This window comes from Chelonia mydas, chromosome 2 (assembly GCF_015237465.2).
Source record: "Chelonia mydas isolate rCheMyd1 chromosome 2, rCheMyd1.pri.v2, whole genome shotgun sequence".
Classification (NCBI taxonomy): domain Eukaryota; kingdom Metazoa; phylum Chordata; order Testudines; family Cheloniidae; genus Chelonia; species Chelonia mydas.
In genome coordinates, this window is record NC_057850.1 from 161,595,405 (window position 1) to 161,739,583 (window position 144,179).

The 144,179-nt window shown below is 42.4% G+C and overlaps 1 protein-coding gene across 6 annotated transcripts; it reads right to left on the reverse strand.

The window, feature by feature from the left end:
- Positions 1 to 6,852: 6,852 nt before the first annotated feature.
- On the reverse strand, positions 6,853 to 117,209 carry VWC2 (von Willebrand factor C domain containing 2). Of its 6 annotated transcripts, XR_006288826.1 has the most exons (5): positions 116,473 to 116,828; positions 114,164 to 114,960; positions 102,332 to 102,461; positions 8,962 to 9,039; positions 7,237 to 7,371 (listed from the first exon to the last, which is right to left on the reverse strand). XR_006288826.1 is itself a non-coding variant. In XM_043540471.1 (4 exons), exons 1-4 carry the CDS (start codon positions 117,083 to 117,085, stop codon positions 7,220 to 7,222), a joined length of 966 nt encoding a protein of 321 aa, XP_043396406.1. In that variant the 5' UTR covers positions 117,086 to 117,209; the 3' UTR covers positions 6,853 to 7,219. The 6 variants fall into 6 exon arrangements, 5 of the variants coding, with proteins under 5 accessions (XP_043396406.1, XP_043396403.1, XP_043396405.1 ...); XM_043540471.1 differs by lacking the exons at positions 8,962 to 9,039; positions 116,473 to 116,828 and adding an exon at positions 117,042 to 117,209 and having other exon boundaries at positions 6,853 to 7,371; positions 114,164 to 114,803; XM_043540468.1 differs by lacking the exons at positions 8,962 to 9,039; positions 116,473 to 116,828 and adding an exon at positions 117,042 to 117,183 and having other exon boundaries at positions 6,853 to 7,371.
- Positions 117,210 to 144,179: the final 26,970 nt, after the last annotated feature.

The window sequence follows — 144,179 nt, forward strand, 5'->3', positions numbered from 1 at the left end:
AAATATTTCCATATTTTTCAGTTTTCTCTCTTGTATTTCCTTCAAAATACTTCCTTATTCTCTCAAAGCCTGGCTGGAAATTGCAAACTTCTTTGCATATAAATCAGAAAATTTCGTTTTCTGTCTTTTTCAGTTCTCAGTGATAATTCCATGTAAGACTTGTATTTATATTTCCCATTTAATCTTGCTATACCTGTTACTTAGTTTGCTACTTTTCATTGTTGTGCAAGAACTGATATTGCCATGTCACCTTTGCTTTTATTTTATTTTCTCATTAATTTTGTCTTTTAATTCAGACCTAGGCCCATCCTCAGCACTCCCACTAGGACTTGTAGGTACTTTGAGGGCAACCTTGCAGCTGCCTTCCACAATATTTGCACCAGGAAAATTCTCCACCCACAATCCAGTCTGCTGAGGGCCCCTTTAAGACATTCGAGCCCTTTTACTTGGTCTAGAGGGGAACCAATGGAAGGGAGGATCTCACACCAGATGAGATGCTGACTGCTGTTAAGGTGAACACCACGACTGTTGACTGATGCAAGGGTAAGCTCAATATTTACCTTGAGGGATAATGAATGTTGACTATGTCAAAATATTGTCACTTCTATGTGTTGATACATCCTGATGAAAATATTCAGAATGCAATATCTCCTTTTTATAGCCATTCATTTCTTATGTTATCATTTTTTTTTCCTTTTACAACTTAACAAGAAATGAAGTTACAGGGTCTAGATGTGTTATTAGCCTCAGTTGAGCCATCAGGAAGCAGAAATTAGTAAATGTTACCTCATAAATTCAGAGGTAAATACGATTTTTTTTCAATTAATTTAGCTCCAGCTAATCAAGGTGCAGTGTTTTCATGACTGATCCATAATTAGCCATCAAAAATATATACTAGGTCATGTTACTTATCTCTTTACCAATTCAGGATTCTGTTGTAACTTTAAACAATCCTGTTTAAAGTTAATCAAGTAGTAGCATCTCTACCTCATTTGGTAGAAGGCTGATCCATAGTCTGATATCTCAGACTGGACATTTTTTTTCTGATATTTAGCCTTGATTTTTCTGCTTCGTGGGACATTTGCTTCCATGGTTTCAGTGTTACATTAGAATCTGGTTCTTACTGCAAAGTGTTTCTATGAGATATTTCATCATCATCTACAATTTAACACTCTCAATGCCTTTTTTGTATTGGAGCGTGATTGATTTTAGGGTTGTCTTTAACATCACAAATGGTAAGATGCTTGAACTTTAATCTAAAATTCCTTTTTTACCTAGAATTGATGAATGATTTGGATGTATGGATAGCAAAGTGGAAAGTAATATTTTTTTTCCCTACCATGGTCTTGTCTTTTCTTTCCTTGGGGTTTTTCAGCAATGTACTGGGCAGAGTGTACTTTTCATGAAGCCATATAAACACAGTATATAAAGGGAACATGTTGGCTGTTAAGGGAAATGGGTTATGTCAGCCTGACTTTTAAATGAATTCCTTTTCAAAATCCCCTGTATCTAATGTGGAAATAACTCATGATCCATTTAGTATAATTGCCTTCAAAAGATAGACTTTTGACACTAAAAGTAATTAATAGTCCTCCAGTGTAATGTAAACATAGTGTGAGAATATAGAGATGAGATATTTTTTCCAAAGAGTGAGGAATCTCTTAATTATGATTGTTTTCCTCTCTTTTTTGGTGGTATAGGTCCCAGTTTAAGGATCCATCTCTATTTTGGACAGCTACATAAGCACTTTCCTAATCAGGGCCTCAGTCTTCTGCTCTTCTGTGTTGTGTCAACCTCTTTACTGCTTTGTTATTATACTCCTCATTTCTTTTGTCCTACGATATGTTATTGCAACCTCCTTGTCTTTTCCCACCCATTTTGTTCCCCCACCCCGTGAACCTCATCTTACTTTGTTAATTTCCCTCACACTCATAGTCATTCTGTTCCATCACCTTCCTATACTCAAATTCTGTAGTTTTGTCCTTATTGTTTGGCTTGATATATTTCTTCCATTGTCACACTCATACCATTATGGCTCTTCCTCTTTCTGATGTTCTGCTCTCACCTTTTTTCCCATGATAAAAACCTTGAAGAATGGCTATATTTGCCTTTACAATATTATCTTCTCTATTTGGTGACTTTTTCTGTCTTTCCTGTCCCCTTGCCCCCAAATCCCAATAAGAATAGACAGACAGGAACATACCAATGCTTCAACTTGAGCACTTTAAAGGCTCTCATAATGTACCAGGCAGTTGCGCTACAGTATAACATGGGAGCAAACTTCTGAATGCTGCTTTTTTTTTGTTTTTGTTTTTTGTTAAGCATTTAACCTTTCCATCTACTATGTTTCCATCCCTCCTGACCATCACTTTGAATCTAACAGAAAAGAACAAATAAAGAACAACTGAATGCTTCATGGAGAAAGCTGGAAAAGAAGTTATATTTATAAATAGTTTTGATCTCACATTTTCTATTTTCCCCCCCATTCTTAGTAATAGGAACATTTTATATGAAAGACTTTTTTTAAAATATTCTCTGCCTATTCCCCTATCAGAAACCATATGTGGGAAGATCTCTGCAGAACCTACTTATGCGTATTTGAGGCCAAATTCACTCCTGTTGTAAAGCCACAGAAGTCAGAGTTGCACTGTTAAGTTGGCTCTGATTTCAGATAGGAAATAAGCAGGAGAATTAAAAGCAGAGACCCTGTGTTCATGGAAGTATCACTAAAAATAACTCGGGAAAGACGAATGCCCACTCATCTTCACAACTCCCCCACAAAAACATCCATTCACCATGAAATACAGACTTATTCGTGACCCATTAGCAGGTTTTGAAATTTAGTTAAGGCCCTACCAAATTCATGGCCATGAAAAATGTGCCATGAGCTGTGAAATCTGGCTACTGTAGGGGAGGAGGGCTCCTACCATGTGCTGGGCTCCAGCTGCTAGTCCCAGCTGGACTGGGGAGGGACGGGACTTGCTCTTTCTCTGCAGGGGCCATTCCCGGGCCAGATCAGACCCACCTCTGGGAATCTCCCCTGGCTGCAGGAAGCTCCACAGATGCACTGCCTTCAGAGCTGGGCTCCCAACCAGCAGCTGCAGGCAGCCATGGGAGATTCCCGGGGGTAGGTCTCACCTGGCCCCTAAAGTGGCCCCTGCAGGACATGAGGAAGTCCCATCCCTACCCTGCCTGGCTGGGACAAGCAGCTGGAGCCCAGCACGTAGTAGGAGTCCCCAGCTGGGGCAGCCCCAGCCCTGCACCTTCCCAACTCCAGCCCCCTACAGCCCTTGGCAGTCACCAACCCATAATGTGCCCCCCCCCCCCCAAATACCCTGCAACCCTCACTTCTATGCTGGCGGTAGCACTGGCTTCAAAAGCTCTCTGGCCGCCCAGCTCTGAAGGCAGCACAGAAGTAAGGGTGGGAATCCTGCAACCCCCCCATGACTCCTTTTTGGGTAGGGACGCCCAGGATTACAACACTGTTTCAGATGTTCACATGTGAAATTTCAGAGAAATTGACTATTTTTAAAATCCCATGAGCATGAAATTGACCAAAATGGATGCTGAATTTGGTAGGGTCCTAGTTCTTGTGGATGAAAAACTGCAAGATAGAGAATTGCCAACCAGCTGAAATAAGTAACACTGCTTGAACAGCGGCAGGTGTCTTTGACCATTTTAACTGGCTTGAGGTATTTTCCCGTTTTTGACAATATACATTAAGTGATAACCCAATATTATTTGCAGTATTACATATTTTTACCACAGATTCTAAAACTATCATTTTATGGCAAACTGACATTTCTTCTATGTTTTACTTGATTAAAATTATAAATTGGAAAGAGTTAAATATAACTTCCAGTAAATTGTCTGTTAGCAAAAGAGAGCTTGTTTTCATTGTTTTAATGTTTCTTCATTTTTGTTCAAACCTCAGCTGAACACTTCTCAGTATGATAGTCAATGCAACTCAATACTCTGTGTGGCTTTGCTCATTAGGAACTATGTAGTTGGATCTTATTTGTACTTTTGCATGAAGAAATTAAACCGCATGTGCTTCTACATTCAAACAGGAATATTACTTCAGTTATGTGGTGAGAGCTAGAACAATATAGATTTCAACACCGGTATCTAATATGGACACTAGGAACATTCTGTTCTGCTTAAAAAGTTTTAGAAAAAAGTCTACAGATGGACAGTCTGTTTCCTGTATTCCATGTTGGCAAGGTTTTATTGTTCTTTTCCACTGCTATTTGAAAGACTCTGTAAGATGTACCTTCTTTCTTTCTGGTGTAGTCCTCAGCACCTGGGGGGGACAACATCCCACTGCAGGTTGTACATTCCTTTTTATTTTTGAAGGGGAGAGGATATTGTTCTTTCAAAGTGGCTAAATCAGCACTAGTCTAAAAGGTGATGATGGGAAGAATTAAGATAAACTCTAAATAAAAATTAGTGCATCTACAAGGTGCCAAATTCACAGCGCTGGAGCCTGAAGTTCACATCTACAGGTATCACAGCTACATACTGACATGCTCTCACACATTACATTGCCAATGTTCCTGTTCACTGACATAGTAGAATCACCCTTGTAGAGTACAGTGCTCCTGCTTGTTCACTTCTTTGCCTCTTTACTGAGGCTGTCAACAAGAATGCCAGTCAGAGCCCATTATGGGTTGTTTTTTGTGCAGCGTTAACATCTGCGCTAGAAATTTGCCTTTGCCCATCAATTTCACACAGGCCACTGAACAGTCCTCAACTGGCAGTAGTTACTATGGACCTGGGCTGGGTTTTGTTCAGTGACCTAGATGTAAAAGGCTCCATAGCCATCTTGCCATCCTCCCAATCATGATTTTTAAAAAGCAGTCTCTGCAACTCAAAAATATTTGAGAAACATCTTCAGTAAACCAGAGACACCTGCGAGATCATAAAAAATCACATAAATCAGACAGGAAATTCTGGATGAAATTAGAAAAAGGCTGAAATGGTTATGTTGGTGTCAGGATTAAAAATGTGAAGTGGAAAATGCTCGGTATTATCTATGCCCCTGAACTGGAACAGGGATTTGAACCCACCTCTCCTACATTCCAGATGAGTGCCTTAACCTCTCTGTTGGGTCTTTCAATCAATTCTGTTGAAGGTGGGAGACGCCTGGGTTGAGAATCCCAGGAGGGCTTTGGCTTGGGTTGATCGGAAGCCTCACTCATTAGCTGTGGGGCAACATCAGGGCTTTGCACGTGCTGACTGGTAGAAATTTAGGCACCTGCAGGGCTAGGCAGAAGCTGAGTAGTGGTTTTGAGAATGCCAGTGGCACCTAAATGTTGGAATCCTAAGTATCTTTGTGAATCTAGCCCTTAGCAACTTGGGACCAAAATCTGTTTGCTTTATTCAGCTGAGTAACATAACTACTTTTGTAAGGTGAATAGGATTTGGCTCTGATTTAGGGCCAAATGCTGCCAACTTTAGTTAGACTGAGTAGGACCTTACTGTGCTAGTAATTTCCACTCAGGGAATGAGGTACTATTGTCGGTAGAGGTAGTAGGATCAAGCACTTCTATGTCCAGATTTGCAAGAGTGCTCCACATGTTGGGTGCACACATGTGATGAAGCTCTTCACAATCTGCCCATTAGTGATTTCCATTTACTACCGCTAGCAGAGTAATATTTTTATGCTAAGAGTGAAACATTTAGGGTACATGTGTTGGACATTCTTTCTGCTGCTTATTGATGATAGCTTTTTAGTATGATATTTTGATGTACTTTATATACATGTACATAGGCTTGAGAAAAATCATTTTGATAGTTGATGGGTTCAGAACACATTTGAAAAAATCATAATCAGTCCAAAACCTACTTTCCTCAATTGTCCACCTTGATGGACTGAGGCTATATGTGAACTTGAAGTACATTTTGTTGTAGGATTATTTTTCTTCAGATTTTTAATTGTTATGGTTACTTAAGCCTGCTGTGCATTTTATGTCTTTGCTGCTTCATAGTTTCATCATTTTCTTTTCCATGATCTGGTTGAGAAACAGTTGTCTGGCGATTGATAGCTATATGAGCAAAATCCAAACTTTGGCCCTTTGAAGTCAATGGCAAAACTTCCATTGAAATCCTGATAGAAGTCTGAGAGCTAAACAGTGTAAGTTACGCATCAGGTGTCATGTAATTAACTACTAACATTGCAATAATTCAGCAAAGCATATGCTATAGTTAAGTCCATACTTAAGTGCCTTCTTGAACCTGGGCCTCACTAGTGATTCAACCAAAGTGTAATTTGAGAGTAGCAGAAAAACCAAGAGCGTATTTAAATAAAGCAGGTCTCCACTATTTTATCTTACACCTGTTAATTGCTTCTCCTGTTATACTCCCCGTCATACTCTGTTGTCAGTTGTACTTGTTTTTCACAACCATTAAATGTAAAATCATTGCAAGCTGAATTGTTTCGTCACTTACAGCCCTTATATCAGATATGGGATGCTTTACATCACAAAAGAATTCATGCTGATGTGATGTGTAAATACCTGAAATTAATTCTTATAGGATCCATGTTTAGAGTTCTGAAACAATTAATTACTATAATCAGAGTCACAATTTCATACTCTCTTCCCAGTTATACTAGTGCAGGGCCACTGGAGATGTACGCAGAATAACTGAAAAGAGAATTTGGTCTATTTTTGCACATATAATAAATTTAGCACATTATTTTAAAGCTTATACCGTATATTTTCAAAAGGTAGAACTTTGAAGTACCTGAAATATGTGATTTGCTGGCTATTTCCTGGCCACACGTCTATTATTGTTGCCCACCAAAAATAAAGTCCTAATAAAACTAAAACGGAAATGTTTTAGGCATGGTGCATGTACACAGTAGGACAGGTGACCGTACCATATTTTAATCTGTATCTATATAAAACATTTATTTTAACCTCTCTAATGGGATTATATAAATACATAGACTATTTGATAGAGTGTACTCAGTGCACTCACCATGAAAATAAAACGTTAAGACAGGATTTTTTATGTCCAAACTTTTTTAAGTATATGGATTTCTTTGTCTTGCAGTATTCCATTACTATGAAAAACAAAATACCAGTATGATGATCTTTTTCTCCTCACCAAAAATATTCTTATTACAATGAATAATCTTTCCCAGGCTTATCTAGGTTTTCACTGCAGTGAAGTATTTTATAAAAACATCATAGTACTTTGATTTGTAGATTCCCTAGATTTGTTTGCATTCATGTCTAGTGCACATAGCTTGTCGTTCAATTCTCCAAGTGCCTTCTTCGTAAGTACAGTGACATATAGTGCATTCATCAGTCTTCACCTCTCGGCCAGCTGGAATGACAGTGGTTTCTGCAAAGCAGTTTGGGCCTAAAAAAAAAAAAAAAAAATTAATATATATAAGCTGTAATATGTTTAGTTTTTGCTCCTTAATACTGCAGACCTTGTATGAAATTAGTAACAAAAAGTATGTTACTTTTAATGTCATATAGTTGTGATTTTTAAAACAGGATATTTAATTAGAAAAGGGAATGAGAACCGTCTGTTCTGTGTTTGTCTGGGGGGGTTGTATGCACATTTCCCCTCCGTTCAGGAATATGTATGTGTGTGCTAGTTGTACAGTGTTTCGTAGTAAGACCATACACAGCGATGATAGACATCTGGACAGAGTCTGTTCCTGTAGATAAATACAGATTTCAGATGTGAGAAATACTCCATATTGTCCAGAAAGAGTAGAACACTATAGCATGACTACAGGTTATCAAGCATTTTACTTCAGATTTTATTGCTTCTTCCACGGGAAACATGTTTAGAATATACTTGTAAAGTATCCAAGCTTTATTTTGTGTTAGCTGAGAAAATATTTCCTGTCTCCATTATAACAGAGTATAATGTTATAATAATAATTTAAGTCTGTATCACCACCTGTGCACTCTATATATTGATATATTAACCAGCAATAAGCGAAGCACCCTTTTTTAGAGTTCACAGAAACATGTTTGTTTCCAACTACAAGGCAGGAGAACTACCTGACAGTAGTCTCTTCAGGCTGGTACACTACCCCTTATAAAACACTGTGTTTCTGAGTTTTCTTTGCAAACAAAAAGTAGAAGCCAACTATTTGTTGAGCACAAATGGAATGATTCATATGTTAATTTGAACAACAGTCTCTTAGGATAAAAGAATATCACTTTGTTCAGGGTCTGTGTACCAGATATATTACACCTATAGGCTGAGCCAGTGCCCAATGAGTTCCAATGGACACTGCGTTAGACCCTTAGACCACTGAAGAGTTGCCCCTGTAGAAAATACCTTCTAGAACTTGCAAAACTCAAGTGTACTTTTTAAATGAAGTTGAACTTGCATACTTTTATTCTTTGTATATTTGACTGACCGTAACTTAGACAACTAAAATATTAGGCTTTGTTTTTGGATTCTTGCTCAAAGTTTTGCACATAATAGAACTGCCATCGCTCACCACTCAGAGCTTAAAATCAGCATACCACATTGAAAACATCTAATTTTATAGTGGTACCACCTTGTTCTCTGACCCTTTCAGTTTTCACAAGCTAAGCATCACTGGGCTAGATCAGTACTTGAAAGGGAGACTTCAGCTACTGCAGAAAGTGATATTCTTCCTTCTAAGTCACTACTGAACTAATGCCCCAAACACAGTCCTGTGGGTGGTATGCTATCTTTCAGATTCAATTAAAAACAACTTTGTGTGTGTGTGTGTATATATATATATATATATAATATATATATATTTAAGATTTTGGATTTGATTAAAAACAACTTTGTGTGTGTGTGTGTGTGTGTATATATACACACAATTTTTAAGATTTTGGATTTTTCCTACCAATATAGCTGTTATCACTTGTCATATGACCAGGATACTAGAGTTAACACTTTCTGATTAACTGAAAGTTTAGGCAGATACAGTATTATTATTGTACCTACACTTCTGGGGTAGAACACAGCAGTTTTCTCTTCATTGGGATATAAAGATGCGTGGGTATCATCCTATAGAGACCTTCACTGTAAAAGATATGCAACAAATGCTAAATTATTAGGGTGAAATTCACTGCTGTACAGGGAATCTACACAAGACCTATATCCTACTTAAAATCCACCTAAGCACTGAGAAGTGTAAGAGGGACATTGGAACTAAATTTTGTTCTGAGAGAGTAAATGTTATATTTTGTTGTGATGAGCAACAAGAAATGAAATACAATTTGACCCTTAGTGAATTTAATTAATTGGGCTATTTTAATTCCCTTACATTGAAAAGTATCTTATGCTATGAGCGGTGCCATTGAAATCAGTGCATTATTTAACATGAGTAACCATATCACAAATTGTTAAACTACTTCAGTTTGGAGAGGCCGTTTTATATTGGTAAGTCTAGTGTCAGACACCTACTTGAGAAGGGTAGGCCTATCACAAAATAATGGTGAGACAGCAAGATATTAACAAGGAAGATGTTTTCTTAATTTTCATGTGGATGTTCTGAATGACCACTAACTACAAGGGAAATTATCTATTTTAGGGTTTTGTATTTTCTTCCATCACTGAAGCATTTGAGCATCTTTCATGTTAATTAGATTGGTATACTAAAAATTCCTTGTTCACTTCAAGTGGTCTTAAGCTATTCTCCCTCTTTGTTACAGAAAGCTTTGATCAGGGAGCTTTCCATAACATAAACCACCATACTAAAACAATAGATGAAACTTAGTCTGGTTATGATATAAAAGTGTTACACTGAAGAGGCTACATCAAACAAAAACACTGGGAATTTATGTGCACACAGACATCAGTGTATGCTACATGTACATGTATTCTGCAGTTCTCCTTCTTCAACTTTTATGGCTTTTGATGCTAAAGCATAACTTGACTTAAGTTTGACACGCTAGCCAGAGTGGTCAGGTGAACCGTATGTGCTATCAACTTGCTGTGTGACCTTTGCCTCAATGTCCTCTTCCTGTAAAATGGGGATAACACCTCCTTACAAGAGTATTGATAGTATAACAACATATGAACAGCACTTTGAAGGTGTGAATTGCTAAATATGTGTGGGATTATACCTCCTCTTTAATATCTACACTATTGTGAATTTAGTAAGATGTTCCCCAGAAAGCTGTACTTTTTTTTTTTCTTTTCTGTCTTCTGGGCCATTTGCAAAGATAAATCTGGAGACTTCATGAAAATTAAGGTGCACATTTAATGTTTGTTCTGCCAGAGATTAGAGACTCCCTATAGACAGATGTGCAAGAAGATATTTTATGCTTAGGGACTGCTCCACTGTAGACACTCCTGACTCAACAAGAAAGGAAATATTTATATTTGTAAAGATATTTTTCAATCTTATTAGAAATATATAAAACAGTTGGTATGATTTCTCGCAACAAAATTTTTGGTGGCCTCAGAATGTGGCCACCAACTCTCCCTGCTGGCCGCACTGACACTTTTTTCCTAAAATACTTAATTAACTTTAGGAAAAACAATTAAATATGCACATATTCACATCCAAATCATTGTAATGTATATTTGTAGGTTTTTTGGCAGATTCAATAACAAAAATAATGCTGCCTCCCTCTTCTGCCCTGCTACCCAGGGCTTAATGGGTCCTGGGGCTTGCTGTGAAAAGTGATTTTTCATATTTGTTAATATCATAGCGCACTTAGTAGCTACCTGGGAGGCTGGGAAACGTGATAAGTGATATTGCCAAACATACAAGTATCCCTTTTCACAGATAGCTAGTAAGTCTGCTGTGAAAAGTGATACGTGCATGTTTGTTAATATCACTTTTCTCAGCAAGCCCCCGGAATTATTAAGCCCTGGATAGGGGGACGGAAGGGGGAGGCAGCAGTGACAGGGGATGGATACATGGGAGTGGGTGATGAGCCCCACAGTTGCATGGCCAGAGTGGTCTACTGCCATGGGGCCAGGGCTCAGTGCCCATGGCCAGAAACTGTGTGACTCGAGCTAGGGATCGGAGCCCGCTGCCACACAGCAGGAGCTGTGGGTCAGCACCCAGGACTAGTGCCTGCTGCTACACGGCTAGAACCCGGAGCTGGGTGCTGGAGACCTGGAATCAGGAGTCAGCACTCACTGCAGCGCAGCCAGGGCCAGGGGTCGGTACCCAGGACCAGCTCCTGCCACCATGTGACCACAGCCCGGGAACAGAGCTGTGGGTCAGCGCCTGGGTCAGGGGATCAGCACCAGGGGCTAGGTCTGTGTGACTGGAGCCTGGGGCCAGTGTCTGCCACCTCATGGCCGGAACTGGGAGCTAGAGGCTGACTGAAGCTCTGTGACTGGAGCTGGGGGGCAGCACCTGCTCCCCTGCGGCCAGAGCCAGGGGTTGGCACCCAAAGCCCTTTAGTTGGAACTCGCTGCCGTGAAGCTGAGGTTGGGAGTTGGTGCCTGTGGCTGAAGTCTGTGACTGGAGCCGGGAACCAGCACCTGTTACCATGCAGCTCGAACCAGGGGCCGGAGGCTGACACCCCGCAGCTGAAGGCCAGTGCCACGTGGCCAGAGCCCGGGGGGGTCAGTAACTGCTGTCCCACGGTTGGAGCCTGGAGCCGCATGGCCAGGTTCCTGAAGTCCCACAGCTGGAGCCTGCTGCCCAAACCCCCTCCTCCCCACAATGTGGGTCAATAACTCACCTTGCTCCTGCAGTGTTGTGTCCCATCTCTCTCCAGAGGCAGTGCAGGGCAGCGCATCCAGGAGCAACAAGGAGGGAAGAGGAGGGGCTGATACTTTGCCCCCCCCTTTCCCCTGATCACTCCTCAGGAGACTGTCATAGCCTCACGAAAAGCCCCTGGTGGCCGCATGTGGCCATGGTGGCCGCATTTGAGAAATACTGATCTAACTGGACATCATCGTCTCTACATCCCCCCCGTGATGAGAGGGCAATTCCTGATTAAAATATAATGAACAGTTAATAGTAAATCAGTCTGGTTATTTACTCACTAACCATCAAAACTTTTCCCCAGTGCCCTGCCTGAGCAGCCAGGGAGGGGAAGGAAGCCTCTCTCCCGTAGCTCACTCCAGGGAAGTTAAAGGGGTTTTAAGCAAAACTCTGGCGTTTGCAAATTGTGAATTTTTAATACATTATTTAATAAGATATATGGCCTGGTATATAGCTGGACACTTGAAGACAAACCAAGGTTTAAAAAATTGTTACTGATTTATCACTCAAAACATTTGAATTAAAAAAGAACTATGTGAGGGTAAAGCAGCAACTCTTTTACAACCTAAACTATCCAAATACTTGCTGATTACAATATTATGGTGATCTGGAATGTTGCTTCTCTCTGTTTGCCAGTAGCATAATGGAAAACGAATCTCTTCTCCTTGGCCAATAAAGCATGCTACCTGCCATGCTTTGTGGTTTCTAAACTTGTTCTTTTTAATACTATCGTTCCAACTTTAGCATCTGTACAATTTAATGTAGCAACAGCCAATAGCGTTTGTTTGAGGAGAATTTATTTTACAAATACCATGATTTAGGTCACCAGGTTGTGTAAACTGGTGTAGCTCCCATGAAATCAATGGAGCTGCACCTATTTAAACCAGCTGACGATGTAGCCTCATCTCGTATAGGATAGTCGCAACAGGACCAATCCCAGAAGTAGTTTGAAATTCTTCAACTTGTTTCCCAAAAGTATATGCTTGATCCTGCATTGATCCCTATTGACTAGGGAGATTTCTTTCACAAGTCTAAAGGTCTGATTCTGTTGTAACAGTGGACTAAATCAAAAATAACTTCCATGAAAACTGCAGTTACATCAGTGTAAAGCGAGTGTGAGATCAGAACCAAGTTCTTGGACAGTTAAGTAAGAAATCCTAAATTTCTTGATCACATTGAAATGTTTCAGCCTAATTAGGTAAACACATAGGTAGGTATTAATTAGGACTATATAGGTTGAGGCGGCTTCTTATATCCTCAAATATGTTTTTAAAAACAACTGTTGGCATAAATGCATCTCTTGTACAATATTTTGAGGTTTCTAATTGATACCATGAAAAGCTTCCAGTGAATTATGATGTTCTATGCTCTAATGTTGATAAATACAACAGGATTTAATTAAAATGCAAATTTGGTCATCCCAGAAGAAAACATCCTGATACCAATTATCAACAGAAAGTGCCCAAGCCATTCACCTACAGGTGCAGTATTCCTTGTAACCCTGACAACCTTTTAAGAGAATCTTTCAAGCCGCTGCTCCTCCCCTTCCATAAAAACAGTTGTGCTTTACAGTATTAATTGTGTTTAACTCCTTTGCAGAGTGACCCTGCTTTTGCATATGCACTCACCTATTCAGACAGGTGCAGTAACTTAGTCACATTGTAATCAATGATTCCATAATATATTAGGCCAAATGATGGGCAAATAACCTCTTCAATGCATGAGATACAAGTCAAAGCAAAACTTAGCCCCTTCGAAATACATGCCACCATCAGTAATAATACTTTGATGTAAGACTTCTCTGTCCTTTGGTCCTAGCTGTCCTACACTCCTTAGTAATTGCCCTTCTAATCTGTAATAGTCATGTGGCTTGTCAGGCATCGTACAGCACATCTATCTAGATATTTATATACTGCACTCACCACTGTGGTACCCAAGCACTTTACCAATTATATTTAAAAAAGCCAGTTAGCTTTGCTTTTCTCCACCTATTTAAATGGACAGATACATTTAAACCTATTTGTCCTGAAGGCAATGATATGTCATAGATAAAACAAAGTTACAGATCAATCAGTTTCACCTGACCTTTCACATACTTTGTTTAAGCAAATTCATCAGGCTCTTTCTTTGTTGAAAAGAACTTTCATAGAGTTGTACTTAGGGTTAGGCAAGCTAAGGGCCAGACCACAAATTTCAGATTATTGAGACTGGCTCCCAGTGCTGTAGTTAAAAAGATTCCCTTCAACTGGAACATTATACTCAAGACCCTACTGTGCCTGCTGAACAATTCTATGTATTGATTTTTTTTAAAAAACAGTAACAGCATGGAGAGAAAAAATAAAAAAGGAAGTCCCCCATTTAACGCAGACCCAGACTAGACATCAAACTGCAGGCTATTCCTCACCCCCCAAAATCCAATCACTGCTTTCTCAAAAGATGTATCCCTATCTGCTTCAACCTCTTCCACTCTCTGATCTCATCTAAAGAGTCTGTATCTTTGTGATTTGACTGTTTCCCCATCAGGTGTGTAGATATAACATATCTTTCACACTAATGTTTCTCTGAAAAGTGGAGAAAGCAGTTAGATGAACTAGCAGAGGTAGTCTGAGATTAGAACAGCTGACTTGCATTCTTCTAAAAAAATTAATCAATCACCGCTGTCACTGCCACACTATTGACTACCGTCAATCCAGTTTTGCCTCTTACTAGCCTAACTCTCTTGATAGATAGGTATATCTTTGGATACCGCTGTACCAGACTAAAGGAGTGGTTTTAGTTATAAAGAGTTGAATTTCAATTTTAAGAACAATTTGGAAGTCTTTAGTCCCTAACAGTGGGTGCTTTACATAGTTTAATCAATGCCTTCACTTTGTGTATTAAAGTCCTAAATCATCAAGACATCTTTTTAGAGTGGTAGTGAATGTGTATGTTCAAAGAACAGAAAAAAGCTCCCATCTGCTTGTAATTCTGTCTCGCTTCTATAGAAAAAGGTGGATTGCACACTATGCTGCTGTTCATAAAAACTGTTTTGTTCGTGCTAGACAGAATCTTAATGTGTTGCAAAAGAAAGCCAAGAATACTTTTTCTAGGGTTGATTTTCCTGTTTATATGCACAGAAAACTGAAAAAAACTGAAAGAGAAACGGGTATAGTAAAAACTATTAAACATGCCACAATTTAGGAACACGGGTGGAAGAGCATCTGTAGCCAGACCGAAGAAAGCTGAACTAAGTATTTGTGCAGTGAAGAGGGTTGGAAGTGTTCTTTGTGGCATTGCTATACAAAACGTATAGTAACAAGTGCTACCAAGTTTGCTTTTGCTGTGGTCTGCGTATACTTTTTCACCAACTAGGGTAAATCTCCATTTAAAGCTGCTTTTTAAGCTCCCTTTGAGGTTAGTGAGACTTACAAACCTTGAAATTTTACACTTCATGGCTCTGGCCCCATGTGTGATGTCCACTTAAGTGCAGAAATTCAACAAAACAAAGCCACCTTACTCAGTAAAAGTATTCTGCACTTTTCTACATAAGTGTAGAACCTGATTTTTCACTGCCTTGCTCCTAGTGGCAGCATTTACACCTGTGCGAATACAATGTAAAATGCTAGCCATTCAGAACTGTTCTGTTTTATATTAATTTTGCATAGGTGTAAATGACTGTACAAGATGCAAGTTAATAGGGAATCAGGAACACAGTATTTGTAACAACATTTCCCTTTACACATGAAAATGTGTAAGGTGTGCTATTTGAGAGGACTGGATTTTCAAAATCTTTTTAGTCAACCAAAGAAAACCAGTAAACCAGAGAAAACAAATGGATTGAGCTGAAGTAGAAAGAACACTATTATCAAATATCATATAAGCCAAACAAAGCATCAGAGCATACAAAGGGCCAAATTAAATACAGAGACTTGAGTCATAAAAATAGGCACATCAAACAAGCTTCTTGATCAGAAGAAGTAATAAAGATGGTGGAAGTGAGATACTTACCCTAAAATTATTTTCAAAGATAAGGCGTAGAAGAGTGAATCCCCTGGAGAATCTGGGGAACTGTACCAGTTAGAGATGAGGTGAATACCTTTGGGAAGTGTGTGTATTTCTCTGCAAACGTTAGTTATCCTTAGAAACTCACAAGCAGCTTAAACATTTTGTACTTGTGTTTCTTTAGAACTCAGCAGACACCAGCTTGGTGTTTATGGAGTTAGTGGTGGTGCTTTTATAAACTATAAATTCATGTTGGATGCCACAGGTTCAAAGCACTCATGAGCCAGGCTCTGCTTATTTGCATCTGCAGTCCTCTATCCCTATTAACACCAGACAGGCTAACGAGAATTGTCAGTAGAAGGAAGGAAGGTGACTTGTCTTATAGTAACTAAGGTCTTTGAGATGTGTGGTCAATATGGGTATTCACTGTGGGTGTGCATGTGCTCCTGGAACCAGAAATTCTTCAATAGCAGTGTCTGTAGGTGCGTGCCTGTGCCCTTCATCTCCTCATACTCCCTGCTGAGGAGGAAAAGGGCAACACAGACTGACCTCCTGCCCAGTTTCTACTCTACTGCAAATCTAGAGGTGAGCTGAGAATAGGAAAAGGAAGGCAGATGGTGAATACCCATTAGGACCACACACCTTGAAGGACTCTGGTTACTGTAAGGTAAGTAACCCTCCTTTTTTTCTTCAAGTGCTGGTACCTGTGGGTGACTTCCAAGCAGGCAGATATGAGGAACTGCTTTGTACCAGTTTACAGGATTGTTGAGCAGAGGCTTGAATCAGGGCACAGTGGCTGGTAGCCTTTTGAATGGAGCCTAGGTTGCTGCTTTACTGATCTCTGACAGTAGGATTCCTGGCAGGGAAACCACTGAGGCAGCTTGAGCTCTGGTAGATTGAGGAGGAGGGTCTTCCACAAGCTCATAGTAAAGGAGGATGCAGTGGGAAATACATTTTGAGAGTCTTTGGGAAGATACTGCCTCTTGGCAAGAGAGACTAATAACCTCAGATCTTGTCCTGTCCAGGTAGAAGGCCAGATTCAGATCCCAGGCAGGTTTACTGTTTTGAGGTGGGTAAAAACCAAGTAGCTCTTCACAGGAGGAGGAAAGACATCAATAACTTCTAAATGTATATACAAGTGAACTGACAGATAGGCCCTATGACTTCTGTGAGAGGAGATAGTCCAGGATAAAAGGCATCCCTGACTCCTCCAGAGGCAATTGATGCTTCTAGCACCGCAGGGAGCACTGCTTCCATTTGGCAGCAAAATACTTTCTAGTAGAGGGTATCCTGCTATTGAGGAGGATGGATTGGACCTCCTCCAAGCAAGATCTCTCTAAGTCAGTTGCCCATCCCTAAAAACAGGCTATCAGATGGAGCAATGCTGGGTTAGGATGGTTGGACCTGCCTCATTCCGTGACAACAGGTCTGGAAACAGCAGTAGGTGAATGCACAGGTGAGAAGCCATCTGCAGAGCAGTGGTGAACAAGAACGATCATGGCCACCATGGTACTGTTAGGATCACCATTGCTGTCTCCAACTTGATCTTTTAGGGGATAGAAGGTAGGAGGGGCACGGGAGGGAAGCCATACATCAACAGATTTGACTACTGCTTTATGAAGGTATCCCCTCTGAAGTTGTGCCCTTGTGCCACAACAATAGGCCTGTCTTTCCCTAGGGTGTAAAAGTGCACCATGATGGGAGTCCCCACTGACTAAAAATCCACCGGACCACTGATAAGTGGAGCTCCCACCAGTGAGTCTCATGAAAATGCCAGCTGAGGGAATTAGTTATGCCTGGTAGGTTCACTACAGAGACGGTAATCTGATGCTGAATGGACCTATTCCAGAGCTTGTCTGATTCCCTGCAGAGTAGGGCAGACCTTGCTCCTCTGTTTATCTAATAAACAATGGAAATATCTGACCTGGACATGAATAGACTGGATGAAAGACAGGAACCTCTTCCACATTTTGTGAACTTCCTGAAGCCTCAAGAAGGTTGATATGGAGTCCAGGAAATTGAGCTGTGTGGTCATCCAGGTGCAATCCCCAGCCCAGAGGCATCTGTAACAAGTGTATTTGTGAATGGTGTGGGAACAAGGGAAATCCTCTACACAAATAGCGTCCTTCTGCACCCACCAGGTAAGCAACGTCAGGACACCATGAGGAAATGAGACTTTTGTCCAGGGAGTCTGCTAGGAGCATAGACCTTCCTCAGCCAAATCTGGAGACCGTAAAGGTGGAGCCTGCCAAAGGGGGTGCATACAGTGACATGGTTTAGGAGGATCGGATTGTCATCTGAGGACTGAGTTGAAGGACTCTCATTGTGAGGCATGTGTCCTGCAGTAAGTAGGCCTTGGCTGCAATTAAGTATTGATTGGCTCCAATAAATTATATAGTTGTTGGTGTTAAAGTGGACTTTCTTGGATTTACCTGAAGTCCCAAGGAGTGACTCAGGTTAAGTAAGGATGTGACTGCTAAGTGCACCTCCTGATGCGATTGTCCCATGAGCAGGCAGTCATAGAGGTATGAAAATACAGGGTTGTGTTGATGGTGCAGGTGCACTGCTTTCACAGCCGTGAAATCTATAGAAAGTGTTGGGGCCATCAGAAGGCCCAACATGTGCATTTTGTATTAGAAGTGCTCTAAATCCACTGTAAAATGCAGGAATCTTCTGGGTGGATGTCTATATGAGAATAGGTGTCCTTCAAGTCAAGAGCCAGAAACCAGTTGCTTTTGTTCAAGGAGGGGATGATGGCCGCTAGGGTAATCATCCTCTATCTTGAGTGGCAGATGAAGACGTTCAACTGCCTGAGGTCCAGGATGTGTCTCCAGCCCCCTTTCTTTTTCCAGAGTAAAACCCTTCTCCCTATGATGAGGGGGTACAGGCTCCATAACCTCTAGCTAGATTAGGGAGTACAGCTCTTGTCTGAGAATCCTCTTGTGAGTGGGGTTCATGAAGAAGGGCAGACAGTAATTTAATTGTATAGCCAGTTAAAATGTTGCCTAAGACCCATTTGTCCAAAATCATAAGCTGCCACATTGAAAGGAAATGGGCCAGGTGGTCATCAAAATAGTGGGGGAGACTAAATGCGCAAGGACTGGTTGACTTCTCTTGTGTACCATCAAAATGATGTCTTGGAAAGCGTGGAGGGGGATAGCAGTGAAAACCAAAAAGATAAAGTGAAACCAAAGTATAATATAATGCTACCTTGGTAGTTGAGTAAGATATAAATCAATGTAAATAGTTTTACAGTCTATCTATGTAAAACACTGGGGAGCCCTCATCCAGAGTGCTGTATCCAGGTTTAGTCAATAATTATTGCTTGGTAGGCATTATGCAATTAAAAAACCAAGAATGATATCCCATATCAGCCACCGTTTAACCTCTTTTTAGATCCAGTATACTTTTTTTTTTTTTTTTTTTTTTTTACTACACAGTCCTAGTGTTATCTTCCGATTAAGGCTGCATGTCTGTCACAGAAGTCACAGATTCTGTGACCTCCGTGACTTCTGCAGCCCCCGGTGCTGGCTCAGGCAGCCCCCAGGCCAGCAACAGCAGTTTGGGTGTGTGGGAGGGGGCTCAGGGCTGGGGTGCGTGGCAGTGCTTACCTGCAGGGAGCTCCCTGGCTCCCACCGGCATGTCCATGCAGTTCCTAGGCAGAGAGGCCAGTGCTCTGCTCACACCTGCCCCCACAGCTCCCATTGGCTGAGGTTCCCTAGGAGCTATAGGGACATGCTGGTCAGAGCTGGGTAGGGAGCCTGGCAGCCCTGCCAATCCTACCCCCCACCCCCCGGAACAGCAGAGGTCCCAGGCTGCCCACTGCCACCAGCCCCCCCCAAGTACCTCTGCCCCCCCAGCACCATCCCCCCTTTGTTTTCACCTGGTAAATAATTATCATCTTTGTTTAATTTCAAACGGTACTGGTTTCCATCTTAGCTCAATAGTTCAGTCACTCATCTTATATGAGATATCTACACGCACTTCAGACAAGCATATCCAGAATATTCTGCGCATCAGATATTTCACAATTGATTTTTTACTCCAGCCATCCATCATTCTGTTCTCTCTCTGCCTTTTGGAGACATGAACTATAACTTTCAATGCTAAAGCCACACAATTATCCATCTCATGTGGAAAGCGGTCAGTGAGTTTAAGTGCAGCAAGCACATGAGAAGTGTGCTCCAGAAGTGAAGTTAATCTGCCTGAGATTTAATTTTAAAATAACATGTGCAATGGGGCAAAAATTGCCCGTCAGAGCATAGCCCTGGGGTTGTTAATAAGAAAAATGAAGTGTTTTATTAAAAAAAACTCAGGATGATTAACTTCTTTGTGGCTGAACACTGGCTGTTTTTTAAAACTAAATTCCCTTTAGTTTCCATTTGTTTGTGCCTTCCCCCCTAAAAAACATCTGTTTTCTAAAAAACAGCATCGATTTTCTGTTATGGGCACAAATGGGGTGAGGTTCAGCCTGCTAACTAGAAAACATAATTTGAGAACATTACTGATATCACTTTTTAATAATAAACTTTAACTACATTCTTTCGAGTGTATTTTCAGCTTTATTTACATGCTAAGAATATATCTTGTATAAACAGATTGCCTCTTTATTGGAATAACAGGTATGACCTTTAGAGCTGATCAGGAACTTTTTGACTAAATGTTTTAGAATTGGAAAATGCCCATCCAAAACTTTTCATGGAAACAATCTGTTTCGATGGAAATTTACTGGGGATGGTTTCTTGGATCCAAGGTGGAATTTCTAGTCAAAAATCAAACAGCACGTGCACAAGAGAGACCCATCTCAGAATAGCCAGTTGCCTGGTGGTTTGGGCAATCACCTGGGGCATGGGAGACCCAGATTCAAGTCCCTGCTCCTAGTTAGGCAAAATTTAAAGATATGATGCTGCAAATACTTATGTGTGTGCTTAACTTCACACACTGTGAATAGTCCCAGGATCAGGGTCTAACCATGTTAAACCATTCTTCTACATTTTTCTCATTAATATAAAAAATGAAGACATCCACTTAATACTTATCTCCTTGAAAACCTGCTCCTAATGCCAGCATGCAGCAGATGTCATCTCTAAGGCTATGTCTACAGTGCAAGCGAGAGATGTGATTTCCCTGTTCCTGCAGTTGCTTTCATTTAGTTAGCAAGAGTATAAAAAGCAGTGTAGCTGTGGTAGCATAGGTACATACCTACCCATTTCAGGCAGGTTTCAGCCATGCTTCCTCTGCCACTCAGGGATACTGGAGCGGTGTGTAAGCTGAGAGCCACTGAACCAAACTGACAGGTTTCAGAGTAACAGCCGTGTTAGTCTGTATTCGTAAAAAGAAAAGGAGTACTTGTGGCACCTTAGAGACTAACCAGTTTATTTGAGCATGAGCTTTCGTGAGCTACAGCTCACTTCATCGGATGCATAGCATATCGTGGAAACTGCAGAAGACATTATATACACACAGAGACCATGAAACAAAACTTCCTCCCACCCCACTCTCCTGCTGGTAACAGCTTATCTAAAGTGATCATCAAGTAGGGCCATTTCCAGCACAAATCCAGGTTTTCTCACCCTTCCCCCCCCCCCCCCCCACACATACAAACTCACTCTCCTGCTGGTAATAGCCCATCCCTCTTTGAAACCTCTCTTTATAATGCGCATGATCATCAAGGTGGGTCATTTCCAGCACTAATCCAGGTTTTCTCACCCCCCCCCAAAACCCCCCTCCAAAAACCACACACACAAACTCACGCTCCTGCTGGCAATAGCTCATCTTACAATGTGCATAGCAATAATCCAAGTTTAACCAGAACGTCTTGGGGGGGGGGGGGGGGGGGGGGGGGGGGGGGGGGTTTGTAGGAAAAAAACAAGGGGAGATAGGCTACCTTGCATAATGACTTAGCCACTCCCAGTCTCTATTCAAGCCCAAATTAATAGTATCCAATTTGCAAATGAATTCCAATTCAGCAGTTTCTCGCTGGAGTCTGGATTTGAAGTTTTTTTGCTTTAAGATAGCGACCCTCATGTCTGTGATTGCGTGACCAGAGAGATTGAAGTGTTCTCCGACTGGTTTATGAATGTTATAATTCTTAACATCTGATTTGTGTCCATTTATTCTTTTACGTAGAGACTGTCCAGTTTGACCAATGTACATGGCAGAGGGGCATTGCTGGCACATGATGGCATATATCACATTGGTGGATGTGCAGGTGAACGAGCCTCTGATAGTGTGGCTGATGTTGTTAGGCCCTGTGATGGTGTCCCCTGAATAGATATGTGGGCACAGTTGGCAACGGGCTTTGTTGCAAGGATAGGTTCCTGGGTTAGTGGTTCTGTTGTGTGGTATGTGGTTGTTGGTGAGTATTCGCTTCAGGTTGGGGGGCTGTCTGTAGGCAAGGACTGGCCTTTCTCCCAAGATTTGTGAGAGTGTTGGGTCATCCTTCAGGATGGGGGGAGGTGAGAAAACCTGGATTAGTGCTGGAAATGACCCACCTTGATTATCATGCGCATTATAAAGAGAGGTTTCAAAGAGGGATGGGCTATTACCAGCAGGAGAGTGAGTTTGTATGTGGGGGGGGGGGGGAGGCTGAGAAAACCTGGATTTGTGCTGGAAATGGCCCTACTTGATGATCACTTTAGATAAGCTGTTACCAGCAGGAGAGTGGGGTGGGAGGAAGTTTTGTTTCATGGTCTCTGTGTGTATATAATGTCTTCTGCAGTTTCCACGATATGCTATGCATCCGATGAAGTGAGCTGTAGCTCACGAAAGCTCATGCTCAAATAAACTGGTTAGTCTCTAAGGTGCCACAAGTACTCCTTTTCTTTTTACTGAACCAAACTGTAAACGCTATATGTGATAAAACCACTTCAAGCTACTGTGGCTACACTGCTATTTATACCTGTGTTAACTTGATGAGAGCAAGCACACATGTATACACCAGCAGGGGAGCTCACGAAAGCTTATGCTCAAATAAATTGGTTAGTCTCTAAGGTGCCACAAGTAATCCTTTTCTTTCAGCAGGGGAATCACACTCCTAGCTTGCAGTGTAAACATAGTAATAATTTTACTTAGGCTGTTTTGCCTGTGTTACAGATACCCACCCAGGTAATGAGTAGCCCTAATCTGGACAGTGTTTATCTGTATTGTTCAATAGGCAAGGCAAGAGTCACTGGATTACACAGGATAGATTTATTTCTCTCATCAGCAGCAGGCTTAATCAATTAAAGATAATGTTGTAACAGTTAAATAGTTTTACTGATCTACTAGATTAAACCTATTGGTCCCAAAAGAACTATTTACACCCACAATCAGATACATGGTAAATGCAAAATATAAAGATAAACTTTGAAAAAAATGACGGAATTCTAACTCCCTCTCATTTCCGCTCTCTCCAGTCCCAGAAAATTCAGAAACAAAGGAGAGAAATCAGCAGTTGGGTAGAGGAGATATTTGGAGGCAGGGAGCCAGAGGATGGAAGGATGATTTGAGGCAAAGAAAGAAATAATAGTTTGGGGGAGTTATAAAAAGAGTGAGAAGCAAGAGTAGCCAGGACACAAGCAATGGGGGAAATGAAGCAGGAGAGGCAGGCAGGGCTGTGGGTAAAATGGCCCAAGGGCATTAGCAACAGGGACTGTGGGGGACATTTGGACTGTACTTATTCTGTTTAGTAGGAATGGCTGGTGGGCTGAATAATCGCTAGAAGGTCAGGCTGCTTTGGGGTGAGGAGGAGGAAATCTGGCTTTGTAAAACTCAAAGGGTTGAAGTGCTCCATGAATGCTACAACCCCTCTAATCTTGCTGAAGTTGCAAGTTGGAGCCACAGGGGTAAAACAGATGAGGATCTATAGTAGTATAAGGAAATCTCTTACATTTCAGAAATTGTTGCGCAGCTCCCCTGTCTTCAGTGTTACCATCTAACATTAAACTTTCCTTGAATGTCAATCCAAGTGGAGGCCAATAGTTTGAGTCCACCTAATAATATTTCACTTTCTTCTTTTACAGTTGTTTAAGAAACAAGGTAGGGGAGGTAGTATCTTCTGTTGGACCAACTTCTGTTAGTGAAAGGGACAAACTGTTAAGTTCCCTAGAGCTCTTCTTCAGACTGTTATAAGCACATACTTGAAGCTCTTCTCTGTGTTACATGAGTCTCTGAAGTTGGGAAGGCCAGGGTGAAGAGGTGAGTCTTGTAGCTGTTTCTAAAAGGGCCAGGTTTCTGCATAATTGAATGTTTTGATGGGAACAAGTTTCAGAGGAGAGCTAAAGGAAGAAAATATAGCCAAGATTTCTCCCTCAGTCACTCCCAGCACAACTTTTCATGAGCTAGCAACAAGCCTGGTTTGTACTGTCAGCCTTCAACATTAATATTGAGATATCCCTCTTCAGTATTTTGTTCATATTAACTAGTTCAGCCTTCTATAATGATGCACTGCCACATTCCTCTCCCCCTAGAGAGGTCAGAGTGCTTAGAGAGAGATCCAGCCCAGGCTCATGGTTTTGTGTGAACCAGAGTCCCACAAGCTTAGCAGCCGGGCATATGGCTCCTGTGGGCTTCTTTCTCCTTGAGGTAGAGTGGAGTAGATGGGATGTCTTGAAAATGACTGACATTTAAAACTTCTTTCCGCCCTGGGATAGAAAGCATACTGGTAGCAGGCACTTCTGTCCTGATTGCTGGTATTTCTGGAAAGGAGCCTTTATGGCCCTAATAATGGAAACCTCATGAGAAGATAACACAACTCAGGCCTTCTGCTAAAAAATGACACTGCAGCCTAGCTAAGAGCAATGCACCTCCAGCTCCTAGGCACCTTACTGTTGTAGGGAGACTTAGTAACCTGCAAGTACCTCCTTTTCTCCAACACATCAGGCATCTGGAGCAATTACTGAGATATGAAAGCTAGTATTTGTATTTCCTGTAATTTAATTATTGTAAACCTGTTCTGAAATATTTCTATATTATATGTTTTTTCTTTGTAAAATTATCTTCAAAGGCAAGTATTATGGAAATGTAAAATTCCAGGGGGGGGGGAGGGGGAAGAGAACAGCTGGTACTTTAATGTTTATCTTCTTAGGCAACACTAGAACTACAGGAAACTAGAAATGACTCTCCAGCCTGATTTTCATAAAACTCAGATTAATGCACCAGAAAAGAGTAAAAAAAAAAAAAAAAAAGAGGGAAACTGACAAAATAAAAAAGTTCCATTTTACTCTTCTAATTAAATTGTTTCCTTCAAGCGACAATTAAAAGCTCAATTTATGTGCATGATTACATTTGCCAGCCATTCCATTTATCTTCATACCATTCTTCTGTTCAACAGTAATAAAAGTGAATTTCTAGACCACTTCCACCAATGATTACCTACTACAAGCAAAAGCAGGCCGAGGCAGTTGTGCCACTGTAAGATCTCTCATGTAGCTGCTCTATGCTGACAGGACAGAGCTCTCCTGTTGACATAGCTACTGCCTCTCATTGGGGGTGGTTTAATTATGTCAGCGGGAGAAGCTCACATGCCCACATAACGCTGTGCAAACTATCACATATGTTGCTCCGGGGGGTGGGGAAGGGTGTTTTGTCACACCCCTGAGCGACATAAGTTTTGCCAACGTAAGTACTAGTGTAGACATAGCCTAAATGAAAAGCAGCAGCTATTAATTATTGTGCAGATATCTTAGATGTCTGTCTCCCATATATTTTTGTAGTACTATCAGTATGGTTCCAATGTGAGAATCACATGCACTGAAGGAATATGGGACTTTTGTTCCAATGGGGAGTAAACTTCCTCTTCTTGGACTCGTTTGTCTTTGCCCAGTGCGATTCATCCCCATGTCACACTTTCTCACTTAGGATCTGATCATGCTAACATTTACTGCTTACTATTGTGAGTGGTACCAGTAACTTGATACATGTAGGTAGAGCCACTGAAGTCAGTGTATTACTTGCATGCATAAAATTAATCATGAGTAAGAATTTTTGGGGTGTGGCTCATCTGGGACCCAGTAAATAGGGCACTGGCAGGGAAGTCAGGGGACCTGAGTTTGATTCCTATCTCTAACCACTGGACTGTTGTATGACCTAGGGCAAGTCACAATCGCTGTGCCTCTGTTCCCCTCCCAACATTTCTATCTTGTCTATTTTTGGACTATAAACTCTTCAGGACAGGGATTGTTCCTTACTATTTCTTAGTACAGCACTTTGCATGATGGGGTACAAATCTCAGCTTGCGTCTCTGAGTGCTACAGTAATACAGTTAATAATTATGTCTATGAGCCATCCAGAACTAGGTCCTCGATACTAAATAACAAGGCTGCTGGCTCTAAGGTGACCAGATGTCTTGATTTTATAGGGACAGTCCTGATATTGGGGACTTTTTCTTGTATAGGCTCCTATTAGCCCCCACCCCCAACCCGATTTTTCACACTTGCTATCTGGTCACCCTAGCTGGCTCAGAAATTTGAGTTAAACCAAACTGTGTGGCGAGAAAAAGTTAAATATAAATGAATTTTCTTAGAGATATCTATGAAACAAAGGAAACATAAAATCTCTAGATTGGCAGTTTGAAGGATGCAGATCTTTCAGGACATTGACAATAATAAAACCATACCATATGGTAACATTCACAAATACCAAGGAGTTTCTGCAGCGATTGAAAGGTTGCAAGTATATCTCCATTTACCCAGTACTAAAAATACTGTAGGCAAGCAATAGAAAGATTTCTTTTGTAATTTACTCTTCAACATAGCAATCCAACAAAAGTATTTTATTAAATTTCCATCACAAACATAAAAGAAAAAATAGAAGATTATGCTGGCCTAAATATCTTCTCCAAAAGGCCACTAATTTCAACATTGAAAAGAATATTCTGCCCTGCACTGTTACGTTGGCACAACATAAAATAAAAATACTGTTGAATTGGGGTTAAGCACTTGAAACAATCAGGTTAAAATTATGCACATGCATAGGCAGCTTCCTGAATTTAGCGCCTCTATTATCCCCAGAATTCTGTGAAATTACTTATTATGCCCTACCAAATAAGTCATCTCAACTACTATAGGAGGCAGGGAACACCTCTTTGTACCATCCTTCAATCAGCTCTCTATTAAATGTGATAGCTGGATAATGAAGTCATGTTATATCATTTAAATGACCACTTGGGGGATCTCGAACCCTTTTAAATGGTCCCCTTCCCAAAGTGGATTAAAATAATAAAATATTTTTATTAGATTTGATTAAACTTAAATTTGAAATTATGACAACCTACTTTAAGTCCTAAACTTACCATAACCTATTACAATCATTTAAATCAAATAAATAATATTCAAACAGTAGGTGTTTGCTGCCAAAGTTTTAAAAAAGACCACTGAACAGGAGGGAATCCCTGGCTAAGCATCTGGAACCAGTTTGTGCTGTGTGTTAAACCAGCTTTTGACAACAGTAGCCTCTTCTGCAGGTGCATAAAGAATATTTTCTTCCTTTCAAGTCATTCAACTAATTCAGTTCAATGACAGGAGTTTAAAAAGCATGGAAGCTTGTTTTCCCTCTTCCAATCTATGACCAAAAACTCGGTGCGGGAAGATGAGAGTTACTAGTTCTAAAAATCTTAGAGGACACTATGACTAGAACAATCAGTTCAATCACCAACTTCAGATAAGGCTTTCCTTTGTTTAATAAATCACTTCATTTTAAAAATGTAAAATATATTTTGAGAAATTTATTTTCTTATATGCTCAGCACATTTAAGATTATTTAACTAATGAAAAACAGTTTTGTGAATTTTTAATTCAGTTTCCATCAGAATGCAGTTTGACACAACAACAAGTAAAAAAAAATTAAGCATCATCTAGTAAATAAACATCATTCCCCATTTTCTAACAAAAAAAGTAAAATGAAAAAGAATGTACGTTGAGCTAAATAATTGCTTAAATAAACATATATAGCTATAGAGTATCTTCCTGGTTAGCAAAAAAGTACCACATTTTGAATGAAGGCTATATTTGTTTGTAAATCAACATGTTTTAATGGCTACCAATCAATAAGAATCAACCCTTTAAGAAAATTAAAAAGTACAAATGCGAACAAGATTAAAATTGATGATGCCAATAAAGGTTTTCTGTTCACTAATTTAAATCATTATTAAAATCAGTGATTTAAATCACTCAGATTTAAAAATCGGTCTACGTTGTCCCCTCCACACCGAGTCTACCCGTTTCTTAACCATTACTGAAGAGGGAAGCTAGTTTACATGCTGTCATTTTGAGAAATCCTCACAATTTGGGTGTCACATGATCACAATGCAATCACTCAGTCATATAATCAGAAGGGAATGGATGTAACATCCTAAGTGATATTGCAAGTTCCTGGGTCATAATTATGAGTTTTAGTTCTTTACTTACTTTTTAATACATGTTTTAGGGGAGAGCCACAAAACTAGATCAAACCATTTAACTGATTAAAACAAAAAAAGCCCACACTATTTAGTAGGTTATGTATGATACAGAATCAGCACTGGTCTCTAAGAATCCTGACTCCTTTCCTCCAAAGTTACTGATAGGCATAGAGATTAAGGCCCCAATCAAACCATTTCAGCATGTTCTTATGTTCAATTAGATGAATGGAATTTAAGCAAGCGCTGAAGTGCTTTGCTGAATCAAGGCCTGATTGAGGTTAGAACTCTGTTTAAATTATTTTTCCCCAGAAGAAAAGATGTTCTAAAATTGCTTTGAGAGTTGTATTTTCTCCTCCTGAGGACCGTCTTTATCCAAGGCACCATAGCTAATGGGGTTGATATGGAGTGGAGTTGTGGATGTGTCAAAGGCTGTTGCTAAAAGTACTACTGTAAATAGTAATTAGTGAAAGTGTGTCAGATATTTGCAACAGTAAGTAAGACTTCTATGTTTGGAATCAGATTTATTTTTTTTAAAACATTTCATTACAAAAATCTAAAATGATCCCAACTTTATTAGGGAAAATCTACAATTTTATTTTGCTTAAAAAGTCATTTTTACAGTGAAAGGAAGCCCACTGTAAAACAAAAAACTGACCTGTTCTGAACAACAGTAGCTCTGAAGTGTAAAATTCAAAATTCAATTTAAAAACTTTCTAAATACAAATATTAAAAATATATTAAAATCCATTGATATTTATTGTGATTTATTTTATTATTCAATATTCCAGAGCTGATTATATAATGAGAACATTTTCTGTTAATAATGTATGCATTAATTGAAATAAATGCTGTCCACAAATACAACTGCTTTATATTCATAATTGCCAAGTTTTTCAAAAGCACCTAAGAATTTTGGAGGGCTGAAGTTTTGTTTGCTCAACCTGAAACACCTGAAAGGGGTGTGACTATCAAAGTGGTCAGCACTGACCATCTGAAAACCAGTCCTCTTTCAGGTGTTTCAGGTTGAGTACCCAAAAATTGAGGCACTAAAAATCACTAGGTACTTTTGGCCAATAATATTTGGCTTATAATATTTGGCAGATATGCCCTGTGGAGCTTGGAAGTTTCATGAATGAGAGCTGTGGGGCGGACAGAGCTTAACACTTATGCCAGTGTAGCCAGGAGAAGTTATAAACTCTGTAAAACCTGACAAGGAATTTTTAATCTGATTGAGTTTAGAGAGACTGAATTTGTATTTTCTGAAAAAATAACTCTTAACTCTTTCGTCTCACATCAGAAAACTGTCCTGTGCACTGAAGGACTGACCCAAAGTCAATGTGAGAGACTTTCCACTGACTTCAAAGGACTTTGAATCAGGCTCTAAACCTCATTCAGGACTAATGAAGAAACAAATTTAAAATTCCTAGACTATCCTATTTTTGATATAACTTTGCAAAATACATACACTACCCCCCATGAGACTTTTAGAAAGTGAAAAACATTTCCCCCAAAGTCCCATATCTGAAAAATGCCTTGTCCAATCAACATCAAGATTTCCCCCCCACCCCAGTCCTTCCCCTCAGAAAATCCTACTCTCAGAAATAATATGAGGTGGAAAGGAGCTTTTTCAGAAAGTTGAGTGGGTAGGGTTAAGATCTGGTTTACATTGGAAAATGACTTACTTTGCAATCATAACTGTGAAGTCACTATTGCAGTTTCATAAGATGATTTGCTTGAAGTCCTTAATAAAAGGCTTTGAGATCCTCAGCTGGAAAGCACCACAGAAATGCAAACAATTTAATGGGACACATGCTCTGCTTGGTGAAACTAGGTGCTCTGAATGCTAATTCAGAGGGCGCCATCCTCCTTTTAAGCACAAGCATACCACTTATTTTTCAAGATACACAGGGAGGCCTGCTCAGTTCTTTGAGAAAACTATAAATTGTGTAGTCCCTTAGCAAAAAGTGACATTTTTTCTTAAGCACATGGGTAAAGAGGCACTAACCAATTTCTAAAAATGTCTAAATTGTTCCCAATCCAAAATGCCCAGGGAATATTGTTCCCTTATGTCCTTGTAGACTTAATCCTCATATGCAAGTTTTAACCTGCATCAATATTTTATGTCTGATTTCTAACTTGTGAAAAACAGTAATTTATAATGGAAGTCCTGGCAGACCCTTGACTATAAAAGGCCACTTTAACACTTGAAAGGAGACTAAAGCATTTAGAAATGGAAGCTTTAGTGGAATGTGTGTGGTTTCTGGTAGACATTTTACACCCTTCTTTGAGGATTTGCGTTGCCACATTAGTTCAATTCTATTGTATTAAGAACAGGGCTCTAGGTAAAAATGTACCAACAGCAGGACAAAATAATCCAGCTGTAAAGGTAAGATTATCTGAGGGACTCATGTAGCCAAAATAATATAGCAACTGGTCTTAGAATGCCTTTGACAACAACTACAGCTTAAAAGCATCTGCATCTCTGGCTAATGCTACAGGCACCAGAACTGTCAAAGAAAATTGGGACAAAGTCAAAATACCCTAATCACTGCTAAATAATCACATTGATAAATTTAGATTTTACATTTTAAACACTCCTGGCATGTTGTGTCATTTTCCTTAGGCACGAAGTCTTAGCAAATAAAAGAACTTTACACCTGTAATTATGGGACTCTTTTTAGCTAATTATGTCATATTTATTCATCCTAAACAAAACTGTGTTGACGGGGAGTGATTGAAGGCAGATACTGACTGTCAGAAAGAGGTGAACCCTTCAGATTGGATAAAATGTCAAATCTAGTTGAAGGCAGCTGTAGAAACCTGCCTGTTATCTCTAATAGTTTCCCACATGAGGAGGCTACACTCAATCACTTATTTCTAATAGCTACTCTATTGAAGCTTTTTCTTGAATATGACATTGCTGTTAAACACATTCCAAACATAAGGAGATTTATTAAAAGCCAGAATCTACCCCAAGATCATCAGAAAGTGGAAGACAGTGATTAAGGGACAAGGCTAGAAAGCTCAGGTATGACTGACATCTCATTCTTATCTAAAGATAGGCTACAGCCCCTGGCTGTAGATGAAAATATTCAGATTCTAGAAAATATAAAACAAAAATGGATGTTTCCAGGCATCCTTTCATCCAGACCATTTTGAAACACCAGAAGCAATTTCCTGCATTTTAGAAGATGTACAAATATTTTAGGACTTTTATTTTAATTATAAAGAAAGTAGCTATCTGGAATTCTCTACTAGGGAAGTTTTACAGTATGACAGGTTAGGTTCTGTGACAGCAGTTAGTGCACACTAAGCACTATGAAACCAGGCTTCCAAATGCCCTCACATTTCCCATTTGATGCTGTCAAGGTTCCTTCCCCACTCTGAACTCTAGGGTACAGATGTGGGGACCTGCATGAAAGATCCCCTAAGCTTATTCTTATCAGCTTAGGTTAAAAACTTCCTCAAGGTACAAACTTTGCCTTGTCCTTGAACCCTATGCTGCCACCACCAAGCGTGTTAAACAAAGAACAGGGAAAGAGCCCACTTGGAGATGTCTTCCCCCAAAATATCCCCCCAAGCCCTACACCCCCTTTCCTGGGGAAGGCTTGATAAAAATCCTCACCAATTTGTACAGGTGAACACAGACCCAAACCCTTGGATCTTAAGAAAAATGAAAAAACAATCAGGTTCTTAAAAGAAAAAATTTAATTAAAGAAAAGGTAAAAGAATCACCTCTGTAAAATCAGGATGGTAAATACCTTACAGGGTAATCAGATTCAAAACAGAGAATCCCTCTAGGCAAAACCTTAAGTTACAAAAAGACACAAAAACAGGAATATACATTCCATTCAGCACAGCTATTTTACCAGCCATTAAACAAAAGAAATCTAACACATTTCTAGCTAGATTACTTACTAACTTTTACAGGAGTTCTGAGCTGCATTCCTGATCTGTTCCCGGCAAAAGCATCATACAGACAGACCCTTTGTTCACCCCCCTTCCTCCAGCTTTGAAAGTACCTTGTCTCCTCATTGGTCATTTTGGTCAGGTGCCAGCGAGGTTATCTTAGCTTCTTAACCTTTTACAGGTGAAAGGGTTTTGCCTCTGGCCAGGAGGGATTTTATAGCACTGTATACAGAAAGGTGGTTACCCTTCCCTTTATATTTATGACAGATGCATATAGAAACATTTGGGGCCTAATTTTCAAAGAGGCCTTAGTGTGGCATTCTTCTGTGCACATGGCAATTTGAGAGCACAACAATTTTGTATGTTCTATACAAGCACTGATGACTGAATCTGTTAGCTACCAGTGCAGTTAACTAACTACACAGGTGTCAATGCTTGAAGAGTTGTGGCACTCATGTTGTACTCAAGAATTTGTATGAATGCTTTCTGAAAATCAGGCCCAAAGTGCATAGAAATATTCAGTTTCTTTTCATCACCTTTTTCTCTAATATTTCTTTTCCAGCCTTCCTCCTCCTCCTGTGCTCCCATCTCCACTGTGGAATCTACAGTGTTGGGGATCACAATACAGTAGTGCCCCATCACTGGTAAAATATGGTTTCGTAGACAGGTTTTAAACTGTATTTGATTTGTGCTCTTAAATCATGCTAGAACCCTGTTAAAAATTTAAGGGTACAGCAGTTTGGGAACATGGCTTGGTCTGTCTACACTGCAAGACCAGATTTTAGAACATCAAGAGGACCTAATTCTCTTCCTGCCATGGCTTCAACGCTTTCTGCACTGGACATTTCTTACCGATGTCGTCTCTGCTGCCTTCCCTGCTACATCACTCTTTTCTCCAGTCTCTCCTTCAATCATCCTGGGCACACACCCTTGGATTTCTCTTTTCTGAGAGTATTTCCCCTGGTCTCTCTTCATTCTCTTAGTCACTTTCTGCCCTGCCATACAGGATCTCTTCACTGAAATCTCTCCCCTTTGTGATCTCAACCCCTTTTCCTCCCTGCCTCAATGACCCTCCCATTATTCCAACTTAAGCTCACTGCAGCCTGCCCCCAGGACCTCACAATGCTCAGAAGCCTTCTCTGTCTCTGTACGCAAGTTTCCACTACCTAGGTGGTATCTCTTGAACAGCTTCTTTCGGCCTCTTCTCAACGTGCAGTAAGAGCTGCAAGAGGAGACAAGATGGGTGAGGTAATATCTTTTATTGAAATAACTTCTGTTGGTGGAAGGTACAAGGTTAAGAGCAACACAGAGCTCTTCTTCAGGTCTGGGGAAGGAAGCACTCTTGGAAATCATGTCAGAGAACTCTCCTGACACACAGCAAGAGTTCTTTCCTAACTCGGGCTCCAACTCAGGGAAGCATTTAAACCCATGCTTAATTTTTAGTTTGTGCTTAGATCTCATTGACTTCATGTCCTGGATATACTTTCCTGACTCAGGGCCTGAATGAAGAAGTGGGGTGATGAAGAATTCTTAAAGATCTGCAGTCCGAACTGCTCAAGCTCTTGGGCTGATAGTTACATTTCAGAGTTGGGAGAGGAAAAAAAGTTAGGTAAAGGAATGGTAAACTGTATTATACTGTTCAGCCACTAGGTGATGCTGCGTGTAAGAGACAAAGTGAACCTTAGCTATACCTGGCAGTGTGTTAAATGATCTTATGATGAACATGTCTCATGTATATGAGCAAGCTGTGAGAACATAAATGGAAGGAAAAATAGCAACAAAGGTTGCAAGACCTCATCAACATGCCACTTTTCAATGTCTCAGAGAGCATCAGCTTTGACAAACCTTCACAATGGACAGACTGGAAGCAGTACTTTGCACAACTTTGAATTGCAAACAAATCCACAAGGAAACTGGAAATATGCAGGTATCTTCTTTAATTTATGCTATGGAAAAGCAAGCAGAGCATACCTTTAAATCTTTTGACTTTACTCAGGACAGTCACAGATGACTATTACTGTTGACAGTCATGAACAGCTAGGTTTGATGCATACTTTATACCACCGAGAAATGGTATTCATGAAAAAGCATGTTTTCACCAGAGAATTCAAGAACCAGTGGAAAATATTGAATGTTTTGTAAGAGTTCTACATACCTTGACTGAAAACTGATTTTGGGAATGCAAAACTGGAAAATATCTGACACAGGTTGTTTATTGGGTTAACGGATAAAAACCTTTCACAACAGCTACAATTGAAGAGAGATGTAACCCTAGTCCCAGCTATTCAAATAGCAAAGCAGTCTGGGCTGGTAACACAGCAAAACTAAGAGCAACTTCCCAAATTTGCAAAACAAGATACTAGCTTAGAAGATGTTGACACATGCAGTATGAGTCCTAAAAGCCATTACCATAAAATCCTTGAGACACTTAGAGAGAACTCCCAGGCTAAGGGGGACAAACTGCAGCCTACGTGCACAAGCTGTGAAAAAGAGATGATGCTTAGCCAGCCAGAAGCGCACAGTGTAATAAATGATGAAATATGGACATTTTGCTGCTGTTTGCCACACAGTTGGGGAAGTTAAAACTTGTATTACGTACAATTAAGAGTCATTGTTTCTGGTCTCTATCATGTATGAAGACACAGAACCTGCCTGGAAAGTGAAACAGACTATTTATGGCAAGACTATTGACCTTAAAATTGACTCAGGAGCTGACGTCACAATCATCTCAGAAGGGATTTACAATCACCTTCAACCCTCCCAAAGCTGAAGTCAATTGATCTAGCCCTGGATCTATTCTGAATTGCTTGGGGTAGTTCACCACAGAAACTGCTTAGACAAAGACAAAACTGCAAAGACAAAAGCTATGCATTCAGAGAGTGTGATCAAAGGACCATAGACCAACAGCTTTCTCAGCTGCAGTGTGGTAGCCATCAGGAGTGGCGGAAGCACCCTAAAAGTTAAGAAGGCACAGGCACCTGAGCCACACACCCCCCGGTGCCCCCATCGCTCAACTCTACAGCCAAAAAGTGGGAGAGCATAGCCCTCCCTCTTTTAATTGTGATGGAACCATGGCCCCCTGGCCTCCCCTGTTCCAGGACCCCGGCCATCATGGGCCTAGTGAGAAAAGCAGAAGAACTTGACAGAATATTTGTTTATATTAGATTTTTGAAAGGAAATCCAGTACAAACAACATTAAGAGACAATGTTGAAACATACAGCGTACACACACACACATTGTGGGATTCCTATCCCACTACTTCATAAAGTGGAAACTTAGTTAAAGAAAATGGAGCAAATTGGCCTAATTCAGAAAATCTTTGAGCCAACAGCATGGTGTGCCCCAATGGTACAAATTATAAAGAAAATTGGAAAAATACAAATCGGTGTGGATCTTAAAAAAAGGTCCTAATGAAGCGTAGTGAGAGAAAAGTATTTCCTCCCAACATTAGATGACTTTTTCCCCAAAGAGAAAGGAGTTACAGTATTCTCCAAGCTCGATGTCTGGAGTGGTTTCAGGCAAATTCTGTTAGCCCCTCCCCCCAAAAAATGCTAAACTGATTAAATTTTCACACCCTTTGTGAGATTTTGGGATTTCCAGTGCACCTGAAATTTTTCAAAGAAAGATGGCAGAACTGTTAAGGAACATATTAGAGTTGTAGTTTTCATGAACGATATTCAATGGAAAAAATTCCAATCAGTCTGGACTGAAGCTAAACAAGGAAAAATGCATTTTCCACTTACTCCCAATTGAGTTTTTTGGGACATAAATAAAGATGGAATCAATCCTAACCCTGATAGAGTAAAAGCAATTTGCGAATTGAATATACCAATTAAATGTACCAGAACTGAGACATATACTGGGGATGGTAAACTACCTTAGTCGATACCTACAAGACCTTTCTGTAGTAACAAAACCACTGAGTAAAATATTAAATTAAAAACATATTTTGGCTATGGGGGCCAAATCAAGCAAATTGCCTTTAAAAAGGTTAAAAAAAATCCCCCTCCCCCCCAAAAAAATCCCAAAATTCAACACCTTAAATTCTCAAGTACTGTAATGTGAACAAACCCACAGTGATCAGCGTGGCGCCAAACAGCTACGGCCTAGGCAGTGTACTGTATGGCTCTCAGTGGAAGCCAGTTGCATTTTGCTCTCTCACACTCACAAAAGCAGAAAAATGATATGCACAGATTGAAAAAGTGTGCCTGGCAAGTGTATGGGCATATGAGAACTTTTACAAATATATCTGAGTGAACTGGATTCATTTACACTGAAAACAGACCATAAACCGCTTGTAACCCTTGTATCAGTGGAGAAAACCTGATCAAGTACCTCTGAGATGCCAGTGTCTATTGCTAAAGTTAATGGGATTGAACCCAATTGCAAAATATGTTCCTGGGAAAAATCAGGTAGTAATAGACACTCTGTCACAGAGCCCAGTATCACACTCAACTACCCATGAGCTTGAAGGTAATGTAAAAGCATATGTAGATGCTGTGGACACTGTGACAGGGTCAGGCCACATGGCTACAGGAGAGTGATAGAAGGCAGATATATTAGCCCCAGGTTAAGTAGGTCCCTTTTCCCTGGGTAAAGTAACAGGGAAGGTTCCAGAACAATCAGCAACTTTCTAGAAACTATTAAGGCAAACAGGCGGATTAGAACACCTGCAGCCAATCAAGAAGCTGCTAGAATCAATTAAGGCAGGCTAATCAGGGCACCTGGGTTTAAAAAAGCAGCTCACTTCAGTTTGTGGTGCGTGCGAGGAGCTGGGAGCAAGAGGCGCAAGAAGAGAGTGAGAAGGTGTACTACTGGAAGACTGAAGTGCAAGCATTATCAGACATCAGGAGGAAGGTCCTGTGGTGAGAATAAAGAAGGTGTTGGGAGGAGGCCATGGGGTAGTAGCCCAGGGAGTTGTAGCTGCCACGTAGCTGTTACAGGAGCCACTGTAGACAGCTGCAATCCACAGGACTCTGGGCTGGAACCCGGAGTAGAGTGCGGGCCCGGGTTCCCCCCCCATCCCCCCCAACTCCCTACTTGATACTGGAGGAATTGAACTGGACTGTGGGTTCCACCAGAGGGGAAGGTCTCTGGCCTGTTCTCCGATCCACTAGGTGGATCAGCAGAGACTGCAGGGATTGTTCTTCTTCCTTTCCCCATGCTGGCCAGTGATGAGGCTAACAATGAATGGCAGATTTGAACCACGAAAGTGGCTAAACTGAGGGCTGCCGTAAACCTCTGAGGCAAGAAAAGCTGCCAATAAGCGCAGGACCCACCAAGGCAGAGGAGGAACTCTGTCACAACACATACAGACCAGTGTCAGAAAAGAGACTACACCAGCCACAAAAAGCAACCTTGACAAACATGGCAGCTCTAGCTTACATTAGGGACGGCTGGCCCAAGTATCTAAAGGACACTAAGGAAGTGACAAGAGACTACTTTGCAGTGTATGAACAATTAAGCAAGTCAAATGGACTCAGAAATAAAGGTAATTGCATCGTAATTCCAAATTAAAATGAGAGGAGAAATCTTAAACCTCACCCATTGAAGGACATCAAGAAATTAACTAAATGTCATGAATGGGCCAACCAGTCAGTGTGGTGTCCGTACATCAGCAAGGACGTAAAGTTCTTCTGCGTGTGAATACTGCAGAACTCACAAAGCAATACAACACAAAGAACATTTAATAACACCACCTCTATCAGACAGACCTTGGAAGAGACTAGCTGCAGATTTATGCAAATTCAGAGGACATCATTATCTGGTGACCATGGACTATTTTTTCAGGAATATAGAAATAATGTAATTGAAAGATATAACATGACACAGTGTTATCAAGAAACTGAAATGCACTTTTGCTCACTGCAGCAGAATTTAAGTCATTTCAAATGAAATATGATCTTGGTCATATTAGTAGCAGTCCATTAGCTTGTGGTTAATATGAAGAAGCTGAGAGAGCTGTACAGACAGCCAAGAAAATCCTACAGCAGGAAGATCCATTCTTTGCTCTTCTGAGTTACAGATCAACAACAAGCACAACTACTGGATATAGTTCCACACAACTCCTGATGGGAAGACAACTCAGAATTACCATTCCAACTTTGGAGAAGAATGTGTCTCCAAAGTGGACAGACATGAAGAGAATAGCCAAAAATTCAATTAAAAGGCTAAAAGAGCTTCATGCTTTTACAACAGAAGTCACTCAATTAGATAACTGCTGGGTCCAGAACCTGGAGACTATGTTTATTTCAAATCGGATGAAGAAAAGGGATGGACAACTACAAGTTTCAAAGAAAACAAACTCAGCACCTAAATCATATGTGATTGAGACTGACAGCAGAGTTCATCAAAAACTGTCAACATCTGCAGTTTGTTCTGCAGAGAGAACAATGAACAGAGCATACTCTGCAGATGGTAGGTGCAGATCAAGATGACAACTCAAGAATTCAAGACCAAAGATAGCCAGTTATTGCAACTAATGGATAGCCAATGAACCAAATTGTTATGCTTTTGTGTCATGTAAGTAGGAAACCAGTATGATTCAGAGATGCTTAACAGACTGATACATACTGAACTTCAAAGACACTGTGATAGTGTAAATTGTAGGAATGTAAAACTTAAACAGGAAAATGGAGTGTGAAATTGAATTATACTCAAAGTATCAGAGGGGTAGCCATGTTAGTCTGTATCCATAAAAACAACGAGGAGTCCAGTGGCACCTTAAAGACTAACAGATTTATTTGGGCATAAGCTTTTATGGGTAAAAAACACCACTACTTCAGATGCATGGAGTGAAAATTACAGATACAAGCATAAATATACTGGCACATAAAGAGAAGGGAGTTACAAGTGGAGAATCAATGATGACAAAGCCAATTCAGTCAGGATGGATGTAATCCACTCCCAATAATTGAGGCGGAAGTGTCAATACCAAGAGAGGGGAAATTGCTTTTGTAGTGAGCCAGCCGCTCCCAGTCCCTATTCAAGCCCAAATTAATGGTGGTAAATTTGCAAATGAACTGTAGCTCTGTAGTTTCTCTTTGAAGTCTGTTTTTGAAGTTTTTTTTTTTTTGGTTGAGGATGGCTACTTTTAAATCTGTTATTGAATGTCCAGGGAGACTGAAGTGTTCTCCTACTGTCTTTTGTATGTTACCATTCCTGATGTCTGATTTGTGTTCATTTATTCTTTTACATACAGATTGTCCAGTTTGGCCAATGTACATGGCAGAGGGGCATTGCTGGCACATGATGGCATATATCACATTAGTAGATGTACAGGTGAATGAGCCCCTGATGTGTTGCTGATGTGGTTGGGTCCTCTGACGGTGTTGCTAGAGTAGATATGGGGACAGAGTAGGCAATGGGGTTTGTTACAGGGATTGGTTCCTGGGTTAGTGTTTCTGTGGTGTGGGGTGTGTATAGTTGCTGGTGAGTATTTGCTTCAGGTTGGGGGGGCTATCTGTAAGCGAGCACTGGCCTGTCTCCCACTGTCTGTGAGAGCGAGGGATCATTTTCCAGGATATGCTGTAGATCATTAATGTACTGGATAGGCTTTAGTTGGGGGCTGTACGTGATGGCCAGTGGTGTTCTGTTATTTTCCTTGTTGGGCCTGTCTTATACTAAGTGACTTCTGGGTACCCATCTCGCTCTGTCAGTCTGTTTCCTCACTTCCCCAGGTGAGTATTGTAGTTTTAAGAACGCTTGATAAAAATCTTGTAGGTGTTTGTCTCTGTCTGAAGGATTGGAGCAAATGCAGATGCATCTTAGGGCTTGGCTCTAGACAATGGATCATGTGATGTGTCCTGGGTGGAAACTGGATGCATGTAGGTAAGTATAGCTGTCCTTAGGTTTCCAGTATAGGGTGGTGTTTATGTGACCATCACTTATTTGCACTGTAGTGTCCAGGAAGTGGATTTCTTGTGTGGACTGGTCCAGGCTGAGGTGGAAACTCACTCACCATTCATTTGGGCTTGAATAGGGACTGGGAGTGGCTGGCTCACTACAAAAGCCATTTTCCCTCTCTTGGTATTGACACCTCCTCCTCAGTTATTGGGAGTGGACCACATCCACCCTGACTGAATTGGCCTTGTCATCATTGAATTATACTGTTCAGCCACTAGGCGGTGCTGTGTGTATACCACCTTATTTAAACAAACCTTAGCCACACCTGGTAGATCATGAAAAGATCTTATGATGAACACATGGTGTGTATGAACAAGTTCTGTAGCCAGTCCATATCTGGAGCAGAAGTCCATGATGGATTATGTAGCCCAAAGATTACTTCATTCTCCAGTTGCCAAACAAGCAACAATTGCAGGACGAAGAGTGAACCTCCTCAATGATAATCAGTTTGTTTCCTCTTCCACTTGCTTTTATGGCCTAAACATTGAACTAGGAACCCCAACTTTCCTATTTGAATCTACAAAGTGAGGGTTACTTTATGGACTCACTTCTGCAGAGTGAACAGATGCAGAGAAAGTTTGACAGGTTGACCAAGTATAGGGACTATTAATGTACGCAAGGCTGGGAACTCCTCTGCACAAGCTTTTTCCCCTAGAAAGCTCCACAATGCATAGACATAGTTTTATTTGTTCTTTTCTGGCTTCCACTGCTGACTGCCTGTTCCCAGGTAAACCTGCCACAGACCCAATGGCTGCAACCTTTCACAATTTGCGTGGTTCAGAAGACGAGAGATATATTTTGCTGGAATGGGCCCATAAGTTTTTCCATGAACTCCCTGATCTTTACTGCAGTGTGGTCTGACTTTCTTGTTTGCTGAAAGCTAGTGAGTTGATACAGAATTGATTTTCTGTAAGGGTTGTTGTGGCTAAACCTCACAGTTATCTCCTGTTTTAGAGCAACCAGTTAATGCCATCTACTGCTGCAAAGTTGCAAGGGAGATGATCTGCATCAGGGAATTCTCTCACTGCAATAAAGGGTTGAACTTGGCAGGGGATTTGATTACATCTGTACAGCGTCACCACAATCTTTCTAAACAAGAAATTTTAGGTTGGGGGGAGGAGGAAGATCCATTGATCCATTAAAGCACAAAAAAAAAAGACTGAAAATTTTGTTCATCATGAAATCTCATTTTAAGGTATTTCACATGAACATTAATCATTTATGAACAATGAAAGTCCACAATAAAAACAGTGACAGCATCAGAGTGATTAAACAATTCCCTCGTCTTCCTGCCAGCAACCCTTACAAATAAATTCATGGAGCTACATTCTACTCTTTTACAATGCAAGAAAAGCTAAGCTGAAGGCAAGATTTGACCCATTACATATTTAGGAATATATAGTAATGGAGTATCTGGAGCTCTGAATGCCCTGCATCAGAAGTATGACATGCATAAGCCTAGGGGAGCTATAGATGAATACAAAGCTTTCTTTGACCTATGCCTAATTAAATTAACATACAACAATATAAAGAAAAGCTGTCACCATCTGCTTCACTCTCCACAGTCTTTTTGCTACTGGTTTGTCAACAGGATTCTCAGACAGCCATAAAATAATTTTTAAGTGTGTGCACTTGAACACAAAGACCTACCAGTCAGAGTTAAGAGGGCTAAACACAGCACAGCCTCAAATGTGCCTTGATATGTACCAAGTGTCTCTCTAGTAAGGCTGGTTGAAAAATATAAATTAATTTGTTACAAAAATATTATTTCCATTCTAATGAAAAAATCTAAACAAAATATTTTTATTCTGCATCTACCCCCATTTTACTTTTGGAGTCTTTTTGTCCCTCTGACTCCTTTTCTATCCCATTTTTACTTCCCCTAAACCTCTTTTTCACTTTTACTCCTCTTTCCTTCCCCCCGCCCCCATTATCTGGAGGGGGGGGGGGAGTAAAAAAGGGAGAGAAAGTAGCAAGAAAACTGCAACTTTGGAGTTTTAAAAACTGCAATGAAACGAAAAAATCTGGTATGAAATGAAAAGTTGTTAGTTTATTTTGAAAAGCCTGTTTTAATTGAAAAAAGTTTGGATAATTATGTATAATCAGTAAATGATATCTAGGAAGTAGGGTTAGTAAAACATAATTATCCAAACTTTTTTCAATTAAAACAGGCTTTTCAAAATAAACTAATTTTTCATTTCATACCAGATTTTTTCATTTCATTGCAGTTTTTAAAACTCCAAAGTTGCAGTTTTCTTGCTACTTTCTCTCCCTTTTTTACTCCCCCGCCACTGGATAATATATCTATATATAGATCTATATCACCTTTCGCATGCCTCAGAGCACTTTTACAGTCTCTAAAGTGAGTATAAACCCACAGCGATTATTTAATCCAGGAATGAAATGCAGCTGATTCTAGGGTAGAACAAGGCAGCTATAGTGATAACCACCATCACAAACGGTTTAGGGAAAATGTAATCACCCAAGATAGAATTTGGCCAGAGTACTTTTGGGCAGACTCACCAAGAACTGTTATGAAAACTTAGGGACAAAATGGACCTACATCTCATTGTAAAAAAGGAACCTCCAGCCCCACAATGCCATTTTGGTGCATTGGTTGAGAGGGAAGGAGCAGCTCCCATAGAATCTCCAACATTACTTTCTGCATCACCTTAATTTATCCTTGGTGACGTCCCACTCAAGTGCACACCAAGCTCAAATCCCTACTTCAACTTGTGAGATCTAATGAGGATTGCTCTATGAAGGGGACTGGCAGCCCATTCATTTGAATGAACCTTGCGTTTGAAATGCTCCTAAGACCATAAATGCAATACCGCCACAGAGCAGTGAAATAGATAATAATATTAAATGACTTTGGTTAATAACATTCTAATTTAAATGGTTCCAACGAGGCATCTCATTGAGGTAAGTATAGTGGTACTAGCCTCATAACATTTGCTGAGGCTAGCATTCTCTGGCTGAATTTCTCTCTATGCAAGACTGCCTTTAGAGTGCAATATTGTGATGGTTTCAACAGGGAGGTCAGTCTTTGCAAAAAAGTGAGTGATCTACATTTTTTAAAATAAGCTATTAGCAAAAATTGTGGAAAGACCTGTCATTATCTACTGGCCTTAAACATTTAAAATATATAGGCCAATGTTTACAAACCTTGGGGTCTAAAGCGACTGCATTGGTATTTGTGGGTGCCCAGTATCTCTATAACATTTTTATTGAACTGTCTAAATATGCATTTAAGAGCTGAAGATAGTCACTGTGAAACTTTTAGCCATAACTTTTAATACACACATTTAAGTTGTATATATTATGGATTCTTTTTAGAACACCTTGCTAGTTGCATAGAACTGAATTCAGAAACACTTTTAGTGTGTATCTACGTACCAATTAAAAAAACCATGACATTGAGTTCCAGAGCCCAAGTCAGCTTACCCAGGCTACAGAGCTAAAAATAGCAGTGTAGACGCTTGAGCTGGAACCCGGGCACTGAGCCCCTCCCATCTTGTGGGTTTTCGTAGCCCAGGCTCCATCCCGAGCCTGAACATCTACACTGCTTTAACCCCGCAGGCCAAGCCCCACAAGCTTGAATCAGCTGACCCAGGCTCTGCGATTCAGTGCCAGGTGTCTTTTATTGCTGTATAGACAGACCATTAGACTGAAATCCTGGCTCCACTAAAGAGTTTTGCTATTGACTTCAAACCAAGCCAAGATTTTAACCCTTAATTACAATATTTTTTATTGTGTAATAGAACGGGGGAGTGGGGGAGAGGGAAGAGTTTATGCTGGGAACAAAAGGCAACGTGATGATACCTGACACTACACAATCAATTATATTCGCTATTAAACGCAGACAGTATTAATATCATTGTTCAAAATTGTCATTGCTAGTCGCAGACTTGATCATTCCAGCTCGAATTATGCTAGAGATTATCGTTTGGCTGCTTGCATGTATTTGTAACTTACTATGGATGATAGTATGATACCAGGCATTGTGGCAGATAATTTTACTGACAAGTCAATTTTTTCCATTAGAAGAATATCCCATAATTTAACAAAAGGGATATTTGTGCTTCTCCAATGAGTAAGAACTCTAATTCTAGCTGCAACAAAGAATGAACTTTAAAAGCTCTTTCAGTTAATGGCTATATATTGGAGTTTTAGTAATTTCATGTATGTGTAAACTTATGGAGATTATTTGAGTATGATTCTGTCACTTCTTGTGTAAGTGCACCCTTCCCTCTGAATTTCCTGGAATTTTAACTGTTAACTCTAAGTTTCTCAGCAGAACACAGTGTTTCATTATCTTCCGTGATCCTTTACCCACAAAAAAAAAGTTAGGTGAAAGTGAGCAGTAATGTATTTATTTATTTTTAAAGCTCCCTGCTGGAGAGGAGCCCTGTCCCAGCAAAACCTAGGATGTTGACAGGAGTCTGCTCCAGCACACTCTGCTAGGATCACAGAAGGGGATGCCCTCTGACCTGCTGGCCACTAAGGAGACATCTACACTGCAGGTAGACACCTGGCTACGGGTCTGTTTAATATCAGCGTGGACATTGAGGCTCACACTGCAGCCTGAGCTCTGGCTCCCTCCCATTTTGCAGGGTCCTAGAGCTTGGGCTCCAGTCTGAGCATGAACATCTACACCGCAATTAAACAGCCCTTTAGCTCAAGCCCAAGCCAGCTAGTATGGGCCAGCTGCAGGCTTATACCTGCAGTGTAGACATACCCTTAGTCTCCTTCCTAACCACACTATACTGTGGAGAGGAGTACTGATGATTCAGACCCCATCAAACAAGAGATCTACTCTTGAGAGCCTCTGCAGAGTAGGTCCTCACAAACAGGGCATTTCTCATGCATAGCAAAGGAGATGGGTGTGTAGGCGTGTGGGCCTCCTACCATACGTCTAAGCTGCAGCTGGGAGATGCGACTCCCAGCCTACCGTACTAGCTCAGCTTGACCTAGCACACTAAAAATAGTAGTATGGACATGGGAGCAGGACTGGGTGTTCTTCCTCTCCTACCATTTGAGAAAGTCTGGGGCTACTACCGCTGGATTACTGTGGTTCTCAGATCTGCAAAAGCTTCATCAGCTGCATCAGTCCACTTCACTATGTCTGGGCCTCTGGCCTTTACCAGACTCATCACAGGTAAGGTGGGAAATGAATCACCAAAATACCCCACTCTTCCCAGAAATGCTTTGACCTGTTTCTTCCAGATTGGTCGGGGCCAATTTTGTGTCACCACTAACTTGTTCAGTAGGGGTTTCACTATGCTTCCTCCCACAATGTACCCAAGATATTTGGCTTCTGGTAACCTTACTGCACATTTGGATGGATTAGTGGTGAGACCTGGATTCCCCTGGGTATCCAGTACTTCTCCCACCTTTTCTAGATGCATCCCCCAGTTTTGGCTATGTATGGCCACATCATCCAGGTAAGTAGCGGCATACTTGGCATGTGGATAGAATAGATCAGTGAGTCTTTGGAAGGTTGCTGGAGTCCTACATAATCCAAAATGGAGGACAGCGTACTGGTATAAGCATTCTGGTTTAGAAAAGGTGGCCCTCTCCTTGACCTCCTTTGCCAGAGAGATTTGTCAATAACCTTTGGTCAGGTCAAGGGTTGACAAGAATTGTGCTTTTTCCAACTGGTCAATTAGCTCATCTATCCAAGGTACAGACTAGGCATCAAACTGGGACACATTTAATTTTTGGAAGCTGTTGCAGAACTTTGTGGTACCATCTGGCTTAGATACCAGAATGATAAGGCTGAACCATTGACTATGGGACTCTTCAAGGACTCCTAGCTCCAACATTCTGTTAATTTATGGGAGTCATCTCCTCTGTTTTAGCCTCCGGGATCCAACATGGTTTAACCGTCACTTTTACTCCTGAATCTGTGATGATGGGCTTCTGTGGCTTTTCCAGTAACGTATGGCTCTGCTCAATCATTTTAATGGCCTCTGAACATTGTTCAGCAGTCATTTCAGGTGATATTTTTACCTGTTCATGAGGTTGATTTTCTTGGGTTGGTGTCTCTAGTGTGACCATATAAGTTTCTCTGTCTTGCCATGGCTTCACCATGTTGACTTGGTAGATTTGCTCCTGTTTTGGGGGATCAGGCTGTCAAATCTTATAGTCAGCCTCCCCAATGGATTCTATTACTTGATCGGTCAATCTCCTGTGGTATTCCTACCTTAGAGAAAATTTGGATTAACTCCTTTACTACCACCTTGGACACTGTTTCACACAGAGGTACCGTAGTCCAGAAACAGGAGCACACATTGATGACCTTGGGTCGACTTCTCCAAAGGCCTATCAGGTGCATCGCTATTCTCTCAAATGGGACACCGATAATTGGTATGGGTATTAAAGGGTCCCTTAAATGAGGTCATGGGCCGTGCAATTGGCATTCTGGGCAGGAGGCTCAATAGCGTCGGACCTCCAAATAGACTCCTGGCCAAAAGAACCTTTGTAGGATTCCATCTAGGAATGTAGGGTTTTACCCACCCCTAAATGTCCCCCACACAAATAACTGTGGGCTAGGTCTAATACTAGCCTTCGGTGTTCTCAGGGTACCAGAAGTTGCTCCAGTTCTTCCTCCTATAGTTGGACTAGTCTAGATAATAGGTCTCTCTTCATCATGAAATGCGATCCTGGGCCTTTGGTTTTCCCCTCTACCAGGACCCTGTTCAACTCAACAACTTCTTTTCTAATGTTATAATAGAGAGGATCATTGGTTTGGTCCTGCCCAAAATTCTTACATGACAAACACAAAAGGGACCTATTTCTATACCACTCCCAGGATTGATCTCAGTGGAACTGGGCCTACTCTCAGGTTCGCCAACCTTCCAAGTTGCTTCCCTGCCTTCTGGACAAGACCGCTGACCCACGAGCACTACCTTTTGATTCTGAGCCAAGACTTTGGTCCCCAGTCCTTTATCTACCCTCCTTTCTTGCCTAGACTTCCAGGATTTCCCAGGTACAGAAACTAAGTCCTGAGCAATGCAGAAAAAATGAGAGAGAATGGCTATTTCCTGGGGCCATGGTATTGGCCCCAGGGTTACTACCTTCTTTTGACCCCTCCACTGGGAGTAGATTTCCAAATCCTGCAAAGTCTTGTCCAATGAGCACTAGATATGGGAGTTTAGGAACCACTCCTGCAGGCACCCTTGTTGTGTTTCCCTGAACCTTTGTACAGGAATGGCTGGGTAGTACTTAACTTGTCCATGTACACAGGTTTTACACAGGTTGGCTGAGATAGCTGGTTCCACCCCACCAGTTTCCCAGAGACCAGTGTGATGCAATTCTTGAGTCTACTAATGCAATGGTCTCTATACCATTCATTCTAACTGACCACGTGTATCTATGTGGGGTCATAGCAACTCTGACAAGGTTGATTAGTCCACACAGATCTTCACAATCACCCAGACTGCACTGCATGGGCTCCTCAATTTTAGGACATGGAGCATTTATATGCTCTAGTTCTCACAAGCTTAACATCTACACACAGCCTGGCATATCCCCCTGTTCTTTAGGCTATTGGGTCTCACCCCTCGGCCTTCTCTGTCTGGCTCCCCTAGTCCCTTTTAGGCCTCAGGCTGCTCTTTAGCAACCCTCCTCCCCAACACAGTCCTACCTGAACTTTTTGGAGTTCCAGATCTTCGGGGCTGGGACTGCCCTCTTGGTCCGGTGCATCTCTTCCCCAGTAATCTGAGAAAGCTCTCTGACCATTAACTGCATCTCCACAAAGGTGACCAAATCATCATATGCAAGAGAGTCATTTTGGCCAACCTACCCTCATAGGTCTGGTTGTAGTCCTCTCATGAATCTGTCCAAAACCCAAGAGTTCTGTAAGCCTGGATCGTGGAACTAAGCCACCTGGGTGAGAGATGGATCAGGTCGAACAGTTGGTACCTGGGCACTTTGTTCTCCTGGTACCTCCACTTGTAGAATCTCTGAGCCATTATTGCAGTGGGCATAAGCAATCTTGCCAGGATCTCAGCTGTCAACTGGGAGTAGTCTGTAGCAGCCTTTGCTGCCATGTCATAGTAGGCCTTCTGGGCCTCCCCACACAGGAAAGGGGCAAGGATACTGGAGCAGGCCTCACGTAGAGCTGTTCTTTCAAACATGAGGAAATACACCTCAACATTATCCATCATCATCATCTTTTGCAGGTAACTGCTGGCCCTCAGGGATTGTCCCCCATCATGGCCACATGCCAGAGCTGTCAGAGCTTTCAGTTGTTCCACTAACTCCTGTAGGGTGGCTCTGTCCTGAGCTGCCTGGTTCATCAGCAGTTGATTTTTCTTTTCTTGTACCCACATATTCCTGCTTAGCAGCCATCTGGACTCTGGTTAGCCTCTTGTGCCATTGTGCCTGCACCAGCACCCTCATTACATCATCCATTCTCAGGAGCAATCTATGTTGCTCCCAGGCTAATCCACTGCGTCAAATCCCACTCGTGACATCACATGGCAAAGCTCCTCTTTTGCCTCACTGGACTCAGCATTTCCCCCTCTGGCGGTGGGGGCCTGGAATGAATCCGTCCCACCCCAGAAAGTTTTTATTCCTCACTCAGGTTTTATTTTTCAGTATTTACAAGGTGGGCCTTAAGGTAGGCCCAAGGAGTTCTCTTCAATCAAACAAAAACAAACAAGTTCAAAACACAAAAAGGGAATACCTCTCCCTGCCCACTCTCTGGAACATTGCTCTGGTATGCTGACATCTGGGTGCCAGTCCTTCCCCAAACAGTCTGTTAGCTCAGTTGCTTCCCCTATATGGAGGGGAGCAACCTTCCACCAAAGCAATGCTTTTTCCCCCCAGCTGCCACTACCCCTGCTACAGCTTGTCTCTCATCTGTCCCCTCCCTCTCTTTCTCACCAGAAGACGGGTTTTTAAAGGTCACCGGCAGCCCTTAACTGGACTCAGGTGTCCCTAATTGACTTGAGGTAACCTCTTTTCAGGTCATGGGGAAAAGGGTCTTTCCCATTCTAAGACTGATATAGTTGCCTGCCACACTCCCTATCTGTGGCCCCACAAAGTCGCAGGACCTCCTTGTCAGCCTCCTCCTAGCCCTGGCCAAAACGATCATCTACAAAACCAGGAAGAGGAGGTTGGCCAACGGGGTTTCCTGCAACTGTGCGGCCTGTTTCCGCTTCTCAGTCCGTTCATGCATCCGGGCAGAGTTCCTCTGGGCGGCGTCCGCTGGCTCCCTTGACACCTTTGAGGAGCAGTGGGCGCTGTCCGGAATTCTCAGCTCGGTGTCCACGTCAGGTTCCTTTCATTTAGCCCTGTGACCTCACTCCCATTCCTGTTATATCTTTAGCTGTCCCCCGCAATCATTTGGAATCCTGGACCTTTGGATCCTCCCCTTAGGCTGGGGGGAGGTCCTTTAGCAGTGGGCGGTTTCCTGGATCCCAACAGGACCACTCTGGTGGCTGTGTGGTTTGACTTTGTCACATACTGCACATACCTATCATAACCTTGATTTGATGTAAATCAGGAACGAAGCAGGGGGTTGCAGCTCATTCTGTACAATTATTTGTTCTACTTAAACTCTTTCCTGCTAAGAAGACACACTATAAACATGTCACTTAGAGTGGTGTTTATGGCAGTCTGCCCAACTTTCTGTTAATAAGAAAAAAATTATTAGTCTTTGGTGATATAACCTAGAGTTAGGGTTTTCTGTATATCAGGGCAGGTGATAAAAGAAGAAAAACATTATGACAGCTAACAGATTTACAAATTTTCAAATTAATGAGTAGATGTCAGTTGGTATAGCAATTAGAAATTAAATCTCTTTGTACTACGTGATGTCAAATACCAACTACCCGTCAGTGTGTTCTCTCCAGATGGAGACCGAGTACTAGTGTGCCATAGAGCTACAAAAAAATTGCTTCATTTTAACTGGAAATTGTTTAGAATATAGTAATAATAAATATTATTTGTATTACATTAGTGACTAGAGGCCACAAGCAAGACTGGGGTCCCATCACGCCACACTCTGTGAAAACATAGTTCCTGCCAGAAGCAACTTACAGTCTAAACAGACAAGACAGACAAAGGTTGGGAGAAAGGAAGTTTTCTGTTGTCTTCATTGTACAGATGGGGAACTGAGGCACAGAGACATTAAGTCACTTGCCTAAGGTCACAAGGGAAGTCTGTGGCAAACTGAGGAACTGTATAAATGTGCACTAATAACAATTAGTGTAGCAAGTGAAGAATGGGCCAGAGCCCAGATGGTATAAATCAGAGTGTTCCACTGACTGCACTGCATTAATTTCAGAGGACCTATGCAAATTTACACTAGCTGTGGATCTGGCTTACTGTTATTTTGCAATGAGGCCTTTAGCCATAAGGCTACATACAGTAGGCACAGTTTAAAAGTTTTCTTTTAACTCTTTCCAGGTAGAATCATAGGACCTTGAGAGATCATTTAGTCCAGTCCCCTGCACTCATGGCAGGACTAAGTATTATTTAGACCATTCCTGAGACCATTTGTCCAACCTGCTCTTAAAAAATTCTAATGATGGCGATTCCACAACCTCCGTAGGCAATTTATTCAGTGTTTAACCACCCTGACTGTTAGGCAGTTTTTCCCTAATGTCCAACCTAAACCTCCCTTACTGCAATTTAAGCCCATTGCTTCTTGTCCTCAGAGGTTAAGAAAAACATTTTTTCTCCCTCCTGCTTGTAACAACCTTTTACATATTTGAAACCTGTTATGTCCCCCTTCTGTCTTCTCTTTTCCAGACTAAGGCTAACCCATTTTTTTTTTCCAATCTTCCCTCATAGGTCATGTTTTCTAGACCTTTAATCATTTTTGTCACTCTTCTCTGGACTCTCTCCAATTTGTCCACATCCTTCCTGAAATGTGGTGCCCAGAACTGGACACAATACTCCAGTGGAGCCCAATCAGCGTAGAGTAGAGCGGAAGAATTACTTCTCGTGTCTTGCTTACAATATTCCTGCTAATACATCCCAGAATTATGTTTGCTTTTTTTGCAGTAGCATTACACTGTTGCCTCATTTAGCTTGTGGTCCACTATGACCTCCAGATAGCTTTCCACAGTACTTCCTAGGCAGTCATTTCCAATTTTGTATGTGTGCAACTGATTGTTCCTTCCTAAATGGAGTACCTTGCATTTGTCCTTATTTAATTTCATCCTATTTAATTCAGACCATTTCTCCAGTTTTTCCCCATCATTTAGAATTTTAATCCTATCCTCCAAAGCACTTGCAACCCCTCCCAGCTTGGTATCATCTGCAAACTTTGCAAGTGGACTCTCTATGCCATTATCTAAATCATTGATGAAGATATTGAACAGAACCGATCCCTGAGGGACCCCACTCATTACACCTTTCAGCATGATTGTGAACCACTGATAACTACTCTGTAGGAATGGTTTTCCAACCAGTTTTGCACCCACATTATAGTAGCTCCTCTAGGTTGCATTTCTCTAGTTTGTTTATGAGAAGGTCATGCGAGACAGTATCAAAAGCTTTACTAAAGTCAAGATATACCATGTAGGTAAGGCATTCCCAGTTTTTGCAGAATTCCCTACTATAAGAATAGGAAATACCTGCTCAAAACGATGATCTTACCTAGTGGGAAAGACTTAAAACTATCTGTGTGCACTGTGAGGTATAAGTATGTCAGGCATGGGTACATGGATTTTTAAGAGTGAACTTTCTGCACATGTTCCTCAATAATCATGGATAGTCTTACAACAGGTAAAATAAGTGAAATATCTTAAGGAATATTAATTTCATTGGACATAACAGCTATTGAAGAACAATATTACTAAAGTGGTTAGATGATTCATGGACTGGTAATGGGATAAGAGACCTTTCACCTCCTGGTCACACCTGGATCAGAAAAGACAACGTAAGTACTGTCTGATGGCTCTTCAGATGGGAAGCTGTCAGGGTTCCCTCCCCACTCTGAACTCTAGGGTATAGATGTGGGGACCCGCATGAAAGACCCCCTAAGCTTATTTTTACCAGTTTAGGTTAAAAAAAACTTTCCCAAGGCACAAATTTTGTCTTGTCCTTGAACAGTATGCTGCCACCACCAAGTGATTTAGACAAAGAACAGGGAAAGGACCACTTGGAGTTCCTATTTCCCCAAAATATCCCCCCCAAGCTCTTACACCCCTTTACTGGGGAGGCTTGAGAACAAACAAGATAAGCACAAACCAGCCTTGGATTTTTAAGACCCAAAAAACCCAATCAGATTCTTAAACAGAACTTTATTAGAAGAACAAAAAAAAGATAAGAGAACTCTGTAAGATCAGAACGGAAAATAATCTTACAGGCAGTCAGATTCAAAACAGAATCGCTCTAGGCAAAACCGTAAGTTACAAAAAGACACAAAAATAGGAATACACATTTCCTCCAGCACAGCGAATTTCACAAGCTAAAACAAAACCTAACACATTTTCTAGCTAGCTTACTTACTAACTTTACAGGAGTTGCAGGGCTTGCATCCTTGATCTGTTCCTGGCAAAGGTATCACACAGACAAACAAAAGACTTTTCCCCCCTCTCCAGATTTGCAAGTATCTTGTCCCCTCCTGGGTCATTTTGGGTCAGGTGCCAGCCAGGTTACCTGAGCTTCTTAACCCTTTACAGGTAAAAGGACTTTGCCTCTGGCCAGGAGGGATTTTATAGCACTGTATACAGAAAGGTGGTTAATCTTCCCTTTATATTTATTGCAGAATCATTGAAGGAGTCACTCCAGTCCTTCATGGACAGGTGTCCCTGTCACAAAAAAACACCTTGATATTTGGATCTCTGTAGAAAGGACACAAAGCCAGATTTTCAGGTGCATATAGCCACTTTGCTTTGTTTGGGAATCTGAATATAGACTGAAGTTTATGAGATCCCAGTGCAGGTGGGATCCTCTGGTGACACAGAATCCACTTAGAGCCTCTTGCATGACCCTACTCCCTGCTGCAAGTGTAGCAGGGGGAAAAAGTTATGGGCAGAACAAAAGGAGGCTGGCTGGGATGCCCACAGGTTATGCCAATTCCTAGGCTGCATTTTTAGTCACTTTGGATCATTTACTGATTGCATAAATTGGAGCAATTCACAGGTTGCTGTAACTCAGGACTGGCCCTGCACATAGCAGCTACAGGATCAGCAGAATCCAAAGGTTAGCTTTAAGCCACCCTTGCACTCCCAACCTGACTTGCACTGCATATAATTTTGCCAGGTATCTGTTCCATTGATATTGATCTACCATATCAGGTGTGTAAGGGGTAGGAGAAGCTTACATGGTGACTGCGTATACTGTACCATGCTTTGACTAAATGGGTACTTTTGGTCTCATTAAGCCAGTCAATCTGGCTCCTTTCACAAGCCCTAAATTCACAATAAAAATAAAGACAGTTCATAATAAAAGTTTTTAAAAAATAAAGTAAAAAGCTCTAATTTCACCCTCTCACTCACTCAAACCTTTACTCTGTCTATAAATGTTATACTAATTAGTGCTAGCTTCTATAATCCCAGGGGAGAGGGGGGTCTTAGGAGGAAGGCAGCCATCATATCTGGACATCTTGAACTATATCCTTGCTTTTCACCGATGACTAGCTCAGTAGATGATGCAAACAGACATAGATGCTAAACAGCTTTAGCAGCAGATTGTAAGCCAAGGCTTTGGAATAGGAGGCCATTTGAAGGATTAGAGGAGAAAGAAGATCAGGTCTGAATTAGCATCACACATCTTACATTACGTAAGTCCAAATATGTGATATGGGAAGTTGCACCAAGTGAGAGATGCAATTAGAACAAATCACAAAGCTAAATATGTTTACAATGGAAATTCATACTTGCACTCCAGAGATTTTTACTTACAATTCTGCATGTAATAAGAAATAGTTAACCAAGAGCTAATAGCTCCTCTTTGGTTTTTTACTTTTACCTCCCAATTTATTACATGATCTGAATGGAGGTTAACTCTTTACTCAATATCTGTTTTACCTCTCTTGCTTGAAATAAGGAACTAACTCCAAGGACTTTACATAACTTCGGGGCATTTATCAGTCTTGCTGCCACTGTGTAAATGATACTGTTGGGTCTTTGATTAAAGTGATTGTTTGTAACTTCCTATATCAACGCTCTCTGTTGGACCATCTCACAATACCACCTAAAAAGAGGCACACATACTAGTTTATTTGTCATTTGTCCAGTGTTGGAGTACACCATTACAACAAATGGATCTGTAGACTTCATTCTCTTCCACTGATCCTGCAATTAAGGCACAGACTTATAAGAAGGTTGGATGGAGGAAAAATGTGGAATCGTTTACAATCGTTTATATTAACCCATCTGCCCTTTCATGAAAAGATTTTCAGAGGGTGTGAAGTTCTTGTCAAGAAAATGTATCTGGTGTGACTGCCTAGTTCATCAGGAAGGAAACTAATTTTCTGTTCCATATAGACTATTTTCCAGTAAATAGATGCCCTCTCCAAGTCTCATCCTATTAATTCTATTTTTATTAAATAAAATTCCATATGTCAAAATTAAAGAAACATCCTGGGGGGGAAAAAACCTACACAAAATATAGAGCATCAATGCAGTTAGGGCTTGATCCTGAGCCATTCAAAACAATGGGAGCAGCATCAAGCCCATAGTCACAGCAGCAACTGCATTCAATCCATGGTTGCAAGAGAAAAAAAATACCTTGCAGAGCTTTGTGACAACAGCACTTATCCCTCCAAGTACAGCAAATCCTGATCATTCCCTGTGATAGCCGCAGGCTCACTCTGAGTCTCCAGCTCTCATTCATGGAATGGAAAGGAGCAAGATGCACACAGGTCCAGATATATGAACTGAAAGAATTTATCTTGAATGCATCCATAAAAGCTTTTTAATGACATCATATACTTTGGAAAACAGCAAGTATAACAATTATGGCACCACACTCTATGGTCAGTATCTTAAGGTGCTAGGCCCTGATCCTGCAATAAGCAGCTCTGTGAAGGCAGACCTCTTTACCCACATACTGAAGTCAATGGGCCTCTGTGGGAAGACCCATAGTGCTTATTGCAGGAGCAGGGCCTTAAAGATTAAATGATTTTTGTTTTATAGAGAAGGAAAGATATTCCAAACCAATAACCAAGTGTGCACACACTTAAAAATGACAAATACAATTTAAAACAAAATACTTCCAATGAAAATCAGTTCCTTTACATACCTGCCAAGACCAGGGTCTTATGTTTCCCTTGATACAATTGACAAGGTCACTATCACTAAAGCGGTGCAAGGAATACAGGAAATACATACTTCTGCTCTAGAGGACATTGGTGTTATCACTGTTGTTGTGTGAAAAATATTGAACTCTAACACAGGTCTTACCAGGCAAGCAGCTTTCCACAGTTCACCTGTAAATCAGTATCATAAGGGGTGCTGTCCAGTGATGAGCTGCCAAAACCTTAACAACAGGTTTCCTCCTCACCCCATGAGGGGGTCGTTCCCCACCCCTGCCCCCCGGGACTCCTGCCCAGCTCCAGCTCACCACTGGTGCTGTCAGACCTGGCCAGTCTAAGCTAAATATGTGTTCCAAATAGTGAAAGCCACCTGAAATCTCACCAGGCTTTCTGGAGAAAAACACATTAAAGAATTAATGAAAATATTTTTCTTATTTTACTCTAGCAAAATAAAACCATAAATTCAGGGCCTGATTCACCACTGTATTACTCTAGTTTTTACATGGTTATAATTCCACTGATTTCAATGATGTACAACTGAAGTAACCTAGTGGTGAATCAGGCCCTATAAATTGTTCTTTTTAAGTGAATTTCATGCTGGTGAAAGGTGCCAGATTGGTAGTCCAGGAGATTGAAGTCCTCCACAGAACAGATAGTGTTGCCACCAGTCACCTTAAATTTACATAAACCAAGAGAAAAGGCTGACAGGAGAGGGCTCATTCTTCTGCTGAGATTTTACAAAATGCCTGTGCTGAAGTTTCCAGTGTGATCATGAACCCTGCATGTTTTGACAGAAGAAGGGCTCGATCCAAAGCCCATGGAAGTCAGCAAAAATATTCCCACTGATTTCTATGGAATTTGGATCAGGACCAATCTGTAACGTAACAAACCATGTAAACAACTGCATGTTTTTTAAAGCAAAGATACTACGCCAAAGCCCCACAGAAACGTCCATCTGTTTCTCCTCTTCCTTTCTTGACTTTGTTCCCATTCTCTGGGACTGATCTCTCTCATTTTTTCCTTTTGGCAAAGAAACCAGACTTGCAGCTTACAAAATTTAAACCACCTACCCAGGTGTCTGTACGGGTCAAACTGAAAGACTAAATTTAACCTAAAACTCCTGGAACTTTGTGTGAACTAAGAAACTTTACATCTGCTTTTAACTGCCTGGCACTGTTACTCAAGAAAACACTGGGACTCGCTGGACCTAGATGATGAGACTTGCCACACCTTTCAACACCCGAGAGAGCTAACTCGCAGATGTCCAATAGAGGGAATAAAGTCCAGACCAGAATAAAGTATACACCAGTGATCTCTCTCTCTCTCTCTCTCTCTCACACACACACACACACACACACACACACACACACTCAGTGCATTCAAAAGGGTCAATTTCACAAAGCTGAAAACTATGAGCCAAATCAGCTGGGAAGAAGAATTTAATCAGAAAAATGTGAATGATAACTGGGAGTTGTTCAAGAACACTGCATTAGACGGCCCAAAAGCCACAATCCCAAAATCAAGGTAGAAGGCTGTAGTGGTTTAAAAACCCAACCTGGTTTAGAGGTGAAGCAAAGGTAGCAACACATTATAAACAAATGGAAGAAAGGGAAACCTGATAGCAATAGATATAAATCAGACGCCAGGAACTGGAGAAAATTGATACGGGAACCAAAGGGACACAGGGAGAGATCTATGGCCAACAGAGTTAAGGCCAAAAAGGAGGCGTATTTAAAGTATATTAGGAACAAATAGAAACCTAATAATGGTATTGGTCCATTATTAGATGGAAATGGTAGAATTATCAATAATGCAGAAAAGGCAGAAGTGTCCAATAAATATTTTTAGTCTGTATTTGGGGGAAAAAAAACAAACAGATACAGTCACATCATATCATGAGGATACACTTTCTATTCCACTATTATCCCAGAGTGATGTTAAACAACCGCTATTAAAGTTAAACATTTTTAAATCAACAAGTCCAGATAACTTGTATTCGGCAGTTTTAAAAACTGGCTGAGCAACTTGCTGGACCATAGTTGGTTTTCAATAAATCTTGGAACATTATGAAGTTCCAGAGGACTGGAAGAAAGCTAATATTATGCCAATATTTTAAAAGGGTCCACAGGATGACCTGGATAATGATAGGCCTGCTGGTGTGACATCAATCCTGGGCAAGGTAATGGAGTGGATGATATGGGACACAATGAATAATTAAAGGAAGAGAATATCATTAATGCCAATCAACGTGGGTTTATGGAAAACAGATCCTGTCAAATCAATTGGATATCTGTTTTGATTAGATTACAAGTTTGGTTGATAAGGGTAATAGTGTTATTGTGATATACTTAAGACTTATGTATAGCATCGATGACTTTTTGACTCAGAAATTAGAGTATAAAGCCAACATGGCACACACCAGCGGAGGGGAACCCTGGAGCTCCCAGCCCACCCACAGCTGGCCAGGCTTCTAATTTTATCATGGATATTTTTAGTAAAAGTCAGGGACAGGTCACGGGCGCCTGTGAATTTTTCATTATTCCCAGTGACCTGTCCGTGACTTTTACTAAAGATATCTGTGACAAAATCTTAGCCTTACTTACAGTGACTGAGCTTCTTGGGTCTATTCAGCTTAACAAAGAGATTACAGTAACTTGATTACAGTCTATAAATATCTACATGGGGAACAAATATTTGATAATGGGCTCTTCAATCTAGGAGAGAAAACTATAAACAAAATCCAATGTCTGGAAGCTGAAGCTAGAAAAATTCAGACTTGAAATAAGGCATGCATTTTTAGCAGAGAGTGTAATTAACCACTGGAACAATTTCCCAAGGGTTGTAAAGGATTTTCCATCACTGGCAATTTTTAAATCAAGATTGGATGTTCTTCTAAAAGACGTTCTATTGGAATTATTTTGGAGAAGTTGTATGGCCTGTGTTATATAGGAGGTCAAACTAGATGATCACAGTGGACACGTCTGGCTTTGGAATCTATGAATCCACACATCTATGAATAAGGAGAAGGAGAAAAGAGATGAAGAACAAAAGGAAACAGGTTGCCAACCAGAGAAGGAGTTCATGTCATTGTTCCTTCTTTTGTTTTTGTTTACTTTTCCCTATGTGTAGTTGTCTTTGTCCCAGCATGAAGTGTTCTAAATGGTGGTGGTAACCAGCACATGATTTGAATGAAGGAGGGTTACTTCAATTACACTGAGAAAGGATCACATACTGGTGTTCTCAGTCTCCCTTACTAAATAAAAGAACTGGCATTTTACCATTAAAATGCACTGTCCAGAGTATTAAAAAAAAAAAAAAAAAAAATCACTGCAGGATCCAACTTCTTATCTAATAAAATCTGAATAACTAATACAAGCTGACACATGCAGTGTCCATGCACACACTTCTTTACACACAAAAGTTATAGCTCCTTAACTGCACTAGGACAGCTAAAGAACCCTCAGCATAGGCACAATTATTCAGTATTAAGTGTTTTATACTGGTATAGTTTATTTGCACAAGAAAAGGGGTATAAGCTAGACCAATATAAGGTATTGTCTACACTACAAATCCTTTGCCAGTATAGCTATACCAACAGCGCCCCCTAGTGTAGACATTAGCATATGCTGACAGGAGATTTTCTGTTGATAAAGGACCACCACCTCCCCAAAAGACATCAGTGTCCCGACAGAAGCTCTCTTCTGTCAATATAGCTTTGTCTACAATGGGGGTTTTGCTGGCATTGCTATATCAGGTAAGGGTGTGTGGTTTTTTCACACCCGTAACCAACAGTGCTATGCTGACAAAACTTTGTAGCTTTGGACCTGGCCTAATCCTTTATACCAGTGTAAATGTGTCCTCATTAGGTGTTGTACTGATATAATCATTTGGATAAAACACACACACACACACCCCTACCTGAAATACTATATACTGGTATAAAAACCGTACAAGCTTCTCCACACTACCCATTCCCAAGTGAGTCAACCCTGACCCGGACGGGCCAATGGCAAGATCGAAGGGATAGCTCTGTTCTTATTCAGTCCTTGGCTTCTCTGCTTAGTCTGCTAACAAGAGTGTCAATTGTGGTGGTGGATTTTGTGATTGGGACCCTTGTCCCCCAGACCAAACTGATTTCACAGTCATCAAATGGAAATCACTTTTGGTCACCACTAATCAAGCCCAGATTCACATCAATTATATAGTGGGGGAAAGGGACTGTATTACATTTCAAATTCTGTAAGTCATCCAAAAAAACAACAAAAATCCCCAAAACAGACTATAATCTCAAGCTTCTAAAAGACTGAAAATGATTTTTAGTTGTTCAAAGCACCTAACAATGCCCTCGTCACATGATTTGAATACGATAATGTCATTCAGAAATATTGGAGAAAGGAATAAATATTCCCAGGTTTCAAAATTTTAATTAACGCATCTTCTTGTAGTCAGACTAAAATGTGATTAAAGTGTCTGGCCAATGGAATTTCATAGAGTGTTCTTGTTATTTACAGTAGCTTTTGTCAAGTTTAAAAGCTGAAACCATTAATTTAAACCCTTAAAAATCTCTACAGAATATGTTTACTACCAAGTCTTAAAAATAATTGGGTCATTATCATTAAAGCCTCTTTAACTGACTCCAACTTGAAAGCCCTTGGAATGGCTGACAGATGATATATAAAATGAAGATATTTTTAAGCCCATTTTTAATGCTATGTGATCTAAACAACCAAAACAAAGGCTGAAGGGTTTTAATGTTGATTTTTTTCAGTTTAATGACCATTCAATTTAGTATTCTATTTTCCCCCTACACACACACACACTTTTCCACTTGTTTTGAAATTATATTTGACACTTATGGCAAAGACAGATGCAAAATGCTGAACCTAATCCTTGAGGTCAACATTAGTGCAACTGAGAACTCCAGCTCAGAACACAAACACAGTTCAAGTGACCAAGTTATGTCATTTCCAGATCGTCAGACAACACAGACAAGTGCATCAACATATCCCTTTATGTCACTAACCCAAAGATGAGTTCCCATTTGCACAGAAAACAGAAGATAAGCTTGGATTGGATTTTTCATAGCCAGGCACATATTGCTTGTTAATTTTTCTCCTGATGAAGACACAGCTCTCCTTAGCACTCCACTCCAATATGGTGAATATATATTTTACAGTGACCTTGCACATAACTCTTCTATATTGAAAAATTTCAAAGCAAATTTGCAGTGTAGAGGAGAGGGAAGCTTATACACTATTCTGTTCTCTGATGTGTAAGGAACAATCCCTGGTGCTGCAGACAGTTTTCTCACTTGGGGGAATGAATACTGCAGGCAAGACTGGCGGACACCCAGCACTGAAGCAGCTCATTTATCTCAAACCTAGTGAGACGGACTCCGGTGAGACTGCTTTCTCTCCCAGGGCTGTAGTAATCTTTTCTGGTTGACTTGTGAGAAACTTAACAGCCTGGTTTTTCAATAGGAGTGACAGATGGCTCAGCAGCATTGAAAAATCAAGTCAGAAAGGCATTTGAATCTAAGTACTGAATTTGGATTTGGCTTATTACATGAGTGGATAGGATTGATGGGAGAGCCTCAAAAAGTTTGAGCATTGGCCTGTTAAACCCAGGGTTTTGAGCTCAATCCTTGAGGGGGCCATCTGGGGAGTTGGGGATTGGTCCTGCTTTGAGCAGGGGGTTGGACTAGATGACCTCCTGAGATCCCTTCCAACCCTGATATTCTAGGATTCTAAGTTTGGCGGTTCACTTTAAAATAAAAGCACTCAAAAGCTCACATACTTATATCTGCCTTGCTATCCCTATAGTAGCACCTCACTGGCAACCTTGTCCTTACCAGTTCAGCATCATTCCTTCTTCCAAATACCAAGTGTCACTTCTCTTGCTCCTTCCCATGCCCCTTTATCACTGCTGTACTCCAGTTTCCCCATCTGGCCCACAGTCTCCCCTCATGCCTCCAGCTTGGTCTACCTTTTTGAAATACACTACAGATTCCAGCTATAACTCTGCTAGGCACTGCTGTCTCCACTTGCAGTTCTTTCACGCTTTGGCAGGCTCTGAGTGTGAGGAACTTCATGCCACTTTGCCAATCAGAACACATGAGAATTGTAAGTGGGGCACCCTGGGTCCCCATAATACATTTGAAGAGTTAACGTGAAGAGCGTCTGACCTGACAGAGCAATGCAGGGTTATATTTTTGGTGGTGAGGGGAGGCCTGAGTTTGAAGAAAGAGGAGGGTTGATGGGAATAGGAGGGGAACTAGAAGCCTCTGAATAGGCTGGGCACCTTCAGAAGGCCATAGCTTGGGGCCTGGTTTGTGGGGTAGATGGAGGTCTCCTCAACTGAACTCATTGTGAACCCGTACAAAAGATTTAGGCTCAATTTGGGAGAGAAAAGCTGCAGTTATAGCTGTAGATCTACGCTACCTATACCACTCTCTGAAAAATTACTAGAACGACTTGGTTAAGAAAGACTTAATGTCATAATTTGATTGGGGGGAAAGCATTCAAAAGTCAAGAAATGTTGAGTTCTGCAATATTGCCACAGGGGAAGACAGTGCCACTTGACTGAGTCCCTCAAGCTGTGCACAGAGCTAAACTATGTAAAGGTAATGTAAATGGGCAAGCTTAGCACCATCCTCCACTCCCTCCTTTTGTTTGCACACTCAGATACAAGTTTTTGTCTTCAGTTTAATCCTGAGTTCTTCAGAGCAGGCCTACCCTATTATTTATAATGAGTAACACAACTTGTCTCCTGCAGGAATGATGGAGGATGAAGATTCTATTACTGCCTTCCCAGTACCAGGAGGAGGGAGAGAAGAGAAAGTTGGTGTGTCAGTAGAATCTACCACCTTTTCCTCTCTGTGCACACGTGCTTGCACACACATGAAGATTCTGACATTGCCTGCCTCTTCACACAGTGGGCTGAAACTGATATCATCACATACACCCTGGACCATGTTACACCCACTCTGCACAAGTGTGACTATAAGAACTGCAAGACAGTGGAGAGTCAGGCCCTAATTTTGTAAACCATCTATGACGCCAAATCAATAGCAGAATTTTTTTTTTTTTTTTTTTTTTTTTTTAATATATATGTGTCTGTAAATGAAATCCTGGATTTTCATTTTCTATTCAAAAATCTCTCGCTCTCATTAGCAGAATTATAGAAAGGCCCTACTTAGCTTGCAATGCTACAGAAATTGTGGATTCCAAAATATTAGGCTTCTACTGCAGTTTTGACAGATGGAGCCTCATCCCCCACTTAGCCCTGGGTGGCCATTAGCAGAAAATCGTGGAAAAGTAATAATGGACTTTATTACTGCAAATAATAAGGTCCATTATTGGTTTTCCACTAATTTTCCATGGCTTGCCCACAACTCAGCCACAATTTTTTGACAATCATCCTGCAATTCAATTTTATGTAAGTTCTGCTAATGATACACACACAAATAAAAATTAGGAAGGGACATACAACATTTTCAAACAACGAAGTCGACTTTCTTCCTTTCCTTAGTTGTCAAGATCAAAATTCAAACCAGGTAGAGTTTTCCTCTTGCAACAATTGAGGAGCAGCAAGCAGACCAGAGGGACAAGTCCCTTTTGCTGGTTTAGATGTTTGTTATTGGGCCATGTGCTCCCCTTCACCATGACGTGCAGAGGGGGAAAAAAGATTAGAATAGACCTTAAATCTGCTCAAAAGCAATAGCCCTGAGGGAGATGTACCTCCATATTTGTGTTCTCTCTAAGCTGCATGGTCAGGCGGCCGCCCAGGAGTGATTCAAGTGCCACGCATTTGATTAGCAGAGCCACGCTCATCCGGCAGCGTGTGTTCATATGCTCCTCCCCTGCGCTCTGCAGCCATGCTCCTGCAGCTATTCCCGGTACTCTCTTGCTGGCTGTGCAGAGTGTGGGGGGGTGTGCTGATGTCAGGGTGTCCCCCACCCTATCCTTGTACCCCTCTCCACAAAGCAGGGGACAGGGTTCAGGACTTGGAGCAGGAGAGTCGGAGGTCTGGATAAGCCTTCCAGGCGATGAGTGAGTACCTTAAAGAGATAGCTCATGGTCTCTCAGAGACTTCCCAGCAGCCAGCACACACAAAAATCTCTCTCTCACACAAACAAACACACGTCTCTCCCCCTCCCTGAGGCCCATGCACCCATCTCTGCAGTGCTGGGGAGGAGGGATATGGCTCAGGAGAGCTTTCAGTGAGTGCCTTAAAGAGACAGCGCATTGTCTCTCTCAGAAACATCCCTAGCAGCCAGCACACACAGTTTCTGTGTCACACACAAACACACAAAGTCTTTCACACTCACCTCCCAACACATACTTGTATTACTGTTGTTGTTACTTCCTAGTACTTCCTGCAATGCACATATATTCTCTGTAATTTTATTCATGTGAAGTGTGTTATTTTAGTTTTTTTGACTAGTCCATGCATTTCATAATTTTTATTTCTCAAAGAATTAAATTTAATTCTTGGAGTAGTGAGTTCTAAAATGCCTAACCTGTCCTGGCTGGAGTAGTTATCCCTGTGGTAACTTTGTGGGTATATTATGTAGGCATATTAAAGAAGGTCTATATTCACATCAGAAGGGAGTGTGATTCCCCATAATTAGTCCCCCACAATTTAAATTCCAGGGCATTACCAATTAAAAGATCTCTTGTTAACTTGCAAGATGCTGACTGTATCTGTGTAAAGCTTGTAAGCAGTTAATTGACTCTGCGCTCAAGGAGATACTTTGCAAGGGATACCTTGTAACAACAACTGTTCTTAGAACTAGCACATAGAGACTCCCACCCTCCGTAGTTTTTAATCTCGATTTATCGTGAATGTTAAAAGGCAGGGAGTCTCAAATAAATTCATAACACCCCAAAAGTTAAAGACAGTGAAATAATAAATGTGATTAAGATAGAGAATGTATTTGAATGAATGCTTTGTTTAGATAAATGAATGGTCAGGGAGGTGCCAGCCTAGGAATTCAGTGTCAATCGGCCAAAGAAGGCGCCAAGTGAAAACAACCAAGGACCCCCGGAGGGCAAACTGGAATCCACCCGACCATCTCAAAGGATGAGAAAACTGATAAGCACCTGACAACAATCATGGAGCCTTCATGATAAACAGCATGACGAAGCAACTCCCATGGACTGGCATAGGAATAAATTCCTATAAAAATAGATGCTAAGGACTGGGAACTTCGAGTCTGGTTCTGCTACCACCCTCCAGGAGCATCGGATGCGCACCTGACATGGACTCGGCTCCGCTCTCGTGTACAGGCTACCTGGCCCGTACTCTGTCACGAGCAGCTTCTAGGCTGCTAACTATAACAACTATGCAGAACTTGCATGAATGATTGTATGAATGGATAGATGAATACATAAAGAGTAGTAGTAGTATAGAATTGTGTTATCTTTTTATTGTGTTTACAATAAATGCGGCATTTTGCCTTATCCCTCTTACAAGATCCTGTTAGTCTTGTTTTTATGATATAACATAATTGGTGGAGAATTGCGAAAAGGGGAATATTGGTAAAAAACCTCAGTTATTGTAAACATTAGTGTGCACACCGCCAAGTGATTTGGCAAACTACGATCGGGTTAACCAAACCTGCTGGCCTCCGGGAAGGTAGCAGGGGAAAGTGTATAATATAAGATTAAGCTACGATTACCGGATCCAAGTCCTATTGTTCACTGAAGTATCCGAGGCAACAAGAAGGCCCGAGGGCCAGGCTAAGCTACTCGCTGGAACGAGAAGTAGCAGGATCAGAGAATCTAGGCTGTGTCACCCGCTGAGTAAAATCAGGAGCGACGAAGAAGCCACTCGCTGAGTAAGATCGGGGTGACAGGGAAATTAAAAATTTGTTAGGATGTTTAGGAAAAGACAGGGTAAATCAGGTACAGAAGGAGGAATGGAACCGGAAGGCACTCCAACCTCGCCTTTCGTTAAAGAAATTACGCCTTGCAAACAAGTCCTTCAAAGATATGGGCACAGTCCTTGGACTGAACAAGCCCTAAATGTCTGTACTATTTTAGATCTAGAGGATAGATTGGCACAATACACCCTCATGTACAAAGCTTCTAGCGCTGCCAAATGAGACGCGGCACCAATTTGGCTATTATGGGAGGCATGTAATGACAGTTACCTCCGCTTAGCTACCTGCAAAGAAAAGAAAATCTCTCTGCAGGAACAGCTAACTCAATTAGAAAAGGGGATAGAAAATTGGAAAGTGATGGCAATAAACTCACAAAATCAGATGGAGATGATAAAGGAAGCACTGCAGGAATGCAAAGATAAAGAAAGATTCCTGACTGAACAAGTTACCACACAAAGAATTACAAGGCGAAAATCAAGCCCTAATTAAAGAAAATCAGGTCCTACAAGGGACGGTTAAAAAGTTAGCATTGGAACAAGGCAGAGCCCCAGCAAACCACAATCGCTGTGAATCCATTATTAAGCAGCTAAAACTAAAATTGGGCTTCACTACCCGCCAGATAGCGGCCGCTAGCTCAGGAGAATGGAATCCTGCCAACCTTAAACTGAAATCCGATTGGGAAGAAGCAGCCTGGGACCCCCTGGAAATTTAGGATGATCTAAAGGAAAGTCCTACGGCTCCCGTGGCCGCTTTAGAACAGCACACCATAACTAGCCCCAGAGCAGATGCCGAGGGTGGGGGTAATGAACAAATTACAACTATCCCGGTGTCAGCAGCCGACCTAAAGGCAATGGCTGACCACCTAGGTATACTAAGTAGAGAATCCTTCTCCCGGTGGTGTACCAATGCCTTCCTATTAGCAGGGAGGGAAGCACTAACCACTACAGAAATTTATCGGCTTATGGGGATACGTGCAGCACCAGAAATAAGAGCTATTCTGGACCGCATTAGAGTAGCGGAAGCCGCCAATGAATTATCTTTAATGGCAGTCTTCGGGGAACAAATAGGCAGGAGAGATTTTATCGCCCAGGCTGTAACTTCCACCCAGGGCCCCCATGAGGACCTGGAAAATTACCTCACCTGACGGGCATTAATGCAGGTAATGGCCGGTCTAGTAACAGTGACTGGCATTACTAATCTATACACATTACCATTCCCCATCTCATCCCTGAGAGATTGTGCCGCATCACTACTACCGTATTATTCAGGGAAACTTGTTGTTTGGCAGGACGGGCACCCCTCTACCCTAGAAGAATTAAGGGGGATGGTGCAACAAATTACCACGCATGCGGGACCAAAACCTAATATAAAAAAGGAAAGAGAGTCGTGTATGTGGTGGCCATGGAGCCAACGGTTACTTATTCGAACGAGAGCAGAACAAAGGGAGTTGTAGGACCCTGCGGAGGCTACTCAACAGGGAGGTCTCGAGGACGGGGAAATTATCAGCCAAGAGGGAAATTATATCCAGAATTACCCAAAACTCAAATAATTGAGAGCCTCAGGGATGTTCCGATAAGCCCGGTTCAGATATGCACCGAATGACATGGAGATTTTTAAATGCAGTTGAGGGGAGATCAGGAAAATTGGGATAGGGCTCCCATGACAGATATCATGAGGGAAATCCTAAGGCTGCAAAGTTATCAAAAGGAATGTATTGGGGTAACTGCCCCAAGTGCCCCTCCAATGAATTCGCCCCCATCCCCGGCAGAGGGCCACGAATATTTCTAGGGAAGCCTGCTGAACATAGAATCTCCACTTGGCATAGGAGCACAGCAGTGGAGATTCATAGGAAAGTTGATCTGGGATCCAGGAGGAAGACCCCACATATACGCTCAGCAGGGTAATCAAGCTCCTACCCTAGCCCTGATTGATACCGGAGCCTCAGTCTCCCTGATTAAAGCAACCCCCCCACACTGGCAAAAAGGGGCAGGAAGTGGTCCTGCAATCATTTCAGGGGAAACCCAGCATGGGACAAGAATGGGTACAAGTCCCTTTCACAGTACAAGGTTTTCCCTTCTCGGTAAAATGCTTTAACACAACCGGGAATTTAGTCCAAATGAAATACATGACTAACGGTGTAATCTTGGGAACAGACCGGCTGTTTAAAAATATCATAATTGATTCACCCTGGAGTGCTCTATGGAGGCTGGAAGCCCTCCCCCCTTTTCTACCAACAGAGAGCCAAAACATTGTTGCCAAAAGAGGAAACCGACCGATCGCAGCCCTCACCGCCGAACGGAAGGAGGGGTGGCGTGCGAAGTTTCCCACCGTCTGGACCCAGAAGATGACAGATGGTGGTAAAATCAATGCTTGAGTCAAAATTATAGGTGAACTGGTACAACCCCAGAAACAGTACCAGTACCCCAACGAAGCTGAGGCACAATTGGTCCAGATCATCAAGGACCTGGAAAAACAGGGGGTTCTCAGGAAAACAAACTCTCCCTTCAATTTTCCTGTATGGCCAGTCATGAAGGCAGACGGGCAATCCTGGTGACTAACTATTGATTACAGGAGGATCAACAAAGGAAGCGTGCCCATGGCCCCCATCGTGGCAGATGAGACCCCAGTTATCCAAAAGGTACAAGCCACCTCCAGGTACTTTTCAGTTATAGATCTGGCTAACTGTTTCTTTGCAATACCATTACACCTGGATTCACAGGACCGGTTTGCCTTCACCATAAGGGATCAGCAGTACACATTTCAGCGTTTACCTCAAGGATTCCAAGACTCTCCAGCTATTGCCCACAGACATGTAGTGGATATGCTGGACCGGTTAAGTCCGTCAGATCGACCACTCGTCTTTTCCTATGTGGAGGATATTTTGGTTCAGAGAACTCAAGTCACAGGTACAAAGACTTATGGAGGACGTTCTCACACTGATCCAGGACACCGGATTCAAGGTAAGCCTGGAAAAAGCACAACTGGTGCAAACCCAGGTCATTTACCTAGGTATTATCACTGGCCAGGAGGGAAGACGGGTAGATCAAAGGAAAATAAGGGTATTAATTGAAATGCCAGCCCCTACCGATATGCACCCATTAAGGGTTCTGTTGGGAGGATTCAACTTTTTACAGCCCCATATCTATAAATATGCAGAGATCACCCTTCCTTTATGGAAGCTGCTGAAGAAAAAGACACATTGGGAATGGGGTCCGGACCAGGATACCGCTTTAAATACCTTGAAACAAAAAAGCCCTAACCGCCCCTGCTTTATGCTTCCTGGAGAAATCTAAACCATCCAGTTAGCAGCAAATGAAGTGGCCATGGCGGCCACTCTCCTACAACAAAATGCAAAGCAGAAATTGGTACCTGTGGCATATGAAGCTAAGAAACTGCAGGGAGTTCAGTCCTTTGAGCCGCTTACTGGCAGTGCCCCAATTACTATACAAAGCACACATATGCCTCTGAAATACATCCTGTCTGGAAAATTAATAGGAGGCAGGGTGTCCAACACCCGGATGACATAATGGACTCTAACCCTGGTAAACAGAGGAGTCTGGGCTGACACAGTATCCAAACCTGACTCATGCTCTTATTGAAAGGGGGACAAGGCATGGATGTCCGGTAGTCACACTAGAACAGAGAATCGCACAAGCGCCCCCCCCCTTGAAGAATTAGATACCGTGGGTCGGGAGAGACACATTTGGTTCACGGTAAAAAGAGAACCAGATATGCAGCCATACATTTAGAAGAAGAGGTACTAAAGGGGTATTTGGATCACGGCTAGTCACAACATGCTGAACTCCATGCAATATACCAAGTCCTAAAACAGTATGAAGCAGAGAGCTGTCCCAAGACCGTATACATCTATGCTGACAGCAACTATTGTGTAAACGGGGTGCAATATTGGATGTTTGATTGGAAAGCCGCAGACAGTAAAGAGATAGCATATGTAGATGAGTGGAGATGGATCTATGCCTGGGTTACCTCTCATCCCAACCAGCTAAAAATCAAACATGTAAAGGCACACGGAAAAGGCTTGGCAGCTGAAACTGTGTGGAATAACCGTGCCAACACCATAGCCAGGGATTATGAAGGGATAGCAGCGGTAACCCGAAGACAGGAACAGAAGGTATTAGAATCAGTCCGCGTCCCAGGAAGAATTGAAAGGCAGGAACTGGTGAATACAGCTCACCAGTTCATGCATGAAGGAGTGGAAGGGACACTGGGATGGTTAAAGCAAGTGGCAGAATGGAGGGGGATAAGACATGATGTAGAAACATGGGTCAGAAATTGTGTACAGTGCACCAAAGATAAAGCTCGGCCCCCATACCAGCCTCAAATGCTACATCAGAGAAGGCTCGGTCCCTGGCACAGGATCCAAATTGACTTCACTGACAAGTTGCCAAGGAGTAAAGAAGCTGTTCTCTGAAGTATTTTGCAGATATGGGACTCCCAAGATTGATTCAGACAACAGAGGGTCATTTGTGGGAGACCTATTTACCCTAATGCTTAAAGCCTTGAGGGTATCACACAAACTCCATGTCTCATACAAACCCCAGGCCTCAGGACAAGTGTTAAGAATGAATCGCATCATTAAAGAAGCCCTCAGGAAAGTTGCAGACCATACCAGTAAAAACTGGCCTGAAAAGCTGCCACTAATACTGGCAGCCATTTGCAGCAGTAACAGGCTGAGAACTAAAATCCAGCCATACCAGATCCTCTTCGGACAGGCAACGAGGCGGGTCATCAACTCCGAGCAAGTGGCAGATACAGAGATAAACAATCTGCTTGGAACACATGAGCATTGGCAGTGGTTAAAAACAGTTACAAGAAGATAAAGCCATCCTACAGCATAGCGTGAGCCAAGCCATTGAGCTCATGAATAAAAAAAATGGATCAGAAGAAAATTGGGGACTCCCTACTGTGGGAACCAGGGGATCAGGTAATGTACTTAAAGTTGGGCAAAAGGGATCACACACTGGAGTCAAAGTGGACTGGTCCCTACTCCATAGTTGATCGCCTCAGCCCTCTCATTTACTGCATAGACAAAAAATGGTAAACTAAAGTGGGTTCACATTTCACAAATCAAGCTGTTTGCATGAATTAATTCTGTTCTGTTGTAATTATATTTTCAGACACAACACCCCGATAACAATCGCGAACCAGGATCCATGGATGTGGTGTATTTTTATTTCTGCACGACTATTGGGTGTGGAATACTGCTGCTTAGGTTGCTAGTTCTAATCATATCTCCGCTTTATCGAAAGGGCGGTGGGGCTGGGGGGGCAGAAAGGCAGAACAATGCCTTGAATGAAATGGAACACAGAGCTGCAGCAGGCGTGGCAGTTCTTGGTCTGGATTAAAGCATTCGCCCTAATCATGGTGTTAAAGACACAACCTATCCCCGAAGGAAAAATGCACCCAAACACATCCATGCCCATCCATAACAATGATATCCATGCTCCAGGATACCTGGGACAAGGTAAAACAATTCTCACCACCTTACTGATACATAACTCACAAACAGACAACATACCATGGACCCCAGTACAACAACCAGATATACACCTAAGATGGGTTGATTTAAATACTAATCTTACACTAAAACCTTTAGGAGGAAACTCATGTATACGTTGGGGGAAGGGGAACTGGGGCTACAAGCAAATATTTCAGTCCCCGCAGGAAGGGGAAAACGTTGGATGGTCAGGGTATGAACAGAAGGGTATGTGGGAGATACCAACATGCTTTCAGACTACCCCTCGCTCCCTTATGTATGGGATGGGTTCGTAAAAATCAGGGACCCTTGTAACAGTAATCATAGTACACTGCTGGAGTCATACACATGCACTGCCATTCCCTGACGGGTGTGACTGGAAATGGAAGAACAAACATGTGTTTATAAGAAACAGTCCGTTACATTTGGCAAAACCTGCCTTATTTAAAGTCCAGACTATTCCAGTGAAAGTCTTGGTGAGCCCCCTTCTGGAAGAAGTAAAAATTGACATGAATTGGACATGATTAAATGTCTCAAGAATAGAGCCCAAGTGCATGCCTTTTTCTCTCCCTATACTGCTAGCCTGGATGAGGATGCACAAATTGTCCCTCGCAGATATACCTCATCCCAGAACTAAGAGATATTATGGATACCATGCTGGGTGGGTTTGGAGCAGGAGCAGGACTTGCCAACTCAGTGGATTTGGAAACTATTAAGAACAAATTAAGCTCCCTGGCTCGACTGCAGGACAGCCTGATACAAAAACAAGTATATGCCAATGTAGACTTGGTCCAGACTTTTGGAAACCTAAAAACCAGATGGAATCTTTGGCAATGGCTTAATACTACCACCTGGCTTATGCATAAGAAAATTCAGAAATAGGAAACTACACGGTCATAGCTATGGGATGCACTGAAATGTAGATACTTGCCCTATCTACTTTGGATCACAAAATGTTCTGGGTAATATTAAGGTTTTGATGCATTTGTTAAAACAAAGAAAAAGATAATTGTTTAACACTTATCAATACGAATGGATGCAATATGTTTCCAGTGTTCTAAAACCAGACTTGTTAATTGGAGAAATTGTTGTAAAAATAGCACACCAAGTGTCTCTGGAGGCAAAGGTATGGAAGGTTAGCGCACTCCCCATATTACACATGGGATCATTCTGGCTGCCCCAAACCTCTAGCCAGTGGGCTGGGGAGGGAGGAAGACTATTGGACACTAGAGGTTGTACTGAATGGACTCCTCAAAAATGGGTATGCCTCACCTTGCCTGTTGCTCCAGAGCCTTGTAGTAAAGATACATCGCTAGGATCATGTATGTGGGATGAATTGGATAATGAAACCAAAGTGTTGTACAATGGACAAGGTGTGTGTATTAACTCTTAGGAGGAAGTATTTTGGGAAGATGGGAGTGTTAGCAGTCCCCCAGTAGATGAATGTAAGTGCAATGTAAGTACTGTATTCACTAAAAATCACATGTACTATTTACCCCAGCCAAAAAAGTCCCAGCTGACATTAAATTCTGAGCTGGCCAAGTTCTCCATTAACCTTGGAATTCAATGGCAAGAGCTTACCGATAGCCTGATAAAAAGCAAAGTAACAGTAACAGACAAACGACCAAGTGGGAAATTCAACCATTCACATTATACAAGCCAACGGGGACATGTTAAGAATTGCTACCACAGAAAAACAAATAACTTATCACTGGTATGATATATTCTTTGGATGGACCCCAACCACCACTGGCATCCTATCAGTAATGCTACACCCCTGGGTAGTAGTCTTGGTATTAAATTGTATTTGCTTAATCGTAATGTGTGGTATGTGTTTCTGGATAAAAAGAATGTACACTAAATTGGAATCACAAACTCAAATTGCCTCACAGTACCTTCTCTTAAATAGGTTACATACAAAGCGACACTGACGATTATATATTAGTGTCAAAAGGGGGATTAGGTAGGTATATTATGTAGGCATATTAAAGAAGGTCTATATTCACATCAGAAGGGAGTGTGATTCCCCATAATTAGTCCCCCACAATTTAAATTCCAGGGCATTACCAATTAAAAGATCTCTTGTTAACTTGCAAGATGCTGACTGTATCTGTGTAAAGCTTGTAAGCCGTTAATTGACTCTGCGCTCAAGGAGATACTTTGCAAGGGATACCTTGTAACAACAACTGTTCTTAGAACTAGCACATAGAGACTCCCACCCTCCGTAGTTTTTAATCTCGATTTATCGTGAATGTTAAAAGGCAGGGAGTCTCAAATAAACTTGTAACATCCCAAAAATTAAAGAGACCATGAAATAATAAATGTGATTAAGATAGAGAATGTATGTGAATGAATGCTTGATTTAGATGATAAATGAATGGTCAGGGAGGTGCCAGTCTAGGAATTCAGTGTCAATCAGCCGAAGAAGGCGCCAAGTGAAAACAACTAGAGGACTCCCGGAGGGCAAACTGGAATCCACCCAACCATCTCAAAGGATGAGAAAACTGATAAGCACCTGACAGCCATCATGGAGCCATCATGACAAACAGCATTACGAAGCAACTCCCGTGGACTGGCATAGGAATAAATTCCTATAAAAATAGATTCTAAGGACTGGGAACTTCGAGTCTGGTTCTACCACCACCCTCCAGGAGCATCGGATGCGCACCTGACATGGACTCGGCTCCGTTCTCGTGTACAGGCTACCTGGCCCGTACTCTGTCACAAGCAGCTTCTAGGCTGCTAACTATAACAACTGTGCAGAACTTGCATGAATAATTGTATGAATGGATATATGAATACATAAACAGTAGTAGTATAGAATTGTCTGTTTTTATCTTTTTATTGTATTTACAATAAATGCAGCATTTTGCCTTATCTCTCTTACAAGATCCTGTTAGTCTTGTTTTTATGATATAAGAACTTTTTAAATATATATAGATATAGTTTTTTGTTTCTACTGGTGGTGCACATCTGCACATTACCTCAGTGTACATAACAAAATTTATTCTGCACATGGATAGAAAAAAATTAGAGGTGACATGTAGGTTTGGTAGTCAGATAGAGCCTTCCAGGATAAATCAGTTGTACCCTTGACTGTTGCACAAGAAACAGGACCCCAAGACACGTATACTATGTTTGGGGTTTGTGTTTTTTTTAAAAGTGCTATACATTTTTAAAGGGTTTATCTTCATGCTTATTCACAGGGATGCGACAGGTCTCAGTCCCGAGGATTACCGGGACTTTCCTGTGTACAAATCCCCGAACAGTGAGATTAGATTATGTATTTCTTTTCCATAGGTTATCTTTAGAAACAATCCCACATCTAACTTGAATTTGCCAGGGCTGCAGCGAGGGACTGGCCAAAATTTGTGACCAAATAAATTTTGATGGTCCCTAGACCAATGCACCAAGAAGTATCACAATAGTAACTGTATCTAAATGGCCCATAATGGGGTGGGAAATCACATCCCTGTAGGTTTGTGGCAGAGAAATCCTATAAAATTATGGTAGTGGCATGCCAAACTCTCCTGTTCTTGATACCACAAAAGCCCATGGTGAAAGCTAACAGGGAGGAACACCACACAACCCTAAACTCTCTTTTTAAACCCTAAGAATTACATTGTGACTTTGTCATCACCCATAACTATTTCACATTTGGGGACAATGTATACCTTCAAATCAGCGGCACTGCTATGGGTACCCGCATGGCCCACAGTATGCCAACATTTTTATGGCTGACTTAGAACAACGCTTCCTCAGCTCTCGTCCCCTAACGCCCCTACTCTACTTGCGCTACATTGTGACATCTTCATCATCTGGACCCATGGAAAAGAAGCCCTTGAGGAATTCCACCATGATTTCAACAATTTCCATCCCACCATCAACCTCAGCCTGGTCCAGTCCACCCAAGAGATCCACTTCCTGGACACTATGGTGCTAATAAGCGATGGTCACATAAACACCACCCTATACCGGAAACCTACTGACCACTATTCCTACCTACATGCCTCCAGCTTTCACCCAGACCACACCACATGATCCATCGTCTACAGCCAAGCTCTATGATACAACTGCATTTGCTCCAACCCCTCAGATAGAGATAAACACCTATAAAATCTCTATCAAGCATTCTTACAACTACAATACCCACCTGCGGAAGTGAAGAAACAGATTGATAGAGCCAGAAGAGTACCCAGAAGTCACCTACTATAGGACAGGCCCAACAAAGAAAATAACAGAACGCCACTAACCGTCACCTTCAGCCCCCAACTAAAACCTCTCCAAAGCATCATCAAGGATCTACAACCTATCCTGAAGGACGACCCATCACTCTCACAGATTTTGGGAGACAGGCCAGTCCTTGCTTACAGACAGCCCCTCAACCTGAAGCAAATACTCACCAGCAACCACACGCCACATAACCGAACCACTAACCCAGGAACCTATCCTTGCAACAAAGCCTGTTGCCAACTGTGTCCACATATCTATTCAGGGGACATCATCATAGGGCCTAATCACATCAGCCACACTATCAGAGGCTCGTTCACCGGCACATCTACCAATGTGATATATGCCATCATGTGCCAGCAATGCCCCTCTGCCATGTACATTGGCCAAACTGGACGGTCTCTACATAAAAGAATAAATGGACACAAATCAGACGTTAAGAACTATTCAAAAAGTAGTCGGAGGACACTTCAATCTCTCTGGTCACTCGATTACAAACCTAAAAGTGGCAATTCTTCAAAAAAAAACTTCAAAAACAGACCCTAACGAGAGACTGCTGAATTGGAATTAATTTGCAAACTGGATACAGTTAACTTAGGCTTGAATAAAGACTGGGAGTGGATGGATCATTACACAAAGTAAAACTATTTCCCCATGTTTATTCCTCCCCCCCCCCCGTTCCTCAGATGTTCTTGTCAACTACTGGAAATGGCCCCCTTGATTATCACGACAAAATGTTTCCCCACCCCACTCTCCTACTGATAATAGCTCACCTTACCTGATCACTCTCCTTACAGCGTGTATGATAATACCCATTGTTTCATGTTCTCTGCATATATAAGTCTCCCCACTGTATTTTCCACTGAATGCATCCGATGAAGTGAGCTGTAGCTCATGAAAGCTTATGCTCAAATAAATGTTAATCTAAGGTGCCACAAGTACTCCTTTTCTTACTGTCCTACATCGTGAGAGTCTCTCTGCTGGTCTGAACAAAAATTGAAATAACTCATAACTGAAGACATTGCAAAATGGAAGGAGCTAACTTGTGCCCTGGCACATGCATTCTTAATAAAGGGTCTGACACTGAAGAAACGGACAATCCCTACCTCACAAATTAATTTAAATGATGCACTTTCCCTGTTCGTTTCAAGATAAATACTGCTGATTACCCTAAACTAGCAGACTTAATCCTGTGTTAGTTAAGGAAAGTCTCTGATCCAGAGAAGGTGTTGGCTACTAACCCTAACATTTAAAGTAATCTGGAAACTACTAGTTCACTATGATGAATGCAATTCCAAATGAACAATGAAAGTGCTGGCAAAATGTAGAAATCTTTATGCTAATACAACCAAACTGTACTATATTATCCAATTCAGGAACAATAATGAAGCCCAAATATTCTTCCCCAGATGATACATTTTAACCTTCTGAGAAAGATTTTAGGTTTCCAAATTTGCTCCAACAATTTTGTAGATATAAAAGATGGTGCATGAGGATGACCATTTCTAGAGGCAAACAACTGTGCATAAAAGATATGCAGGTGCTAGTTTAGGGAACGGGCTGAAGTGGAAATATTTCATCCATAATATTGACATATGCTTGTTATATTTACATAATTAGATTGTAAACGCCACTGGATGGTGCCTGGAGGTTATGGGAATTAGCTCGGTCAGGGTGATGCCTCTTCCTGGGGCTATACCAGTCAGTTTCACCTCGACAGTCCCCCTCTCGCTCTTTAGTGTTGCGTCTGTCTTCTTCATGACTCAGCCCTCCGAGCAAGTCACTATTGTGATTTCCCTTTCCAGGGGAAAGTATACTAAGGTTCCTACTTTCCAGCAGTCTCAGCCAGTCTTCTGCTTCCCGTCTCCCAGGCCACTCCCACAGTGGCTGGTAGGGGAACCCGGGCTCACCCTCTACTCAGGATTCCAGCTCAGTTACCCTCTATACAGCAACCAAGGTCTGTTCCCTGCACCCTGCTGCCTTTCCCTGGGCCGCTTCACATGTGAGCCTCTAACGAGCGGCCTCCAGCCTAAAGCTCCCCTGTTTGCAGCCTAATTCATCTCTTCTTGCAGAGCTAGTGTGGAGTGCACACACCATTGCAGGCAGGGACAGGGTTTTTGTTCTGTTTGTACAGCACTGAGCACAATGAGGTCCTGGTCCACAACTGGGACTCCTAGGCACCACCATAATACAAAACCACCAACTGGGGAGAAATTTGTCCAAACTGAAGTTCTAACTTGATCAAGGGCTTGAATCCTGCTGGTGACTGTGTGAGGGAGAAGATGGAGAGGTGAGGCAGCATATGCACACTCTAGGAAGTCACAACATGAGGCTCAATCCTATAACCAAATCCACTCCAAATCCCCGCATTGGATGCTTCTGCAAACACAAATTAAAACTATTAACATGCCATTTCGGTTAGTTTGAAAGAGTGATAATAGGCAAAGAGGAGACCTGGAGTCAGTGCTGGAAGATAAACCAAAAGATAAATCACTTCTACTAGAATCAGTTTTTGTACCATTTAAATTTTAGGCTAAATTTAAGTGGATTGTGTCCCTTTAAAATAAAATACAGCTAAAAAGCAACTCTTCTCCAATTTTCCCATGGTCAGCATCAATTATGCTGACTTTGATAGTGACAAACCAGAGTCAGGCACTGTAATATACTCTTCCCCCAAAAACAGACTGCAAGGACATCATTAACTCATCTTTGATAAGGTGGCCTTATGTCAGCCTCCCCTGGGATTCTCTCACACATCATGCTTGCCCTGGACACAGAAAGTGTGTCAAAATGGAGAATGTATAAAGGACATCACAAAAATTGAGTGCAATATTGGATTTACAGGATATTTTACTTTACACCTAGTGCTGCACTTGAGAGCTTAGATCTTCCAACAGCTATAAATATTTTCATGTGAATTTTATGGTAATGAAAGGAGCTGGAGCTTTGATAGCCTTGGCATATGTCACCCTCCTTTTAGGCACAGTGCTGTCCCATCAATACAGCCTTCCCCTGACCAGGAGGAACCATCTCTAAGGGTGCTCATTCAATCTTTAGTCTTTCAGCTAGGACTCCCAATTAGTGCCAAGCAGGGTGATAGTATGTAATAGTCAGGGCCAGCTCCAGGCACCAGCGTTCCAAGCAGGTGCTTGGGGCGGCAGAGTTTCCGTGGCAGCGGCGGCAGCTTCTCTCTCTTGCCATCCGTGGTGGCAATTCGGCGGGGACAGGTTTTTTCACTGCTTGGGGCGTCAAAAACGGTAGAGCTGGCCCTGGTTATAGTGAAGGACAACTAATTAACACCTATGAATATTCAGCTAATCAGATTGCGCAGTTATCTGAACACCCCCCTCCCCCAATACCTCTGCATGGTCTACGGATTAGAGCCAGTGCTATTTTAACAAGAGTTTCCCAAAATATATTCCATCTCAGTCACGTGAGATTTCCCTGGGGAAAATACAATGTTCCCCTCTTCTCAAAAATCCCTCAATTCCGTACTCTTTTTTCTCTCTGCCCTTAAGTCTTACAATCCTTCCACACTCATCCTTGGCTCAGTACCTCTTGACTCATCCCCTCCTCTAGTGCCTCATGGAAGCAATATATAGGTGGTTGCCCTAAATGGCGGCTATTCCTCAGAGGAGCAGCGGTGGCAGAAGGTGGGTCATCTTGGAGCTGCTTTTTATAGGGTGGTTGCTCAGGTGAGGAGTTGGTCTCCTTTGGTTCTTGAAGTGGATGGGTCTCTCCCACTGGTTGCTGGAAGTCTCCTTAGCTGATGTGGAAAGCATTGTGGGGAAGTTAATTTGGAAGAAATAAGGCTTCCTTTACAGGACTGGCTCTTCAAACTGGACTTGGGCTGGGCAACCAGGTACTGCAAGAGAGAAAATGGGGCTTCAGCAACAACAGGACTCCCCTTCATTGGAACAGAAACCTGGTTCTGCCTCCTGTTTTTCCTACTCTTAGTGTGATGCTGGAGTGGCCAGAGTAGGGTGAGGGAGGTGCAGGAATTATACAGTGCATCACTCAAACTCCTAGGAGTATTTATGGAGGGACACAAAAAGGGAGCTCCCCTTGAAGCAGCTCCTGAAGCATATGTGCGTGGTAAGGCAGCGGTCTGAAAAAGCAACAACTGGCTCAGACATGTCTGAACATTTTAACAAGGAGAGCAAACCAGCATACTTGATTGGTCCTGAAAACCATTGCTTTGTTCTCTACCAGTCACTGAAACAATTCTAGTCTATGATCCCATCGTGATGTTTAGAGCTGACGTATGGGTTTGGGGCAGAGAGAGAAGATTCATTGTGAGTGTGCATGGTGTGGAGGTAGGCTCTCTCTTGTTCTCCAGGTTTCCCATTTCTCTTCCTCCAGCTGCAGAAGAGGCACGCACCTGCTTGTTTCTTTAAACCCTAGCAATCCATTTGCATTAGTTCAGATATTTCAGGCTTGTTATTTTAGGACACACGACATATTTACTTTTAAAACAAACAAATCCTATCCTGGTGTGGGCCCCCCCCCAAAGACCGGCTGTTAACAAGGAGCTTGCATGAATCCTCACCAGCTAATCAAGGGAGCAGTTAGATAACTAGACCAGGAGTCAGATGACTTGGGTTCTAACCCAGCTCTTCCACAGACCTGGTGTGGAATGCTGCGCAAGTCACTTCATTTCTCTGTGCCCCACTTTGTACAGGGCCTTGAGATCTCTTTCAGAGTATTACCACCAGAATTACAGCTCTTCATCTCACATGTTTTGGTCGCAACTGAACTGCTGAAAGAAAGGTCTTCTGTGAAAAGAGTCACTGTCAGATGCATGTTAATATGTAATTTAAATCAATTCATAAATAAAATGGTTACTTAGTTCTCCTCTTAGGAGATTGATTTATGACTGTTTATGGTTAAAATATGGTGCTAGAGAAAGTAAAGAATCAGTAGAGCACTGGCTTGAGATGGACAAAATGCAGAGCTGTGAAAGGGGATATACCGAGAGTCCCTTTATTCTCTCCTCTCAACTCCCCAACGTTCTTCTACTCAGCAATATTTAGACTTGACCAGGAAAGAGACAGGCCATCCTTCTCCAAATCTAGACAGCAAATTAAAATGGTAGGTCAGAAGCTAGGGAATCTACCTGCTATTTCTCTAGATTTCCATAATAAATTAACTTGCCAGTCTAATTCAGGTCCATTATAATACTTCTCACCCAAACTGTACTTAGATATTTCACCATTAACTGTGTACATGAATTTATACAAGCAGCCTGAAATAGCCAGCAGCAAATGTTGCAAAAACAAACCCAGTCAAGCAGGCTAGTCCCTCTCCATACACAGCTCCAACATTCCACTGCCATCTACAGCCAAGTCCCTCATATTCCGCTCATCCTGCTCAGTCATGTCCTCGAACATCTCCTTAAAATATATAAAACCCAGCCTGTGTATAATTATTTGCTATTCTATACAATAATAAAGTAACTAAGTTCCCCTCTTTTTAGCTCTTATTTCTTCTGATTTTTTCCTATATTTTGTCATAGTTATTTCAGTCTAGTCTTTTCCAGTATCTCCTCTCCACCCTCCAGTTCATTCCCCTTCATATTTTCCTCCACTTCTCTCCTGCTAGTCTCCCTCTTTACTCCATTCTTTCCAATTTTTTTTCCTCATTCCCACAGTCTCTCCATCTTCTTTTCACCTAAATCAGGATTTGAACTCAGATCTCAGTAGAATTAAAGCCTAGTATAAATAGCCCTCTCCTCCCATGTACCATGAATGGTGCTTCAGTCAAGGGGATCTATAAACTATTGTGCCAACTCAAGCTTCTCAGAAAAGAAAACTGGAGAATAAAGCATTTTACAATGCTGGCATTTTTCAGACTGCCATCTAATTGAGGAGCCTGCAGTATTCCTCTTGGTATACTATGTTACAGGGCTTAGAAAACAAAGCTCTTCTGCAGCTTGAACATAGGTAGGTTCTTGGTCACACTAATATAATTACATATGGACACACACAAGACAAGTCTAGATATTATTGGTGAGTATGTGTGTACTTAAGGACATAACGGCCATCCTGGGTCAGACCAAAGGTCCATCTAGCCCAATATCCTGTCTTCCAACAGTGACAATGCCAGATGCCCCAGAGGGAATGAACAGAGCAGGTAATCATCAAGTGATCGATTCCCTTTGCCCATTCCCACCTTCTGTATATAATTATGCAAGAGAAAGCAAGACCACACACTCACCTCTATTCATTCAAGCTGCAGAACAGTGTTTATTGACCCCCTAATGTGTATACAAATACACCTACACCACTGCCAATGGGATTAAAGTTGTAGCACAGTCTGAATCTGCACTATGAGGTTACTTTAATTTCTCAAATCTTTTTCAGACTAAAAAACAAAATAGGTGCATCTTCCTTAGATTCCCCCGTTATCCCAGTTATTTCACTTTAACATCTATAAAACATCACCCTACCAAAATAAGACAATGAAGTTTTTGTTTTCCTTTTTTAGATTTGGTGTATTCTAAGATTTATCATTTTCAACATAGATTTGTTATGTCAGTGCTTTTGATAGATATTTTTCTTTCTGGAAAATGGCCAGTGACTGATTCTAGCTAAAGACCTGAGTAGCTATAGACCTATCTCAATCTTGCCAGCAGTCTCAAAGCTTATAGGAAAAAAATATATAGACCATGTACCCTTTTTTGGTTAAACAAAGAAAATTGGATTTTTATCTGTGTGACTGTCACCTTTTACATAGCACTGTTTTGTCAAGAGCCACTAATGAAAGCTCAGCAACAGATAAAGAACATGTTGCTTCAGCTGAATTTATAGATTCATCTTAGGCATTTAGAGGAGGAGAGAATCATATTACGGTATGTTCTTTTCAAAGCTCCGTGAAATAGGATTAACCAGCATAGAAATGGACTGCTTAAAATATATATCATATTATTACATATGTCTGAATAGTTTCAATTAATAATGATGTCTCAGGGGATTTTAGTTTCTCACAGAGCCCCACAGGGAATAGTTTAAACAGCTTCACTGTTTTTCTTCCATATTTATGCTGGCTGGGATTTTCAAAGTCTACTAGGGAAGGACAGTCTAGTAGTCGCTAGGGTGCTGGCCTGGGACTTGAGAGCCAGGTTCGTGACCCTGCTTCACCACAGACTTCCTGTGTGACCTTGGGAAATCGCTTAGTCTCTCTGTGCCTCATCTCTAAAGTGGGGCTAATAGTACTTCCTTCCCTCACAGGGTGGTTGGAAGGATAAATACATTAAAGATTTTGAGATGCTCAGATACTGTGGTAATGGGGGCTGTCAAGGCTGAATCCCAACTCCGTCACTCTGAGTGCAGAAGTGGGGCCCGCAAGGATTTTAAAAATTAATACTGGCTACTCCAGGCTTGTATTAAACTCCCAAGGTTACAGCTTTTCTCTGACCTTGGCTTGGTAAAGGCTGCCACCACCCAAATGCAACAAAACCCCCTTTGAACCTAGGAAGGAGCACTTGGGAATTCCTCCCTGAGGGGTGCCCTCAAGCCTTTTCACACCCCCTCCGGGGAAGAGCTGAAAAAGGAAACAAAGGAAATTAGCTGTGGCTACCAGCTAATCAAACAACATGCACAAACCTCTTAGGACACCAAAAATCCAATCCTGTTCTTAAAAAAAGGTAAGTTTTATTAAAAAAAGAAAAAGAAAATACTTCATCTGGAACTTAGGCTTTTGCTAGATTTTAAAAGAGCAATTCCAAAACCGCTTTCTTGGGAGTTCCACTTAAAGGTTACAAGCGAACAAAAGCATCTGTGGCTAGCACAGAGGAGTCCGCAAGTCAATAAGAAATAATAGAAATAACCCTAATTGCATCTAGTTAACATTCTGATATACTTACACATTGGAGTTCAGATAAGTAGTTCTAGGCATGATCTGATGACTTATAATCATACCTGGCTTAGCTGCTGATACCATGGCTGGCCTGTCACTTCAGCCCAGAGAGACAAAGGGAAAGTTTCTTTCCCAATTTTAAGAAGTTCTACCTTCCCATTGGCTCTTTTGGTCAGGTACCCACTTTTTCCCCGCCCTTTACCTGTGAGACTTTTTAAACCCTTTACTGGTAAAGCAAGTAAAGAAAAGCTACAAAGAGGGATTTTACAGCTAACTGGCTGTCCATCAAAGGGTGCTGTCCCCCTCTTTATTTATTACAGGGGCCATATCAGTACCTAAGAGTCACATGGCTAGTTAGTTATGTGCTAGAATTTTGGTCCCTAAGTCCCTTAGGGTCTTGAAAATTCCAGCTGTTATGGTTACTATAAGAGCATAAGAAACATCTTACGGAAATAAATGAAGAGCTGAACCAACTAACATAGTAGTAGTTTAAGACCCAGGCTTGGAGATATAGAGGAGAGTAAATAGGAAGAATGTGTGATGGAAATACCCCAAAAATGGGAGGAGGGGGGTAAAGATGATGGGACAACTCTGTGCCACATTCCTAACCTTCCAAAAAGCCCAGGAAAACCATCTGTATAAACCCAGGCAGTTGAGATTCCATGCTTGCATCTCGGGGAGGAAGGGAGGGATCGGAGATGGGGTCCAGGTGTTCCCAGCAGTTTATAACCTTGTTTTACCCTTGCTGAAAACAGCATTAAGAGTGCAATGCTGTGAATTCACTTCACTGCTTTTCTCTGAAAATGCTTCAAATGACCGAAGCATATGTATTTATGCTAATGTAGTCCCTCTAATTATCACGAAGGCTGGCGTGTCATGGCAAAAAATTGGGGAAGTCATGACTTTGTCATGGCACAAAATGCAAGAGTCATTTCACTCATAAAAAGGAAAATTGTGGCATACATTTTAATGAATGTTAAGCTTGTCATATGAAGTTTAAGAAAAATCAAATAAATATCTTTAACAATAAAAGAAACGTTGAAAATTCTGATTTCACTGGTAGTTTCAAGTCACTAGGAAAAAAAAAAAAAAAAAAAACTTTCACTGGACTTGCATAGGGACAGATTTTATAAATGCATAGAGGAATCCTGCTCCTTTGTCTGAAATCAATGGGGCCAGAATTTCACCACACTATTACATATTGTGAAAAACCTATGAGGCGTGTCTTTTGTTACACAAGTGACTGCTACAAACAAGACAGTTTAATTATAACTATTCAACCATATATACTTAGCAGATTACAGGGAAATTTTCAAAAGCACCTCAGTCACATTTTCAAATATGACAAGCTCGAGAGACTTTCTGTCCCACTGACTTTCAATAAGACTTACATAGTTTAACAGCTTGTCTATACAGTGCATTAGTCTGCACCAGAAGGGTGTAAATTCTAGTAAGCACTAGTGTGTCATGCACTAACTGGCCCACATGAACCTACTGGCATGCAATAAGAGTTTCCTAGTGCATGTTAAATATACCACTGTTTCAGGAATACATTAACACACATTAGGGTATTGGTTCTCAACCAGGGGTATGCAGAAGTCTGCCAGGTGGTACATCAACTCATCTAGATATTTGCCTAGTTTTACAACAGGCTACGTAAAAAGCACTAGTGAAGTCAGTACAAACTAAAATTTCATACAATTACTTGTTTACACTGCTTTATTTACTATTCACTGAAATGCAAGTACAATATTTATATTCCAATTGATATATTTTATAAACCTGTGGGCGGGGAAAGAGGACTCAGGAAACTCTGCCACATTTTGCCACGTGTTCACCACAGGGAGGGATTCTGAAACTCCCATCTAGACTGGAGAAGAGATTGAGACTGACATAATGACAACCATGACTTTAACATGTGAATCTCTTTCTACAATGATGGCAGAGGGGAGCTTAGGGTTGACCATAGCCTGGAAACTCACATTAAATGCTATTAACCTCTTTCTACACAAACTTGGAACTGCAACTTCTTTTCCCAATCTAGATAAGGCCCCACGGTATAGCCTCCAGGCCACACAAAGCCAAAGCCAATTCCAACCCTACCCCTGCGTTAGTCCCTCAGGAACATTGTTAATACCAGTTGCCTCTTACACCTATACCCTTGTCCTCCTGAGAGGGTAGCAGATAACTTATTTCACTTTCAGATGGAAGTATTGACAGTAGATAAAGGGAGCATGCCATGTAAACCACCTCCTGCCCATGTTCCACTCCTCCTTCCCAGACATGGAAGAACAGGCCTGTACCATACTGATGCGGGGAGGGGGAGAGGGGAGAGGGGAGAAGAGCGCTTGTATAGAGCAAGCCACCATTCCATCACTTTCCAGGTATTCTCATCACAATTCATGCTTCTGCTACCCTCTCTAGTATGGCAGTGGAAAGGGGTATGGAGTCCTAAAGGAACGAATGCATTAGTTGGTTTGTCTCTTACCTGAAGCAGTAAGAAGTTTATTTCTATATATAAAGTATCAGCTTTCTACTGGCAAAAACAGACATTTAGGTGTATCCATTAAAAATGAGAGCTAGATGTTAATGGATTTAATTAAAAAAAATAGATTCTCTCAGTTACGTTCAACTCAGATTCAGCAGCTGGTGGCCAGCAAGCTTCAGCTCTTATCCAGTCCTTATGGGGGCGTGGGGGGGGGGGGGGGAAGAAGCACAAGACAGTGAAGTGATTTGCCCAAGGTTAGATTCAAAGTCAGAGGCTCAGCCAGGATAAGTAATCAGAATCTTTAGGTCTTCCATTGGCTTTGCTCAGACTCTACATGCACATGGCCTCCTAAGTTTTAAATGATAGCACCCCCCCTTGCTGCTGCTGATTTTAACAGCAGTTCAGTTTGATCTATCACTGACAGCTGATTCAATTTACAAATTAAAAATGATCAGGATTTTTTTTTTTTTAAAGAAGAATTAATGGACCTGGTTTGCCTGTCGCCTACACTGGGGCAAACTCAACAATCACTCCACCAAAACTCAAGGGAATTATACTAGTGTAGGAGAGATTTAACCTGGTGTTTAACACACACGGACGCAACTCTAAATATATAAAGATTTTTTACTCTTTTCTTACATACACCCTGTTCCTTTTCTTGTACTATTTCTTAGCAGTGATGTCACTACTTGCTGATAAGATACTGAATATTTTAACAAATACAGCATATTTCACAGCAAGAAGGCCAACAACAGAACACTTCTTAAAAAAGGAATTAACAGAACTAAAGGTTTTACATGTTATTCCTTTTGTGACGTGAAGCTTGGATTCCTGAAAGAAGAACTCGCAGGATAGCTCCACTCGCGGCACACTATAACTTTCATACACCTATTGTGCACTCGGGCCACACGCCAAGCCACTACTGATGCACCACCCATTCAGGTGCCAAAGGCACAGTATAGAACAGATAGGTATGCTACAGGAAATCGAACGTGGATTGGAAAGAAGAGTTTTGGCCTAAAGGCAAATGTAAAATTATCTTAATGCTGACCTCTAGTGCCGGGAGGTAGGAATTTTCTTTTGGAGATGCTGCTGGGATTCAACACTACTAGGAATGCATCTCTCTACTGTTACAATTGGTAAGATTTTTCTCTGAAGTTTGCACCTTTAACTGCTCCATAAATTCATGCCCACTTCAAGGAGTATGCAATTAAAGATGAATTTGAAAGCAATTCTATATTACTTATCATCATGGCACTATAGGCCTATACATAGGCTCTTGGAACCATGATTAAATCAGAATTTCAGGTGTCATTAAAAACACACATCACAGCAATAAATCTTTGGCCCTCACAATTGTGGGAAAAAATACTTGAAAATACAAACCAAACACAACTGATGCAGTGAGGTCTACAGACAGCCTAAAACAATTGCTCTGAGAGGAGTGAACTGCCCCATTCATCTCTATGGATTGTTAACACCAAGACCTGCTGCTCGGGGCACCCCATAACACCACTCCAACGAAAGACTCGAGTGTCGCAGGAAGAGAAGGGTGCTGTGTGGCTGGGTCCATCCACCCAAGCAAATATACCATAGCTAAAGGTGGTAAGTCGGGGGGTGGGGGGGCGCGCGGGGGGGGGGGGGGGGGGAAGAGTGCCTTCCATCTCCTGCCTGCCACCTGCTCCCTCTCAGAGTATGGAAAAGGCCCCTACTGCCACTCCTAGGGAGAAGAAGGAGGTTCCATGCTGCTGTCTCTGCTTCTCTGGGAAGGAAGGGGGTCTCATGCTATTGCCATCTGGGAGGGGTGGGGGGATTAAATCATTGAGGAAAAATTGGAGACCCCTCTGAACATCAAGACACAAGAGTCAGGAATTGATCTTGGGACCTCTCTCCAAACCCTCCCCCCAACTAGAGAATGATTATAATGACGTGAATTCTAAAAAAAATTCTTCCTCCTGATCCTGGCAAAACGCATCACCCCCTCAGAATAGAAGGTGCAACATTGACAAAATCCTCCTCTGTTGAATGATCTGCCAAGGTGCTGTTTTCTCATTATCACACGTATATGCAAGTCCCACTATCCTACTCTACTTGTGAGTAGGCAGGGTTTTGAAATATACAAAAAACTTGTTCTCTGAAGCATTTGGCATAAGGGTTATATGTTTCATCTCCCTGCCAGCTCACAACAAAACAAGGACATCATGGCTTGCTCAGATACACTCACAAACCAAATCACAACCAGCAGATCTAATATTTGGGCTGCCAAGCCTTGACATGACAATAGCATTTTAATACCACCAGGCTCTGCTGGAAACTTTCAGCAAAGAGATTTTTCCAAGAAATTTCTGCTGTATTTATAATCTCAGTACTAAACACAGAAATGCTTAGGAGTTTGGGCTTGATGTCATAAACACAATCTAGCCAGAACCTAAGCATTAGTATTAAGTAAATCGTCATTCCCATATGTTAATAATGCTGCCAGACCCCTGTCTAAATCAGTTCATGAAGAATATCTTAAGCTAGCAAACTGCCATTACTGGAAAATAATTTGTTTTCCCTCTTGGGGCTGCATGTTTCTCTCTCACACAGACAAGCAGTAACTGCACACATTGCACAATTTATTTGGTCTTTAGACCTCTTTAATTTACCCTTCTGCTGATCATTTTAAATACTGAAGTGCTATATGTAGGGAGACCCCATCACTCATTAACAGCCAAGTTAGGCTGTGCGCATAGTGATTATACAGCAATTCACAGCTGACCTGCCTTTAGGTCATTTCAGTAAAGCTGATAGGATCCCTGAAAGGAGAACATGTCAAAGACATTCTCATTAGCTATTTTCTCCACCATCTGCCTGGTCTGAATGCCTTGAAGGCCTCTTTTAGAATGTACTTTTTGTGTTCCATGACACATCAGAATGATTATGAAATGCATGTGTGGGAAAAAGCACTATATTAAAGCCAAGATTCACTAATAACCATTAGTAACAAATGACATTTTTTCCCAAGCAAAAATTCGATTGGGCTGGAATTAAGGTAGCTCAGAAATGTCAATCACATTTCTGAAAATTGCCTTTAACAAACAAACCCACAATGCAATTTAAAAAGAAAACATAAAATGTAGAAAGCCTGAAAATCTGAAGTTTGATTCCATGGGTTAAAAATAAATAAATCACGACCTTCCCTTCCATCATAAGGGACAGTCATGAAACAACACGCTAATGGGAGAAGTTTCTTCCTGCCTCCAGTCTCTGTAGCATGAGGGTTGATATCCCTCAGATATATTTACCTTAGTGTAACTGGGGGTACTTTTACCATTCATATCAAAGGTCTCTTTTTTCCCCACAATCTAAGTAAATGCTGTGAATCAATAATGTGTGTCTGTTTTACACAGGCTAATTACAAGCTGCATTAAAGACAGTATTATGTAGGTTACCTTTCATTTTCATTGAATCCTCCCTTGACTTTATAGATTACGTTTCCAAAGCCAGAAGGGACCATTGTGATCATCTAATTTGACCTCCTACATAATACAGGCCACAGACCTTCTCCAAAATAATTTCTAAAACTTTGCCCCCCCCCCCCAAAAAAAAAAAAAAAAAAAAACCACAACAACTACAACAACATCCAATCTTGATTTAAAAATTGTCAGGGATGGAGAATCCACCATGACACTTGGTAAACTGTTCCAATGGTGAACCACCCTCTGTCAAAAATGTGCAGGGCTGTCCTCAGGATTTAATGGAGCCCTAAACAGTATTATTAAACTGGTGCCCGTATGCCCAACGGCAACCAGGGCTCACAGCTGGGGGCGGGGAGCAGGGGTGGGAAGAGAGACAAGGCAGCAAAGGATACTGAGCTGCCTGGCCCGCCTCACAGTGGTGGAGAGTCACAGCTCCCCACAGAGACCCCCGTACCCTTTCCCTCACACAGAATACACGGTGCTGGTGCATTCGGCTCTGTGAATACAGTCCCTGCCTAAGGAGGCTACAGTGTGCACTGAGTGTGTGGGAGCTGATACGCTCTTACCTGCTGTCATGGGCAGTGGGTGAAGCTGCTGCTTGGGGAGGCTAGCTCCCCAGTCCACTTCTTCTACCTGTGGGCCCCACCCATACTCCACTCCTGCTCTGCCCTGGCCCCGCCCCACTCTGCTGAGGCCCCGTCCTCTCCCCACTGTCTCCCTCCTCTCTTCTTTCCCCCACCCTGCTCACCCCCTTCCAGCCAAATACCTGGACCCAAATGAGCCATTTTTTCAGATGTCATTTGCTTCTTCTGCAATTTCTTCCTAAAGAAAATGGAGCATGTTTTCCACTGCACGCCAGATGGTGAAGACTGGACTTGCAGAAGATACCTAATTAAAAGCACTAAACTTGGGAATAAAAAATGTCAATCACAGGTTTTTTGACATATCCTGAAGTTTGTCAGATTTATTTGCAAAGACTTGGTAGTAAGGGCAAGTCAGCTGTCTTGCTGAATACAACATTATTTTAAATTAATCAGTCACAGAGGTTTAGTGTGTGCATCCCAGACCATCTTAGCTAATAGCCACTGATCAACATATCCTTCATAAACTTATCTAATTCTTTTCTGAACCCAGTTACACTTTTGGCCTTCACAACTTCATCTGGCAAGGAGTTCCATAGGCTAACTGTGTGGTGTGAACAAGTACTTCCTTATGTTTGTTTTAAACTTGCTTCGTATTGATTTCATTGAGTGGCCCCTGGCTTTTGTGTTATATGACCAGGTAAATACTTCCCTATTCACTTTCTCCACACCTTTCATTCGTTACTTTATAGACCTCTCTCACATCCCGCCTTTTGTCTCTTCCAAGCTCAACAGTCCTGGTCTTTTTAATCTCTTGTCATATGGAAGTTGTTCCATACCCCCTGATCATATTCATTGCCCTTCTCCATACTTTTTCCAGTTCTAATATATTTTTTGAGATGGTGCAACCACAACTGCATGCAGTATTCAAGTTGTGGGAGAACTATGGGTTTAAAATAGTGGCATTATAATATTTTCTGTCTTATTATCTATCCCTTTCCTAGTGGTTTCTAACATTGTTAGCTTTGACTGTTGCTGCATATTGACCAGATATTTTCAAAGGACTATCCACAATGACCCCAAGATCTCTTTTTTGAGTGGTAATAGCTAATTTAGACCACATTATTTTGTATGTACAGTTGTATGTACAGTCTCCAATGTGCATTACTTTGCATTTATTAACAATGAATTTCATTTGCCATTTTGTTGCCTAGTCACCCAGGTTTGTGAGACCCCTTTGTAACTCTCCATAGTCAGCTTTGGACTTGAGTCCAACTATCTTGAGTAGAATTGTATCATCTGAGAACTGTCTCACCTCACAATTTACCCCCTTTTCCTGATCATTTATGAATATGTTGAACAGCACAAGGTCCCAGCACAGATCTTTGGGGAAGCCCACTATTTACCTCTTTCCATTGTGAAACTGACCATTTATTCCTACCCTTTGTTTACTATCTTTCAACCAGTTACTGATCCATGAAAGGACCTTCTTTATTATCTCATGACTGCTTACTTTGCTTAAGAATCTCCTTCTGTTATAGGTTTAGCTAGACCCAATAGTAGTACAAGATCCCCAAGGGCACCACATTTAATCTCTTTCCAAGATGCTCTCCATTTGAGCACTTAAATCTCCAGAGGTATTTAGATCCAGGATTTTGGTTTATACGATCATAAAAGGAGGGACCACTTGGGACACATTTGTGAAACCTTTACTCACAATGAACAGTGCCTTATAATTGTAAGCAGTGCCAGTGAAGTCAATTGAGTTACTCTGGAGTGAGACAACATATTATGAGAGAGGATCTCTCAATCTGGCCCAGAACTGGGATCTGGATCCAATCTGGAATTTTGATCGTTCCCTCAAATTCAGAGGTGCTTGGATCCAGAGTTTTGATTCAGAAGCATTTCTCAAATAAAACACTGACAACTTGGTTTACACTGCCTTTTTGCTGCTGCCCTCATTGATCAATCTCCTTGGAAATGAAACCTACATTTGGGTAGAATGACTTTCTATGCAGGATGCAAAGAGAGGGTGGGAAGTGGTCAGTTACCACTGTTTAAAAAACAAAAAACAAAACCACACACTATTTGGTTTGCAGTGGCAAAGTTCCCCAAGAAGAAGCAGCACAATATTGCTCAACCATAAAATTAACAGGCAAACTGGATTTGTGCATATCATTTCAGAGACCACAAAAACCAACCACAATCCAGGGGTTACTAACATAGAGCAAATAAAGAGCTGAACAGTCAGCTAAAATATGGAATGTTTGGAAGAGAGAGTGATGTTTTTGGGTGGAGAAACATCACTGAGTTGCGAGTTTAAATAGCCCTGTACTGCAAAAAGTTAGGCACACATGTTTTCCTACTCGAAAGCATGATCTTCACAGTATTTGGATTTTTTGTTTTTTAATGTTCGGAAAACTAAGCAAAGCCCTACTTCCTTGGAAATTCTTCATTTTGATAATGATGCAGGTAAAGCTAAGGAATTGCTTTAAAAATACAAATTTTAAAAATAAAATGATAGCTGCACAGAGGATTATACCCAGGGCAGCAATCCAAAAGTTCACAAGGTGAGGAGTGCTTACAACCAAGTACGAGGAGTAGATTTAATATGAAGTCATAGTTTTTCAAATAAGCAAGCAATTGAGTCTCCAACTGGTGGTGGCTGTACAGCTGGGCAGGAATATCACCTGTCTCCTAATACAAGAGTCTGATGTCAGAGAGGGTAAGGAAGTTCCCATGATGCGCCACTTAAGCAATAGGAACGGACAGGGACTTAAAGAAAGATTGCGGAAAGATTGCGACTTAAAAAAAAAGGCACACGCCCAACCAGGCATAATTCACTCACACCTCCCCCATCCCTTCTGTGGCCTTGTTACTGTTGCAGCAGAGAAATCCTGCTTTGACGGGCTTCATCAGATGTGTCAGAGCAGGGCTCTGTGTACTTCACATGCTATATCAGCCCAACCGTTTGGTGCTCATTCAGAAAACTGGGAAATCCGCAAACAGTAAAGTGAGAAGATTTTTTTTTTTTTTTTTTTTTTTTTTTAAATGTAAAAGTGTTTTTCACTACAGTACAGGTAAACCACCATTCTCAATATTCATATTTTTAACAAAGTTATATACCTTTTAAAAAGGTTTGCCCATCGCATAGAAGGTAAAAAAAAAACAAAACAAAAAAAAAAAAACAACCTTCTCCATCTCCATGGAAAATGTGGAGTTGACAGGGAAAAACTAAGCAGCAATTTATTTCCTATAACAACATTATATGGCTGTTTGCACACAGGTATGTCCCTGTCTGAATTGGGAGCAGCCCCCATAGCTGGGTAGTCTGGGAGGCATGCAACTACAGCTGAAGGCTGAGTAAGTAATTTACTTTATAATTAATATTATCAAGAACATCAACACTGACACTTGAGTGTGCACTGGGTCATTTGGTGTCTCAGAGCAGTAACAGGGATAAAATTCAAGTCTTTCTACTTCAAACGATAAACTACAATATCTATTATCAATATAGGTTGTGTAACACACAGTCGGGCAGTTCTGATTCCACCCAGTAGATGGTAGTGGTTCGCATACATACTAGCCAGTTCACCACATAATTCTCTATTCCTCTTGCTGCTATTCAAGTGACATGTTGAAATAAGGTCTCTCTCACATTCCAGCATCTTTTTCTGTTTAAGCCCACTGTGAAGTCATAGGGCTCTGTTTGTAAAGGAGGAAGTTGCCATAGAAATTATTGCAATGTTGCAGAATAAGCCTTATGACTTCACTGCAGTATCAAATAGAAACAGAAAATAGTTTGTTTGGTGGGGGGAGGGGGATGGAAGGAGGGGGAAACTTAGTCTGGGCAGAACTAACTAATAAGAAAATATGGCAAAGCCAATTCTGGAAAACCTGTGAGGAAACTGCTTTTTATGTTTTAATAGAATATTTTACATTCCCCTCCTCCCATTCAACTATAAAAGTTTCACTTTAAATATTAAGCATTACTGTAGCTGTTCCAATTGTCCTTGTACGCATGAACAGAAAGACAAGATGTTATATCCTTAGGGCCATATACCACTGTCTATCCACAGCAGAACCCCCACTGAAATCAATTTGGCTTCCCAGTGTCAAAAATTTAACTTTCTTCATCCCTGTAATGCATTTGAGCCCAAAGTGATTGGATAATTTGGCTAAGTTCTGGATAAGTTTCCAAACTCTGTGGTCCTTATCCAAACTGATTCTTTTAAAGTTTGCCAATCAATTTCTCTGTAAATGAATATAATGTAGTGTAGGCTATAAATACACTGGCATAAGTTCCTTAAGAGACCTTATGAAGGACAGGACACGTAGAGATCTGCTCTGCTAGGTCATGCCCTCACTCCTCCCTCACGCTATGGAGAGGATTGCTGATGCAGGAGGCAACAGAGCTGCCAGCCTCCATCAGCTATCTGCCGGCTGAGAGCTAGGAGACAGGTATTAACTGCATTTTGTTTTGGATGCTGCCTTAGCTATAGTAAGGAAGAAAATCTCTGTGGAGCCTTAGAAAGAAATGTCTTTGGATCTTACAACTTATCCTTTTTTTCCACTGCCTCCATTTGGGGCACTGATTTAATTGAAGTCCTACTGACACAGACACTAGGCTCTCCATTAACTTAATTGGAGTAGCAACCTTTCCAGTGAGAGCCACATTTATGGAGATGCCTACTAGAGTCTTGCATTAACAATAAAAGTGAAACAGACAACCAAGATAATTCAGTGATGAAAGAAAATTCACTTTGCAACATTGAAACACCAAAAAACCAACCAAACCACAAGTAGTAACAAATGCCCATCCTTTTTTGAGTGAAAAAGGAATCTTATGCTCGTTATTCTGGTTTTTTAAGTGAATGAAATGTATTCCAGAAGCGTGTCTGTCAGATTCTGATCTAACTTACACTGCCAGAAATAAGGATTAATTCCACTGAAGTCAATTGAGTTACGCCAGTGTAAACATGAAATGAGATAAAGAATCAGGTCTTTATACTCTAGTGTAGGCAGACTAATTTATCAGCTGCCTGAAGTGTCCCAGTCTTCTTTAATTAATCCAATAAAACTTGGCATTATAGTAATCATCAATTGTATTGAACCTTTGGGGGTACTGTGCAGCTACATTCTTGTTGTATACCCTATAGCCAAAGCTGCAAATCTTTCAGATCTTGGCCAGCATGGTCTCTCAAGCAATGTCAGGGATCTTAACCATGATCAGCGCTGAAGGTCCCAGATGCTAAATGCTCCCTTCTTCCAGTCCCTACCTTCCAAACACTGCAGATTCTCCTGAAAGCACAGATGTACATATTGACCTCCTTTCTACCAGCTGCTTTAACATCAGATATTATGATCTTTCGAGTTACTCTCTGCATAGCAAATATGCACACACTACCTATATTAGAGCAGATCTTACTGGTACGGAACCACTCCCACCTCATTCAGACCTCTAGGATATTGTGAGATTTGATTGCCACTCTGAAATAAATATGTACAAGCCCCATACCCAATCCTGGCCTAACCCAAATATTCTCCCAAAGCTCCAACACCCTGCCATCTATGTTGGAAATTTTAATAGCCACCACACCATATCCCCGCTGGGGATACTGCAGGTCAGATGAAAATGGAGTTGATCTTTTGGACTGGTTCTCACTTCATTATCTTCATCTCACCCATGACCCAAAACAATGGGGGTACTTTTCATTTTGAAAGAAAGACTACTCTCCTGACCTCCATCAGCATGGCAATTATCCACTTCAAGCTATAGCCAGTGTATTGAAAAACTTCTTTTGTAGACAACATCCTCTGATCCTCACCAAAGATGATCTAACCATACCTATTGTGAGCTCCAATAAAAACCCTCGCTGGAACAATCGGAAAGCAAACTGACCTAGCCTTTACACAGTTCACTGACTGCTTGTATCCCACACACCCTCTCTACTGAGGAAGTTCACATGAAGTACACAAAAGCCATTTATAAAGCTGCCATGGAGTCAATTCCAATAGGCTGTTATAAGAGCTACATTCCCTGGATAGATGAGGAGCATGTAGAACTCCTCAAGCAATATGAAGAAAGTGGCAATCCGGACAGCTTTTAAACAGCTTGTATGCTTCTAGAAGAAAAAGATGAGAGCAGGCCACTGCACAACTAAACATGTCAAGATCCAGCTGCAAAGTCTGGGCACAAATCTGAAAACTTGGTGCTGCTCAGAAGCTTCCACCAAAGCACCATTACCCATTCTCTCCAAACAGCATTGCTGCCCACCTGATAAATATTGCAAAAGCAACCTCTCCTTCAAAAAAGTTCAAAGGACAGGGAAGACAAAATGGCAGCAATAAAAACAGTGTGTACCTGAAATCGAATAAGACTTCCAGCCTGTCACTGAGGAGGAAACAGAAAGGGTGATCAAAACAATGAAAATTGAGGGCAGGAGGGATAGCTCAGTGGTTTGAGCATTGGGCTGCTAAACCCAAGGTTGTGAGTTCAATCCTTGAGGGGGCCATTTAGGGATCTGGGGCAAAAATTGGAGATTGGTCTTGCTTTGAGCAGGGAGTTGAACTAGATGAGATCCTTTCCAACCCTGATATTCTAGGATTCTATGAAAATAGGTAAAGCCTGTGAACTTGACAATACCTTCCCCAAACTCCTGAAGAAGTTACCCAGGAGGATAAAATACTTAAGGTTTAAGGTTTGGCACAGCACAAGAGTAATACCCTTGCTGAAACCTGAGAAAGATTACAGATTTCCAACAAGTTACTGCCCCGTCTCTTTGCTAAGCTGTGTACACAAATTACTTGAAAAAGTCTTAACCTTCAAAGAACTGCCCCCACTGTTGACGACATTCCCGAGTATATATCTAGCAGGTTTCAGACGGAATTGCACTCCCTGTGATCAAGTGCTGGCTCTCAACAACTATATAGAGAGAGAATGGCTTCCACACCAGGAGGAAGACAGGAGTAACTGCTAGATCTTACTGCTGCCTATGACACAGCCTGGCAAACGGGCCTACTTTACAAACCGTCATTGGCCCTACTCAGGTGGGTTATCATGGCTGTGGAACTATTGCTGACAGGCTGCTGGTTCCAAGTTTCATTCAGACCAAAACAAAAACAACCCCTCCCCACCCCCCCCACACACCCCCCCCTACATGCTCCTGGAGGCTCCAAAACAGGTTGCCCGAGGGCTCGATTCTAGCACCAACACTTCACAACCTCTTCACAAGTGACCTTCCCAACACCACTGCCAAGCATTTTAACTATGCAGACATCATCTGTCTGACAGTACAGGACTAGGGTTTCAGACATCTAGAAGAAGTCCTGAATGCTGACATGAAAGAGAGGCTCGCTGTTGCAAAAGATGGATACTTAAACCTTATATTTAAAAAAAAAGTTTCCATCTATGCTATACAAAGGCCAACAAACAGATCCCCCACTTCCTGAATAGCCACAGGCTGGGCCACAACCCAAAGCCTGTGTACCCAGGTGTTACACTGGACCATACCTTGAACTTCGAGGAGCATCTTATCAAGACCTCATTGAAAAGAAAGAGAAGAAACAGTCTGATCAGCAAACTAGATGGTTCTTCCTGGGAAGCCAATGAGCAGACATTGCTACAAAATAGCATAAGGCAAGCCCAGAGTTTCTCAGAGTATCACCCCCCCCCCCCCCGATGCAGTTCAAACTCTTTTCACACTAGGACTAGTCACTACTCAGCTGAATGAACCCATGAGCATAACAGGTACCCTGAGACCAACTAACTTGGCCTGGCTGCTAGTCCTGACCAACATCAACCCTTCTGATATTAGGCAACAAGTCACCATGGAGATTCTGCTCCTCAAGGTGCAAGACCGGCTATATCTATCCTGGCTTACAGATGTGTTTAATCCACCAAGCCGACACCTCAGCTCAAGGCATCCCATTTGGACAATTCCCCTAAGGAACCTCAACATCCCCTCCTGGTGGCAAGAACATTCAAACATAGTCAATGACTATCTTGTGACAGATCCAACAGTCCAGAACCCTGGTTTTGATTTTCCACACCATCTTTGGGTAAAGCACATCACTTCAGATGTGGAGTGACTAGATGTGCTACTGATGATCATAAGTGAGGCCTCTGTCACTCCCACCTTTGCCATTGTGTCCAATTAGAAGACGTAGCTCACATACTTGCAGGCTGCATCCAAAGGCAAGGGTTGCCTGGTTCTCTCATGGGCTTGCACAACACCCTGTCCTCAGCTACCAAATGGCTAAGACACTTAAATTAATGTGCTTGATTTGACAGTGTACACAGATGCAACCATAATATATACAAAAACTGTCCAGACTCTGTGGTAACTCAGCTTTCTCTACAACTCCACAAGTCCTGTCCCAGCATGTGCAAGGTCCTGTGTAAAATCTGAGATAGAGAGTCTTTGAGATGGGTCCAATATCTTGGTCAAGAATCTGCAGAGGATTTTCACAAGAAATTGCACTTCCCTGGTGTTATTTTTCCATACCAATCAGTGTAAACTAGACCTGGTTGAATTATTCATCGAAAGCAATTTATTTGCCATATTTAATCTTTACTCCCTACCTATAAGTTGTCTGAAAAGTATTCTGAATTTCCCTGTTTATTGTGTCTCAGTGATTTAGAGAAAAAAAAATGTATTCAGTTTGCCAAAACAAAACAAGGATTACTGCTCCTGCCCCCACAATTGCCAGCCCTGGGCTCAGGCAGTCTAGTCTCATCTCACAGGACTTTTTGCTTCACTATTTTGCTCCACTATTTTTGTTAGAGGTTCAGAAGACCAAATTACACCCAGAGTTATTGACCGCCTCACAAGTGGAACTTAGTACATTAATTCTTTTCACAAAGTGATTACTCTATATCTAACCTATCACTCCTCACCCTCAAAGGAAATCTGTACAACGCTTTCAAAAGACTAGCCTGGGAGCGTAAATTCATAACCATACTAGACACCAGAAATTGTGGATTTATGATTTATTACAACAATCTGTAACCTACTAATGCCCCGTTTGGGCTATGATTATAGGGAGTTAAGGGCCACTTTACCTTGAATGGTCCCTTAAAATATGTTGTAACTACTTATACTAAAGTATCTGTTCGACTTTGTATTTAGCGGTGACACTTGGAGTACCTTTCCCAGACCTGAGGAAGAGCTTGGTGTCACTTGAAGGCTGGTTTCTCTCACCAACAGAAACTGTTCCAATAAAAGATATTATCTCACCCACCATGCATTAATTCTGTTGATGCACGAGGGAAAAAAAAAAAAAAAACCACCACAAACAAAAAACACAGCTCTCTTTCTCTCAGCCATGTCGTCTCTGTATGGCTAACAGAAACAAAAAGCAGCAAAACTTATTTTGGACACTAAACCAATAAGCTAGAACTCAATGCAAAGGAGCAGAACCTTTGAGTAAGAAGGTGCCATTTTTACATACCGTGATTGCTCTTTAAACCTTTTCCGTTCCATATGAAAGAGCATTATTATTTACCTACATCCAAATGTTCCCAGATGTCAAAATACCTGATTTCCTTCTTGACTGGTGTAGTGAGACTTAAGAGAAGACATTTATTCTTAGCTAGTTAGATTTTCCCATTCACTTTTCTCATCACGTTCAATGCACCAGTTGTATTGGTGCGTATGTGCAGAGTTAAAATTTATCAAATGTGAAGCCACCTGTCTCATTTGATAGTGTGCCAGGACGGTGCTAGAGCATAGCAGGACTCCCCATCCTGTTCCATATTCCTGCAGGAGTACAGCCTGAATTTGCTCATCTCCATGTATGTCATGCTTTCACTAATCGTTCTCCACACTCATTAGTCCCATATCTGTGTACATGGTCTTATTTGCAAAGTGTATGTCTCGGTCTTTTGTTGCATTGACAGTGAGCTCTCTGGCCAGGGAGGATGAGGAACTGCTGTGTATCACTAAGTGCCAGGAAAACCAACATAAATTGGAGTTTGGATTTTGCAGTTTGCCACAAAGATCAGGAAATTTCCAGAACCCAAATCTAAATCTTTTCCTCCTGTACTCACTTCAAGGACAGGGAGAGCACAAGTCTCTTATGGAGTGGATTCTTTGGAACTAGCCTGCTCGCTCCTTTATGGACTTCTGGGTTGTAGGGTACTCCATAGTAGCTGCTTCCACATTCAGCTGGTCTTCTCTCTCCTCCCTGGTTGCATAGATGGCCTTCCCCATGTGCTCATTTAGGGTCTTCTGGGTCAGCAAGGTGATGTGATGACAATCATACTGTGAGCAACTTTGCAATGAAATACTGTGATGCACATACACAGTGAATTTGTATCACAGGCTTGCATAGGACTGATGAGGCAGGGTAGGCTTTCCTGGCTGATGAGTTTGCTCAGACATTAATTAAAAACAGTCACCATTCACTGATATCTCTTTTCTGCCTGTGAAGGCGAACAATTTCAAGCTGTGCAGGTGCCATACTCTTAAACAGCTACATCCCTGCTTTGACAGCAAGGAGCCTGATATTTTTAAAACCAAATTCCATACAGAGGAGCTTCTTTATGAACTTCTTCACTGAACCGGAAAAAGCTAAGCCTCTCAGGGACTATCTTGTTTTTGTCATTGTTAATGGCATTTTTCCTTGTCTAAAACCTAAAAAGGAAAAATATTTTCAGTTCCTTATTGCTCCTGTTAATGTCTAACATCTCCAGCAATTTTTGTCTGAAATTGTGCCAGTGATGCCTCTACACTAGAATATACAAGGCACATATGGTTACAATTACAGAAAAATATTCAATGTTCAGGATCATAGGGCTTTCATCACCCTTTATTACAGAAGAGGATAGCTCACTTAGAAAGTCAGCCCGGTTTCTTATGTGTACTTTCTAAGCACCACCCTCTCTAAGGGGAGGGAGGCTTATGACAGTACAGAGGTCTTCTCTCTTGGGGCAGGGTGTTCAATCCTCTAACCAGGTGTGCAAGGAAACCTGCGGGTCTCAGGGAATCCATTCAGAGAGCCAGACCGTGCCCCACTTCCTCCTCCTGGCTCATTCACGGTCAAGCTATCGTTGGTAGGTACCCACCACTTTGCACTATCCTTTTGTCTGAGGGAAAAATAAATAATCACGTAGGAGTTACTGCTGCTTAGAGCTGCGTTAATGCCTTCTGGGAAATCCACTGGAAAGGATGAAGTGTATGTAGCATATTGCTCTTCTAACCCAAACCCTAAAATCAGAGGAGTATATTTACACAGCAGCTGGGAAGTGGGATTCCCAGCTTGGGCAGACGTGCATGTGCTGGCTGTGCTCATGCTAGTGCATTAAAAAATAGCAATGCAGCTTAAGCGGCCCGGGCAGCTGCTTGGACTAGCTATCCAAGATCAATCCCACCCAACTCTCCGGCAACTATGCTGATTCGCTCCTGTGCCACTGCAGCCACTCTGCTATTTTTAATGCAGTAGATCGAGCAGAGCTAGTGCATGTATGTTTACCCATGCTTGGAATCACATCTCCCGGCTGCTGTGTAGACTTACCCTGGGACAGGCTTCCTCCCTGACACAACCAGTCTGTGCTAGGAGCTACAGACAATACAGCAGAAACTGAAAGCAAATACCCCTATGGGTGTGTCTTCTGTCATTCCTAAACTAAACACACTACAGGGACCTATAGGACTGGCAATGTGTCACACCCTCAGGTCCTGTATCCTGTCTTGGACAGTGGTCAACACCTAGGAAGGAGCTGTTTGAGCCTTTCCCCGCTGCTGGAATCTTTCTGGGTGGAGGGAAAGACTCCAGCAGTGTGACACCACATTGCTTAAAATATCAGCATAGACAGGGGAGGCACTGCTTACGGGTGTAGAGAGCTGTGTAGGGTACATACCCACAAGGTTCAGATGCATCTTTGCGCTAGGCACCTAAGCAGTGCCTCATCATCTACACTGCTATTGATACCCAGGATAGGGGTGCATGCAGTCCATGTACTCTTAGTGATGCCAAAGAGAAGCGTGCAGCGTAGACGTCACTTCAGAGAGTTCTATACAGTCCTCTCCATCTAGCTTTTACACAGTTTTCATTAGTTTGTTATTTCTGTATAAATATAGGGCCATTACATTAGCTAAAACATAGGACGGCAAAGTTACCTGAATAATTTTAAATGTTTTTCTCATTTTAAATACAGCTTCATTTGATATTGCAGTATTCATTTTTATTAATAATGAAGTTATTTCTTTTTTATAATTTGTTCTTCTAAATAGATCAAGACTTTGATCTAATGCAAGCCTTGCTGGGAGTAGAGACTTTCTATCTACTTTAGTTACAAAGAATATTCAAACATGGAAGTTTAATTCATTTAGTTATGAAAATTAAATGAGCTCAACAAGGTACATTTGATTTGCCTCAAGAGAAAAAAAAAAAAAAAAACTCTGCAAGGGAAGAAATATGAAGGTAAAATAAAAGTAAGTTCTACTGCTCGATAATGGAAAGTTGGTATCAGGACCCCAATATTGCCACCAACCCTTAGGCAGCATCCTTAGATGATGCACTGAACAGCTGCGCCTGACCAACGCCTCTAATGCTAAAGGCCTACAGCAGCCACACCCCAGGCCCCGATTGGATGGACAGGCAGCATTCTCACTGGGTGCCTGGACTAAACAAAGGCCCCAACTGGAAGTGGAAGCTGACTGAGCAACAGGCCGTTACCTGCTGCCTAGACTGCCTTGCTGTTCATACTGATCCGACTTTGTTGCCCTGCTGTCTCACCTGATCCTGCCTCCCCAACACACTGACCCAGCCCCTTGGATTGGATCCGCCACCTACTGACCCCTGTGCAAACTCAGACCATTGCTCTGGACTGCCTGCAATACGGATTGACCAGCTGGCTACCCAGCCACTCATGCATCATTGAGTAGGAATCAGGACTGCTGCCTAACCCACATCAGCCACCGGGCATTACAGTTGGGAAGAATCACAGGGCCTAGACTTGAAATGGCACACAAGTCACATCCACAATGACCATATGCAGAACACACAACCAGAGACTGGTGTTGATGCCACACATGATTCTCGGGCAACAAAATCTTTGTGGATCATCGTAAGTCTACTCAGGTCAAGGAAAACATTCCCTTCAACACAACAGAGCTCTCTTATATTTCTGCACATTTGCTTGGATAATCACATTTCATTCAAAGAAATATGAGCAACTGGTAGCTCTGAGAAAGAAAAACCCCAACCACCTGGATGTTGCATTAGTTACCTACCATTTTTGCAGATGGGGCAGCACTGATCTGGCTCGTACACTGGATCCACACATTCAGTCTGAGGACAAGCAGACACTGTGCACAGCACTTCACCATTAGCTTCGCAACGGCATTTCTCACATGGAGAAACCTGAAACACAAATCCATTCATTTTTTAATTCATCCATTCAATATTCTCTCCTAGACAGCATAATGCCTTTCTTTGCCTCTGTACTGTCTTTTCCTCTATTTTACATGTATCTTGTCTTCTACAGTTATTCAGACAAAAGTAGGGCTGCTGCAGTCTCAATTTAGGGCAGAAACTATGCTAGCCCCAGGCACTGTTCTGAATCCATGCTCCAAATTGAGCAACGCAAAAGGTTCTGAGGAAGAGAGTCATGTGAGGCCATTAAGTAATAGTTGGAAGACATTCCCCATGGCTCCAAGGATTGATGTGGGGTTAGTCTAGAGCTGGTCTTACATTATACTAAAAGTAATTTTGATTTAAAATGGCTTTAGGTCTAAATTTTTCATTTTATGTTGTTTTTTTTTTTTTTTAATGAAAATCCAAAACCTCAATATTTTCCACAGGAAATTCAGACCAAAAATTGAAATTTTTTTCCCCCTCAACATTTCCTGTGAAAACCAACTGGTATTTTCTATAGCTACCAATATTTGAAATTTGAAATCGGGTCTCTCCCTTCTGTTGAGGGTGTGATTACTACTGCTGTACCCCAAATGGCACCGGTACACACAGCAGAGTTCAGAGACGGAAATGTGATAGAACACTGTTTCCAGCAACATCCTCCCCTCCTCCATGTTTAAGACCTGGACATCTTCCACACCCAAACGTTTTCCTATTTCTAGAAATGAGGTTCTGAAGTGCTCAGATAAGGTTCTGCCTCCTTCTCTCCATGCCGTTTGTAATTCCAGATTCCAGTGAAACAGAAGCACCAACACACTGCCAGACAGGCTGTTCTCACTGGATCTCTGTTGAAACTCAAAGTGAAATTGCCAGAAATCTTAACGAAGTCTGTGCTCACTAGAGGATCACTCCAGCTTGCATCTTTGTGGTCATCTTTGATTCCTCCCTCAGATAAGGTTCTTACTTATTCCACTAAAACATCCCCAAAAGCCAGACCTTCCACTCTACCTCAACTTTCATTTGAGTCAGTATTCTCCTTCATCTGGACTACAGAAATATCCTTCTCCCTTGCTTCCCTACTTCTTATTCAACCTGTCACATCCAATGTTATCTTGCATACTCACAGCTACTTCTGCCTGAATTCCTCCACATTTCCTGCTTCTCTCCTCTCTTCCTCACCGTCAAATCTCGGTACACGGCTACATCAATGCCCTTGTCTCCTCCTATACACCTATGTTCTACACTCTGCCACCAATTTCTCCGTTCACTAACCTCTTCCTCTCTTTTTGCTCATGTGCTTGACCCTCTTTTCATGCTGTCCCCTCTGCTCAGACCAGCATCTCTTTCCCAGTATATCTAGCTACTTGCCCTCCTCCATTACATTTAAATTTTGTTCAGTTAGATTTCCACAGCTAGCCATCCTCTTCAAGTGCTCTTCCCTATAAAATATACTATAGCTTTAAAAAAAAAAAAAAAACACAGGTACAAAATATATGGTTTGCTTTTAAGATCTTATTCAGCAGACAAAACAATCGAGAAATCAAGTCTTGGGGTTAAATTCACCAAGAACCTAAGTTGGCACAATTCCATAGACTTCACAATACTTGGGCACATTTAAATAAGAGGTGAATTTAGCCCTGTTGTCTGACAGCTTGATAAGATCCACAGCAAAAATGGGTATTCCCTCTTCAAGTATTCCATATACTATGGTACAGCCAGCTTTTATACGAGTTTTTTATAGCCTTGTATCTGATGTGATGATGCAGCAATCAAGACTGGAAAAAAAAGTTAGGAAGAACATTTATTCAGCCTTATAAAATTTAAGCATCTTTTAATTCAGCAGCTTATTTACTGGAATTTCAACAGAAATTTGACAGAACCATGTGCCTTCAACAAAGCATAGACTGCCCAGAACATGAATCCATTTAATAAAATATTAAGGACACTGTGGAAGGAGACAATCCTGATTTAAAGTCTGAACAGATATAAGTGTTCATAAAGATGTGTTTCCCTCAAATATAATGCGCTTTTGAAGATCACACCTTTCAGAAACTGAACGCTCTATGATAAACAGATGTCCAAGTAGTAGGTCATGAACACTTTTTTGCATGTAGTATATACCAGGTTATTGCAAAGAAATATTTACAATGATCCTTTAATAAGCACTAACATCCCTCATACATTGTTTTGTTCTGTTTTTCCCCCACCCCCCTCGGATGAAACATTCTTCCCTGGATACACCACCACATATATTTCCTACATCTACAATGTGATCTATTTTACATACTTCACTGCAACTTGTTACTTAGAAGCACCTTGCACTTTGGTGATCAGGAAAAGATTTAGTACAGAGACAAATTCTCATTTCAGTTACACCAAATGTAAATATGGAGGAAATCTACTGACCTCAGTGGAGTATCTCCACACTTACACAGTGTAACCAAGATAAGAATCTGATGCTAAGGCATCCTGTTTTTCCAGCCACAACAGTTTCTTCACTTTGGACTTCATTTTGCAAATATTCACGTTGGTGATCACTAGCAGAGTCTGTTGTAGTCTATGGGACTACTCTTACTCATACAAGCTCTCCAACATGAATAAGAGTTGTACAATGTAGTCCTTTAAGAACGCAGTAAACTGAGCACATAAGTAGGTCTTTCTACTCTGTTTTGTAATATTTTCAAGAGTACGAGTCAAGTACATTTTCAGGAGAAGTGAAGCAGAATAGTTGTTAAAGCAGCATTAGCTCTGTCCCTTATAGAAATGCCCAGGGAGTCCTTATTTGCATGTCTTTGGACCAAATGCTCGCTTGTTGCTGCTTCTTTTTTCAATATAGGCAAGATGTGGTTAAAACTGTAGAAAACCAATGCCTTTTCTAATCTTAATGCCTGAAAAAGGCCAAAAAAAAGTAATATTAATAAGGATCAATGTATAAGAGATAGTCTAGAAAGGCATTTCCTTGCCATGACACCATGTAGTTAGCAGGGAATCATAAATCAGAATTGGAGAAGGCCCATTTTCCCCTCCCCTGTAATGGAAGAACTCTTACTTCAGCATAGGTTCTAATGGCTGGTGCGATGGGGCTGCCACCAGCTCCTTTGAGACACTATTCCACAATCTAACAGATCATGCAGTTAGTTGTAAAGCAATTTCAGAGTTAACACTTAAGTAGTAGTCTTCATTCCTAAGTATTAACTATATCACAACAGCAGATTTTCCTATGCTAACATATAGAAGAACTAATAAGCAGCAGATAAATCTGACCTAATTTGCCAGGCAGCCATAAAACCTATAGGAAGTCTAAAGAAGTTGTCTTCTTGAGGGTTTAAAGGAAGATTATGAACAAGTATATAAATGCTTTTCTGTGGAGCTACAGATGTAGTACAAAAGTTTGCATAATTATGTATGCAAACAAGTTGCTAGATCAGTTAAGGGTTCCCCAACAGAAGAGCAAGAAAAATTCTAGCTTAATACAGGCAGCAAGCCAGATCCTCAGCTGTTTAATGTCATAGCTCAGTTGGAGCAACAGGTATCGACCCTGTGTTGCATAAGAGAAACTGAAGATTTCCTGGACAGACGTCAGGATATGCTTCTACAGGCACAAGGTTCTGAAGATTCAGAGCAGGCTGCGCAGCACGGACAGGAGGACGGTGAAGAAATCTGGCAACACGTGACCTCCAGAAGAAGAAGGGGGAATGTCCATGTACCAGTAACGCGGACACAGGTAAGTAACCATTTTCATGTTCTCTCCACAGGTACCATTGCGGGGAGTGGCCCAGATGATACGTCTGGGGGAAGGGAGCAGAAGGAGACTCCACCAGTTGAAAGGCATGAGAGGCACTGTCCTAAGGTTGGGGGTTCCACGACCACTCCCAAGAGAAGGAGGCGGGTGGTGGTGGTCAGGGACTCTCTCCTCAGGGGGACTGAGTCATCTATCTGCCGCCCTGACTGGGAAAACAGAGAAGTCTGCTGCTTGCCAGGGGCTAAGATTTGTGATGTGACAGAGTCTGCCGAGACTCATCAAGCCCTCGGACTGCTACCCCTTCCTGCTTTTCCACGTGGGCACCAATGATACTGCCAAGAATGACCTTGAGCGGATCACTGCAGACTACATGGCTCTGGGAAGGAGGATAAAGGAGTATGAGGCGCAAGTGGTGTTCTTGTCCATCCTCCCTGTGGAAGGAAAAGGCCGGGGTAGGGATTGTCGAATCGTGGAAGTCAATGAATGGCTACGCAGGTGGTGTCGGAGAGAAGGCTTTGGATTCTTCGACCATAGGATGGTGTTCCAAGAAGGAGGAGTGCTAGGCAGAGACGGGCTCCACTTAAAGAGAGGGAAGAGCATCTTCGCGAGCAGGCTGGCTAACCTAGTGAGGAGGGCTTTAAACTAGGTTCACCAGGGGAAGGAGACCAAAGCCCTGAGGTAAGTGGGGAAGTGGGATACCAGGAGGAAGCATGAGCAGGAGCATGTGAGAGGGGAGGGTTCCTGCCCCATACTGAGAACAAGGGGCGCTCAGCGGGTTCTCTCAAGTGCCTATATACAAATGCACAAAGCCTGGGAAACAAGCAGGGAGAACTGGAGGTCCTGGCAAAGTCAGGGAATTATGATGTGATTGGAATAACGGAGACTTGGTGGGATAACTCGCATGACTGGAGTACTGTCATGGATGGGTATAAACTGTTCAGGAAGGACAGGGAGGCCAGAAAAGGTGGGGGAGTTGCACTGTATGTAAGGGAGCAGTATGACTGCTCAGAGCTCAAGTATGAAACTGCAGAAAAACCTGAGAGTCTCTGGATTAAGTTTAGAAGTGTGAGCAACACGGGTGATGTCGTGGTGGGAGTCTACTATAGACCACCGGAACAGGGGGATGAGGTGGACGAGGCTTTCTTCCAGCAAGTCGCAGAAGCTACTAGATCGCACGTCCTGGTTCTCATGGGTGACTTCAATCATTCTGATATCTGCTGGGAGAGCAATACAGCGGTGCACAGACAATCCAGGAAGTTTTTGGAAACTGTAGGGGACAATTTCCTGGTGCAAGTGCTGGAGGAACCAACTAGGGGCAGAGCTCTTCTTGACCTGCTGCTCACAAACCGGGAAGAATTAGTAGGGGAAGCAAAAGTGGATGGGAACCTGGGAGGCAGTGACCATGAGATGGTTGAGTTCAGGATCCTGACACAAGGAAGAAAGGAAAGCAGCAGAATACGGACCCTGGACTTCAGAAAAGCAGACTTTGACTCCCTCAGGGAACCGATGGGCAAGATCCCCTGGGAGAACAACATGAGGGGGAAAGGAGTCCAGGAGAGCTGGCTGTATTTTAAAGAATCCTTATTGAGGTTACAGGGACAAACCATCCTGATGTGTAGAAAGAATAGTAAATATGGCAGGCGACCAGCTTGGCTTAACAGTGAAATCCTTTCTGATCTTAAACACAAAAAAGAGGCTTACAAGAAGTGGAAGATTGGACAAATGACCAGGGAGGAGTATATAAATATTGCTCGGGCATGTAGGAATGGAATCAGGAAGGCTAAATCACACCTGGAGTTGCAGCTAGTGAGGGATGTTAAGAGTAACAAGAAGGGTTTCTTCAGGTATGTTGGCAATAAGAAAAAAGCCAAGGAAAAACTGTGGGCCCCTTACTAAATGAGGGAGCAACCTAGTGACAGAGGATGTGGAAAAAGCTAACGTACTCAATGCTTTTTTTGCCTCTGTCTTCACGAACAAGGTCAGCTCCCAGACTACTGCACTGGGCAGCACAGCATGGGGAGGAGGTGGCCAGCCCTCTGTGAAGGAAGAAGTGGTTCGGAACTATTTAGAAAAACTGGACGTGCACAAGTCCATGGGGCTGGATGCGTTGCATCCGAGAGTGCTAAAGGAATTGGCGGATGCGATTGCAGAGCCGTTGGCCATTATCTTTGAAAACTCATGGCGATCGGGGGAAGTCCCGGAAGATTGGAAAAAGGCTAATGTAGTGCCCATCTTTAAAAAAGGGAAGAAGGAGGATCCTGGGAACTAGTGTCTCACCTCAGTCCCTGGAAAAATCATGGAGCATGTCCTCAAGGAATCAATTCTGAAGCATTTAGATGAGAGAAAAGTGATCAGGAACAGTCAGCATGGATTCACCAAGGGAAAGTCATGCCTGACTAATCTAATTGCCTTCTATGATGAGATAACTGGCTCTGTGGATGAGGGGAAAGCAGTGGACTTGTTATTCCTCACTTTAGCAAAGCTTTTGATACGGTCTCCCACAGTATTCTTGTCAGCAAGTTATAGAAGTATGGGCTGGACGGATGCACTACAAGGTGGGTAGAAAGTTGGCTAGATTGTCAGGCTCAACGGTAGTGATCAATGGCTCCATGTCTAGTTGGCAGCCGGTATCTAGTGGAGTGCCCCAAGGGTCGGTCCTGGGGCCGGTTTTGTTCAATATCTTCATTAATGATCTGGAGGATGGTGTGGATTGCACCCTCAGCAAGTTTGCGGATGACACTAAACTGGGAGGAGTGGTAGATACGCTGGAGGGTAGGGATAGGATACAGAGGGACCTAGACAAATTGGAGGATTGGGCCAAAAGAAATCTGATGAGGTTCAACAAGGACAAGTGCGGAGTCCTGCACTTAGGATGGAAGAATCCAATGCACCGCTACAGACTAGGGACTGAATGGCTAGGCAGCAGTTCTGCAGAGAAGGACCTAGGGGTGACAGTGGACGAGAAGCTGGATATGAGTCAACACTGTGCCCTTGTTGCCAAGAAGGCCAATGGCATTTTGGGGTGTATAAGTAGGGGCATTGCCAGCAGATCGAGGGACGTGATTGTTCCCCTCTATTCAACACTGGTGAGGCCTCATCTGGAGTACTGTGTCCAGTTTTGGGCCCCACACTACAAGAAGGATGTGGAGAAATTGGAGAGTCCAGCAAAGGGCAACAAAAATGATTAGGGGACTGGAACACATGACTTATGAGGAGAGGCTGAGGGAACTGGGATTGTTTAGTCTACAGAAGAGAAGAATGAGGGGGGATTTGATAGCTGCTTTTAACTACCTGAAAGGTGGATCCAAAGAGGATGGATCTAGACTATTCTCAGTGATAGCAGATGACAGGACAAGGAGTAATGGTCTCAAGTTGCAGTGGGGGAGGTTTAGGTTGGATTTAGGAAAAACTTTTTCACTGGGAAGGTGGTGAAACACTGGAATGCGTTACCTAGGGAGGTGGTGGAATCTCCTTCCTTAGAAGTTTAAGGTCAGGCTTGACAAAGCCCTGGCTGGGATGATTTAGTTGGGATTGGTTCTGCTCTGGGCAGGGGGTTGGACTAGATGGCCTCCAGAGATCCCTTCCGACTCTGTTATTCTATGAAGTCAGTGGAGCTATGCCAATTAACACAAGTTGAGGATCTGGCCCAGCATGCATACCAAAGTACTCTGTTTTAGGCAATTTTTTTCTGGACTTCAGAAAAAACCCCACCTGGGTTACAGAAAGTGGAAGTTCTCTATTTGTACTTTAACCAAGACAGGGATTAAATAACTCTTAAAGAAAAAAAAAATCTAGAAGTCTATATTTCATTCCTTGCATCTCTGAAAACTAAGTAAAATCAAATAAATAAATCCATAAAACTATACCCATTTACTCTTGGGTTGGTATTTCTAGTAACATTTTCATTTCAGTTATACCCCCCAAGAGATCATGAACATGGTTAGGCTGACAAGCGCTAATATATCAGCCTTCTTTCTATTTCTCTGTGGCTTCAAAGCATAACAAATGCTTTGAAATCCATCTGGATTTGTTGTCGTCAAGAATTTCAAGTGAGTTGTTCATAAATTAAGTTATTTGACAGGACAGAAGTCGTGATAAAGCAAAATCTGTAACAGCTTTGGGGTTTTACCATATAAGCAGCATTATTAATCTATTTTAACAGCTCTAGAAATTATTCTAATTTCTGACCCTTTGTGGGGTCATTACATACAGGAGTATATTGAATTCTGAAATCATATTTATGAAGTATCCTATTTGTCTAAGTAGGAAAGCTCAATAATGATCACTGGAATGCTTCTTTAAAATTTGAATACACATAATAAAAAAAGATTCTAATACAATTCTGTCTTCATTGAGGAATTCCATTTTAATCACAGTTGGTAGACTGTTCTTTTGTATGGTACTTTTGCTCCCAATCCCATTAAAAGTTCTCTATAAGCTGAAACACTTCCCATACTGCAGCATGGCCCCCACAAAAAGCTATATGGCAAGTGATAAAGACATCTTTATTAGGCTTCTGAGTTTTGGGGTTTTGTTTTTTCCAGTTTTGGTTTGCAATAAAATTTTTCTTTGTAACTAGTATAAAACAGATACTACCACACACACACAAATACAAGCAAATTCTGTACACAGAGATAGGAGTGGAGGGAGATCAAATCTGTTTCTGTGAAATTTGATGTACCACTGCTTGGGAATTGGTACACTCTCCTCTTTGGAGAGTTGTTTTTTGTTTTTTTTTTAAATAAAGCATATGTCAAACTCCATTTATATACAATATATACATGCACACACACTTGTGTATGCACATGTGAATCTGCATACAAATTTTCTTTTATATAAGTTCATGTAATCATTTAAGGAGTCAATATGTTTTTCTTTATCAGAATACGTGACTCATTCCCATTAACGGAACACATGCATACAGAGAAAATAGACTTACCTGTTTGCAAATACTTCCCTGACCCAAATCAAATGGTAGAGAGTGCTGTACTTAACATCCACAAGACAGTTGTGACTACAGTTATAAAAATGGCTTCCAATACTGGCTGCAGTTATTTCCATCTGCAATTGTGCTAAATTAACCAATTTAGTGGTTATCTGATTGCACATATAAGTTACTTCCCTTCCATCTTAATCGCCTGCAATGGTATATGAAAATAACTGTGCCTACTGTTTTGCACTCACAAATATTATTGGCCGAGTTGAGGCCCAGCTATGCGGTCAGTATGATAAAACATGCAGTATAGGCTGCAATTAAAGTGCTGTATAGCTTTAGTTATCCACCCTGAACACACACACATCCTTACTCATCCTACTTATCACTTATTCTAACAGAGAATACGAATAATTGAAGAAAAAAAAAAAGGCACTGTATTATGGGAAGGTTTCATTAGAACTGCCAGAGTCAGAATGGGGTAAAACAAAGCTGAAAACCCAAATCTTTTTCAGAACTGTGGAACTCTTCACTTAAAGTCCTCCCAGTTAACGTTGTTACGGTGCTGATCAATTAGGGAACATAATCGTTTAAAGTTGTGCAGTGCTCCCTCATAACTGGCAATCACTTGCTTTGTCCACTGCTTTCAGGAAGAGCAGCCCGTTGGAGCTAGCTGGTGGGGGCTTAGAACCAGGGTGGACCGGCAGCCCCCCTAAGTTCCCTGTGCAGCAGCCGCCCAGTAGGCTATCAATTGCCAGCAGTTCAGCTGTCCCTCCCCCCACTGCCATGTGCTGCTCCTACCCTCTGCCTTGGAGCTGCTCCCTGGAGCCTCCTGCTTGCTGTGTGGGGGGATGGGGAGGGCTAATGTCAGGGTGTTCCCCTCCCACCTGCTCCTGCACCCTGCTTACACCTTCTTCATATAGGGCAGGGTGGGGACATAAATGGAGAGAGAGCTTGGGGGCAGGAACTGCTGCCTAAACTGCCTGATCCACTTAAAAGACAATGTACTTAAGAGTGCGGTCAGCATACTTAAAGGGACAATGCACATCTCTCTCTCTCTCTCCCCCCCACACACAGGGTCTGTGTCTGCCATGCTGCCTCCCCTCCCTCCATTCCTGCTGCCTTGTAGAGTGTGAGGCTACATTAACAACGTGTTAACCTTTGAGGGCTTAGCCAAAAGCTAGATCATTTAGCAGGAAGGCATTCCCTGGGAAATATCCCACCCTCTAACTTCACCACCTCAACCAAGCTTCACAATCATCATTCCTGTGTACAGTATTAAATTGTTTGTTTAAAACTTATACTGTGTGTAAAAAAAATTTCCCTGGAACTTAAACCCCCCCGCCCGCCATTTACATTAATTCTTATGGGGAAATTGGATTTGCTTAACATAGTTTCGCTTAAAGTCACATTTTTCAGGAACATAACTAAAACGTTAAGCGAGGAGTTACCGTATTACACTTCCAAAACTATCAGGCATGATTGTTGTATGACACCAGTGAGCCCGTTGGTTTTATTCTTCCACCACACACTGAACTGTAACCTAACTGCATTTTAAGGCTACTCTACAGTCAGTAATGCAAGATTCTTATGTTAAATGAAGACATAGATGGGGTTGGAAAGCTGTGGATGAAGAACAACACTAAGCTATTGAGACCTGGAGACAACATATGTAGAGAAGCACATTATATTGACTTTGCTTCTGAATGTACTTTGCTGAAACAGTAAAGATTTCAGAATCTGGCCCTAAAAAGGGCACACCAACCACCCACATTTCTTCATTTTTAAAGGAATAAATTGCTGTGCCAAGACTCAAGATGCTGGGGAGGGAGGAGAGGAGATGGGCCGACTGTTTGCTGGCATATGTCTTGAACAGTGCTAGTGTTCGGAGCATAGCCACCTAGGGATGGCAGGGAGAAAGTGCTCTGATTTATTCTCTGAACAGAATCATTCTCTGGCTTTTTTAGAAGGTGAAAAATATGGAAAGGCATTCAAAAGAAAAATACGTTCCTAAGATTACACAAATACCACAGGTGACACCAAAGAAGATTCAAACAAACAGTGTATTTATAACCTTCATAAAGATGAATTTTCTCTCTCAAATATATGAGAGAGAGGCATGAACTGCAAAATACTAGGCTGAATTTCTAACTCCCTTTATTATTCCCAACTCCCAAAAGTGCAGGAGCATTCAGATCTGGGTTTTGGTTCAGGCCTGCATCTTGGGAGTGTGCATCTGCTAGTGTCCATGCACAACAGTATAGCTGAGTTCTTGAAACCGGTAATGAAAATCTATTTATAAGGGGAAAAAGAAAAAGTAACTGTACAATCAGACCTTAAGTCCAACACTGTTTCAATATGCAAGATGTATTTGCAATGATAATGAACCTCCACCATTGTGAAGTTTCCTGTAAAACACAAAAAAGCTTCACTATAAAAGTATTCCACTAGATAGAAAATTGACATTTTAAATATTGCCATAATCTATCCTCTGAACCATACTCTGATTAATACACCAAGGTCCATAATCATTCCCATAGAAATTATGTAACTGACATCCCAGTTTGAACAGGCAAAAAAAAAAAAAAGTCAGTTAAAGGATGCATTACTGTCACTAACTAGCTATTAACAATGGAAATCAGCCCCAAATGGCAAATAGGTTTCAAAAGGGATAAGTTTTATGGTTAACATTGTACAATAAGGGAACAGTAAAATGTAATGCTGAAAATGCAATGGAAATCCTATGGAAACTGTCATGGCACATACATATTAATATTGAATGGCTTCATTGGGATTTTTTTTTTTCCTATAAATACCAAAGGAATTAATAAAGATCAGCTCCCTCATTTTTAAAATGTTATGGTTTCACTGAATTGGAAAGGTAGTGTTTAAAGGGAAAATTATATACCACTGCAGGTGCAATATTAACAAGAAAGAAAAAAAATCCCTCTCTAAGAAACCATTTCAAGAACATAAGATCACAGACTAACCGTCACAAATGAGTTTAAAAAAAAAAACAAACCACGCCCTTACCATGAATTCTTCTAGTGTCTGGTAGGTCTTTCCCCTGAACTCGCAGTAGTTCTTCCTCTCTTTGCACTGTGGGCAGCACTGACTGGTGTCTACATGAATACACCGTGGATGGAGTCTTGGGCACTCAGGTTGAATGCACAGAGGTCCCTCGTCAGTGCAAAGGCAGGGGCAAGCAGAGGGACCTGGAGTAAACTTCTCCCCGATAGCGTAAACGAAGCCACTCTCATCCACACAGCCTTTCCCACGGTAGTCTGGATAGGCATACTCCTCCGGAGGCTCAGGAGTAGTACTAGCAACAACTTCTGGGAGGGATGATTCTTCAGCAGCCTGAGGTTCCTCTGGAACACCATCCCTTTGCTCCTGTGCTTGAATGTTCCCAGATTTACTGCTTGTTCCCTGACTACTCCAAACCTGTTTTTGCTTAGTCCAAGATTCTTTGTTTGAATAATTTCTGTTTCCTTTGCTCTTCCAATCTCTGGTGCTCTCTTCCCGCCCATTCCTTCCAATTTCATTCATTTTCCCTGGGCCTGTCTGACTCTGACTGTCCGGCCTGGTTGATGTATGATCCCTCTTTTCCTGGCTTGTTTTTATCTCCTGTTTGTCTGGAGCCTTGGCCAGTTTTTGCACAGGTATGGTGGAGCTACAGAGAGCAACCATGAGACAGCAGGTTACAAGAAGAGAACTAGAGAGAGCTCCAATTGCCATTGCAGTAGAGCTAGGCATCACCTACGGCATCCCAGAGGGACAAGAGATGCTGCATTCACATCAGAGAGAATCACTACGTAAATCCACAGTCCCTAGGAAGAGAACAATTAGGAACACTTCAGCTCACACATTTTTCACCTTGCATTTGTACCAATGCAACATCTCAAACAACATGCAACTTTGTCTGTCTTTTGTATAAATTATCAAAGATCTTGTGCTGCATCCCTCCCTCTACACTTTGCCTGTATGTTGTTTTATAGATTGCAAGTTGTTTGGGACAGTGACCTGTCTTCTTACATCTCTAAAAATGCTACACAAACTTAGTGAGGTATAATTAATAAGAGCTGGCATAAATCAGAGGTTTTTTTTAAAAAAAAAAAAAATAAAAAATGACTGCTGTAAAGTGGATGTACCTAGAATCAAATGAAGCTCCTTAAATCACAGCAGACTCCAGAACAAACATCAACCATTCACTTCCATTTCCTGACTTCATGCATGATGATTTTCATTAATCTTTCATTCAGTCTGATAAGAGTTGTTTTAAAATAACTACTAGTGAGCATTATTTAAAAAAAAAAAAAAAAAAAAAAGTACAAGCATGTTATTAAAGCCAGCAAAGCCAAATAGATCTCTTTGCAATTTCTAACACTATGCATATGCTGCCTGTTTCTTCCTCTGGTTTACAACAGCAAAGCAAAATAGTTCAGGACTCTACAGCAGAGATTTATTTAAAGCTAATGTTTCAGGAGTTTAGCAGAAACCCTACCAACATAATTACCCCAGCTATTGATTTAAAATATATTTTAAAATTTTATGTTGTGGACAAAAAATGTGAGATGCTAGGTAAACATAAACAGCCTTTACAATTGTTTTCCAACTTTCTGTATAAAGTAACATTTGAGCTACCTTTGCACAAAGCCCTTTGAAAAAGCCACCACCACCGATCAGAATATGCTTAGCCCTAGAACAAATGCACCTCTCAGCCTCTCTCACATGTAGTTCTGGCAGACCATGGCAGGCATATCAGATATTGCACTTTGCTATCTGCTTGCTATAGAGTTTCTCATTGACGAGGCAGGTTAAAAAAAAAAAAAAACACACACAAAACTGATCCCCCACCACACACACACACCCTGATTTCTGCGGGCTCCTGTAGCTTGCGGAAGGCAAGATAATATCTAAGTCAGTGAAAAGCAGAAAGCCACCTCTGCGTCTGGGAAACTGAGAAGAGATGGAGCAGGGGATAAACAATTGCAAGACAACTGTTCAGCATTCACCCTCCCCTCCTAGGGGACTGCTCAAACTTTCCCATGGAAAGCAGACAGTGGGGGCTGACGAGCACCAGGCTATCCCAGCACAACCTACCTTTGCTAAGCCCCTCTCCAGCCCCAGGAGCAGCAGCCAGCTCTCTGCCTCGGTGCCTGCGATTTCAGAGCCAGCCCTCCCCTTCTCCGCCTGGCACTTCACTCCTCCGGCCGCCCCGCTCTCCCCTCCCAAGCAGCCCTCCCTCCTCGTCCCAACTTTCCCCGGCTGGGGCGAGCCGGCAGGAGGTCAGGCTCGGGAGGGCGGGGAAAGGCGGGCGAGGGCAGCGCCCCGTCACCTACATGCAGGCGAGCCTGAGCCCCGCGGACCGCGGCTTCAGCCCAGCAGCCGGCTCCTGGCGAGGAGAAGCCGCAGCTCCAGCTTGGCTCCCATGCTCTGGCCACACGGGGGGCGTGCGCGGAAGGGGGAAATCAGCTTCTCCGGGGACACGCACAGCGGCCACCGGCTCAGTCCTTCTGGGCTGCCCTCGCCCGGCCCCCGCTCCTACTCCTCTCGCATCCTGGCGGGGAGCCGCCCCGAGCCTCACGCCGGACTCCGGGGCTCCCCGCAGCCCGCCTCTGCGGGGACTCTGGGCTCTCTCCGGCGCGGGGAGTCTGCCGGCCGCTCGCCCAGGCTCTGCTGTGGCAGCGGTTTCTGGCTGGCTGCAAAGCCCGGGCGAGGGAGGTGAGAAGCGAAACGCCGCTGGCCGAGCGGGAGCGGGAGCTCCGTGCGCAGCCCGCACTCGGCTCTGCTGGGGCCGCAGCGGGCCCCACCCCGCCCGGCTCCCTCGCGCGCCTCCCTTCAGCTCCCGAGTCCCGCCCGCACACACGCGCCCTCCTGGGAGCTTACCTCCCCCTGCCCCTCGACCTACCCTTCCGTCCTCTTTGCCTCTCCCCTGACATGAACTCCCGCCATTGCTCGCAATTCCTCCTCCAGCTTGCCCCCTCTCCCCTCCCCGGGGCGCCGCCTCTCTTCGCCAGCCCCGGGGGGAAAGCGGGGCACTCCACCGAGCTCAGGAGGGTTCTACCTGTCTGCGGCTGCCAGGGAAGTGGGAATGGTGGGGTGTGAATTTAAAGGGCAAGAGCTACTCCTGGATAACTCCAGGTATGGCCACTCCTATTCCAAAATAGTGGTGGCCACACAGGTGCAGTGAGTCCTGGCTGACTGCAGTTGTAAACAAGCCCTTTCACTGATGTAAAACTGATGCAAATAAGATTCAGGGCTGCACTCTCTCCTTTCCTTGCCAGTTCCTTCTTTCCCTCCTTCACTTTGCCTTTATTTATATTTTCTTTCTTTTTACTTTACAGAATTCGCTTTCCTTTTTTTTTTTTGAAATTGGCATTTCACTCATTCTTTCTACCATTCATTCCTCTCTGATTTTTTCTTCTCTCCACTTACCTTTCTCTCCTCTCTCCTAGTTTTTCCTGCTCTCTTCGTCTCTACCCTCCACCCATTTTCTCCTCCCCTTAGGTGACAGAACAATTTTTATAGTGGGGGTGATGAAAGCCATTCAACAAGACCATAAACCCTGTAAATGATGGAAACCACTTCAAACCAGGTGGTGCTGCCCTATCCCCAGCACCCCTAGTTCCAGCACCTATGCAATCCCCACTGAGATTCACAGTCCCTCCTGGGCTCAGCTGAGGCACCAAACAGAAATGACCTATTTCTGAGACTTCTGCCATCTATTTGCCAGGTCAAAGCCTTTCACAGGCAGACTCACCAATTGAGGGAGGAAAAAAATAAATAGGTACTTTGGTATACATAAAGCAGGTTGGATTCTCTCAAAAACAGACAGGAAACACAGTTGAGGTTATTTCATGAAATTATGTACACTCAAACCTGTGACAGTATAATGTCACTTAGGGGTTGTGATTCTTTGACTTTGATATTGGCAGAAAACCTGAGCACAGATGCAGTTATAGCAATGCAAAAGAACTTTTGGGCTTGTATCACTTATTTTGTTCGAGGAACGGCATAAACGATATCAGCAAGAGAATTCTTTGCCAAGTATAACGTACATCTCCACTAGGGGGGGTTGCTGGTATAGCTATAGTGGCAAACTCTCAGAAGTGTAGAAAAGAACTATGACTTACCAATTCAACTTATTACCGGATGCACATTATAGTTTTGTCCCTACACATTTATGTCTGTTTCTTAAACAATTGTTACTTAAATATTTTAAACATAGAAAATGAGCAGAGCAATGCATTAAAGAAATGAAGGCAGAAACTGATACGGCCAGAATGTTAGCACAATAACTCAGACAAAGTAAAGGGGAGAAAGTAATCTCTAAAAGCATTGTCTACACTACAGAGTTTTGTCAACAAAAGGCAGCTTTTCTCAACAAAACAGTGATGGTGTATATGCTACAATGCAACTTTTGGCAACAAAACAAAATAAAATCACCTCAAGGAGCGACATAGGGCTATTTATGGCAAAGATTAATTGAAAAAGTGTCATTGTAGATACCGTGCTTGGTTTTGTCACCAAGAGATGTCCCACAATGCCCATCCTGACCACTCTGGTTTGCAGTTCAAACTCCCCTGCAGCCAGGTGTGGCACATGGCCAGAAAGGGTTAAGGATAGGGTTGCAAACTTTCTAATTGCACAAAACCAAACACCCTGGCCCCGCCCCATGCCCTGCCCCTTCTCTGAGGCGCTGGCCCTGCTCACTCCATCCTCTCTCCCTCTGTCACTCACTCTCCCCCACCCTCACTCACTCATTTTCACCAGGCTGGGGCAGGGAGTTGGAGTGTGGGTGGGAGGGAAGGCTCCAGCTGGGGGTGCGAGCTCTAGGGTGGGGCCAGAAATTAGGGGTTCAGGGTGCAGGAGGGGGCTCCAGGCTGGGGCAGAGGGTTGGGGTGCAGGCTCTGAGGTGGGCCAGGGATGAAGGGTTTGGGGTGCAGGAGGGGGCTCCAAGCTGGGAGGTGGAACTGAGGGATTCAGAGTGTGGACTGAGACAAGGGGTTTGGATGTGGGATGGGCTATGGGCTCGGCTGGGAGTGTGGGCTCCAGGGTGGGTCCTTAAATGAGGGGTTTACTCACCTCTGGGCTAGGGCAGGGAGTTGGGGTGCGGGAGAGGGTGTGGGCTCTGGCTGGCACTTACCTCGGGGGGGTCTCTCAGCTCCTAGGTGGAGGTCAGCCAGGCAGCTCTGCGCACTGCCTCCACTCACAGACACCTGGCCAATGGGAGCTGCAGAGCTGGCACTCAAGGCAGGGGCAGCGCACAGAGCACCCCTGAATGCACCTCCACCTAGGAGCCAAGGGACTTGTTGTCGCTTCTGGGGAGCTGCGCGAAGCCAGATAGGAAGCCTGCCAGCCCCACCAACTGGACTTTTAATGGCCTGGTCAACAGTGCTGACTGGAGCCGCCAGGGTCCCTTTTTGACTGGGCGTTCCGGTCAAAAACCAGACACCTGGCAATGCTAGTTAAGCATCCTGTAGGATAAATGACCCAAATTCAAACTTTAGGGACATATTGTGTGTTTACATATATATTGTTAGAGGTTAATAGTGTAACCAAATTGTTTCTGCCTATGCTGTATTCTCTTAATTCAGAGATCAAAAGGAGATCTTAACATTTAAATGAACTGTACATATAGTGATATCACTGTATTGATCTCTTTTTGAATGTATAGCAAATCACTTGTAAATAATGGAAAATGGGCAATTGCCTTATGTTAATCCATGTAGCTAATTACCATGATGCTTTGGAAAGGGGTCTACTTCAAAGTCCTGATGATTGCCTATTGTTCGCCTAAGGACTCCGAGCTGTCAAGAGAAGGCCTGGAACTGTATAAAAAAAACATTGGGTCCTGATCCTTTTTATCTCAGATCTGCTTGATGCAAGGGAAGCTTAAGTCGTAAGACTGAGATCTCCAGTCCCACCTGGATCACCCTGCATATGAACATTAGACTGAATCTATGGACTAATTCTAAGAACTTTTTGTAACTCTAAAGCTTACCATCTCCACTATGAAACTGATCTCAGAACTGTACTCATGTCTGTAATGTATACTGATCTTTTAACCAATACTCTCTCTCCTTTTTTTAAAAATAAATTTTAGTTTAATTAATAAGGATTGGCTGTAAACATGTATTTAGGTAAGATCTGAAATATTCATTAACTTGGGAGGTGATGTGTCCCACCCTTTGGGATTGGTAGAACTTTGATATTTGACTTGGGTGTCTGGGTGGAAGCCCAAGGCTGGCTTACCATAAGGGAACTGCTTATTGGCTTCTATGCAACCAGTAAGATATTGTAGAAGTTGTTTTGTGCTGGCTTTCTAAATCTAAGTATCGGAATATCCCCCAGCTTTGGGGTTTGCCCTAATTGAGTAACCTCAGTGTGGCTCCCCTGGGACTCCATCACACCAGGTAAACAAGCATCCATCCCTCCCCCTTTAAACGCCCCGGGGATTTTTGAAATTCCACTTCCTGTTTGCTTGGTATGGAGAGCTCACAATGCATCTTCCCAGCTGATCATGGCACCTCCACACGGCAAATGCTCTCCCACATGGAGCCCAGCTAAGTTGCTGGGTCTGCTGAGTATATGGGGAGAGGAGGCTGTCCAGTCCCAGCTATGCTCCAGCCATTGGAATTTCGATACCTACAGGCAGATTTCTCGCAGCTTGCGTGAAAAGGGCGATGACTGGGACAGAGTGCGGTACAGAGCATAGGTGCCGACTTTTAGTTTTCCCCAGGGGTGCTCCAATGCTGCTCCACTCCTTCCCCAAGGCCCTGCCTTGCTCCGCCTCTTCCTTCCCCGAGGACCCCACTCACTGCTCTACACCTTCCCCAGCTGTAGTTGGTGGGTGCTGAACACCCACTATTTTTTTTCCGTGAATGCTCCAACCCCGGAGCACCCATGGAGTTGGCGCCTGTGGTACAGAGTGAAGATAAAGTAGCTGAGATAGGCATACCAGAAGGCAAGGGAGGTGAACCGTTGCTCCAGTGCTACGCCGAAGACCTGCTGCTTCTATAAGGAGGTGGACGCTATCCTCGGCAGTGACACCACTTCCATCGCCAAGAGCCCCTTGGATACTTTGGTGGGACTGGAAATGGCAGAAAGTGGACCTAACCCACAAGACGAAGTCGTGGATGAGGAGGTGGAGTTGGAGGACGATGTGGAGCCCACAGCAGGGTTGCCCAATGGGGCAGCGAGTCAGGAACTCTTCACCACTCCAGAGGTGTCCAGCCAGTCCCAGCAGTCCCTCTCCGGTGAGCAAGAAGCAGGAGAGGAGACGCCGGTAAGTGATCTCTTTCTATTAATGCTACTCGGTTATATGACATACAGCTGTTCTTTGTTTTGTATACTGTAAGACTGGATGAAGGGATAGAAATGTGGAAGACAAGCTGGGTTTGAGGGCGCTCCAAATTCCCCTGTAAAGCTAAGTTGTGTGGCGGAACAGTGTGTTGATGCACAGAGAGATTACACAGGAATCCTCCAGAGAGGTCTCTAGGAATCTTTCCTGGAGGTACTTGCTAATCCTCTGCCGAAGATTCCTTGGCAGAGCTGCTTTGTTCCTTCCCCCATTGCAGGAAACTTTTCCACGCCACTCAGTAACCACTTATGCAGGGACCAAAGTGGCAGCATAAGGACTGGGTCTGAAACCACAAGCATGCAGTAGATGCACCCTTGCTTACCCTCAGGAGTGAGATATCTGCTTCAATGACCCCTGCCTGCGGAAAATGGTGCCGAATTTACAATATTGTCTCTAGTCACCTGCACCACTACCGTTGAATCACCCCCAATCACTTTTTACCCCAGCTTCAACAACCCCCACCCACCAGGCAGAACTCATCATGTTTAGGGTGTTAGCCAAGATGTGTGCTTGCTGAAGATCAGTGAGAAAGTGCTTGGTATATAACAAGAGGTATATTTTTTACTGTAATGATTCATTGCTGCGCATGAACTAACAATCATGCTTCTGTGTATTGTTTCTTGTGGTTCTGCAGACATGGCCTTCAGGGGAACCCCCTACACACCGCTGGAGCGCGTCCGCCAGACAATTAAGCGACCAAGGCAGAGCAAGGGGGACATGTTCCGGGAGGTGCTGCAATCCTCTGAGGAAGAAAAAAAGGGAACACAGGGAATGGAGAGAAATGGAAAGGCTGGACAGAAAAGAAAATCAGGAGATTGTTCAACAGGCCACCGAGTGGATGATAAAAGATGGAGCAGCAAACAGAGATGCTAAAGTCCCTAATCATGCTACAGTCAGAACAGATTCTTGCTTGCCTCCCCCTGCAGCCCATTCAGAACTGTTTTCCATGCCCACCCCAAACTCCTCCCACACATTCCTTTCAACTTTCCAGAACTTCTCAATTTCCCATTCAATCCACCCCTTCGAACAGCTTCCAAAATGATAGCTGGATTTACGCTCAGCTTAAGACCCTTCCCTTCACTGGTACCTCCCTGCCCACCGAGCCTTTGTGTGTGTGTGTTAATTGGTGTTTAATAAAAATGAAGTCTCTGAAAGATAGCGAATCTTTATTTGTGTCCTACAAATTGTGATAGCGGCTGGTAATAAAACATATACATGCAGTTTAATCATTTGCTTACTGAAAATCCCGGTCAGTAATCATCACATATGTTAGAGAAACAAACCAAACTAAAGTGAATGAAGATGGCAGATTGCTGTATACAAACACACATTACTGGTTCTCATTCTCAAAATGTTGCCTCAAAGCCTCCCTGATTCAAATTGTCCCTTGTTGTACCCCTCTAATGGCCCTGGTATCTCACTACTGAAAATCAGCAGCCAGGCAATCTGCCTCAGCATTCTGCTCTGGGCAAATGTTTTGCCCCTAGCCTCACAAAGATTATGGAGTGTGCAGCAGGCAGCTATGACCATGGGAATGTTTTCCTCACTGAGATCTAACCTGCCATCAAGGCATCTCCAGCATGCTTTTAATCTGCCAAACGCACATTCTGCACTTACTCAGCCTATCATTGAAGCTCTCTTTGCCGGTGTCCAGGTTTCCCGTTTAAGGCTTTATGTGCCATGGGAGTAAGGGGTATGTGGGGTCTCCCGGGATCACTATGAGCATTTCAACATCCTCCACTGTAATCTTCTAGTCTAAAAAGAAAGTCCCTGCTTGCGGCTTTCTGTACAGGCCAGTCTTCCTGAAGATTCGTGCGTCATGCATCTTCTTGGACCACCCCACATTGATATCAACGAAACACCCACGGTGATCCACAAGCACCTGCAATGCCATGCAGAAGTACTCCTTTCTACTGATGCACTCTGTTGCAAGATGGTCTAGGGCCAAAACTGGAATATTCCATTAGGGAAGCCCATTTCTGCAAAGCCACTACTTCATGCACATTGCCGAGAGTCATGGTCCTTCAGAGCAGGGTGCAATTAATGGCCCTGCACACTTGCATTAAAGCTGCCCCGGCAGTCGACTTCTGACCTCCAAACTGATTCGCAACTGACGAGTAGCAGTCTGGACTCACCAGCTTCCACACAGTAATAGCCACAAGCTTCTCCACCAAGAGGGCTGCTCTCACTTTGCTGTCCTTGTGTCTCAGGACAGGGCTCCGCACACAGTTCCAGGTAGGTGGCTTTCCACGTCCAAAAGTTCTGTCGCCACTGCTCGTCATCCCAGACCTGTATAACAATGCGATCCCACCACTCAGTGCTTGTTTCCTGAGCCCAAAAGCGATGGTCCACCATGTTCAGCTGCTCCATGAATGCCAAAAGTAATCTGGTGTAGTTTCTTTCCATGGTACACAGCAGGTCAGGCAATTCTGATTCCTGTTCAGATAGCAAGCTCATTATACTATGTGACCATCCGTAAAGTGTTAACGAAAGTTACCATAACAGTACAGAGCTGTGCGGGATCCATCCTTTCAGACAGAGATGGCAGGGACACAGTAAACCGGGGCAGTTGCAAAATGCCACGAAACGCAGTCAGAAGCCAATAGAATGCTGGGATAGAAAACCATGCATCATGGGACATTGAGCCCACACCCAAGATGTGCTGCCATCCACTCTGCCTTCCCAGAACTCCTAGTGGCAGAAGGCGGTGAGTAGCACAGTGGGATAGCTACCCACAGTGCACTGCTCTTACTGTCGATGATACACCACCAAGTGTGGACGCGCTCTGCCGACAAAGGGAGTGTAGTGTGAACATGCAATAGCAATATGATTGCGCTCTTTGATCATTGACATAACTTTGGTCGACAAAACTCTGTAGTATAGTCAAGGCCTTACTCACATCTTTATGTCTTTAACAAGTTCAGCAAGCTCTTCCATATACACGTAGGGCCAGATTTTCAAAAGTGCTCAGCACCCACGACTGAGGCTGCATTTTCAGAAGAGCTCAATGTAGACACCTCAACTGGTCAGATTTACAAAAGTGTTCTCATTTAGGTGGCAGCACTGCAGCAGCAAAACTCAGGAGAGCCCACTGAGAGCAATGAAAGCTGTTGGGTGATGAGCACTTCTGCAAATCTTGCCACTTCACATTTAGATGCCTAAATGGACACTGAATTTTCAGAATTGATCAGTCACTTGTTTAAGTGCCTAAATGGGAGTAGCTAGGCCAGATTCACAAAGAAACTTAGGTGTGGCAATGCTCAGTATCACCACACTTAACTTTTAGGCACCTAGAAAATCACTGGGTTCACAAATGGGGAGAGATGCGCACCTCAGAATGGGAGTAACAAAATCCAGCATGCTGGACAGAACTCTACCTAAACTAACCAATGTAACTCTGCCAAGGCGAGGGGTGTGTGGCAAGCCCTGGACATGCTTACTGGATTGGGCCCCACAGGCAAGTTAGGTGGAGGAATGCCCATCTTTCGCCAGTTTGTTCATCACTCTGGGGTCTAGCTGTCCAGATGCCTGGTACGAGGCTACAGTGCGCATACTCAGAAGCCAAAACATAGGTGCCTAGTGAACTTTTACTGCAAAAATCTAAGTGTCAAGTGAGTTTAGGCACTTACAGGGTTCAGTGGCTGCTGAGCAGGGGTTTTGTGAATCTCAGTCAGGCCTGATTCTGGGAATTGGCCCCTAAAGTGTTAGTTAGATACCTAATTCTTTTTCTAAATCAAGCCCACTCTTTTGGAAATCTGGACCTTAAGCTCTCCAAGAACAGAGAGGCAATTCACACCTCATCAGGCAGGTATGGGACAAACCCAGCCCAGCCTCACAGGAACAAAGGACGCTGGCCTAGGGAGCAACAAAATAATTTGTTAGACTCTCCAGGGAGTCACCCCCTTCCTTTGGTCAGTTTGGAACTGTGATGAGGTAACGCTCAGGGGACTCTGAAGGGGGCGGGGGGGGGGGGGGCAAAGCCAAGAGGGAAGAAAGGACATGATAAAAGGGAGAGACATTTGCCATGCTCTCTCTCTCTTCCACCTACATCTACATCTGAAGCAGTGCATTTGGTTTGAAGTGTCAGAGGCTCCCCTTGGGATAACAAGCCTGGTACATATCAATTTCTTTGTTAAATTGACAAACTCATATAAGCTTGCAGCATCCAGTGGGCATAAGTGGACACTGCAAGATGGAGGTTCCTGGGCTTGTATCTGGGACTGGAGATATTGGCTAGTGTCATTTGGTTGCAAGTAGCTGGGAGCAGTTTACATGCCAGAGTCTGTGCATGAACTGCCCAGCAGTGGAGGTTCTCAGTACACAGCAGAACAGGGTAAGGCTGGCTCCCAGAGTCAAGGATTGGAGTGACCTAGCAAATCACTGGTCCAGATAACACCAGAGGGGAACATCACAGTCTCACCACAAAAAAAGATGGAAACATGACAGTCCTATAGCAGTAGCAAAACCAAGGACTTCTTAACCTCTCAACATTAACATTTTAAAGCCAAACACCATCTTTTCTTTACCAACAAGATTTGTTAATAGAGTTCATTCTCTGGTTATCCAGATTTATAAGTGTTTCTAAGTGATGGATGCTGCACTGACATTGGAGTCATCACCTTGTAAAGCTGAGATCAGATCTCTTTGATTAATATGATAGTAGTGAAGCACACAGCGTATTGTACTCGCTTGGGCGAATGACTTACATGGAAGGAATGTGTTTCCTACCCAGCAATTTGAGTGTTGGGTTTGCAAAACAGAGAACACAGTGACTTCCAGGCCAATTTTTAATCAGTTTCTTAATGTGAATTTAGGTCACATTAATAGCCCGGGAGAATGAAGCCCTCCATTTATTCATAGAACAGGTACAACACAAGAAACAGATGTCTAAGCTTTCCCACTCATCTCTACCAATGTGATCTAGTGGGAACAGATAATTCCTCTGGCCGAGAGCATAGTCTTCATTCCCATTCAGTATTTGTCTGCATAAGAAAGTTGTGCTGACTTAACTAAAGGTGTGATTCAAAATCTGATTTAGTTAATCCAATGCAATTCCGTTTGGACACACTTATTTTGGTTTAGCTTAAGTTTATTAGGAATTGGTTTAAGCGAAACCAAAAATAAGCCAAACTGCAAAACAAATGTCTATGTAGGGGTTTGCAAAAACTGATTTACATTGAACCAGTTCAACTTTCTCATTTAGACAAAGCCTGAAGTAGCCAATGAGGGTGTCAGTTCTGATTGGTGTTTTTGTTCTGTAGATCAGTGGCTCTCAAACTAGGGGCGCCGCTTGTTCAGGGAAAGCCCTTGGCGGGCCGGGCCAGTTTGTTTACCTGCTGTGTCCACAAGTTCGGCCGATCACAGTGCCCACTGGCCGCAGTTCGCAGCTCCAGGCTAATGGGGGCTACAGGAAGGGCGGCCAGCACATCTCTCAGCCCGCGCCACTTCCCGCAGCCCCCATTGGCCTGGAGTGGCAAACCGCGGCCAGTGGGAACCATGATCGGCTGAACCTGCGGACGCAGCAGGTAAACAAACTGGCCCGGCCCGCCAGGGGCTTTCCCTGAACAAGCGGCACCCCTAGTTTGAGAACCAGTGCTGTAGATACTTGACTGCCAGTCAATGGACTAGTTAAGTAAACATATAAGCGTTCTGTTGGATCAGGGCCCGATTGCTCAGCAACTAATAGTATGGAGCTCTTGAATACCAAGTCTAAAGATGCCCTTAAACCTACATACAGATCTCATAGACAGGATGAAACATTTGCCAAGGTTGTCCGTCATCATTATCAGTAAGAAAATAATAGTAATTCTAATAATAAAATACTCAGTACCATGTTATGTTATACAGCAAGTTTCATACGTAGATTTCAGAGTACACAAAGATGAGCAAGTTCATTTTATAGATGGGTAAACTGAGGCACAAAGTGGTTATATGGTTTGTATCCAATAACCATTCGATAGCTCCCACACAACTTGGACTTTAGAACCTATTTTATTGAGACAAGAAATGTTAGTCAGGATACGAGAATTCTCTCTTACAATTGTCTAAACATGCCATGTATACACTGTGCAGCCACACCAATAGATTATTTTATGGTTTACAGGAGAAATGCAGGTTTTATTGCTTTCAGTGCACATAGCACAAGAGATCTGGTTCAGCACAATCCTTGTAACAGTTTGGTATTTTTACTGCTGCAGAAAGAAGAAACACTTTCCCTTAATTGATTGTTGCTGCAGGACATATCGGGTTTCTATTCTTGCATCTGTGTAATGAAATACTCTAGGAGATAGTGTTAGGAGCGCAGTAATGAATACCAGATACCCAGATGCTTGACGAGTTGAGGACTGGCCGTACACCTAGGCGATGTAAGAATTCAGTGTTTCCAGCTCTTGCAATTTAATCACGAGCCATGTGATATTTTGGTGTTTTTCTTACAGGTGCAGCTCAAAGATCCATGTAATTCTATGTGAATTTCAGCTAACTTTTATTATTTTTAAGGACAAGTTTCCAACCCTTGTGGCTGTGAAGAAAACACTCAAAAGTGATCCAAGTTCACACTAAAGGTTCAGAAACCAGAAGACAAAGAAAAACCTCCCAAATTATTATTTGTTTTTAAATCTCATGATTTGTAAGACAATGTCATGATTTTGGGAGGCCCGTGTCAGGATTTTTGAATGATGGCTTGGCAATACTGGATAATCTCATATGTATAAGTGGCAAAGCTCAGCTGTAAGCATGACCCAGGCAAGGTAATTTTGAACTGAATTGACATTTTTCCATAATTAACTTTTTAAATTCTACTGAGAATAGTTTGGTTGCACTGACGTGAGGCATCCCATAATTCCATTTACATCAACACTTGACTAGAAGTAAATAAGGATGTATATTTAAGGATCCACAATTCTATGTTGGTACCAAAGTCACCTCCCAGATTAGTATAGGACTAGAATAAAAGTTTCCTTTTGGAACAAGATTATGAGTAAAACTTGAATTGTACTGATTTATTACCTCTCGAAAATTGTAACGTCCAATGTTGAGTTAAATTTTTGACACTGTGAACACTTATCTAATCATCTTTATTTTGCCTTCTGTAATTTCTTATTTGCTTTAAAAGTTATTTTGGCTAATGAAACTCAACAATTTATAATAATTCTCCAGTCCACACTTTAGTTAAAGAACATAGATCTAAAAAACCTGAGAATCCTAGAATACGTAATTACATTATTTAACCGATATGCATTTTATAACCTAATCCCTCTCATAACTGTATCAGTTTAAAATAATTAATTTCCAATTGCTTTTTAAAATTAGAGTTAGGCTACGATTTGACATTAACTGTAGCTATGAACATAGCTGCTACTACAATTCCATCAAAAGCCACACAAGGGTGTCCAATCAGGCCCCTAAAAGAAATCTGTAATCACTTTAATGTCTAATGAGGAAAGTAATTGCTTAAACTAAGTAAAGTCCCATTTTTTTCTGAGCCTGTGGTGCTGAATTGTTCCTATAGACTCTGATTTACAGAGATTCTGAGCTCCCACTGAAGTCAATCGGGATTGCGGGTGCTCAGCACCTCTGTAAATCTGTGAGTTCACTAGGAAAAAAGATGTATTAACCTGAGGTAAAATCCTAGGCAATTTGTAGTTTACACACAAGTGAGCAGGTCAAATTAAAGACTAGACTCCCACATACTCCTTACCTAGGACTTTACCCCAATTTAGTTAACTCAAGTTAAGAATGTGACAGCTTCCCTCATGGCTGACACACTGGCGACTGAACCGGGGACCTGTAGACCCCAAACCATCAACTGCTACAACTTGAGCTAACGAGCCAGGTCTCTATAGCTGGAGGCTGTAACAACACTTATACTTTGTAGATCAGCACATTGGGGAATCTGTAACACAAACACACTACTGGATTATAAGAACACATCTTTTCTTGCTAGTGAAGACAACACCTTACAGAATGGAGGTAAATGTACCTACTGTTTAAGAGTAGCCTTTCTGATGACTTCCAATACATTTCAATAAAAATATACATTTTAAAATACCATTGAATGAGATGAAGGGAAACAATCTCCTCTCCTCACATATGCTTTTTTCATCGGAGCCTTTTCTTAAAAACAGAAAAGATTACACTTGCTATTGAAAAAAAAACCAAAAACACAACATCTGAAGATTTGAAACAAACCATTACTGCTGCTGAACAAATCCACTAAGAACTGCAGATGGAAAAGAAAATGCCCTTGTGCAGTGGTAAAAAGCTAACAGAAGTTCACTGTGTCTGTGGTTAGTCTCTTGTTGTGGTAGCAATGGGATTTCTTTGACAGGATGACTCATACTGTTGATAGAAGGGAGGTTTCATAATAATGTTTTCACAGTCTTTTTCACTCTTAGTTACCTGTCTTGTTTCCTGATGTTAATTTTACATTGCACTTTAGCATTCATATTGTGCAACTCTACAGAAATATTATTTAAAACAAAATATTTTTTCAGATATGATTGTTGACATAATTTGTGCTGCAGAGTTGAATACCGAAGACAATGATCCACAGGTTTGACATACATGTAACACAAATTAATTGTCCCTGACGTTGGAGGAAATCACTGAAACTGATGCTGAAGGTACATTAACTCTTGGTGCCAAAAACATCACAGGATCAAGATGCTGAGTAAATATGTAACTGTTCTTATTTTCTTGTTGGTGGTCAGAAAATAGAGTGTATTAATTAGTAATGTTGCATTTGGTGACTGGGCTTGTGGTAAATGTATTTCACACACTGCCATTGCTGAGATTCAAGCCTTCTTTGTCTTGGTCATACACAGCAGTTCCACCAGGTGAAACAAAAATAAGTCCACCTTCCTTGAGCCATTAAGATTTTATTTAGGTGGAGAATTTTTAATGCAGTCACACTTGTCTTTGTGACATTGTCAGTTAACCCTGGAACAGGGGCTCCCGAAGCGAAGGAAGTGGCTGCTGATGCCACAGAGCAGTAGAGCTGTCAATGTTGCTAACTCAAGTGCAACTATCAACAATGATTGCGCTTTTGGTAAGAAATCCGTGTTACAATCAATATATTTGAAATGTAGAAAATATCCAAAAATATTTATATAAATGATATTCTATTGTTTAACAGTGCGATTAATGTCACAATTAATTTTTTTAATCACTGGACAGCCCTAGTAATGATATATAAAAAAGTGTGAGATTGTTGCTTTGGTGGGGCAGTGCCCCAATACCCCCCATACACGAGCTGCCACTGGGTGTGGGCCTCATTCTGCTCTCGCTTTCCCCAGTATGAATTCAGGAGTACTCTACTAAAGTCATTGAATTTAAATCCATGCAAGTGAGAGGAGAATCAGCCATGGAGGCTCAAACTTCGGTAAAATAAATGAGGTGGAAAGAGCTTTAATAGGTGTGACTGGAGGAGCAAGTGACAGAGCCTTAGAAAAAGGTACCAAGGTCAACTTTCCTCTTTCCCTCAGACCCAGGCCTGTTCCTAGAGCAGACCAGCTCCTCGACTCATGACAAAAACACAGTATTCTTCTTCTGTGTTCCTTTCACATGCCTCCATTAGGGTGTGTGCCTATGAAGATGGAGCAAAAGAAATACACAGAAACCAGCTTGGAGTCATAATCTTTGCTGGCTGTATCCATTCCTCTAGGAAGTAGCTCATTTATTTTTCTAAGATCATGTCTATCATTCCCAAACCTGAGCCATTCTTTTTGGGTGACAGATCTGAGAAACTGTCCCAAATTGAGGTGTCATTAGAGGAGGTTTTGGAACAAATTGATAAACTAAACAGTAATAAGTCTCCAGGACCTGATGGTATTCACCCAAGAGTTCTGAAGGAACTCAAATGTGAAATTGCAGGACTACTAACTGTCATCTGTAACCTATCATTTAAATCAGCTTCTGTATCAAATGACTGGAGGATAGCTAGTGTGACACCAATTTTTAAAAAGGGCTGCAGAGGTGACCCTGGCAACTACAGGCCAGTAAGCCTCACTTCAGTACCGGGCAAATTGGCTGAAACTATCGTAAAGAACAAAATTGTCAGACACATAGATGAACATAATTTGTTGGGAAATAGTCAACATGGTTTTTGTAAAGGGAAATCATGCCTCACCAATCTACTAGAATTCTTTGAGGGGGTCAACAAGCATGCGGACAAAGGAGATCCAGTGGATATAATGTATTTAGATTTTCAGAAAGCCTTTGACAAGGTCCCCCACCAAAGGCTCTTAAGCAAAATAAGCAGTCATGGGATAAATAAATGTAAACAATCTTGCTTGACAAGGTCCCTCACCAAAGGCTGAACAAGAAGTAGGTCTGAGAGGACTTGTAGGCTCTAAAATTTATATTGTTTTGTTTTTGAGTGCAGTTATGTAACAAAAAACATCTACATTTGTAAGTTACACTTTCAAGATAAAGGGATTGCACTACAGTACTTGTATGAGGTGAATTGAAAAATATTTCTTTTATCATTTTTACAGTGCAAATATTTGTAATAAAAATAATACAAAGTGAGCACTGTACACTTTGTATTCTGTAGCGTAACAGAAATCAATATATTTGAAAATATAGAAAAACATCAAAAATATTTAATAAAGTTCAATTGGTATTCTAATCATGATTAACTTTTTTGAGTTAATGGCATGAGTTAACTATGATTAATCGACAGCCTTAATAATTACATACACACACACGCGCGTGCGCGCAAGTGCATCTGACACAAACACAACAAATCTATCATGGCCGTAGGGTGTCTTTCTGCTGTCCCTGTGGCACCTGTTCAGTAATGATTGACAATATCTGAGTCGGGAAAGTGCTGCAGGGATTTCAGTGGGGCTTGGAGTTCTGGATTCACTGCCCAAACCACAGGCTGCTGTGATTGAAGAGCGCTCTAACAGGTTGTGCTCTAATTGCCCGTGTAGACTGCCTGGCACCTTGTACAGCAGGGTCTACACAGGGTAGTTAGAGTGCAACACATTTGCATGCTTCACAGTCACTGCAGCCAGTGGCTTACCCCATAAGCAAAGGAACCAAGCTCACGAACATTTGGATCCCGCAGAGAATCTCCATCAGCAGTAGGTTTGGTGAGAAAAGCTCCGGGAAGGCAAAGAACATCACCTCAAACCAAACAGGGGCTTGACTCCCTTCTCCCGCAGTGCCCAGTGGCCTCAGCCCTATGACTGCTGCAACCATCGCTTGAAACAGGGGCTTGACTCTTCTGCAGCTCTACCTGCCTCAAAGTTCACCAGCCACCACTGCCCACCCCCATCTTTCTGTTCCACACACACATATTTCTTTCTTGTAGCCTCCAAAAGAGAAGAATTAACGACCTTTTCTGCCTCTATAAAATGGGAGAACACAAACTAAATGAACATTGGGTGAGATTTTGCCACATTTAGGGATTTTTTTTGTGAGGATCTCTCAGCTTTTCTCCCAAGATACCCATATGGAGTTTCCACCATCTCTGCTTCCCCTGTTAGCAGTGTTCATGGTACTGATCACAAAGAGTATGTCTACACTATGAAATTAGGTCAAATTTATAGAAGTCTTTTTTTAGAAATCGTTTTTTATATAGTCGATTGTGTGTGTCCCCACACAAAATGCTCTAAGTGCATTAAGTGCATTAACTCGGCGGAGTGCTTCCACAGTACCGAGGCTAGCGTCAACTTCCGGAATGTTGCACTGTGGGTAGCTATCCCACAGTTCCTGCAGTCTCCGCCGCCCATTGGAATTCTGGGTTGAGATCCCAATGCCTGGTGGGGCAAAAAACATTGTCGCGGGTGGTTCTGGGTACATGTCGTCAGGCCCTCCCTCCGTGAAAGCAACAGCAGACAATCGTTTTGCGCCTTTTTTCCTGGGTTACCTGTGCAGACGCCATACCACGGAAAGCATGGAGCCCGCTCAGCTCACTGTCACCATATGTCTCCTGGGTGCTGGCAGACATGGGACTGCATTGCTACACAGCAGCAGCAACCCATTGCCTTGTGGCAGCAGATGGTGCAATAGGCCTGAAAAGTGTTGTCATCATACCCGAGGTGCTCCTGGCCACCTCGGTAAGGTCAGTCAGGAGCACCTGGGCAGACATGGGCGCAGGAACTAAATTAGGAGTGACTCGACCAGGTCATTCTCTTTAGTCCTGCAGGCAGTCCTATTGTACCATCTTATGGTGAGCAGGCAGGAGATAAGGATGGCTAGCAGTCCTAATGCACCATCTTCTGCTGAGCAGCCAGGAGATGTGGATGGCTTGCCATCCTACTGCACCGTCTGCTGCCAGCCAAAGATGTAAAAGATAGATGGAGTGGATCAAAACAAGAAATAGACCAGATTTGTTTTGTATTCATTTGCTCCCCTCTCCCTCCATGAAATCAACGGCCGACAATTGTTTTGGTGAGGTCTGTCTGGGGCACCTTGAAAACTTTAATGGAGATTCAGTCCTGCCTGAAATACTACAGGGAGGGATAGCTTAGTGGGTTGAGCATTGGCCTACTAAACCCAGGGTTTTGAGTTCAATCCTTGAGGGGGCCATTCTGTGTGACAGTTGTTTTTGTTTCTCCTTGATGTAAAGCCACTCCCTTTGTTGATTTTAATTCCCTGTAAGCCAACCCTGTAAGCCATGTTGTCAGTCGCCCCTCCCTCCGTCAGAGCAACGGCAGACAATTGTTCCGCGCCTTTTTTCTGTGCAGACGTCATACCATGGCAAGCATGGAGCCTGCTCAGATCACTTTGGCAATTAGGAGCACATTAAACACCACGCGCATTATCCAGCAGTATATGCAGCACCAGAACCTGGCAAAGCGAAACCAGGTGAGGAGGCGATGTCAGCACGGTGACGAGAGTGATGAGGACATGGACACAGACTTCTTTCAAAGCACGGGCTCTGGCAATGTGGGCATCATGGTGCTAATGGGGCAGGTTCATGCAGTGGAATGCTGATTCTGGGCCTGGGAAACAAGCACAGACTGTTGGGACCGCATAGTGTTGCGGGTCTGGGACGATTCCCAGTAGCTGCAAAACTTTCGCATGCGTAAGGGCACTTCCATGGAACTTTGTGACTTGCTTTCCCCTGCCCTGAGACACAAGAATACCAAGATGAGAGCAGCCCTCACAGTTGAGAAGCGAGTGGCGATAGCCCTGTGGAAGCTTGCAATGCCAGACAGCTACCAGTCAGTCGGGAATCAATTTGGAGTGGGCAAATCTACTGTGGGGACTGCTGTGATGCAAGTAGCCAACACAATCAAAGATCTGCTGATATCAAGGGTAGTGACCCTGGGAAATGTGCAGGTCATAGTGGATGGCTTTGCTGCAATGGGATTCCCTAACTGTGGTGGGGCCATAGACGGAACCCATATCCCTATCGTGGCACCGGAGCACCAAGCTGGCGAGTACATAAACCGCAAGGGGTACTTTTCAATAGTGCTGCAAGCACTGGTGGACCACAAGGAACATTTCACCAACATCAACGTGGGATGGCTGGGAAAGGTACATGATGCTCGCATCTTCAGGAACTCTGATCTGTTTCAAAACCTGCAGGAAGGGACTTTATTCCCAGACCAGAAAATAACCGTTGGGGATGTTGAAATGCCTATATGTATCCTTGGGGACCCAGCCTACCCCTTAATGCCATGGCTCATGAAGCCATACACAGGCAGCCTGGACAGTAGTCAGGAGCTGTTCAACTACAGGCTGAGCAAGTGCAGAATGGTGGTAGAATGTGCATTTGGACGTTTAAAAGCACGCTGGAGCAGTTTACTGACTCGGTTTGACCTCAGCGAAACCAATATTCCCACGGTTATTACTGCTTGCTGTGCACTCCATAATATCTGTGAGAGTAAGGGGGAGATGTTTATGGCGGCGTGGGAGGTTGAGGCAAATCGCCTGGCTGCTGGTTACATGCAGCCCGACATCGGGGCGGTTAGAAGAGCACAGGAGGGCGTGGTGCGCATCAGAGAAGCTTTGAAGACCAGTTTCATGACGGGCCAGGCTACGGTGTGAAAGTTCTGTTTGTTTCTCCATGGTGAAACCCACCGCCCCTTGGTTCACTCTACTTCCCTGTAAGTTAACCACCTCCCCTTCTCCCTTCGATCACCGCTTGCAGAGGCAATAAAGTCATTGTTGCTTCACATTCCTGCATTCTTTATTCATTCATCACACAAATAGGGGGATAACTGCCAAGGTAGCCCGGGAGGGGAGGTGGAGGAGAGAAGCACCAGGAGGGGTGGTGGAGGAGGCCCACACAGCTCTTTAAAAGTTTAAAACTTTAAAACTTATTGAGTGCCAGCCTTCTGTTGCTTGGGCAATCTTCTTGGGTGGAGTGGCTGGGTGGCCGGAGGCCCCCCCACCGCGTTCTTGGGCATCTGGGTGAGGAGGCTATGGAACTTGGGGAGATGGGTGGTTGGTTACACAGGGGCTGTAGCGGCAATCTGTGCTCCAGCCTTTCCTGCAGCTCAACCATATGCTGGAGCATATTAGTTTGATCCTCCAGCAGCTTCAGCATTGAATCCTGCCTCCTCTAATCACACTGCCACCATCTTTCAGCTTCAGCCCGCCACTTACTCTCTTCAGCCCGCCACCTCTCGTCCCGGTTATTTTGTGCTTTCCTGCACTCTGACATTGTCTGCCTCCACGCATTCGTCTGTGCTCTGTCAGTGTGGGAGGACAGCATGAGCGCAGAGAATATTTCATCACGAGTGCATTTTTTTGCCTTCTGATCTTCACTAGCCTCTGGGAAGGAGAAGATCCTATGATCCTTGAAACACATGCAGCTGGTGGAGTGGAAAAAAAAAGGGACAGTGGTATTTAAAAGACACATTTAAAAGAACAATGGGTACACTCTTTCACAGTAAACCTTGCTGTTAACATTACATAAATGGCACATGTGTTTTCATTCCAAGGTCGCATTTTGCCTCCCCGCACCACGTGGCTAGCCCCTTCCCCTCCCCTAACAGCAGGGAACATTTCTGTTCAGCCACAGGCAAACAGCCCAGCAGGAACAGGCACCTCTGAATGTCCCCTTAAGAAAAGCACCCTATTTCAACCAGGTGACCATGAATGATATCACTCTCCTGAGGATAACACAGAGAGATAAGAATGGATGTTGTTTGAACACCAGCAACCATACACTGCAATGCTTTGTTCTACAATGATTCCCAACTACGTGCTACTGGCCTGGAGTGGTAAAGTGTCCTACTATGGTCGACGGAATAAGGCTGCCTTCCCCAGAAACCTTTTGCAAAGGCTTTGGAAGTACATCCAGGAGAGCCGCGAATGCCAGGGCAAATTAATCATTAAACATGCTTGCTTTTAAAACATGTATACTATTTTAAAAGGTACACTCACCAGAGGTCCCTTCTCTGCCTGGCGGGTCCGGGAGGCAGCTTGGGTGGGTTTGGGGGGTTCTGGCTCCAGGTCCAGGGCGAGAAACAGTTCCTGGCTGTCGGGAAAACCGGTTTCTCCGCTTGCTTGCTGTGGGCTATCTACGACCTCATCATCATCATCATCTTCCTCGTCCCCAAAACCTGCTTCCGTGTTGCTTCCATCTCCATTGAAGGAGTCAAACAACACGGCTGGGGTAGTGGTGGCTGAACCCCCTAAAATGGCATGCAGCTCATCATAGAAGCGGCATGTTTGAGGCTCTGACCCGGAGCGGCCGTTTACCTCTCTGGTTTTCTGGTAGGCTTGCCTCAGCTCCTTAAGTTTCACATGGCACTGCTTCGGGTCCCTGTTATGGCCTCTGTCCTTCATGCCCTGGGAAATTTTGACAAATGTTTTGGCATTTCGAAAACTGGAACGTAGTTCTGATATCACAGATTCCTCTCCCCATACAGCGATCAGATCCTGTACCTCCCGTTCGGTCCATGCTGGAGCTCTTTTGCGATTCTGGGACTCCATCATGGTCACCTCTGCTGATGAGCTCTGCATGGTCACCTCTGCTGATGAGCTTCTGTACTCACCTGCAGCTTGCCATGCTGGCCAACCAGGAAATTGAAATTCAAAAGTTCGCGGGCCTTTTCCTCTCTACCTGGCCAGTGCATCTGAGTTGAGAGTGCTGTCCAGAGCGGTCACAATGGAGCACACTGGGCTAGCTCCTGGAGGGCAATACCGTCTAATTGCGTCCACAGTACCCCAAATTCGACCCGGCAAGGCCGATTTCAGCGCTAATCCCCTTGTCGGGGGCAGAGTAAGGAAATCGATTTTAAGAGCCCTTTAAGTTGAAAAAAAAAGCTTCGTTCTGTGGACGGGTGCAGGGTTAAATAGATTTAATGCTGCTAAATTCGACCTCAACTCCTAGTGTAGACCAGGGCAAAGAGAGGACTCAGCAGATTTTACTCTTTGATCCCCCGTCTCATGTGAATCAAAAGTTTCAGTTTTGCAAAGCAAAAGAAAAAACATGACTGCACCCGCAAAGAACAGTTTATCCTCTCTTCTTTCTAGGTGGCTGGTGAAATGGCACACCGTCGTCAATTTTGCTCCATCAGTGGGGGTCCCCCACATCCCATTTGTTACTTGAGCAGTCACACTGCATGTTATAAAGCAGTTCAGGAAATATTCCTGAACAGTCTCTCTAGTTTCCCTGAAGTGAGATCGTACATGTGGAGAGGTGTGAAGGCTTTTTTGTTTAAAAACGTCATTTGGCACATTGCAATAAGTTGGCTTTACTTATCTCTGGGGATTTTATCTTGTCATGTTTAGCATGTTTATGGCTTTAACATTGTCTGTGACATGCTTACTGGGCTGGAACAGAAAGAAGCCATCAAAATAACATTCATTATTATGATTGGTTTAACAATCTTTTAAAATGAATTCAGTGCTTATGATGTTCTTCATCAAAGTTATTTAATCTATTCTACACCTCAGTTTCACATCTGTAAAATGGGGTAATAATATTTCCCTGGCTCTTACAGGTGCTGTGATGATAAAATTCATTACTGATTGCGTGGTGCTCAGATACTAGGTTGATGAGGGCAATTTAAATGCCTATTATAGAAAGACAATATGGTCACCACTCTGATTCTGAACAACAGATAAATAAGCCAGGTGTGAAATGTAACTGGTGTGCCTTTGTTGTCAATATAATGATCAATACATTCTTAAAGCTGTAAAATTCATCCTCTCTTGCAAAAAGAGTGCATCAGCTTTACAAGTAGTCAGTATCATTCAATGGAATTTATCCTACAGAATTGGTGGGATTTTAAGGCTCAGACCGTAGGTGTAGATAAATAGAAATTTGCTGCCATACATTTCCCTCCTGTGAATTTATTTCTGCTTCTTTGCTCTGTAATGGCTTCTAAACAGCTCAAGCTTACCATAATATTGTACAAAATAATTTGTCCAGTGCCTATTTTTCAAGCCATTGATAAAGCTGCAGCAAAACCTCCCAGCACAACATGTTTCCACGAGCCCCTGAGAACTGAGACTACTGTTTAACTGACACCATTCTCATTGCATCTGTGCCTATGCTAATGAAGAAAGATTCTTCTCTCATGTTTTATTTTTTTGTTTGTTTTTTTAAGGTAACTGCTGATGCAGAGCAAGCAGCAAGAGCACTGAGAGTGTTTAGGAATCACTTATAAATAGCAGCTGTCAGGGGACTACATAGTTCCAGGAATTGACAATAGGCTAAGGAGACTTTCAGTCTTAAAACTCAATCCTGCAAGCATCAACTATCAGGCTCAGTGCTTTGTACTGTGAATAGCTCAACTGATATCAGGGGGGCTATTCATGGCAATAGGATCCTGCCTACGAGAACACATTTGCAGGAATGGGTCACTAGATAGCTGGTTTGAATCCAGGCAGGAGGACAGTGTCCAAAAAGTTGTTAATTAGAAGTAACTCCATAGAGCTGCACAAGTTTAAAACTGGTGGGATTGGCATCAGGCCTAGGACTACAGTATCAATTTCAATCTGGCACCTTTCAGTAACCATATATTGAGACATGCAAGTTATAGCAGCTGTTGAGGAGGCCATGAACTAGGAACAGATTGTTTTGAACACCATAGTCTATGTTTAATTTTTCTAATCATTATTATTTTCATTATGCTTCTGTTGCACTCAGGAAACAACACAGCTACGACTGATATATCATAGATGAGAAAAGGATGCCATCCCCATGAATGAGATATGGTGAGAAAGTCCTAAATCACAAAGGAAACTCGCTTAAATCCTATAAAATATGTTCTCTTATAAAATTTGCCAGTAATTCATAAAAGAAAAAAAAAGTAGTGACATTGGATCCAAAAACCTTTCACTTACAAGAAATGAAGGTTAAAAGTAGCCCAATTCATCCATATAACAATGTGATGGAAAGAATTTTTTACACCCCTGACAGAGTACAAATTTGTACTCTTCAAAAACAAAAGCACAATTTTGCCCAAAAAAAAAAAAAAAAAAAAAAAAAAAAAGAAGAAGAAGCCAAACAACAACCTTGTGTAAAACCAGAAAAAAAAGACCACCACACAACAGGAAAACATAGATCCTGCATGAGTGAATTGATCATACTTGTCAGAATTTCCCGATTCCCTAGAATTTCCCATGAGTGATGCCTTGTCTGAAACATGTTCTTATAAAGCTAAACAAATAAATTATCCTTCTCAAAAATTGCACTCCAATATATTTGCTATTCAGCATGTTACCTCGTGTTTCTAAAAAACCTGTTTGATGCCACTAGTTATAATAAGAGATTATTAAATGGCTGGTGAAAAAACACAAGATTTATAGTGAAAGGACAACAAGGAGTCTAGTGGCACCTTAAAGACTAACAGATTTATTTGGGCATAAGCTTTTTCGTTTTCGTATTTTCCCAAATAAATCTGTTAATCTTTAAATTGCCACCAGACTCCTTATTGTTTTTGTGGATACAGACTAACACACTACCCCCTGATAGTGAAAGAAAAATCCCTTAGAATACATGGACTATATCTTAATAGATGTTGACTCCTGGACCACTTTCTCATTTATGATCTTGTTGGTATCCAGGCCTCCCGTTCACATCACAGTCACCTCACATCAGCTATTGCAATTACACACCAGGAAAATTAATCTACAGACAAGTATTGAATGTATTTTAGCTATCTTTTAATGGTATTTAGCAGGGGAGAGAGAGTTAGCTACATGCGACTAATGGAGTTAGTTCTCCAATGATCACAGAAAGAGAGTCACTGTTTTAGAAAGTTAGGTATTTCTGAGGAACTGGGTTGTGCAGAAGGCTAGTATTAGGCTATGGAACCTTTCACAGATTGGGCCTAGTTTTGAAACAGCGTGCTGTCATCAGTGACTAGCCTATGTGAAATAAATTGCTGGTCTCAGTCCAGTTCCCAGTGGATAAATATCCATTTCACATAGACCAGCACTAACTGGCATCCATAATGATAGTCAGGGATTCAATTGGCATTGAAATTAGAACTGCCCTTTCACTTTTAGAGGGAGTCTCACCCACGCTGAGGCATACTCATTCAGTGTGGTGTGAAGCTGACCTATTCTGCAGATTAAAAGGATTTCACTCTGCAGGCTGTCAGCCTGGCATATTTCACTGGCACTAAATCCATAACAGTGTTTAATTAAAAGGAAAGCTGTATCGGATAGAGCGTTAATGGTCCACGAAGAACCCCTTCTTAGCAGCTCACAGCCCTAAATTTTCATTGTACAGCAGCTGAAAATGTACCACCTCTTGCCTGCAACAAATGGAGAAAAAACAAAGTGTAAAGACTTCTTGGGACGTTTCACAGTTTCCTACAACAAAACAGATCTCCTCTCAGAACAGCAATGTATAGACTGATACATATTCCTGGAGAGACCAGTGCTAAAACAAAGTGCAATAAAAGGAAAGGATTCACATTTGAATGATGCAGCTTATTGATAACTAAATTAATAAATCAGTGTACTCCAATCAGAAAGTTTCAGTCCTGACAGTGGAAACAATTCAAACTAAACAATCCCTTTTGATCCCTCCTTAGCAGAATAGTTCCTCCCTCCCCCACTGCATACAAAAGAGAGGGGGAAAACTATTGCCATTTTGATCTGGGTAATATTGAAAGCAGCTGATTAATTTCAAATAAGAAGTCTCACACCCTGAAGTGAGGGAACCATGCATCATGGAAAAAGGATCAGATCAAAATGGCAGAGCTTTGTTACAAACTGAAGACACACACAACTGGGAAGCCAGTAGGGTGACCAGATACCAAGTGTGAAAAATAGGTACAGGTAGTTGGGGTAATAGGCACCTGTGACTCTGCACCCCATATTCTTCATAGAAATATTGTTACCATATGAATACGGCATAACTAAGATATGTTTTATGCAAGATAGGTCATGTGAGGTATCGTTGGAAAGGTTATGATCTACTGAATGCGTTTATCCAATTTGTAAGCATGTAGCATTTCTGTAACTGAGATTAGGAATATTGACTATGTAACAATTACAACTGTGTGTGTATTTGGGGGAACGCCCACCAGGCAGTAGGCAAGCAGCCTGAATGGGCCATTAAGATGAACAATAAGACTTGGAAGATACTAATCTCCTGCCTTCCTGAGAAGCTTCCGGGTTGCTGCTTTGACACTACAGGGTCAGGTGATTGGGTCACCTAGTACTAGACCCCCATCTTGGGCTTTCAGTGTTTTCTTCATTAAGAGGGGGTGGGGGGGGTCAGACTGGGAAACAAAAGATTCCCGCCTTATATAAATTCTATTTAAGACTGGGAAGTAAGTCAGTCAGGACTCTTCTCCGTTGCCTCCCCATCAAAGAAGGAAGATTGCTATAAACACCTGAAGGGAAAGGAAGGGGCTGAGTCCAGGCTGAGACAGGAGTTCAGTCTGTAAAGAGAAATAACTGGAACTCTAAAGCTACAGAAACTCTGCAACCTGCCTAAAACAACACTGAGGGTGAGAAATTACATTTTATAACCTGTTTCTTGAGTGTATTAAGCTTAGTGTGCTTGTTTTGTTTTATTTGCTCAGTAATCTGCTTTGTTCTGTTTGATATCCCTTATAATCACTTACAATTTACCTTTTGTTGTTAATGAACTTATTTCTTGTTTATTTCAAAACCCAGTTTGTGCAATTCATATCGGGGGCTGGGGGGGGGGGGAGGGGCAGCAAAAAGCAATACACATCTCTCTCCACATTGAGGGAGAGGGTGAATTTTTATGAGCTTGTGCTGTACAGATCTTTCTATACAGTGCAAGACAATATTATTTTGGTTCGTACCCCAAAGGAGGTGTGCACATGAGTGCTGGCCATTCTCCTAGCTTAGTCCTCCCCCATAGAGCTGATTTCAGTCTGTGTCTGCAGCTGGGTATGGCCTTACTTGTGTGTGTGCTGGAGAAGGCTTGAGAGCCTAGCATAGCAAGAACAGGGAGAGGAAACCCAGTTTGGTGGAAAGGTTGGGCTCAGTGACACCCCAGCACATCAGGTGGCATCCCAGAAGAGGGATTTGACCCATCACGGCACCTATATAAGGAAAAACCCCAAATATCAGGATTGTCTCTATAAAATCTGAACATCTGGTCACGCTAGAAGCCAGACAGGGAAGAAGAAAGGATCAACATCTTTTCACCTAGAAAAATGCAATGATGTAATATTAAGTAGCAGATTTGGGTTTTTTCCTGGTCAGCAGGTCCCTGCGTGAAGTGAAGGTGCTTTCAGGGGGAAAAAACACCACAGGAGGCCTCATCCTATAGTCCTGAAACAGGCAAAATAACAGAGGTAAATTCTGAGCTACATGTCTAAAATGGCCTTACACCACTTTTGCACCTTCTTGGTCCTGGGTTGCTCCAAGGCCCTCAGCACAACAAACATGACTCCAGGTCTAAGTTATTGCAGCCTCTTGGAAGCGTCCTATGGGCTGTAGCATGGCCCAGAACTGCTGCATTGCTGAGTGTGATCGCCCTTGCCCTGACATGTCCCCCACCCCCAAGTCCCATCCCCTGCATGGGGTCCTCAGAGGACAGCTTTAAACTTCTGCAGTGTCTGTGCAAGGGAACTCTCTCATACCCAGAACAAGGAGCTTTTAGAGTCCCTTTACACCACTCTAGGCTCTTTTATGCCGCATACATTTTCACCTGTTGGGCTGAAAATTCCCATAGTTTCACCTATTCATCTCTGCCTGCAAGTTTCTCAAACTTGAGGAAATCACAGTTCAACAGTTTTTAAGAATGAAAAAAAGTACTTTCCTATGCTAAAAAAAATTGTCATGACCTGTATTTGAGCAGCCTTACAGCTGAAATGGGTAGAGGCATGGAAAGAGTTCTCCCTGAGGATTGCACGTTCCATTGAAAATTGGGTTTTTGATTTGACAGTCAACAGACTTTGAAAATTGCACGCTGAGCACATTCAGCAGCATAAGCAACTGGTTTTGCATTCCATTTAGAAAGCATGCAGATAAGGAAGGCTGGGATTTTCAAAGGGGTCTCGGAGTTATGCACCCAAATCCCATTGATTTTCTTCAGGCTCCTTTGAAAATATCAGCACAGAGAAAATGTTGTGCATGTATGGGAGAATAAGCTAGCTGGTTATTGTAAAAACACAGGCAACATGTCCTGAGTTGAGGTGTAGGATCTGCAGAAGCCATACTCTCAGTCCCTGCAGGCTTTGTAAGGGGTGAGGGGATTGAAAGAAGATGTCTATGTCAGAATTAGAAGCAATGCTTCTCTCCTCCCCATCCTATATACATAGCAGG

Bases quoted from the DNA above. Each gene is read 5' to 3' on its own strand.
- VWC2 (XM_043540468.1), bottom strand. From the start codon at position 114,886: ATGCCTAGCTCTACTGCAATGGCAATTGGAGCTCTCTCTAGTTCTCTT. The intron at 102,462-114,163 runs GTAAGGGCGTGG...TTTGTGTTTCAG, and splicing joins AGACACTAGAAGAATTCATG to GTTTCTCCATGTGAGAAATG. The intron at 7,372-102,331 runs GTAGGTAACTAA...TTTTTTTTTTAG, and splicing joins CTGCCCCATCTGCAAAAATG to GCCCAAACTGCTTTGCAGAA.